This window comes from Pyxicephalus adspersus, chromosome 5, assembly GCF_032062135.1.
Source record: "Pyxicephalus adspersus chromosome 5, UCB_Pads_2.0, whole genome shotgun sequence".
Lineage (NCBI taxonomy): Eukaryota > Metazoa > Chordata > Amphibia > Anura > Pyxicephalidae > Pyxicephalus > Pyxicephalus adspersus.
The window spans coordinates 24,624,179-24,768,357 of NC_092862.1; the positions used below are offsets into that span (position 1 = coordinate 24,624,179).

The 144,179-nt window shown below is 37.7% G+C and overlaps 3 protein-coding genes across 6 annotated transcripts in view; 1 reads left to right on the top strand and 2 right to left on the bottom strand.

The window, feature by feature from the left end:
* The first annotated feature begins 13,408 nt into the window (after positions 1-13,408).
* Positions 13,409-43,078, top strand: CDH17 (cadherin 17). Its single transcript, XM_072410909.1, has 17 exons — positions 13,409-13,648; positions 20,158-20,247; positions 22,871-23,011; positions 24,512-24,650; positions 25,480-25,638; positions 27,750-27,940; positions 29,667-29,798; positions 31,115-31,265; positions 32,606-32,830; positions 34,195-34,271; positions 35,061-35,252; positions 37,221-37,465; positions 37,637-37,767; positions 38,873-39,112; positions 39,625-39,741; positions 40,139-40,255; positions 42,143-43,078. Exons 1-17 carry the CDS (start codon positions 13,601-13,603, stop codon positions 42,238-42,240), a joined length of 2,493 nt encoding a protein of 830 aa, XP_072267010.1. The 5' UTR covers positions 13,409-13,600; the 3' UTR covers positions 42,241-43,078.
* A 59-nt stretch (positions 43,079-43,137) lies between these two features.
* Positions 43,138-106,771, bottom strand: PDP1 (pyruvate dehydrogenase phosphatase catalytic subunit 1). 4 transcript variants are annotated; one of them, XR_011920773.1, is made up of 3 exons: positions 106,459-106,771; positions 59,881-59,979; positions 43,138-43,672 (listed from the first exon to the last, which is right to left on the bottom strand). XR_011920773.1 is itself a non-coding variant. In XM_072410910.1 (2 exons), exon 2 carries the CDS (start codon positions 98,837-98,839, stop codon positions 97,244-97,246), a length of 1,596 nt encoding a protein of 531 aa, XP_072267011.1. In that variant the 5' UTR covers positions 98,840-98,883; positions 106,459-106,615; the 3' UTR covers positions 92,896-97,243. The 4 variants fall into 4 exon arrangements, 2 of the variants coding, with proteins under 2 accessions (XP_072267011.1, XP_072267012.1); XR_011920774.1 differs by lacking the exon at positions 106,459-106,771 and adding an exon at positions 71,402-71,524; XM_072410910.1 differs by lacking the exons at positions 43,138-43,672; positions 59,881-59,979 and adding an exon at positions 92,896-98,883 and having other exon boundaries at positions 106,459-106,615.
* Positions 106,772-123,449: 16,678 nt separating this feature from the next.
* The window catches only part of TMEM67 (transmembrane protein 67), a 32,386-nt gene continuing 11,656 nt past the window's right edge, over positions 123,450-144,179 (bottom strand). The window contains exons 10-29 of the mRNA XM_072413244.1: positions 143,609-143,717; positions 142,790-142,882; positions 140,865-140,930; positions 140,200-140,356; positions 139,492-139,615; positions 139,050-139,155; positions 137,960-138,016; positions 137,782-137,880; positions 137,524-137,622; positions 136,689-136,775; positions 136,081-136,177; positions 135,184-135,317; positions 133,904-134,044; positions 133,737-133,817; positions 132,024-132,140; positions 129,299-129,415; positions 129,113-129,217; positions 128,019-128,121; positions 126,842-126,984; positions 123,450-125,226 (exon numbers count right to left, since the gene is read on the bottom strand). Coding sequence (XP_072269345.1) covers positions 125,146-125,226; positions 126,842-126,984; positions 128,019-128,121; positions 129,113-129,217; positions 129,299-129,415; positions 132,024-132,140; positions 133,737-133,817; positions 133,904-134,044; positions 135,184-135,317; positions 136,081-136,177; positions 136,689-136,775; positions 137,524-137,622; positions 137,782-137,880; positions 137,960-138,016; positions 139,050-139,155; positions 139,492-139,615; positions 140,200-140,356; positions 140,865-140,930; positions 142,790-142,882; positions 143,609-143,717 — 2,116 coding nt within the window. The 3' untranslated portion in view covers positions 123,450-125,145. The remainder of the gene's footprint in view (positions 125,227-126,841; positions 126,985-128,018; positions 128,122-129,112; positions 129,218-129,298; positions 129,416-132,023; positions 132,141-133,736; positions 133,818-133,903; positions 134,045-135,183; positions 135,318-136,080; positions 136,178-136,688; positions 136,776-137,523; positions 137,623-137,781; positions 137,881-137,959; positions 138,017-139,049; positions 139,156-139,491; positions 139,616-140,199; positions 140,357-140,864; positions 140,931-142,789; positions 142,883-143,608; positions 143,718-144,179) is intronic.

Genomic DNA, 144,179 nt, shown 5'->3' on the forward strand with positions numbered 1-144,179 from the left:
TTTGAGATTTAAAGAATTGGTCATGCTTAAAGAAAGAAAAACAACATAAGTATTTTTTGGGTTTTATGTTGTCTCCTATATTTATTGTAGCAATGTTCAGGCTTATTCAATTAAACAGTGTTATGTGTTAATTAGCATTAACATGAAGTATCAAATAAAACTAATAGGATTTCTCCATGTACAGCGCTAACTACAGGAATTCTGATTTGCTTTATTTAGTTCTTTGCTACTTGCATTGTTTATTGGATAAACCATTTTAATCATGGAAGACTTTATCATGGGTTGAATCATCCCACACAGATTATGGCCTGCTGTCTATATTGCAAAATCTAGGTAGCTTTTGCCTGTCCATGATTTACATGTTTATAGTAGACATCTTACATAATAAACCTGTTATCAAATCACTTATTTTATTATGTCGCTAGAGTTTTAGGCACAAAGTATGTAAGAAAAACAGTATGGGAGGTGGGGAGTGGTTAAAGGTTTTCAGTATGCACAGCAAAATTATGATTGCCTTTTTATTGTGAACTTGTTGGCTTTCCTAATATCCACTAAAATTACAAAGAATGTTTCTTAATAAAGTTTTGGACTTCATTAAATGTATCTGTATCGACAAACTGCCATGAATATATTATGTGTTACTGGCTTTGCGCTGTACAGAAAAAAGTAAATATATTTATTATGTCATTTCCTATAAATATTTTGTTAATGTTTTCTCAGATTTTTATATTGTTCTTTATAAATAAAAAAGGTAAAAAGATTATTTTCATTGTGTGCTTTTTTTTCCTTTCATCCTTTGGGTTGTTATCCCATCATTTACAAGTGAAATAAAAGATATGAGCATTGCTTGTGGTAATCAAGCTATGTAGGGCTACATTGGCCACAAAGGATGGACAGAGGTGGCTGATTCTGTGTAGAGAGGATGAGAAATCTTTAAAAGGTATATGAGCTTTATCCAAACATTAGCCACATTGACGCAAAGATTGCAATCATGGTTTAGCAATGTCAATTGTCAATAGACTAATGCTATCACCCTGTAACACATTTTATCATGCTTTCCTAGCCCATCAGTTTCAACAGCCCGGAGGTGATGAACACTCATGTTGTGAAAGTCTAACTTTATTGCATAGTTTAACCGCCATCACAACAACCACACAAAGCAGAGATCATCTTTAAAATATCTTGACTTATATAAAACATAGAGAGCTAGGGAAAACAGACCGGGGCTGTCCATAGTAAGTCATGGTTCAGTTACAGAAGCAGCCTGACTACACTGACTGTGACAACTAAACTGTCTGTAAGATAACACGCCATTTCTTGTGGTAAGTAAATAATTTGTATAAGATAACGTATGTGGAATGTGTTCAGCAGATGGTACCATGTATTACCAGACGCCTACTGAGTTCAATTATCATGATTTTTATTGATAATAAAATCCCCATATTGGGTTTCTGAATATAGTTATCAAGCAGGTGCACCATTCCAGCCTGTGTTTAAACGCCCCTTGTGTCCCAAAGCTTGATTTATCTCTAAGTATAACTCACCTACACGGGATAGACAAAGAATATAGTTTCTTCTTAGTTCTGTGATCTCAATGTTTGTCCACAGGGCTGTGAGAATACCAGTGCAGAAGACAAGAACACGATAAGTGCTGTAGTTTAGTGTTTGGAATTAGTGTAGGCATTAGGTTAGTGTTAGGGGGTTAGGGGTTTATGAATTTTTAAGCTAAGTTGGGATGGGCAATGGGAACAGGCATTTCTGGGCCAATTCTGCATTCCCAACCACATGGCTGCCCCACCATCTGCGTTTTAACATTTTCACCAGGTGACAGCTGTAATACTGAGCCGCTGTCTTTATTCATTCCCTATAAAGTGGGAGGCCACATGCAGCACCTCTAACACAGAGGCGCTTCAGAGGCATGAGGAAGCGCTAACCACAATGCAACCTCAACTAGCTAGCCCTTAGACCTAAAGTTATGGTAAAGGGGGTTAAATATTTAAAAAGGATTTGTAAACCCTAACTTTGAACTTCCCTTATTTGGTCCTTATTGGTGATGTGAATATACATTGTTATATCTGTTTGGTGCAAATTCACTAGCAACTTCAAGTTTGTTATCTTTTAAACAAAACTTTCTGAACCCTCAGCTAATTTAACTCTTGGAGAATCAAAGTAGATTCCAAGTTTGGCCTTAATGTCATCCTTAAAGTTGAAAAGTCTGCCTTCTGTCCAGAAGGTAAACCATTTGCAGGTTTAATTGATTTCTTTTAGGCTTTATCATTGAATGTATTGTTTGCCTTATCATTACTTTCACTAGATATCCAGTTAAATATTAATGTAGTCTCTTACCAATATTATGAAAAGTGAATGAAAACCTTAATAGTACAACACGGATGGGATGGGCTTTTAGGGTTAAAGTTTTGCAATATATATCAGGATATTTGGTGTAATAAATGATGTGTATAGCAGGTGGATCATAACTGAATTTGTCTCTAGGTGCCAATGTATCCCTAAGCTTAAAAATATACAATACATGTCAATGCAATAGAACTGGGGACAGTGCAACCTAATCAAATACCATATAACCCCAATAAAGTTCTCATATCTTATTACAAACATTATGGGCTTTATTTATTAAACAGGGAAGCTGATATTCCCGCAAATAATCCTTTGTGGGAATCGATTACTACCATTGAAACATATGGACCTGGAAGAAGGAATCTCATTCCTTGTTTTATAAATAGAGCCCTATGGGAAAAAAAATCCAAATTTGGTTTTTAAACAAGATGAACAACATCACTGTGACACTGGTTACAACTGATTTAAGAAATGATATTCTGATTTAATATTATATCTTCTCCTAAGCTGATACCCAATATTTTTTCTTTTTCTTTTCAGAAAATATGATATGATTAAAATTTTCACTCCTTGTCAGAGCTATCATTTACATAGATTTACAAGATTAGTAATAATTCTATGCATTTCACTTTAAGTTGACTTCTTCAGTAGTTTTTAGAAATTTCTTTATATTAGAAAACTGGTGTATTGTTTTAATCCAGATTTAATCATGGCTTCACTGTTGTTGCACTAGACTTTTCAAAACAAGGTGGATGAGGTCTGCAGAGGATCACAAACGGACACTTATCCCTAGATTCCCATGTAATTGTCCAACACACTTGGCCACAAGCAAGAGACCACTTGTTTTCCTGCAGACTTATTGGGCCTTACTTATTAAAGCTCTCCAAGGCAGGAAAGTTTACACTTTCATCAGTGAAATTGGGTGATGCAACAAAACTGGTTATTTGCTATTTGCTAGCAAATATTTTGAATCCTGGACCAGATCCATTTCAGGTTGGCTGGATCACCCAGCTTCACTGAAGAAAGTGTATCCTCTCCAGCTTTGGGGAGCTTTAATAAATTAGGCACATTGACCAAGATCCAGCACCATTCTCTATCTCACCCTCTGTGGGGCCAGACATGCAATTCTCAATCAGGCCAGTCCAGGTAAGACAGTTCACCACCACTGTATATATAATCCCTGATATCATTGGACAAACTTGTGGGTGAGAATTAATGAAAGCCACAGTTGCTTAAACAAAATTGCCAACCAAGCAGCACCTGTAAAAGAAGAGACTAAATACTGACCAGTCAGTGAGCTCATCTATGCAGTGCAACCAATCAAAAACTGTTCACATCCAAAACATTTACAAGTGCATTGCCCATCATACTCTGTACTAACATTCATTGACATCGACATGAGCACAGTCTTTGTGTATCAGAACCTATGCAGATTTTGAGTTTCTATAATTAGCATAAATAGTTTAAAAAATGTAGTAAAAATATTTTAAAGTTTAGTAGATTAGTTATGCAAAATATGTTACAGATTACAATCACTGAAACTCATTCTTTTTTTTTTTTCAATTTTCTCTATTTCACTGTTTATCATAAAATATATATTTAGGGTTAATTTTAAAATTAGATTAGCAAATGAAAGTGTCGCATGAAGGAAGGAAGGAACAGCAAGAAAACAATTGGGCACATAAGATCTGGAATAGACAAGTAATTTGCAATCTAGAATCTGTGACTACATTCCAGTGTATGATAAATACTGTATACTACTATATACTATCTACTTCTATATACTACAGTTAGTCCCCGAGTTAACGACATCCCACATAGAGACAACTTCTAGATACGAACTAAGTTACCCTGCTCATTTGTGTGCAGGATGGGGGCTTGATGGGGGGGAGGAGGGTGGTTTGCATGACTTGCAGAAGAAATCTTTTGCTTCCTCTTGTAACTCTTTAATGACCAAGACAAACTCTGCAGTGGTTTCTTTTTGCATATCAAAGCACAGCTTGCTCCAGAAGTTAATGAATGTCTAGGCTCCATAAAGATTTTTTTTTTGCTTTGTTTGTGATTAGCTCACAGTGGGGATTTTATACAGTAACTGACACCACACTGCCTAATAATATGTTGAGACAAACATCTGTCCTAACTGCATTTATTAAAATAATGTACCCTATCTGACTTACATACAATTTCAATTTAAGAACAAACCCTCAGTCCCTATTTCGTATGTAACCTGGGGACTACCTGTATACTACTTTACATTTATCTCGGCTATTTATATGCTTTTAAAAGAAAAACAAAATGTCCGGCAAAGTGCGCAATGTTTCATGAATAAGGCCATTGGATATTTAATTTAACTACTTCATGTGTGCACTAAACATGTTGGATTTGTTGTCTAAAATTGGCATGTATCCTGTAATGCCCATGTTGTTCATAAAAAAGTTCCCTGTATTATAAAATAAGAAAACAACATGAAAAGAACAGAACAAGGTTGGCTTTACTCTGCTGTATACTTGTTGCAAACCGATTTCGCAAAACCATCGGAAGATCAAGGAAATTATAACAAGAGGATTCACAGGGGATTCACAGGGGGATTCACAGGGGATTCACAGGATTCCCTGGGAATCCTTCTGTTTGCAATCCCCGGGGCACTAGAGGTTAATTAACCTCTAGTGCCGGGGATCGCACACTGTTTTCAATGAATGCAGCCACAGCTGCAATCATTGAGAAGATGCCCAGCAAAGGGGAACCTCCTGACATTGTAATATAAGTATCTCTTACAAATGATACATTTGTTACAGATACGAACGTGTCATTTGTAAGAGATACTTATATTACAATGTCAGGAGGCTCTCCTGTGCTGGGCATCTTCTCAATGATTGCAGCTGTGGCTGCATTCATTGAGAAGAGTGCGATCCCCGGGACACTAGAGGTTAATTACCTGATGCAGCCCTGGAAATCCTCCTGTTCGGCAAGAGCTGGACCTCTCGGTGAATCAGAAGGCCGTTTTCAGTAAGCTAGAAAGGCCCGATTTGCCGCAAGATTGAACTTAATATTCTCGCTCGCTCATTCCTAGTTCTCTACATTAGGGCCAGTAATTCAGCAATGCCCTTGCATTGTATTATTAGAGACACCATGTCATATCTGGTACAGCTTTTGGTGCACTGGCTGGAAAAATTGATGAACTGGATGAATAGCAATATTTGTAACTGAATGGACAGATAGACTACCAAACCTTATGAGCCCATGGCAAGCATTCTTACTTGTTTCTCTGCTCTTTTTGCCCCTTCAGTTTAAGATCATTCATATGAGTAATTCTAGTTCTCTTACATTAATTCTTTGATGTGTGCTTACTGTTTTTGTAAAAAATGAATTGCGTGCATGAAAGAGGAAATACTGTCTGTCTGTCTAACCAGATGTTATGACTTGTTTACTGCTTTTTCTAGCATACAGTTAAAGAGCTGATATTTTTATAACTTCTGTGGGACAGTTCATTATGATTGCCAAAGATTCACTATAACCGTCTATGGTGATTGGCTCTCATTCTCACTTGTGTAGAAAATAATAGGGTGTGTGTGTGTATTTTGAGATGTTCAGTATTGCTATGAATTTACAGTATCTTTATCACTATCTTCACAGTAATTACTAGCAGGGGGTTTTACATTGAAATAATAGGTAATTATAGCACTAACATTTGCTTGTAAATAGTAGTTAAAATCATGATCAGAAGGAGCATTAATAAAGTGTGAACCAAACTAAAGGTGTTTAATAGGATCTCACTTATTAACAACAGAGCTGACCTTGTTCCTCACGCTGCTTTGTCATGTACGATAATTACAGAAGATTTTTTGGCCACATCCCCTGAAAACTCTGATAGACACAACAGTTCTGAGAAATCTTTTAGACACAACAGTTATAGAAACATTTCAATATAATGAATAGTTACAATAGTTGCAAAAATGGGATGTGTAGACGTAGATGGACTTTTAGACCTCCTACCTTATAATAATATTTGGATTAAGTGTTGCATGGCCCATTCTATCTGCCTAAAGGAGCTATGGTGTCTAAAACTAAATCCTATCAGATAGTCCCCAGGATAAACTAATAATTAACAAATGATGAACAAAGTCTTCAAAGGGCTGCAAAGAGAACAAAAGTTTCATACTCTTTTTAGGACTTAGGCATCTGGGAAAGTAGAGTGATATAATGGAATTATCAAAAATAAATAATGTATGATGTATAAAAGAACTCTTTCTTGGGTGGATAACCTACATTAGTTTTGAAATCTATGAGATAAACTCCTTGATGTCCTGAAAAATTACCACCTCATGAGATGTTTTTTGGGAGACCTCCCCCAACAGGGTTGGAAAATAAAATAATGTATTGTTTATTAAGGGTTTACGTACAGGAGCTTGCTAAACTGCACGTTCAAGTATTCTTCTCTATTCCAGACCCTATTTTCAATATTGTATTGCACACTTTTCAACCAGGGGACTGGGTGGTGGCAAAGAAGCTCCAAAGGAAAGGACTAAAACTATGATTCATAGTTCAGATCAGGTTTTGCTTACTGCACCAACCTCAGGAAAACTAGAAAGACAAATTCCCTGGATTCAAGCAAATCACATTGCATAACATACTTACATAGTTACATACTCTGTTAGGGTTGAACAAATACATAAGTCCATCAAGTGCAACCACAAGGGAAATAAACATATCTCAGATAAAACCCTATAGACATAGTTGATCCAGAAGAAGGAAAAAAAAATCCCCAGTAAAATTTGCTCCAACATGGGAAAAAAAATTCCTTCCTGATCCCATAAGGCACCTGGATGTTCCTTGGATCCCTGTTGTCTTTACTTTAAAACTTTAATACCCAGTTATATTCTAGAAAAGAATCCAGCTTTTTCTTAAAACAATCTATAGAACTTGCTGAAACTACTTTTGGAGGGAGCCGATTCCACCTTACAGTGAAGAATGCCTTCCTTATCTGGAGATTAAACTTCTTTTCCTCCAGAGGCAAAGAGTGCCCTCTTGTCCTTTGTAATAACCTTAAAGTGTGTAATTGGGAAGCGAGTTCTCCCATAAGAGTGCATAGAAAACAATTCAGTATTGGTTATTGGAGATGGTCATAGGAGCAGACTGTTTATGTTACTACTGGTTATGTCTCCTTGAAAATAAAGGTAATAAATCCACACTGATAATATTGGAACGCAAAGACATCATTTAAAAGTTAAGTGGGGAAGGTAACCTAAAGGCTGAAGTCCTCCATAGCAGCAGTCGCCAACCAGTGGTCCAGAGAAAATTTTGTTTGTCCATGGCTCTGTCCCTCTTATGGACACAACCTGCCCACTCTCCCATCGCAGACTCAGACCTGCTTGCTAAACATCCTGGTGGGACAGTAGCGCACGGCTGTGGACTAATTAAGATGTTTAAGAAGCAGGTCTGAGCCTGCAATGGGAAAGTGGATGGGTTCTGACATCATCACGTCACTCTGGGGGAAGTTTATTCCCCTTTGAGTGACACACGGATCTCCACACGTACGTCCGGATTCCGTGGATTTAGTGGTCTGTGAGGTACGAAAGATTGGTGACCACTGCTTCATAGAGTAGAGCACAAACAATAATTTTCATGTTACTTTAGGGATGGATCTTATGAGTAAAAAATATTTTGAAGATCACATTTATGGATCCACTCTTAAGTTAGGTTTAGACCTGCGGCAGAAACAAGCATCACCTGTTCTGTCACTCTACTGCCTGCACCATTGCACTGGTGCGTAAAGAACCAGCATTTGTAGAATTGACAGTGGGTGGCAATGAGACTTCTACACATTCTTTATTAAACTGCCAGAGATGAGGCTCTACATGTAGTGTCCCACCCAGGGAAATAGTTCAGAGGCATCAGGAAGCAGAAACTGCAATATAATCCCATCGTTATTCCAAACATGACCTTAGTGAAATGTAAAGAAGATTGTAAAGATGTAAAGGAAGATGTAAAAATGTTTTCAAATGACCCTAATTGTGCTGGATATGACTTCTGGTACAATGTCCACATTGTGGGAGAACAAATGCAAAAAGCTAAACAGATGTATAAAGAAAAGACACATCAATCAGCACTCCTGTCCCAGAAATGATAAAATTGTATGGTAATATTATAATAAATATTGCAGTCTGACCAGGCAAGCTGTATGGTATAAGAGATAAAATCAGGTGAATGTAGATGATTAGATTCAGATGTATATAGGCTAGCCCAAAAGAAGTATATGTGCAACATTCTATTATGAAGTTTATTTGAGAAATGTACTCCCATGTTGAGAAATACCGTACTATTTTATTGATATGGCATATTGGTTAACATATCAATCTCTATCAATTACTAGTGTACATTCTTGGAAATGAGAGGTTCCATAAAATTGGAGTAGATTTACCCAAATGAAAAAATGTGGATTATATAAGTGCCGTGAGCGAAGATTTAAAGGATTTGGGCAACCAATGAGAGGCAAATGGTTAAAGTATAGATTTGTATCTAAATATAGATAGACCAGTTACATGGCTGTTATGTAAGGACATAAATGAAGGTTGTTGGAAATTTATACCATTTATTACATAAAAAAGATAAGTGAATAATGTCCTAAGGTTGGATAATTGAATTATAAAGCCACAAGCATGGTTTTCTTGGAAGGAACAAGGTGAAGTCTGTGTAATTGTGGTTAAAATTGGTAATCGCTCTTGGATGCTGAATGTAGCATCTGAATAACTGGCCATCAGCAATGCCTCAAGCAGATACCTAAAAATAATGAAAGCAGAATGAATCAAATGTACCAGTGTTGGCTATTTTATGCTGGTGAAATGCAGTTAACTTGCAAATGCTGCTAGTCTGAGCCTAGGGCTGCAGATTATAAAGTCCTACAGTTTTCTTCATGGACAGCGATCATAACTGACAAGTTTATTTTATATACTTGGAGAGGTACTATGAATTATTTTAGAGTAGATAAATGAGACAATGAGAAATTTCGTACCTATATCACAAATCAAATTTACAAGCTTAAGGGTTAGATGGAATCTTCTTAATGCAAGTTGAACAGAGCAGGTAGTATTGGATTGGGTGCCCTAAATACATTGGGCCTGATTTATTAAAGCCCTCCAAGGCTGGAGAGGATACACTTTCATCATTGAAGCTGGGTGATCTAGCAAACCTGGAATGGATTTGGTCCAGGATTGAAAACATTTGCTAAAAAATAGCAAATGACTTTTATGGAATCCATTCCAGGTTTGCTGGATCACCCAGCTTGACTGATAAAAATGTATCCTCTCCAGCCTTGGAGAGCTTTAATAAATCAGGCTCAATGGATTTGGAAGTAATAAGAAATGGATTAAGAAGGTTAGCATAACTAAAACTCAGCTGGATATAAATAATGTCCCAGAAGTATTACAACATGTCCGTATCAATACAGCAACATCCTGAAATGATGAAACTACATGATTCAATAGTGGCCTAATAAAAAGAGAACAGGAAGTGCACCAACTTGCTTTATCATGTACTCAAATACATCCTAAGTCATCATACAATATTAAATTGACAATTACAGCATTATATGCAGGGCAGATCCCTATAAATTTGAAAAAACAAGACAAAACGATTCTAGAGTTTGCCAAGAATCATGAAAATATTACCATAGTTGCCATAACCTCACATGTACTATTTCATATTTACTTCCTGTAGCAGTTATTGAGTACCATGCATATTCTCTAATTAATCCATAACTGTGTTATAGCCACAAATAAATCAGGATTTTATGATTTATGAATTAAGTCAACCTCTTTTGTTAAAAACTGGTGGTTGAAAAGAAGTAAATGTTTTCTTTGTCAGGGCAACAGGATAGGGATAAAACAATGTTGAGAAAAGAAGGGTGCATGCTTGATGAATACCTATGAATCACTATCCCACCTCTGAAAGTATCAAGATCTGGATTATTTGCTTAATGAGACAGTTTATGTAATTTATATGTTCAATTGTACTATGGAGTATTGTTTTTCTACCCCTGGTTTAGGCATTGATGTGCTAGAAAAAAAAAATAAATGAAACCTGATGCTCCTGTAAGAGTACAAAGGATTCCTTTAGGATTTGATCTGAGTTTAAAAAAATGTTTAATGTATTTTAGCAAGATGGATAAAGTCCTACAAACCCTACGAGCCTCCAAATAAAAATCCACTTGAAGTCTTGATTATGACTAGGATTGGTCGAATATCTCACTATTCGATTCGATTGAATAGGGGGATATTGTTTGGGTGACCGAATGCTGAATTCGAACACCATTGAAGTCAATGGTGGGAGAATTCGAGTTATTTTTGGGGACTATTAAGGGCTGCAAGAGCAATCAGATTGTTCTTGCAGCCCTTTACTAGTTGTATGTGTTCTAAGATAGAGTTTCTCTATCCAAGAACACAGGGAGTCCTGTGTTCTTGGATAGAGAAACTCTATCCAGGAACACATATTACAGGGCTGTAGCAGCGATCCTGATTACTGTTGGCGCACTGTATTAGTAGTATGTGTTCTTGCATAGAGTTTCTCTATCCAAGAACACAGAACACTTGTCGCCATTCAACCTCTAGTGCCCTGGGATCGCCTGCAGTCACAGCTGTGACCGCAAAGTTCCCACGGTCATGTGACTGTGGGAACTGAACTGCAGATAAACTCTGCAGTTCCACTATGATCCCCAGGGCACTACAGGTTAATTAACACTCTGTAATACATGTCACAGCTCCTCTAGGGCTGCTGGAGTGATCAGGGGAGCGGAGCTGTCAGCATAGCAGAGCTCCGCTGACTGCTCTGCTCCCTGATTTGCTGAGGAAAGGGAAATCCTGATGATGCTTGAGCTGTCATCGGGGTTTCCTATTTCTCAGCCAATCACAGAGCACTAGAGACGAATGGGCAAAAAGTCTCCCCATTCATGTCTAGTGCTGAATGGCTGAGAAACGTAAAACCTCAGCCAATCACAGAGCACTAGGGGTGAATGGAGAGTCTTGTCCTCATTTAACTCCTAGTGCCCTGCAATCCCTCACTGTCAGGAGGAGTCCCAGGGCTGTGCTCATTGCAGCCCTGGAAATCATCCTGTCATTGGGATAACCTGTAAAAAACAAAAAAAAGTTTAGTTACACAAACACACACATTTAATAAAATAATTTAACATTAAAGCCTTGTCTTTTTTTTAAAACATATTTTAACCCTTTCAGGGAATGAGTAAAGTATTTTATGTACCCCTATACTCATTCCCTAAAAGAGTTAAAAGTAAAAACTTTTATAAACGCTTATGTAAAATGGCGGCAGTTCGCGGTATAACGTGTCATAGGCGTTTATAAAAGTTTTTTAGCGTTTTAAAGTTAAGCTTTAAAACACTTGTAAAAGTGCATAAAAATGCATATAAACATGGTAGGAACGTTTATATGCATTTTTAAAACTGTTCATGTAGACCCAGCCTAAGAGATATCATGTCATTGTAGGATAACCTGTAAAAAAAAAATTGTTAAATAAACACTCAATAAATTATTTTAACTTATGTTTTTTTTTTTTAACGAATCTCATTTTTTTCGGGTCGGGTCTACCCAAATTCGAACAGCCATTTGCCGGTTGAATATAACGACAACCCGAATTCGAACACCAACACTAATTATGACCTCAAGAAACTGCAGGTGTAGCATGCTCTAGAACAGCCTTTCCTGATGTGGGAAACTCTTGAAATAACTTTCAGGTCTTAGGATCTCACGGTGTAATTGCTATACACACAGTATTAGTATTAATTTTTACCACTGTTTGTAATTTATAATAAGAAAACTAATAATTTTTTTTTTGAAAAAAATGAAAAAAAAAATAAAAATATAATCAGTGAGGTAAAAATTGCTTATTGCTCAAGGAAACCCAAGGAATCCTGGGATCCCAAAGAACCTGGTTTAGAAGGAGATGCAAATTTTTCATGGAAGGAGAGTTTTTTTTGGGCACAGTCCTATATCACACTCCAATCTTACAGCAGTATGGGTCATATTAATGGTTACTCCTTTTTGCTTCTTTTAATCACATATTTTAAAATGAAAACATTAAACTAAACTCGGAAAGGTGAACACAAGTCAATCTCCCACAGCCACCAAGTACAGGACACTTTTCTACCCAAAGAGTAGACTTGAGTTCATATGGTGAGGATCATTCTGGGATTTCTATAAAAATGTGGTGATTAATGAATTCTCCAGTCTTGTAGATCCAAATATCCAAAAATCCTTTAAGGTTGGATATTGGTTCCAAAAATGATCTAGAGGAGGAATATGTGAACGTGCAAGAATTTAGTCCTCATAAAGACATTTGTACACTATTTTATCAGACGTTTCATTTACTTTTCTATGACCTATGCTCCAAATCCCAACAACAAACTGCCTTATGATATATACAAATTAAAATCAATTCTATTTTGTGACATGACATTTCCCCTTTTGTTTGGATTTCCTTGTTTGTTACAAGGTATTCAGACACTTTTCAAAGAAAAACCACAAAAGTCAGTTTTGATGAGAAGATAATTGAGTATGTAACTATGTCATGTCCCAGCAAAATATAAGTATTTGATTTGTTGTCTAAAATTATCATATAACCACATTTGGGTGGAGTTTATAATATAGTTACTTGTCCTTTAAAAAAAAGAAGTAATGAACAAAACAAGGTTAGATTATTTCTGCTGCCTACTTTTACTGTATACTGCTCTCCACATGGATGCCAATAAAGCTCAACTTTCATAGCAAGGAGTCAATGCGTTACAAAAAACTCAATCCAATCAGGGACACATGAGATAGGGTAAGGTAAATACAAATCTGGGGCAGGGAAAAAAGAATTAGTTTAGATAAGTGGGGGCCTGAAAAGACAAGTCACTTTGTGTCAAAGTGCACCCAGTCTACCCACCTAGTCTAAGGTAATATAAATGGTTTACAGACAACTGCTAGGTGCAACCTATGATTCACACTCACCAAATGAATTAATACCTAACTAGGAAACTAGGGCTGGCTCTCAGCTACTATCCACTTCATTCCAATTGATTACCTGTGACATCCTCACCTTCTTTTTCATTTCTATCTCCTCGCCCAGTTCCTTGAATTTTTGAACCTGGTTTCCTGTAAATCTTCAAGACTTGAACTTTCTGTGTCCAAAGGAAAACTACCCTGGATTACTGCTAACTTATGTGTCATTCTTCAAGACTCGGACAAGGACAGTTTCAACAATGAGGTTGAAGTACCTTTTTATTTTCCTATGCTGTATACTGGCCCAGGTAATACATATTCTATGTGTGTGTGTTTGTGTATGTGTGTGTCCTAGTAGCTGATAATGCTAACAAAAGTCTTTAATAATATGTATAGTGTAACTTACTTACCTTTTTGGGAAGGGGTAGTACAAAGGGGCATTGTTATGTGCAAAGGTAAACAATCCTAAGTAGCAAAATAGATTTTAATTGATAATTGTTTTCGCATTACCGTAGTTGTTATTGACAAATTTTGTAACGATTAGACTCAGTTATATTATGTGTGAAAAGGAAGCAAAAACCACATACAGTAACTGAAACCTTAAATGAGTTTAATCCTTGTTCAATTTATCAAAAAATGCAAAAACTGTGGCTGTAATTGGACATTGAAAGTTGTACTGAGAGAACTCTGCATAAGGTCATTGCTGATTTCCTGAGAACCCTAGGGCCTGGATGTTATTCTAGTTCAATGGTTTCCACCCTATAAGAGACACATTAGGTGTACTGACCTCACTGGCTGCATTATTCTGGTCCAATCTTTCCTTTCTTACTAAATCCAGAACAGCACAGCAAGTAGCATTATCAGAATGAGGTTAATGAAGAATGCCCATGTATTTCTCTAAAGGATGGTTCCCTGTAATTAACATAATATTCAAGGAAAATATGGAAATACAGCTGTGGTTTTGTTGGTTTTACAATATAAAGATTTTAAGAGAAAGATGATAAGATGAGGAGTAAGGGAAATACATGCTAGAAAAGTTTTGGTTTATTACATGAGCAAGAAGTATAATAAGTTGGTATAGGGGGTGTTGGGTGTATAGTATGTTTATGACAACATTTATTGACTTTATTAACAAGGGGGAACCCCTTAAAATAGCTTTCAGGTCCTCAGGGAACCCCTTCTATAATTACTCTATACACAGCTCACAGTATATTAGTGTGGTGGTCAATAGAAAGAATGCCTCCTACATTGCTGGCCATTGGGAAGGCTTCCACCCTTTCAGACAGCCAAAAAGATCACTGGTGTCACTGACCTGAGAGGAACAAATTGCTCATTGCTCAAAGACCCCCTAGCATCCTCCTCAAGGTTTATGGTATGGAATGTATGCGTTAGAAAAAGCCACAATCATCCCTCAAGTTGCAAAAAAAGAGGAAGGATTAAAGTCTATTTCTCCCTGTACATACCTAAGATATTCCCATTGTTATAAAAAAAAAATAATTAAAAAAATACAAAAAGAAAGATGTAATTTGCTGAAACAGTTAGACATGATGTATTACTCTTAGTTTATTCTGTAATATGTTAAACCGTACTGTTAATATTCATATTTATGTTTTGACATGTCTACCTGTTGTCCTAAATAAAGTTTACCAAAAAAGTCTATTTCTATTAAATTGTGAAGTAAAGACAGATGAAAGGCAAATAAGTAGACAGGAAGTAAAAGAAATAAAGAGTGGGGAGTGGTTGCAGGTATAGAGGATAAAGTTGAAGGTGACGGATAAGGAAAAATGGAGGGAAGAAAGAGCAGGATGAAGGTTGAATGAGGGTAGATGGACTACAGGGATTGTGGGGCCTGGCTGTGGAAGCTTGACTCTCATCTCAATAGTCATAAGAATTATCAGAGTAGTAAAAGTGGATTCACTCTAGACAATTGATGATGATCCAACCAAGAAGACTGTGTTTTAAAGACAGTCTTTTGTTACAGATGCTTAACTTAGGCGTGCACACTTCACAATAAATTATTTTAATTAAAAATAAAGCAGCAAGAAAGTCTCTCTTACAGCCTATCCCCTTCTCCCTATGCTCCCAATATTTGTCTGACTTTACAGACCCCTAAATGCACAACCCCCAAGCCTAACACTAATTTACCCCAATTCCTCATACTTGTCACCCCCTGGTTTAAAAACAATCTGAAATATATTGATATACATTTTTCTTTTGCCTTTTCAACAATTTTTTTTCAATAAATTGCAAATATTTGGTAAAAATGTATTTGTAATCCAACTTGTACTAAGAGGTATGGGTTTAGGTAGATTAGGTAATGATTTTCCATTACTGGGATTTATACAGCTTAGCCACTGGCAGAGCAGACAACCTGGCCTTTATTGTGGTCTTTCCTAACCCAGCCTTTGACTGGACAGTGAAAAGAAAAGCAGGACACTACTTTGTGACTCTGTTTTTCTGCACTTTCTTCTTCAGCATTTATATTTCCCTGAAGCACATCCAATTGGCTTCTTCTGTTATTTTTCCACCCAGCTCTATGAGTTTAGCTGTACAATAGGTTTTACAGGCTTGTTAAATTCAGATATTTACACTGCTTGCATTAAAACAAAAACACCTAATTCATACAATATTGCGCACACAGATGCATTAATTTGTGTCTTATATATCTGTCCGGAGTTCAGCTTTCAATATTACAAAATCCAACCCCCTGCCCTATGTGTCGTGCAAAGTACAAACATCAGCACCATAGAGAAACTCATCAGTCAATCAGAAATAATCAATTGACTGATCTTACTGCATTTAACTAAAAATCAGTTTGTGGATGTTGGTTTCTGTTGATTTCATTCTCTTTGGCCATCTTGATAGGCTGGGCCAGGATGACTTAACTCCTGCACAAGCACACCGGTGTTCATTCATTCCCAGTGACCACAGGGTAAGCGTGCAATCAGGCAGATAAAATGCTTATTGCAGAAAGGACATCCCCTGTCCCTTTTTGAAATAATACCCTGCCTGATTGCAAATTTTTAAAGTGGGACTTTAGTTTCACTTTTAGGAAGATTACTATTATAGTCCAGGTTTCATTACAAGTGATCCTGTAGTGACAGGGGGATGACTTTCGACAGGAGGGTCACTTTCGATTGAACTTGTATTTTGCCCATGCAGGCCAAAATACTTTTGCTTTGATGTCTGGTGTTGTAGCAGTAATTACTCACATTTTTCTTTATCTTCTTAAGCACTCCATTTAACAGTCAAAACCAAGGTAACAAAGTGCTGTGTAAGCTGTGAGTCACTGAAGTCAGGGTTTATACTGGATCAAGAATGGCCCCCAATGACACCACTGGACTAATCACCAACTGGAGGAGGGGGGATTAGTCATATGCTCTTTCATACCTGAAAGTACTTGGCATTTTCTTCACTCCAACCACTTAAATGGAAAGTTGATGCATGGGGACGCACAACAGTAAAGTATGATTCACTTTGAAGCATTGATTCATTACAGCACCTTGCACCACAAACATTTTTCTCAGTTAAAAATGGTGCAAGGTTTAAAAACCAATCCTGTAGTGAAGCTTTTCCCAAACTAAAATTAGGAAAAGCCTACTAAAATCTGTTTATTGGTGTCAGTGCGAATAATTCCTCCTACATTGGTGGCCAGGGAATGAATGGCCCCTAATGCAACTAAAGTGTCATGCAGTTAGCCCTTTATCATGGCTTTGGTAGGCATTCTGAAATATGAGGTCAGTCAACCACAGTTCAAAGAACCCCTTGCAGTCTCTGGATGAACCCTGGTTGAGAAAGGATACTTTAGTGTGTTAGAAGCCCAATTAGAAGGAATTGCTTGCATTCGGTTAATGCATATCAATCTGCCAAATGTCACACAGTGACTTCAATGTGAGTTAAATTTCTTAATGGACAGAGATCCCCAATAATTAAAATATAATTTGAATTCTTCAGTACATGTTTCCTTCTCGAAGCAACAGAAATCAGTATACTCTTGAAGAAGCCTTGTTTTTTTATCTGTGAAAATTTATGGCGAGCCATAGGTAAACAGAGCAGTTATAAGTTTTACAGCCTGACACTGCAATGCGGGAGGGGAGATGTGTTGCCTTGAAACTAGTCTTAGACTTTGAGCCTTGTAAATCTACAACATGATCAAATGTAGTTAGTGGAGTGGAGCTGAAGGTAGGCTGTCATAAAATAGTCACAAGAAGAGAATGTGTTCCATCAATAAAAAGGGTTCATATCATCAGCAATAAAACAAAATGGCAGTCAAACTGAAGGAAGATAAAAAAGGGCGGCTTGCTCAACAATAGCTTTATGTTATGTTGCTAAGACAACATTTCCTGCCTGACAGAGAGCTGTCTTGTGAAGTTTGAACTGTGGGAGGGAGGCGATGATCCGCTGACAAATCCTGATACTAAACATGGCAGTATACAGGCTGACCGGGTGACTAGAGATAACTAATATACAGGTCATCTAGTCTGCAAAATATTGGGCACTTTGTGCTAGAGATGTGTTTTAAGATTTTGCTACTTATGGCATTTCAAAGTGATGATGCCCCTACTTGTGAAGAATTGATTTGAGACTTTTTGTATGTGTAAGTGGTTAGGGTATGTTTATAGGAGCCATAAACACCAAGTTAAAGTGTGGCATGGCCTGGTTGAAGTGGGTGCCCAGTAAGAATGACATACAGATTTTACCAATGATAGGCAGATATTACTAGCAAGAAATATGGTGGGGAATGGGGAAGATACTTAGCAGCACAGCAGAAGATCTTCTCAGGACACAGCAAGAATAGAGAAGTCACATCCAGGAAAATGGGGTCAGACCTAGAAGGATGAATTCAAATTTGGGATAAAGGGGTCACAGCCAGAAAAAGGGATCAGACTCAGGATGGGGAAATTATTCTTTGGATAGAGGGGGCCTAGAAAGAGGCAATAAAATAGGCAATAATTCTAGCTTTGTGTAAATCCTCCTTCCCCACCACTAATTGGTCACTGCTGTCGGGTACAGGAAAAGGCAATTCAGCTGAGCGGGTACCAGAGCAAACATTTAGTGGCTGGAGACCAGGCAGGCTTAATAGATAGACTCTCCAGGCCATATTGGTCTGACCCCCCAGCCACACTCCTGCCACCCATGGTCATTGTCCTCCAGTGCATGATGTAATATATGGCCTTGCCTTGTGGAGGTGGCCAGTTTTGACTGATCTGGATTTACTAGGAACACAAAATGAGCTTATAAAATAATCGTATGCACATAGTGTGATCTCCTAAGTACACATCTTCCATACCTGCTTTTTAAATGTATTAACTTGATAACTGTTAGCCTTTGTCTGAAAAACAACAGCAAATATCAATGCATGTTTGTTATTTATTGGTTTGTCCATAGCTTGCATAATCATCATAAATAATGATCAGATCAAATACAGTGACATCCCATGTAAATCCTATTGTGAATCTGTCATTTGCCCATTCATTCTAAGTAATAGTTCCCACTGATGCCCCCCTCTCGACCCAGCAAGGTCTGCTTGCCAATCCAAGGCTTTGCTCCTAAGTCTAGGTGTTGGAGCTGCTTGCCTGGCAGTAATGCTGAGCCATTGGTTTCAATCATTTGAATTTCTTACAAAGAACATGTATTTAGATAATAACTGTCGGAATTTTCTGATCTGCATAGACAGTGGTATTGGTTTACTAAAGGGGTGTATGCTGTTCACTTAGCAAAGTTAATTATCAATTATGTCAATAAGGTGAAGTTCTACAGACTTTTTAAAACATTTTCTTGCACATGATTTGGTATTATTTCAATGGCATTTAATAAGTGGATTTTTCCTTACAGAGTGATAATTCACTTTGTGAAGTGAGCAGCCTAAATTAATTTAGTAACTCAACCACCAATGTTTGAGGTCAGTGTAGAAAAGACAGCTGATTTAATAGCCCAACATCTTTAACATCTTTAAATTGACTCTTCAGGGTTGTTAGGCAGATAGATAAAGATAAATTTAAACACAAATAAATGAAGCTATTGAATCTAATACAAGCAGTGTAAGTTCCTAATTTTGCCCTGGTTTTAGCCTTTTGCAGTCCACCAAGGGCTAGAGGCACAGAGCAGACAGAGAGCTTAAACTCAGCAGTTTGCTGCTTCCCCTTTTACTATCTAGCCAAAGCAGGGTAGAGACAAAACCTGTAAGTCAATGTAAAACTGCAGCAAAAAAAGATTAGGTCCTCTCTCCTGTCAGTTCTGCAATGTAAATCTCAGGACCTGATGGCCAAAAATACAAATCTTCTCAGTGATTAAACAGCTCTCCTACTAAATATGTTTGCGTCTGTGCATTTACCCATTTGTCGGGAATTAAGTACCTGTCATTTTTGGGTGTTTGTCTCAAGTACCAGTTTTCTGCATCTGTTAAAGGAATGGCTAAATGACTGGTAAAACCAAAAATACTCGTTTCCTTTTGTAATAAAGGAAACTTGAACCTAAATATGCTGCAGTCATTGGTGATCTTGGTGATCTGTGATCTTGAGTGAAAAGTTTATACTGTTTTAGGAATATCAGTCCTATACTTATGTGAGCCTCTAACTAGCCATTGATTGGCTCCACAATTTCTTCTGGAATGTCATAAAGCTCTGCTTTGAAGACTACAGAGTTGGGGAAAAAAATCGTTCCCATTCTGTTGTCTTCTGTAATTTAAATGAACCCAGCAGAGGTAAGAATGGGGCCACTTTATAACACTGGTGGTAGAAGAGAGTTGCTGGGAACCATCTGAGTTTGAGAACCTGCCACGATCAACCCAAAACTAAACTGTGGTTTTCTTTTTCAGACACTGGTGGAAGCACAAATAGAACAGGGGCCTCTACAAAATAAGATATTTCATGTTAAAGAACAGCAACCTGCAAAACCTATTTATCAGGTAATGTAATATAATGCTCTTTATTCTGTGTCTATCGTACTACAATTTTCAACAACCCAGCCATTATTGCATTGTGTTGTGTACAGTGAGTACAGACACTCACCCCTTGCTCCTGCTCTGTATCCCACCATCGGTGTGGTGCACCATCCTACACTGCTGTTTATTGTCCCATTTTCTGCAGAGATAAATTTCATAATGTTATGTCAACAGAAATATATAGATTATGTAAAAAGAGACCAGGAGGTGCCCAAATACCTTTCAAACACAATTCACTTTTATAATATCCTATACAATAAACAAAAATTTACAATTTTTTACAACAGTAAAAAAAAATCAGACATTGGGCTTGATTTAATAAATCTTTCCAAGATTAAAGAAGATAGACTATCATGGGCAAACCTGCATGATCCAGTAAACCTTTCCCATCCAGGATTACTGGATCACCCAAGTTACCCATGATAGTCTATCTTCTCTAGTCTTGGTGAAGTTTAATAAATGCCTACACAAATTAGAGAGCATTTACCCCATTAGGAAGCAATGTCTGTAGGGCCTCTTTTCTATCTCTCAGTACTAAAATGAGATGGACCACTCGTTTTTTTCTTCCCAGGGCAAAACATGCACATTCACCCACTGCAAGTATTTTTCAACTATAAAAAAAAATCTGGTGGTTTGATCATACATACACAGCCAGATGGCATTTAATGTAAGTGGGTAGCTTTAGCATAACTCCTACCTCGTAAGCAATATGCATTATCACCCTTTGCTGACATATACTAGTGATTGACCCAAGAGCAACCTCTGCACGCCCCCAAGCGTGGGATGACTAATACGATGAAAGGGATCAAACATCTTTTCTCTGTCTCTTTGTCAACTGTGGCCCATATATACATAAAAGTCAAATGTTCAGCCATCTCAATAGTTTATGACTATAAAAGTTACATTATACTAAGTCAGTGCCAAGCTAATTTATTGCCCCAGTAAAGGTTGGGTGTGCCACTCTTCCTGAAAACATGTGAAAACAGGAAAAGTCTTATAAAACAGAAACTATAAAATACCTATATTTGTTCACCTGTTCATACACTTCTTTCCTTGGGTATAACTATGATAAAACTTCTCAAAAGTAAATACATTATTGTTTATATTTTATACAACCACAGCGCAAAATTTTATTTTGTTCTATACATTCTGCATGCCATTTTACTATATTGCTTCCTGTTCTGTGTAATCAGATTGAGAAAAATTGATGGGGCCCATTATTATGTTGGGTGCTGGGAAAGATGTTCCCCATCCAATTCATATAATTTTATTGTAAGGAGTCATATTTCAAAGCTTTAGCAGAATTACATGCAGAATTAATTCAATCAATCTGTGAAAAAGGAGGAACAATATATATTTTAGGATCATACCATCCTAATTAATAAATGATGGCAAATTATTTTGTGATGTCTAGACTTGCCATTTTAAATACCTAACTATGGGGAAAAAGTTTATTTCACTTTTGAATAGAGTAGGTAGGAGTTAAGATTTCTCCCAGGTTTTTATTTTTGTCTATGACACCATTGGGGGAATTTTTCCTATTAATCCTAAAATCCATAAAGGAGAGAGAAGAGGATGGGAGTTAGTCCTCCCTAGGACAGAAAGGAATGAACATGGACGCTGTGTAAATATTCTTTTGTTTCTCTCCCCATTGACAACATTTCCCACCCTGGCAGTTAGTAATGGGAACATTTGTCCAGGTTTGGTTTGTTCTAGCTTTGGTGTACAAATTGCTTGGGCCTTATGTTAAAATACAACAGGTTTTATTTATTAAACAGGGAATCTGCTATTCCCTCAAACACCATCTGGTGGGAATCAGTTACCAATTGAAACATGGACCTGGACGATTCCCAAGTGGGGAATGTTTGAGGGAGTCCAAAGTGTGTATTGCCCTTATTGACTGTTTTCAGAGGTGGTAAACAAAGTAAACCCCATGGAGGGATCCAACTGAAAATTACTACCTGCTGACAGCAAGTGCCGCAAAGTTTCCCTAAAGGCACATTTGACAATAAAGCCTTGGCAGGAGTTTTATTAAAGCTCTTGGCACCAAACAATACTGATCACACCATCTAGTAGTGTCTGTGTTAGGGTCTGGGCCCATCAGCTTTTCTTTACTTAGTGTTTAGTTAGCTAAAAAGTCACTGTTATGAGGAATATTGTAATCTTTTAAGTGTTACATTTTTGTACTTTTTATTATTATTATTATTATTATTATTATTATTAATAATAATAAACAGTATTTATTTAGCGACAACATATTATGCAGCGTGGTACATTAAATATGGGTAGCAAATGACAGGCAGATAAAAACAATGACACAGGAGGAGAGGACCCTGCCCAAAAGAGCCTACAACATACTGGCAAGTAACTTACTAAGCTTACTACACATTTGCAAGTAACATGAAAATAAAAAATCCAATAGCCCTTCCATTTTATATTTGGATTTTTTTATATAGTTTAGTGTATTACAGAAAATTGCACATTGCCAGATTCAGACCTCTGTTAAAGTTCCCAATTAAAAAGGTGCTTTCAGTCCATGTTCACTCAAACCCACAGCTTTCAATTCCTTGTTCTTTTCTTCAAACAGTTTAAGAAAAGCAATGCCGATTCGCACTCATTTGTTCTTGAAGGAGAAAGAAACAATACAATTGAAATCAATTCTAATGATGGAACGCTATACACAACAGGACCACTTGACTGGATAAATAAACGTGAATACAAATTGCAGGTAATACCAGATTTATGTCATTCCTTCCTTTTAACAATATTACAACCTTTAATTTTAAATGTTTTCTAATCACTTTGATATTGACCAGATATTATAAGCATATGGCATATTACCTGCAGTTATAGGAGTAATGTATGTACAGATGTATGTACTATGAATAGAGAAAATGCCAAATATTATTGGGAATGTAATAGGAATGAATACTGTATATATTTTTTATTGGTTACAACAAGTAAAACTTTGTTTCAAATGTATATTAGGTTCATTTAAACTACATTGTTGAAAAAACAATTCTGTTGCAGAAGTAAGAAAAGTGATAACCGTCCTTCCTTTTCCCTTTTCCTTGCTTTTTACTGCTGCAAACAGAAGGAAAGGAAAAAGGAATGAAAAAAAGGAATATGTATGTTAAGGTTTTCGTTTATCAAAATCTTTATTTATCTAATAGAGAATAGTCATATAGGAAGGATGTAGAATAAAGTTTCTGGTAAAGTTCTTCAGTTTGCTTGTTTACAATTAATTATTATTATCTTGTATTTATATAGCACCAACATATAATCTGTAGCACATTACAAAGTCCATAGTCATGTCACTAGCTATCCATCAAAGGGGTTCACAATCTAATGTCTCTACCATAGTCATGTACAGTCTAAGGTCAATTTGGGGGAAACCAATTAATCTAACTGCATGTTTTTGGAAACCGGAGTTCCCAAGGTAAACTAACGCAAACAAGGGGAGAACTTGCAAACTCCATGCAGATAGAGTCCTGGCCAAGATTCAAATCTGGGACCTAGTGCTGCAAAGGCCAAAGTGCTAACCGCTGAGCCACCGTGCCACCCTATTATCATGGATTATTAGAATGAATAGAATGGACATATTGTCAACCAAAAATAGGGTTCTAAAAAAGCAGATAGAAACCAAAGTTATTGTTGCTGCATAAAATCAGTCAGATTCCTTGTATTATTTTTCCAGACAATACAAACTAAAGCAGGCATGCAAGTACCTGAATAAAAGTGACACAATCAATGTAATGGGTGCGTGCTGCTAGAACCAAGTGAAGGAGAGTGCACACAAAACTTAATGGGGCTGATTTACTATAGGTGTATAAAGTTTTCATCCAATTTAGTAAATGAGGTGAACTATGTTGACTTTATTCATCCGCATGATGATGAAAACTGTCAAGTCATTTATCTAAGTGAAACTTTTTCTAAATATTTAGTAATCAAACCTAATGGCTGTAAAAAAAATTTGGTGCAGGAGGATGGAACTTTTCTGTTGCTTTGATGCACTATGTGTACATTCTGGGTATAAATAGACCTTATCCTATTTAAAGGAATAAATTGTGTTTAGACCATAATTGTGTTAATCCAACAAATGTTTTTTGCAATGTTTGTTGCAAACTTACTTGTGTGTTCCTGTCTTAAAAGCACAATGAATAAGTTACTTGGACTCGCTCCTTTTTTCCCTTTTTTTAATCTCTGACGTCATTTACATATTTTCTAGGTTAAAACACTAGATTCTGCAGGAAAACTGCTGGAAGGCCCATTTTCTGTTACTATTTTTGTTGATGACATTAATGATAATAGGCCACAATTTAACCAGTCTGAATATTTTGGGAAGGTGCGAGAACAGTCCAGACCAGGTAAATCTATTAAACCTTTTATTAAAGAACAGATGAAACGTATAAAAAGTAGAGGAAATGAATATCATGAGAGGTAACCATAGTAACTCATAGTAGCTGTCATTAAAACAAATACCATACACCTGCCAATTGTTGATATGCTTATGAAAATATTAGTTGTCATGCTGACCCTGACCAGGAACAAATGTAAGGATCAATAAAATTCACAAAAAGTAATGGTTTATATTAGTGGTCACCAAGCTTTTGAACCTCACAGACCACTAAATCTACGAAACCGCGCATGCGAAGGGAGCCGTGTGTCAGGCTCAGACCTGCTTGCTAAACTTCCTGGGGGGACAGTAGCGCAGGGCTGTGGACACAACAAATGTTGTGCGCTAATGTCCTCCCAGGATGTTTAGCAAGCAGGTCCGAGCCTGCGATAGGGAGAGTGGACGAGTTGTGTCCATACGGGTGACAGAGCTGCGGACCACCAACATTTTTTACCAGACCACCGGTTGGCGACCGCTGGTCTATATTCTTAGTTTCAGACATTTCATCAAGCATGTGAGCTGACTTGAGTTTGTCTAGAAATTCTGCATACTTTACTGTTATGCTGGTCATCTGGTTTCATTGCTTTCTACATCATTGATCTGGATGACATTTGCATTTGCATTTTGAAAGGTGTCATATGCAGACATTATATCAATTTTTATTCCTGGGCTTTAAAACTAAGCTGCGTGTTGAAAAGCAGGTGAGCAATGGCAGCTCTTTCATGTCAGGTTGTCCATATTCAAATAGAATTTCCCTCATTGTAACACCTATGGACTCTTATAACCTTTTTATTTTGCAGGAATACCATTTCTGACTGTTTATGCCACTGATGATGATGACCCATCAACACCAAATGCCCAGCTGGTCTATAAAATTGTACAGCAGATCCCAAACACAGAAAATGTCTTGTTCTTTCAGATTAACAACAACACTGGTAAAATTTCTACAACGATAAATGGTACGTACAAAACAATCAATCCATGCAGATTACCAATAACTCAGCCAAAAACTGGCTTAGATGCTAAGGCTGCAAAAGGAGGCATTTCATTGATAAAAGATGTAGATTGCGACTTTTAGTCTAGCTCATCCTCTTATATATCTCAATGAGAAAGGTAATCTTTTAGTAAGCAAAATGAGCAGAGTAGTCATGTACAGAACTACACTGAAAGTGATTGTTTCAATGCCTAAAATAAAGGGTTCTCTGATTTTGTAATATTTTATTATCTAAACATTCACCCTTTCACTAAATCTCCAACATAAATTATAGAGATGGACTGTAGGCAAAAAAACTAAATTCACAGGTCAGATACATTGGGTCTGATTTATTAAAGCTCTTCAAGACTGTAGAGGATACACTTTCATCATTAAAGCTGGGGGATCCCGCAAACCTGGAATGGATCTGGTCCAGGACTCCAAAAAATTTGATAGCAATTAGCAAATTACCAGTACTTTGAAAAAATCCATTCCAGGTTTGCTGGATCAAACCAGCTTCACTGATGAAAGTGTATCCTCTACAGCCTTTGATACATCAGGTCCATTGATGTTTTACCTACCAAGCGATTTATATTTCTGCTCATCAAGACCTGAAATTAACACAGTCCTATGTGGTCAGGGTAGGAGAGCTAATTTTATGTGCTGCTGTTGGAAATGGTGGTCCCTAGGGCTCACTATACATACAATCTGATTTTACTGTCTCAATAAAATTAGGTTTGGATGGATCAAAACTATGGAATATAAAGACCAACCTAAACAATCCAATAAAAAAAAATAATGGAATACACTTTGATTTGTTTAAAACTTGCAAGGGTGCATATGGGTAGAACATTATACAAAACAATACAAAGGTGTCCCAAACTGTCTTTTATGTTAGGAGTTTATTCATATGGGTATAGAGCAGTGCATTTTATTAGCATGTGGTTTGAATAGCCTATAGTACATCATTGTTAATTCAAATATTTGAAGTCAATTTTTTTTGTTTTTGTTTTGGTTATCTACAAAGTTCTACAGAAGAAGAAAACTTCCCTCTTCAACTGTTGTCCCCATTGGGAGATATTCGATAATTACATTTTAGATTTCCCCTCAATTTCTGGTCCTCGGGAGAATGCATTTAGTGAATATCCCCAGAGAGGACACTGACAACAATAAAGGCTTGGCAGGGGTTCTCTTCAATATATTTTTATTGACTTTCACAATAAGATTTGCAACATCAAGGTCTGGGCAAGAGGCCAAGGTCTAACTTTAGGAAAGCTAGCTGGAGCAATTTCATTACAGGTACAGTAATGCAAAGCGGTCATGCAAACAGGATGATGCACATATTAGCTAACTTTAATGATTGCACAAAAAAAATTAGGGCAAAAGGTAAAGTAGGAGGTTTTGGCAGGTGGAAAATGGGATGTGGATTCTTTAAGAAAGACATTGCTAAGGCTGTGTTGCAATTAAAGAATTCACAAGATAGGTTCTATCCTCTTGCCATTGATGGGTATAATATGACCCTATTACAAGGCACCAATGGAAAGCCTAATATGTTTACTGGTAGGCAATACAGTGACAATCATTCATTCAATCCTGAGTACCAGCTGTTTATACTCCTCCAAGTATTCCTGGGATACATTTAATAAATTGAATATTAACAAAAATAGAGAAGATTAAGGTCAGCAAGGGATAATAACTGTATTTTTTTCATTTACTTGAATCTTGGTATTTTTGAGTGACAGTAGGATTATTATTTAAATCTAACCTAAATAGAAGGTTTAATACACATTGAACACATCATAAAGTTTCATAGCTTCTGTGCAAATTTGGTACTGTAATTTTCATCACAAATGGTTCATTTGAAACTTACATGGGACCTTTAAAGGGGGATTTTGTAGGAAGAAAAGTCATAAAAGAAACACGGAGACTGCCCTCTCGTTCTAAAGGAACTTCTATTATAAACCATTTACCTTTTATTTTCCATTTCAGAGATACTTCCTGATGATGCTTTCAGTGTCTACACATAGTGAAAATATTATTTTTTGTAGACTGACATATTTCAGACAAAGGTGTAATTCTCTTTCATCTAACTTGCAGGAACAGTTCATCTAAAGGCAGATGAAAAGATTGAATATGAACTTCTTTTGAGTGTTTCTGACTTGGGTGAGAAAGCCTTTAGCTCCAATGCAAAAGTTTTCATTACAGTGACAGAGAACCTATGGAAAGCTCCTGAACCCGTCAATCTTGTGGAAAACTCAACGTTGCCACATCCTCATTATATAACTCAGGTAAAATTCTGGATAGCTAGAATAGCCAACTGGTGGATATTTACCTGTGTTGATAGGAATCTTATTATTTTGGCCAATACCAGGAGGATAGGAAACAATAATGTTTTCTGCCCAGTAAAAGCACTGAAGAGGCTTTACATAAACTGTAAGCAACATATGTACCCATACTGTCAATAAACAATGTTATTTTTTAAAAATACAGAACGAAGTGTGTGTGAAACCTTTGATTCTTCACTCTCCTTGACTCCTCTTATTGAGAACATCCCCGGGTCCTACCACATCCACCTGTCCATTAGTCCATTCCTGTTCCCAGAGACCACCAAACTCCTAGTAAATGCCCAGATGATCTCTTAACTGGAATACTGCAATATCACGTTCTCTGGCATTCCACCAACCAGACTCTCTCCTCTACAATCTATCATGAATGCAGCAGCTAGACTTCTCTGTCCTTCCCTCAACTCATCTTTCTCCACCTCTTGTTGCAAATCTTTAAACTGGCTTCTTTTCCACCTAAGAATACATTTTTTTCACTCCACCGCTCTTGTGCTAGCTACATTTTTGACTTGATACTCAAATATACCCCTAGCCATGCTCTCAGCTCTTCCAATGACCTTCTATGGACTTCCCCACCTCTTCCTTTGGTAGTGCTGTCCCCACGCTCTAGAACTTTCTTCCTTGTCCTATTAGGCTTGTTTCTACATTCCATACTTTTTCAGTCCCCATTTGATGTACATCACTGCAAAATAGTGTTGCTTTCTAAATGTTGAACATTATTTAGAATTAACAATAATAATAATGATTGTAAGGCATAGACATGTCTCTGAGCCTGAAAATGTTAGTTACTTTACGCTTGTGCTAAGGTTTTGGCTTCGGTGCTATGAGTCCCTAATCCAAATGAAGGATATCTGAGTAGGATTAAAAAGGATTTCTTACCAAAAGAGAAATTGTACAAAATTAGAATGATTACACTGTGAGTTTTTTCTAAACTAAATGATGATGGCAGGTGAACAAATCAATTTACATGTGGATTCCAGCTTTAAATTGTAGGGATCCGAAGAAATATTATAACTGTTTGACATTGACAAAAACGTTCTTGAGCTCTAAGGTAAACTTGCAGATATCTCATTGAGGATTCTGTTTTACATTCAGCTATGTCTATTGTATTAGAGGAATAATAAAATTTTATGGGTAACTAGGACTTAGGCTCTTTGTTTTAAAACCTTACTCACTACATTTCTGTTTAGATAAAGGCAGCACCGTGTGTCATTCCTGCAAATGCAAAAGCCACAATGAAAGTCTGGACAGGACAGTATGTGAGGTGTACTTTTCAACAAGTCATGGAACAAATGTGGCGACATCCAGGGTTAGAGCAGTATTCTGGTATTTAAACTTTGAGTTTGTAAAATAATCCACGTAATGGAAAATGTACCAGACACTGCAAGTTTCGAAAGCCAAGAAGAAAAAATGCTGGTTCTATTTACACTTTCTGAGAATCATTAGCTCTTTCATTTGAAGGCACAACATATTCAATATTTTGGTGCTTTCCTGAATTGTTCACATTTTTGTCAGATAGGTATTAGACACAGAAAGAATAATGATGTCATATGTTGGCCTATAAAAAGCTAATATATTCAGGGAAGGGCTGGCATAAGGACAAAAGAAAGGGTGCCATCAGTTATATTCCAGATCGCAGCAGAATACCTTTGACCTGTTTTTCATCCCATAGGTGCGCTGGAATGATGACAGTGTCATATATGAATTACATCAGAGGGAGAGATATCCAAGGTTCCCTTTTGTCATTGATCAGCATGGAAATATTAACGTAACAGAGCCTCTGGACAGAGAAGAGCGACATGAGGTACTGTAAATGAAGAATGCTTGTGTATAGAAATAAAAAGGATGAAAATAATTGTTAGTAGAAAGCTTATGATCCCACTACCGTATATGTCTACATTCTCTATTTTTCCATGAGGGTGGTGTGACCTCATAGTTAAGAGACAGAGCCTTTCCCCATATCATCTCCCCCAAATACGAGGGGCTCATTGAAATCTGGTAGGTCAGCATTTGTCACCAGATTATGTGCATGACAATAGATTTACTACTGAGGACAACAGAAGTTAAAAAATAAAATAAAAGTAACAATGTGTTGTGTTTTAATTTCCTTATAATTAGGACTTTTCTGAAGAGAGTGTCTGTGCTCCTATATACCTTTATTTAATGGGTAAGGGGTACTGTGTAGCCCTATATCATTCTTTAATCTGGGTTCACCCAGATTTTAGTAAGCATACACACAGATCTCCAATGACTATTCAGATAGTAGGTTGGGGCCCTGTCTCTAAACACATGCTCTCCAGGTATATATAATAACTGAAAAGATTAATATAAATACTTGTGAAATATTTGCTGACCCCTTTAAAATCATGTGTCCAACAATTGGTATTGTAAACCATATACAACTTCAGTCTAACAACAACTTTCAGTCTAATAAAACAACCAACATACTCTAAAACGTGCAAATTTATTTGTTTTATCTACAAAGTCTACAAAGCGTGTAATTAAATGAAGATACGTAAGTCACACAAAAGCAACTTTCCTCTATCCTAGCATTTCCCATCCAAGGTTCTGAGGAACCCTAGACTTTCTCCAGATGTTGATAGGGGTCCCTTGAGCTGTAGCTCCTATCTGATGATGCCTGCAAAGTCCTGGACTCTATGCTACTTGACAGAGCCAACAGCATGTCACCAGAGATCTGTTTGGGTGGTGGGTGGCCACCAATGTAGGGAAACATTCCTTCAACATCCCACCCTCCCCTAATTAATTGTTTCTAGCAGGGATTACTTGAGATCTGAAATTGATTTAAAGGGTTCATCTAAAGGAAAGGGGTCAAGAAAATGTGTTCTATACAATATTTAGAAATATATAGCAAACAGTTCACTTTACAGAATGCAGGTAACAACATATTTAGTGTATGTACTGTAAATACAGAACTTTTCTTTTTAGACTTTATAGAATATAAATACAAACGTTATAAGCAATATATATACATATATATATATATATATATATATATACACACACACATATATAATTCCAAGGTCTCCTTTACACAATGGGTTTTTTCACCAGCCTAAGTATTTAACTTAACAGTGTCTTTACATTTCCTTTTTTTTTTAGTACATCTTTTTTGCTGTGGCAAAAAACAATCTTGGAAATCCAGTGGCCAGGGCCCTGCAAATTGTTGTAAATGTTGCCGATATTAATGACAACCCACCGATGTGTCCACTAACTCTGAGTGTATTTGAAGTCCAGGAAAATGAAGATGTTGGTATGTTCTGCAAAGTTTAGATGATTTTGTTGTTCCTTTGGAATATTTTGATACCAAGGACCCTTCAGAATAAGTGTCTATTTTCTGATATAAAAAATATAAGCCGTTGGTGGGCTAGAACCTAACATTAATTTTTTGTTTTTATCCTATTTCACTGAAAATGGACAGTGTAAGTATTGGGTCCCTACCAGTTACTGATTACGACATGCTATAGGTTAACAAAAACATACAAACAGACAACTTAATGACTCGCTTCCAAATTTCTGGAATTAAAGCCTAATTTACATGTTTTCTTTTATTTTAGGGCGGAAAGCAGGAAGGGTTTAGATTTCTGCCAGGTTTGGTTTTGGTCCATGATTCCATTGGGATGATTTTTCCTGCCTGTGAAACCTGTACAGAAATCTTGGTGGAGGGTCTACACTTGGCTACTTTACTAAAAGGTTTTAAGTAGTTCAAGAAACAATACAGGCTGAATAAAAATACAGACTATGGGAAAAGAGGGGGTGAATATGTAAAGATTCAAATAAACTGTGCTATGATGTATGTGGTAGAGTCATAAATGTCACATAAAGGAAATGGTTGAAGGTGAAAAGATTTCCTCTAGATCAAACCAAGATCTGTGCATGTTCACAGATATATACATGCACACAGTGGGGGTGATTTACTAAAGAAAACTAAGATGTTCATAGTGAGTTATCGCATTGCAAGGAATAATTCATGGAGTTTAGTAAATGAGGTAGGAGTTCACTTGGCAAAAAAAACATCCAACCAAGGAAATATAAAAAAATATTATTTACTTGTGTTTATAAAACGCCGACATATTACACAGAACTTTACAAAGTTCCTAATCATATCACTAGCTGTCTCTCAAAGGGGCTCACAATCTAATGTCCCTACCATAGTATTATGTCTTTAATACAGCCCAAGGCCAATTTTTTCGGGGGAAATCAATAATACTGACTTCATCTTTTTGGAATGTGGGAGGAAACCCACACAAATTAACAAGGAAAACTCCATGCAGATGGTGCCCTGGCTACAATTCTAACCTGGGATCTAGCACTGCAAAGGCCAAAGGGCTAACCTGTAAGCCTAAAAAAAAGTTTTCTTCTTTGTACACAACTGGATGGTTAAGTCAGCAGACCTTCATCTCATTTATCAACATATGCAAAAATATAACTTACTTTATGTGAACAGCCTAAATTCTTTTTGTAAATCAACCCTAGTATAAATGAAGGAGTGGTAGCAGAGGTATCGGGTGAGGGGCACAGATCCAGGGCACGCAGATGATTCTTGAATAGTGAACGCAGATGATTCTTGAATACGTAACTTTTGTTTTACAGGGAGCACTATTGGCATGTTTGTAGCCACAGACAATGATGAACCAGGTTCCAGAAACTCACTTATACACTACAAGCTTTTGGAACAGTGGCCAAAATTACCAAAAGAAAACATGTTTGTAATAAACGAATATGATGGTAATATCCAACTAATAAGTGGTGGGCTAAATATTCAAGACAACAACGAGTACAGGTTGAAAGTGAATGTTTCCGATGAAGGAAAGCCTGGTAAGTTTACCATTTTATGGAAACTTTTTTTCAGTGTTGTACCATAATAGAACAACACAAATGTAACACATTAACATAAATGTGTATGTGTATGTATTGCTATGTGAAATCCGCTTTTTTACCTTTATAATAAATGCTGTAGCAGTCTTCTGCTATCCTCTTGGTTGAGATATGGAAAATTCACAGCATATTCTCACATTTTGTGACATTGCTACAGTCTCTAAAAGCCCTAGGTGCAATTACAGAGCTTACTGCTCAGCTTGCTTTACCAAGCTGCTGTCAGTCAAGAACTGCTGGGTAATTCAGGGGGCATCTAGGTTGGGAATGTGGAACCCCTCAGACATGCTGTACATATAAACAGCTGGGCAAAATTCCCAAAAAAAGTGCTTAATAATGATGATGATGCATTGGTAGCTTGAGGATGTCACAGTGGGCCTGATTTATTAAAGCTCTCTAAGCCTGGAGAAGATACACTTTCATCAATGAAGCTGGGTAATCCCACAAACCTGGAATGGATTTCTTCAAAGTCATTTTCCATTTGGTAGCAAAAGTTTGGAATCCTGGACCAGATCCATTCCAGGTTTGCAGGTCCACCCAGCTTCACTGATGAAAGCAGTGTATCCTCTACAGCTTTGGAGATCTTTGGAGAACAAATCAGACCCTGTATCTCAGAAGAAGGCTCACAGAGGCAGAAGAAGCTTTCAGGATCAGATAGGTAACTACTAAAGCTTTAGTAATAGGAAAAATAAATAATAATTGCAAAAAAAAATTTGCACTTTTATATTTAGCAGGTAAAAACAACCATTTTAAAAATGTACCTTTTGTGTATTACATACGCTTTAAAGCTCAACTCCAGGATAAGCCTGTGTATTCTTACTTAAATCTTAGTGTATTTCTTCCAAGTCTGTGTGGTAATCCAGTATGAAATTTCCTTTTATACTGGAGCTTCCTGTAAAACTAACCGGTCACTGCTATTATTTCCTTGTGCAGATTGACTGGTTTTGTATCCAACCCCTGTAGGTTTCTGCACGCAAAGGCATCTACATCCACATAAAAGATGGATTTTTGTACTTTGTCACTCTTGAGGGATACATTTATATTACAATTTTTCTACTCAGTTTTTAATGATGACCCCCGATCTGACCCCAGTGAAAACTTGTACCATAGTTAGAAAAAAAACAAGAAATAATACTTTTAAATAAAACACATGCAAACACAAAATAGTACAAATGAATATAATCTTTTCACCTACCGTATGTTGATCTTTCCGCTTTTAATAACAGGTTGTTTATTTGATATATTATATTCTCCTTCTATCAAGTTATCATACATTTAAACCTAATTTCTTTATTGCTTCTTTTCAGTTCTCAGTAACGTTTGTTGGATATTGATTAATGTAATTGACATTAATGACCACATTCCATTTTTTGAAAAGTCTGATGTAAGTACATTTTCTTAGCTCTGAGTGTTTCTGTTCATACTGTACATACACATTTCCATGAAATGGAACTTTAATTGTATCTAAACCTTTATTTTTGGTTTTGGATAAAGTGGGAATGGGTTTATAACCCCTCTGCCTTTGACAAGAATCTGATGTATACAGTATTTATGGATCTGTCAGGACAGATTCATGAACAATGTTCGAGAATATTTGCTGAAGTCAAGGGGGGAGAGCACAGCGGAGTACTGTTCGCTTGTCCTCCCGTCTTCCCTCTCCATAGAACTGAACAGATGGTATGTGTACAGCGTTCCTTAATTTAACTGTCACTGGAAATGATCATGAAAGATAGTTCCAGCAATGAAAATATTATGTTTATTTGCAGCCTTAGTCCTTCCTGCAGAGATTCAAATTCTCAGTTTGTTTTAGGGATCATTGTCTGTTTCCTATTTGTTCTGGACACAGTGAAAGTAAAGACATTTGAAACGGAGAGGGTAAAGCTTCCATCATAAAGCTTCTCCAAATTTTCCCAATAGGACCTGATGAGCAAAACAGAAGTTTCAACTCTTCTCTAAGTTATTTAGGACAAAAATGCTTTTGAATATAATTGTAAGCAACCTTTTAATATGCAAATAATACTATTAGCAGCAATGTGTTTATTAGTTTTAAAAGGTGAAATAAACTAGGCATGCTTTAAGATTATGAAATTCTTTATAAAAGTAAAAGAAACCAAAAAACGTGTTTTCTGCATGTGAATGTGCCCTTGTCAGGTGTATTTCTTTGTACTTATAGTATGGAAACATAACCCTGAGAGAGGACATACCTTTAAATACTCTAGTAAAGGAAATTCAGGCCAGGGATGATGACCAACCACAAACTGGAAGCTCTGCTATCGAATACCAGATCATCGAAGGGGACCCAAATCATATGTTTATCATTGAGACCAATCCTGTAACAAATCGAGGATACATCAAAATAGCTAAGGTAAAATAATATGCATATGCTGATGAAGAATAACAGGACCATGTTTGTTCCAGCCAATGAAAGCAGTAAAGCAAGTCACATAAGCATAAAAAAACATTTTTTATGTCTCTGTCTACATTTTTTTATATGGTGAATTATTATTAATTATTATTATTATTGTTGGGGGTGAGATGTGAAAACAACCTTACACTGTGTTCTCAGGAAACTCACCTCTGGTTGATATAATATATATGATATGACCTTAGGTAAAACTTAAACCTTAACTGCAGAATGCCAGAAAGCTTAAGGGCAAGTGTAAGTTAGGGTGAAACAATTACAATACATGTTTGCTTTAAAGCAGAACTCAAGGCAATCATCTGAATACCTTTATATGTTAGGGAACTGCATGCTAAAATATTTAAATTTCTGTCCTACAATAATACTATTAATAGTAAACAGTATTTATATAGCCAACATATTAGAACTGTACATTTAAGTTCAGGGATTTACACAGCCCTGACCCACAGCACAGTGAAACAAATGATATCACGTCCACTGTTAAAATTAAAGTAGGACTGTGGAGTCTCTGATTCATTGATCAACTCACGGTTACGTGAAGTATTACTATTGTTACTATTAACATTAGTTGTATTATCTTTGATATTACTAAAGAAATGCAAAATATTTGTTTGCTTTTTCTCACTCATTATGGGTTTTTTTTATTCGAATCCAAGATCAAACAAGAAATGATAGTCATCAAAGTCAAACTATTTAATGCCATTAAATATGACAGTTAATGAAAATACACAGTTAAGGTCATACTTACCTAAAAGGGCATTTGAGAAATAAACAAATAAAACAATCGGATGAGAATCGGTATTGGCGGAGCGGGGTGACTGTTGTAATGGTGGAGACAACACTGAAGCGTGCGGCTCGGCAATGGTTTCCTCATACAACTTAAGACTACACTGACATCACGCTGCGCCTCCCTTGTTTTTCCATCTCTAGTACAGTTTGTGAATTTAGTGCAATATGAAGGGGAAAATTGTCATTCAGAATATAAGAATTTATTTGATTATTTTTGTTTTATTATTAATAAACAAAAATTGCAAATAAAGTCAAATTTTTTCTGTGGACCACCAGTTGGCGACCTCTGCTTTATAACATACTCACCTGTCAGAATTCTGGGTGGCCACAATCCCCCTGTTTCTACCATTGATATCTTCACTCAGACTTATTTTAGTTTTGAAGTTTTTGCCTATCTACACTGATTGTAGTCAGAATTACCTAACTCCTATGGATGAGAGATGCCAAGACTGTACACTGAGCTGCGTAAACATGGCTCAATGTACAAAAACAGTGTTGAAATTCATTTTATAGAATGCAGGTTTTATTTTGCCTTCCCCAAGCTGCTGATTGGACAGCAAAGGAGCAGCAGCAATTATGTTAACCCTTATTTCAGTATGTTCCATGGAGTATTTTTTTAAATTTTTATTGGCAACCAAGAAAGCCTAAACAGAAACACAAATAACAAAAAATGAGCAAATTGTACAAGATCGAAACAACAAAAAATAAATAATAATCATGTCCAACAATGCAATATGAGACTTTGTATAAGGGAAACCTACCTAGAGACAAAAAAACACAATACAAATGGATATTCCAAATATAATATGGCGAAAACATTAAGAAGATCAAGGTTGTACAGGGAACCGAAGGAAAGTGGCCATCTTCATATTTCTTAAACTGTTGTTACCTGTTTGGATAATTGTTCAATATTGGTTGGTTATGGAAGAAAAAACTGTATAGTTGTATGTGCATGTTCCTTGGACAGAAGTAGGATTGAAAAATATGATGTTTTTAGTCCCACACAGGTCAGGTTGGCTGACCAAATCTGCCTATTTATAGCCAAGTTTACAGCAACTAAGTTAAATGAATGTTGCTCATTTTGTGTAAGTTACAATCCTTTTGTTTGTTTCTTTTCAACAGCCACTTGATTATGAATCATTTAAAGTGCATGACCTGGTAATAAGAGCTGAAAACCCTGAACCTCTAGTCACAGGCGTACAATACAATGAAAGTTCCATCGCACGTCTGAGCATAATCATCCTGGATGTGGATGAGAAGCCAGTTTTTCCAAATCCAATATACCAAGCAGAAGTTTTTGAGGATGTCATCATTGGGACAAAGATTATTACTATAGTAGCCACAGACCCTGAAGGAGATGAAATAGTGTAAGTTTCTCACAGATCAAACTGACTTGTAAATAATTATTGTGCCGATCTGTTTAGGAAATATCTGTTTACAGGGACAAATAGAACTTGGATAGTTTTTCTGATCAGTAAGGAAGGTAACACAGACCTTAACTATGTAAATTGTTTTTTGTTTTTTTTTTTCATTTCCAGATATTCCCTGGAAGAAAACCCAAGACAGTGGCTTAGAATACAGGAAAATAAAGGAGAAATCAGCACAGTTATGGAGCTAGATCGTGAAAAGGAAAACAGCTACCAAGTTCAAGTGGTCGCCAAGGAAAAAAGTAAGATGAATATCTAAGGGGGACCTGTCAAAACAGAAGTAGGAAATTGCCAGTGCTAAATTTTTACTTTTAGGTTGCAAGTTCTGAGTGTGATCAAAATTTAGTAAGTTACTGACCTCCAGGGTGGGCATACCATATGTGCAAACTGTACAGCTGCATGGGGGCCCATGTATACTGAATGTGGTACAGGCAAGTGCTGAGATCCCCTCCTGCTTTATTATATACTTCTGAATACTTCCGAACTCCAGGGAAGAAATTCTTCCTTAGGCACTAACCATGCTTGTGATACCTGACAATGATAACCTCTTTCACTTTCTCCCTAAATATATTATTGGGGCATAAGAGGGCTCAGGGAGTTACAGAGATATTTTTATCTATCTATCTATTAGGAAGGAGGTGCCATGGGTTTGTGACAAATCTAGTTTATGAAGTTTGCAAACCACAAACTTTTGGCCAAAAACATGGAAACCTATAATGGAGTCACGAGAACCGATCTTCTCAAAGAATTAATAACTTAATCCCTTTTTATACAAATATAGGCTCACAGCAGCCATACTGTCAGATTGTGTGGGAACTCTTGGGGGGATCTCACAAATCTATATGAGGGATACTGGTTTTTTATTTCAGTTTTAAAGGTTTTATTTTAAAAGTTTAATGTTATTTTTTTACATGCCAAAATCTTTTACTAAAGCTCTCCAAGGCTGGAGAGAATACACTTTAATCAGTGAAGCTGGGTGATCCAGAAAACCTGGAATGGATTTGGATTGGATTTCTTAAAAACATTTGCTATTTGCTAGAAAATGTTTTGAATCCTGGACCAGATCCAGTCCAGGTTTGCTGGCTCACCCAGCTTCACTGATCAAAGTGTATTCTCTCCAGCCTTGGAGAGCTTTCATAGATCAGGGTCATTGTTGGAGCTGTTGGAAGCTCTCCCCTCCCCAACATGACAGTGTGTGGACCAGGCCAATTGCTGTTTAAGCTCTGCATATTGGGAAATATTGCACATTTTATTTTTTCAAATAACACAAGGTAATGTGATATTGCTACACAAATGATTAAAGTACTGAGTTACTGGTGGAACTTGATTCTTATGTTTTGTAAACAGATAACCCAAAGATGAGCTCCTCTGTAAACTTCATCCTTTACCTAAAAGACGTCAATGACAATCCTCCGCGCTTGGCTAAGGACTACTTGGGTGATTTTACTGTCTGCTATCCATTTTCCGAACCAAAGTCCTTTGAGTTTCAGGGAACTGACGATGACTATTCTCCGGGTGGCTTGTCACTTAGATTTCGACTTGGAGATGCGAACCTGACAAACCATTGGGAAGTTCAATATGTTAACCGTAAGTGTCACTGATGTTAAGCCACATAAAGAACTCTGGGCGGGATCTCAATCATAGCTATTATACATCACATGACATTAAGTTAGATTTAATTAGAATAACTGGAAGTCAAATTTAACCAAAGAAATGGTTTAAAAAATAAACAACATAGAGCTAGAATGGTTTACCTTTACAAAAGTAAAAAAAAAAATTGTCTGACATTGGGGTTTAAAATTGTATTTAATTATCAACTGTTACAATAACAATGAATTAATTTTCAAGTATATATACAAATATGTAACCAATTATTATTATTAAACAGTATTTATAAATCATTACCATATTAAGCAGCGCTGTACCATAAATAGGGGTTTCAAATGGCAGACAGATACAAACAATGACAGAGGAAGAGGAGAGGACCCTGCCCAAAAAAGCTTACAATCTAAGAGAATGCTTGTTGGATTATTTCTGCTTCTTGTTTAATGGCATAGAAGAGCTGGTATCTAAATTGATTTTCTTGTATAAACCCACAGGTACCGCTGCACGCCTGAGCATGAGGCATACAAATTTCCCCAAAAAAAATTCCTATGTGCCTGTAATAATCCAGGATAATGGGAAACCTGCACTGGAAGCAACTGTCGAGATTCCAGGTATAATGAGCAAACAAATAATATAAAACTGTTATTTTTAAGAAAATGTGTAAAAATTTTTATATATCTTATTTTTATATATCTAAATTACCTATGTTTAAATTTAAAAAATATTATTTTACAATACTGCCCAAAGAAAGCCTAGTAAATCCTCAGAAGAATTTTACATATTACTTTATTATAGTGCAAAGATTTGAACGTGTTTGTAACAAACGGCACAGGTGCAACTTAAGCTGGATAAATAAAAAACAATATGGTTGTATAGGGTATATAAGTCAGGTATATAGGAGGAGGCATTAGAGTAAGTGTCTGGGGACTGGGTCTCTTTAAGTAAAATAATAAAAAAATAATAAAATAATAAAAACTTTCAATGGTAAACAAATATTTTATTTTTCAGTTCTGGTATGCACTTGTACTTCTAAGAATCAGTGTCAAACAGAACCAGCAGGAACACAGGGGTTACCTTCCATTGGAATGGCCCTTGGTATCTTATTTGGAGTCTTGGCTGTTATAGGTAAGTTTTAAATTCAAAACGTTTAATTCAAGTCTATGAAAATACAAAATGTGTTTAAGTCAAATGCAGATTAGAAAGAGGTCCTCTGTATGTTAAATACACCTGTTATTGAATTCTGAATGATTTCAGAGCCATCTCATACTGATGTCAGCCCCAGAAGCCCACAGTTTGTTGATACAGGACTTTCTTTGTTACTGTACTTTGATAAAATCTTCACTCGTAGCAGAAGCCTATTATCCACTCCTCTGCTCCTACTGTCAATTTACCCAGATCAACCATTTTATACCTTTTATAGTGGAAAACTCCCAATCAGTCTTTCCATTATGACTTTTTTAGGGAAGCAAAATAATAGCCCCTGCAGGTCTCATGCATACCAGTTCAGCTGCTACAGCTCGGCTGCAGTACACTACCTCCAGTATAGATTTTTTTCAATGCCATTTAAATGTTTATCTTTTACACACAGATGCCATAAAAAAACAGCACACTAAGAGGCCTTGGGGCACAAAATTGCAGACTAGTTGTAAATTAGTGACAGAATTTAGATTTTGTGGATTTCAACACGTTTAGTGTCATAGGGCCTGATTTGTTAAAGCTCTCCAAGGCTGGAGAGGATACACTTTTATCAGTGAAGCTGGGTGATCCAGCAAACCTGGAATGGATCTGGTCAAGGATTCAAAACATTTGCTAGCAAATGACTTTGAAGCAAATACACTAAAGGTTGGCTGGATCACCCGGATTCACTGATGAAAGTGTATCCTCTCCAAGCCTTGGAATGATTTATTAAGTCATGCCTAATGGGTCCAGTTTTTTAAAGCTCTGAAAAATTGGGAAAGATAGACTATTTTAGAAGAGCCACGGTGATCCAGCAAACCTGGAATGAATTTCTTACAATCATTTGCTATTATTTGGCAAATGTTTTCAATCCTGGACCTGATTAATTTTAGGTTCACCCATGATAGTCTATTCTCTCCAGTCTTGGAGAGTTTACTAAAACAGGCCCCATTGTCTAGGAATATGTATGCTGATTAGGAACATTGACTCACAATCTGTAAATTGTTCCAGTTCTGAAATTCAGAAATTATTAAAGCAATTGAATTAGTATGACAGTTTTCTAAATATAAGCTATATTCAGATACAGATGTAACCTGCAATTGTTGATGTTCTTTTGAAAATGGTAGTTTCATGCCTGTCATGCTGATCCAGTGGCTTGGGCACCTTGTGATTCCCTGCCCCAGAATACAGATATGCAGGTCTGATTTAAAGTGGTAAATTACAAATTTAGAGTTAGATGCTGATAATCTTTTTTTCCAGGTCTGGGCAATTGTTTCATTTGTGTGTGAATTGCACACCATGCAGTCTACACATCTGGCTCACTTCTGGCATATGTAACGTGTTGGGAATAGAGCCAGGTGCCAGGGATGATTATATAAGTCACCTCCTTAGTGGCTACCTAGAGACTAAAGAGGAATGACATGGGGCCTGGAAGAAGAAGCAAAGTGGATGGCAGTAGCTAGGGACAGAGCAGCAATAGAGAGCCTGGCCTGCCAGTTCTCAGTAATTGGACAATTGTAGGTAAGGGTGCCACAATGCGCCATATACATGGTCAGTGCATACTTCCAGCTTATAGCAACTAACAACACCCATCAGACATTATGTTCTACTTTACCTTACTGCAAACATGTTGTGGGTAAGTGGCTTTCAAAGTGCTGAAGCAAGAGGATCACCACGGGAAACCTAGTAATGTCCTGATTTTAGAGGTCAGCCATGACTTTGCATTCCTCCCTTGTCACAATTCCTATATTGATTCAGTTTTCTAATTTACTTACTTTGAATTAAATTCAGTTACATTGGTAGGTATCCTCTAATTGTATATTGCCTTTTCCATAGGTATAATCCTTGCAGCTGTTTTTATCTCACTGAAAAAGAAGAATAAATCTGGGCAGCAAGACAGTACTACTGCAGAGCGTGAGAGAATGAATGCCTAATACCTGGACTACTCCGCATACTCTCCCTACATTCAGCAATCCGGGATACTACAAATATATTCCAAGGCATTACATTTAAGGACTTATTATACCATAATAACTTGTTCAAGTCAAGAAAACCTAACTTTTATTTAGATAATACTAAGGATATTTTTATTACTATCACGGTCTTCTTGGATTATTTAATGAGGTGATGTAAAGCCATTGACTTCATGGTCATTATAAAGATTCCCCTTTTGAACAGTCAAGTGTTTTATAGCCATGACACCATGATAAAGATTCCCATTCTAGAATAGTCAATTAATGTAAAGCCACAAACACCCAGTTAGTTATAAAGATTATATTATTTACATATTTCAAACCCACTGTTTGCATCAGGGCCAAGAACTCTTGCATAAAGTACCTAGGCAGGGTGCATGACATTTTCAGTAATGTGTCAGCCTTTCCCGCATGCCATGATCTGCCTGCATTGTAAAGTAAAGCACAGACAGCCAGTGATGACATTGTATGGTTTCTTAAAGATAAGGTAAAATGAAAATAGAAAGGTTTTATTAAAAATATGCAATTATGTTCTGCCTGTGAATTTTACACTATAGGGAAATACCTGTATTATTAGTTCATCAACCACTTGTCTTAGTGATAAACTGGTAGAAAATAATTTTGCAGCATAGGCAAACTACTAAAATTTACTTTTTTATCTTTTTGTATAATTATTTTGTCTGTGACTGCTAAAAAACTACATTCAACATTTGCAGAAAGTTAATAGGAGCCGTTTGTATTGTCTGTGTGCACTGCTGACCAAAAAACATTTTTCAAATAAAACATTTGTGTTACTTTATTGCACGTGATGTTATTTAGTTGTGCCAAATTTTTTAATACAAAACAAGAATAAAAACAATTATTTGAAAGCAAATCCTTTCTGTGCTTTCCAAAAGAATGCAGGTGAGGGCTACAGGCAAAGTTCACAAAGGAGCCCCAATCTCAAGTAGCTATTGTTTTGTTAATCAGTTTGTAGAGCTGAATATTTCTAGCTGCCAACAACTAAATATAGCCAAAGCAATAGGTATTATGCTGCTGTGTAACGTAACTTTAAAGTAACAGCCATTAAGTTCCTCTGACTGAACCTAGGACTTTAATAGAGAGATAGAGAGACACAAAATGGGATAAAATCCAAAAGAGATTGGGTTAAGGGAGTGCCAAAATTTATACCAGAACTCACAAAACTCATTCAAGAGGGGCTTCCCCACACTGCATGGGTTAAATGTAGTTTAGGACTAGGGTACCCCAAATAGAACTTTACTTACTCACTTAGTAGCTGACAATCCCGTTATTTGGGGCTGTGGATTCTCTGTATCCTCACCATTGGTCCTGATGTAACACTGAATCCCAAAGAGATAAGGCTTTGGGGACCGATCCCTTGAAAGTAGAAACCCTGCAAGTTAAAAAAGTAAAAGTCGTTTTTAGGGTATTATAGATCGAAAAAAGCATTTAAACCCTAGCAGTGCAGGGGGAACCATATTTTGAGGGTAGTGTTATAGTCCAGGAAAAACAGACATTATGGCCCTGATATTAAACCTCTCCAAGACTGGAAAAGAAAGACTATCATAGGAGAACCTGGATTTTCCGCTTTGCGCCATCGCAGTATAAAACATGATTTATTCAGTCCAGCAATGTGATTTGCAGCAGTCAGGAGAACTAAGATACCAGCAGCCCCTGCTTCCCTTTAGTTGTGCAATCTGATGTTTTTATATGGCATCCCCAGCATCCATTGTTAGGCTGTGCACAGGGGATTGTAGAGGCTGATCAGCTCCTGACTCAGTCCTGCACTGCTATTGGCTGCTGGGACTTTATGGCCTCTCTGCTCCCAGTCACCAGTGCCTGTTGTAGCGTATAGCTGGGCTAATCTGTGCTGGAGTGTGTTTTCATCTGATTTACTGTTGCTGACCTTGCCTTGTGCAGTAATTTCTGGGGGCAACCAAGTGCTGGAAAATGCAACCAGTCTCCTGAGGCTGAGCAGGGGCTTGCTATAGGTGAAGACTGCCATGTGAGATTGGGGGACTGGTGTCTGATGAGGACTGGTGCTGACCAAGGCCTTACACTTAGTTGGCAAAACCTCTTGCACCAGATTCATTCTTGGTCTGCGAGATCTCCCAGGTTCACCAATGATGTCTATTTTCTCCAGTCTTGAAAAACGTTAATTAATCAGGCTCCATGTGTCTTCCAGTAGTGGATTCTAATATTCATAACAGTCACTCAAAGTGAATTATAAAACAGGGAATCAGCCAATTCCTTGTGGGAATCATTTACTAATATTTAAACACATGGACCTGGAAGATTCCTATAATGGAATGTTTAAAAGAATGTCTGATTCTCTGTTTTAAAAATAGAGCTCAAAGTGTTTACTGAGAATAGAGCATATTGATCTGGAAAGAATAGATCCGCATGATTTCTAAATTCAGCTCTGTACACATATATGAGACATAAAGTTAGAATATAGAAAACTATTGGCAATGGGAATTCTGTAGTTATTACTTTAATATTACCTTTTATTGATAGAGCATGAACATATTACACAGTGCTGTTCAATAAGTAGGGGGCTGCAGATGACAAACTGCATACATGAAAGTAAACCAATAACACAGAGGGACAAGATTTCACTCTAAGAGGTGGGGTAGTATACAATACAATGTGACATGGAATGGTGGCTACACAGTGATGGGTTAGGACTCAATAGACAGATGAAGATGGGTAAGCACGTTTAATAATGCTGGGTTTAAAGGGCTTATCTAAATATATTGAAGGTATGTCTGTCTACATATATAAAAAGCTAACACCTGTATAAATATGCACTTAAAATAAATCTGAACATTCCATTTGTGTGCCACTATCAACTGTTATCTGGAACATACACAGCTACTGCCTAGAAAAGGTCCTTTTCCCATACAATGGTAAGAAGAGATAGATGTCTCTCAGAAAACACAACTGGTGATACGCACGTCTTCCTCATCCCCTAGTATTGGTATCTCTGTGTTGTGGAAAATGTTCCCACCAGTCTCACAGTTCATTTATTACAAATGAAACTTTAACTTTTCAAACACCTCAGATAGTTTTCTTTTGCTGAACAAATTATTGCTGTGAGGACGCTTGCCAAGATGCAGGCTGCCAAACTGCTGGAGTGATGAGGCCTATGGAAAATATGAAGCATGCAGCTCTGAACTTTCTCACTACTTTGTGTTGTTCAGCCCTGTTTGTTTAATGAAATTAAAGGGGCTTTCCATTTTCAAGAAGAACTCCAGATTATATCATGTGGTTTCCAGTAAGTGCGTGTTTGTTTAGCTATAACAAGATGTATAATGAATGACACAAAACTGACCTGTTTTATGTTGTCATTGACCTATTTCCTAGTTGGCTTGGTGCTAATGTTATGTTACAATTTGGGTTCAAGTCAAATCCGGTCAGAATATCTTCATTTGGTTCAGTTGTACTCTAACTGAATACTGATATTTGATGAAAATTCTTTTTCTGAGATAGGAAGTTTTAGGGTGCCGAAAACTTCTGGTTTCTACAGCCGGGGGACTGCGATCAGCCTTACCTTCCTTGGAACATTTATAAACATTTATCGAGCTTTCTGTTGGTTTTATCAACCAAATCTTTAGGTGTAAAAACCTATTTATTCCAGAATATGTATATTTCTGAAACTTATTGAAAGAATAGATCAAAATAAATCTAGTGGGATAGTAACAATGGTCTAACTTCACACTTCATTCAGTTCTATCACTATGTACCACTTCTCAGTCCTTCCTTCTGTTGATTTCAACAACTCTGTTATTGGAATGTGAAAGTCTGTCTATGCCCATCTATGTATATATATATATATGTAACCTTTTGAAAGAACAGTTTAAAATAAATCTAGTGAGCTACTAACACCAGCGTAACTTTGCAGGTCATCCAGTCTAAAAATAAACTTAGTGAGCTACTAACACCAGCCAACCCATTATTTCAGTTCTCTGTAATTTAATGCATCCAATATCACCATAGCATCACACAGAGTGGTTAGAAGCTTTTCTTGAACATAATTGTATGGCTGAAGTCAGCACAACTCATTGACGCATAACCTCATTCACTAGACTGTAGCTCCGTTCACATCAGCATATTTATAACTGTTAATAACCTTTTTATTTATCCCAATGACTTGGCATCACCTCCAATTTTGCCCCCTCCTTCATCTCTCATATTCAGGACATTTACAGGTTCTGCCACTTTCTCCTGTGCAACATCTCCAAAATCCACCCCTACCTGTCCCCAGAGACCACCAAACTCCTTGTATACGCTCCTATCATCTCTCGTCTGGACTACTGTAACATCCTCCTCTCTGGTATTCCACTAACCCGACTCTCTCCTCTACAATCTATTATGAATGCTGCAGCCAGACATATCCATCCCATCTTATATTTATCCATCCCACCCTCTTCTGCTGCATCTCCTTGTAGTTCTCTTCATTGGCTTCCATTTCACCTTAGAATCAAATTCAAGCTCCTGTGATTTGCCTTCAAATCCCTCCACATCTCTTGTCCCACTTACCTTTCTGACTTGATAGAAAAATACCCCCCAAGCCGCTCTTTTCACTCCTCCAATGACCTACTAATGACTTCCTCATTCATAACCTCATCACATGCACAGCTCCAAGACTTTTCTAGAGCTGTCCCGACTCTCTGGAATGGTCTTCCTCGTCCTATTCAGCTTGCTCCCACTTCCTGCATATTTTAAAAGAGCCTTTAAAACCCACCCTACTGTCTCCTTCTGTCTCTTAAAACCCTCACTACTTACCTACAATTCCATATCTCCCCTCCTATTGTATGCTTCTTCCTCACCTCCTAGATTGTAAGCTCTTCTGGGCAGGTTCCTCTCCTCCTCCCGCGTCACTGTATCTGTCTGTCATTTACAACCCCCATTTAATGTACAGCGCTGCATAAAATGTTGGCGTTATATAAAAACTGCCTATTCACTTACATATTGCATTATAAAACTAACATTCTCTTCCAAACTGAACATGTTTTACTTTTTTAGTAGGAGACACTAAACATAAAGAGGGCTTTTAGGCATACAAATACATAAATACATAAAATTACATGTAGAGCAGAATTTTGGCCTGATAACAGGCTCTCTACATTTATTACCATAGAATAGTGTTAACCGGTGATACATTGTTCTCACATTCGCATCACACTATAAGTAAATGATCACAGTTGCTTAGGAAAGTTAAACAGCAGAACTAGAAAAGCGTAGAGGCATTAATTACAGCAGCCTAACAGTGCCTCTAGTTCTGCTGTTTAACTGCTTCAGCTCCAGCTCTCCCCTGACTTGTCTTTACATGACTTCTGGAATCTGAACTTCATACGATTATCTCAGATATTAGACCAATACTAACTCCATGAAGCCCAAGAATCTCCATTATTACACTTGTTCCAATTGACCAGACATCTACTACATTGGATGCCGTATCTTCCCCTGAAGAAGCCTATTAAATGCGAAACGCGTTGGGTATTTTTCTACATGACTGCGATCTTTTACTTATATTCTGGGACTGTCTGTTGCGAATGTGAGAAGATATCTCACTGGTAACACTAATCTATAGTAAAAAAAGTGTATAGTGCCTATTATCATGCCAAAATTCTGCTCTACATGTACTAATTGTTACTACTAGTGTTGGTCGAATATCTCACTATTCGATTCGACAGCAATTCGATCGAATAGTGAGAAACTCTCCGGGTGATCAAATGCTGAATTCGAACACCATTGAAGTCAAAGGTGCGAGAATTCCATTTTTTTAAGGGTCTTTTAAGGGCTTAAAAAGCAATCAGACTCTCTTGCAGCCCTTTTACTAGTTGTTTGTGCTGTTGGATAGAGTTTCTCCATCCAACAACACATAGTACAGATCTACAGGAGCAATCGCTGTTGCCGCCTGTGCTACTACTATGTATTCTTGGATAGAGTTTCTCTATCCAACAACACAGGGCACTACAGGGGATGAATGGGGACAAGTGGGGCTGCCTTTAATAAAAAAGCAAAGGATCTTTTACTTTTCTGGAGATTCCCTACACATTTATGAAAAGGCAGTATTGTGTCATATTCCAGAAAGTTTTCTAGCCCAGGTTAAAGAATGAAATGTAAGTGATGGACAATGGATTACAGCAGAATTTACAGTGGTCACATTGTGTTATCCCTGAGGATCTTTCTACAAACTTGCTTCTCTCTCAGAGATGGAAAAAGGCTGAACAGATCTGGAAATAATCCAGCCCTTTGGATAACCTTGGGATGTTTAAACTGGACTCTGGAAATATTTTCCATTTCCTTTAAGAAATATTTCAATTGCATGATGTTCCTGTTTTTCTTTCTTTTCATAAAAATAATGATATTATCACTAAAGATTATTGTATACAGTTTAGAAATACTGAGCATTATGTTTACACATTGAAAAGGTTATATGACTGCTGCTGCAGCTGTTCATAGTAAGCAGGTATAACAGGGTCATTTGTGGACCAACTTAGCACATAGGCTATCTCAAAGGAACCAAAGGGGCTAGCATTCTAATGCAACAATGCAGGGATCTTCCACAATGTGGGGGCTGAAAACTGGACAATTGCCCAGGGCTCCCATCTTCTCAGTGCCCTAGGTGACTGAAATGAATGGGGTGCAAAGAGACAGAATACTGTACATTCTGGGCCCCCCATTTATGTTTGCCTTGGGCCCCATTTTGTCTAAAACCATCCACCACCATTTAGCTTATGGCTAAACCCTGACCTCCCAGGCATTCTGAATGCTAAGAAAAAGGCTAGGTAGGCTAAACATTAGGGGACACACCCATTACACCCACAGAGGGTACACTTGAGACAAGCATCTTGCTCTGCATTACAGTAGGTACAGTTCTACACAGATAATGAGAAGCATTATCTACAAGGCTAAAAAATTTACAAAGCAATCCAGCCAGTAGCCTAGGGTTCAGTGGAAGTCTACAGGGGCCCAGATACATCTTTCCTAAATAAAAGATATGTATGTTGCCAAAATTGTGCACCTGCCTGTCAATGGAATGGAGGGGTAAGAGGGTTGGGGGCAGGCATCATTTGGCCTTAATCTGTCTACTGACTAACTGCATGTGGCAGCACTGGTGGTTGGCCCTATACGATCACTTGGGGTAGTCAAGCAGTCAGTCCTTCTAAATTCAAACTGAACATGCAAATGCTGTTATTATACATATATACAGTGAGGGAAAGAAGTATTTGATCCCCTGCTGATTTTGTACGTTTGACCAGTCTGTAATTGTAATGGAAGGTTTATTGTAGGTGTGAAAGACAGAATAACAACATAAGAAACCCTCAAAAATCCAGTGCTCAAATGTCAGAGCTTGATGTGCATTGTAATGAGTGAAATAAGTATTTGATCCCGTCGCAAAAGATGACTTAGTACTTTGTGGCAAACTCCTTGTTGGCAACCACAGAGGTCAGACATTTCTTGTAGTTGGCCGCCAGGTTTGCACATATCCCAGGAGGGATTTTGTCCCACTCCTCTTTGCAGATCCTCTCCACGTCAGTTAGGTTTCAGGCTGATGTTTGGCAACTCAAACCTTCAGTTCCCTCGCAGATTTTCTATGGGATTAAGGTCTGGGGACTGGCTAGGCCACTCCAGGACCTTCATGTGCTTCTTTTTGAGTCACTTCTTTGTTGCCTTGGCTGTGTGTTTTGGGTCATTGTCATGCTGGAATACCCATCCATGACCCATTTTCAATGCCCTGGCTGAGGGAAGGAGGTGCTCACCCAAGACTTGACAGTACATGGCCCCGTCCATTGTCCCTTTGATGCAGTGACGATGTCCTGTCCCTTTAGCAGAAAAACACTCGCAAAGCATAATGTGTCCACCTCCATGTTTGACGGTGGGGATGGTGTTCTTGGAGTCATAGGCAGCATTACTCCTACTACAAACACAAAGATTTGATGCTAAAGAGTTTAATTTTGGTCTCATCTGACCACAACACTTTCACCCAGTTCACTGGATCATTCGGATGTTCATTGGCAAACTGCAGACGGGCCTATACATGTGCCATCTTGAGCAGGGGGACCTTGTGGGCTCTGCAAGATTTCACACCTTCATGGCGCAGTGTGTTACCAATTGTTTTCTTGGTGACTATGGTCCCAGCTGCTCTGAGATCATTGACAAGTTCTCCCCCGTGTAGTTCTGGGCTGCTTCATCACCGTTCTCATGATCATTGCAACTCCACGAGGGGAGAGATCTTGCATGGAGCCCCAGACCAAGGAAGGTTAACAGTTATTTTGTGTTTCTTCCATTTGCGAATTATTGCGCCAACTGTTGTCACCTTCTCACCAAGCTGCTTGGCAATGGTCTTGTAGCCCAGTCCAGCCTTGTGTTTAGGTCTACAATCTTGTCCCTGACATCCTTAGACAGCTCTTTGGTCTTGGCCATGGTGGCTAGTTTGGAATCTGATTGATTGCTTCTGTGGACTGGTGTATTTTATACAGGTACTGTAACAAGCTTGGATTAGGGGCACTGCCTTACAGAGGGTGCTCCTAATCTCAGCTCGTTACCTGTATACAGTGATAACACCTGGGAGCCTGAAATCTTGCTGGTTGATAGAGGATCAAATACTTATTTCACTCATTACAATGCACATCAAGCTCTGAGCTTTGAGCACTGGGTTTTTGAGGTTTTTTTTGTTGGTATTCTGTCTCTCACACCTACAATAAACCTACCATTACAATTATAGAGTGGTAATTTCTTTGTCAGAGGGCAAACGTACAAAATCAGCAGGGGATCAAATACTTCTTTCCTTCGATGTATAGTAACCTTTTACACCCAATCAGATTCACCCTTTCAGATTTCTTGAAGAATAAGAAGTGAATGGGACAAGCCAATTGGCTGCAATAATGAAAACACATGAGATCAATTATTTTATCATCATTATCACTGATTACTGGATATTCCCTGGCATGAATTCCTGGGACAATAATGACAGAACATCATACAATGAGACACTGGTGAATCTTTTTCAATGTTCTCTAAACTTTTTTTTACAAGAACATAATGTTTTAACATCTCTTCCTCACAGCTGGGTATGGTATATCCCAATATCCACTTAAGGCAATATGAAAAGATCCCCTGTGTTTCATACTGTGACTGGGGAGGTAATAGAACTGCTCAAAGTCGTACACTCCATGTGGTTTTTATTATTCTCCCATTGTGTATGTCTTTAACCGCCAGAATGTTACTGAGCAGTGTTGTAAATGGAACTGTACATGTTGTTTTTATTATTGTTCTCTTGAGCTGGAATGCATGAGAAAAAGTTATCCTCGATATAAAGTGTAACATGACTAGAAATGTATTGCTGATATATTATAGTGGCTGGAAACCATACGGATTTGTGATTTGCAATTGGAAGCTCAAGGGGTGAATTGTGGTCCATTTACTGTATATTAAACATGTGCTATTCAAACCTGAGAGCAGTCTAAACTTAATGTCTGAATTATTAGGAGATCATAGCTTGTTTAATTTAAATTGAACCCATTGTGATAGCAATTCATACCTTTTTTAGAATGAACAAACTTTAGTTGGTCAGGAGGATGTAACTCTTGTTTTGCATACTTGTTATGGGTCCATCGCTCCCCAAGCAATAAAACAAGAAGTCTGATAACTCTATGCTCAGTAACTGGTTAGAATATGGCGAGCTTTATGCATTAGAGTAGGAACACGACAGTGAAATTTACCCTGGTAATGACCATGATATTGATGGATATACAATCTTTGTCTTTTGTACTGGTGTTTTTTACTGACTTTGTGTTGGTTTTTGGCCCAGGAACATTTTACTGTTGTTCTGGATGTAGCATTTACTTGATCCTTATACAAACACTGCCTTACAGCAATGTAAACTCTTTGCATAGGCTCAAGGATATGCATTATGGAAAGTGTAGGACAGGTTACCTCTAAATGTCTTGTTTTTCATAGGACTGCCATAATGGGAAGAGGACAAGGAAGAAAAAAGTATATTCTATATGGTGTCTGCTTTATTAGCTCATGTTTTTCTTTGCATTAATTTCCTAATACAGGTTAACTTTACCAAACTATAAACTATAACTGCCAAATGTGTTAATCCTGTAGCTTCAAATTTAACTTGGCTTTTTACACATTCTAGAATAAACAAAGTAAATCTAATTTTATTATAAGCCATTGTTTAATGACTGGTAAATTAGTGCCACCATTATGCCTAAAAAAGATTTTGCCCACATAGAAAGTGCAAACATTTTTATAAGCTTGGAAATAATAATCAATGTTAGCTACAACTAGTTTTAACTGTAAAACAGTTTCATAAAAATGTTTTTATATTTTAAATTAATGTGAACATAATAAAATTACAAATGGGTTGTATATTTTCTAGGCATCTGGCAGATGAAATGCTAAATAGCTCATGGCACGCATTCAGTGGTTTAGAGGAAAACACTTCTCAGAACCCAAGGATAATTTATTGATGATACACTTCATGCTGGGTTCTTGGTTTTCCACTGCAGTTCATCTTTGTCATTAAAATACTTGAAGTGCAAACTGAATTTGGAAAGTTTCTATTACCAATTAGCCAGAAGAATGAAGTAATGGTACATACAGTAAATCATTATAGTAGAAACCCAATTTCTAGAAATTTGCAGAAATATGAATTTCAAGTTTTCATTCAATTCAATCTCAATACATTTTAAATATTGAAGCATATAAAAACTAGGGGACATCTTCCGGGGACTAGCAATCATTCCATGATGATAGATAGATAGATAGATAGATAGATAGATAGATAGATAGATAGATAGATAGATAAATAGATAGACAGACTTGCTTAGGATAGACAAAGACTTGCTTAGGACCTTCCTGTTGTTCATCAGAGTACTTTTATTCAAGCTAATAGTTTACTAAAATGAAAAGTCTAACTACACTGGCCTGGCCCCCTTCCCTAAAAAATCAACTATATGTAGATGCAAAGGTTACCGGTAATACCTGTAGACCTTATTTACATATGTTGCTCTCATTGCTGGGTGTAAAATCACCACCATGTAAAGTTGAATCCCTCGGGATGCAGACCTGGTGAAATTTTATAAGAAGAGCTTTATTCCAAGAGCATCTTCTTATGAGATTTTACCTTCTCTGCAGCCCATGGGACTCTACTTGGAAGGAAATGTCACCATGTCCCATGTACTGCAAGCAAATGAAAGACAGTTAGGAAAAGCTTGATTATAAATTTATCCTTTGGCCCACAACGTCCTTTTTTTGGCCCCCAATGGAATCTTAAATATGAATTGCAGTTTGCCTGTCGCTGCATTGATATAGCGCCGCTACTACAATTCCCGGCATCACTTGCATCTATAGACCAGAGGCCTCTTTGCCTATGCGTGGCCCCGCATCATATTTTATAGAAGCAGGGAATTGTAGTAGTGGTGCTATTTTAGTGAAGAGGGAGTTCCAGGCACTGGAACATAACATTAAGCCCCGCATTAGACTGTTTTCTTGACGCAGGGAATTATAGCAACTGTTCTATTTCAGTTTCAAATTTGGCCCGCGACTTTGTCTAAGTTTTCGATTTTGGCCCACTGTGTATTTGAATTTGACATCCCTGCTTTACAGGTACCATTTCATTTATATATAATAGGTGATTTGGAGACAGGTAGATGGCTTAGCCCATAGAAGTTCCACTTAAATGAAGTTGAAGAGCACTGCCTTGGAACAATAAGTAAGGCCATATTATAGTGTTTTTGTGAATGCCCCGTCACTATTCTTAAAACCATGTTAGTTCTGTACTTTAGCCATTATTAAATAAATATACGCAGTTTATCAAACCATTCAAAAAACCATAAATGCTCCATCTCCTTAAACCATTCAAATAGCAAAATACTTTTTAAATAGATTTATGGAATTTTCGATACATAACTAAGCATTTGTAATTCTGTCCATCAAGTCCAGATAATAAGGACTTTTTCACACCTGCAACTGCAAACTGTGCAGTAAGTGGCTCCCTAGTACAAAGCAAACTGCTGCTATGCACCCAGGAATAGCACACTCCACTTCTGGTTAACATTTCTGCAAGCATTGCCCTTGTGGTTCTTCTCAAGTAAAACATGTTCAGTTTGGAAAAGAATGTTAGTTTTATAATGCAATATGTAAGCGAATAGGCAGTTTTTATTTAATGCCTACATTTTATGCAGTGCTGTAAATTAATTAGGGGTTGCAAATGACAGACAGATATAGACAGTGACACAGGAGGAGGGGAGGACCCTGTCCCGAAGAGCTTACAATCTAGGAGGTGGGAAAAATAGCATATGATAGGAGTGGGGATATGGAACCCAGAAGTAACATGTCACTTCCAGAAAATGCATCACAACCCAACCATGTGCAAATGCGTGCACAAAGTGGTGGAGATTGGAGCAGGCTTGAAAAAAGCTATACAATGCTGAAGCTGACTGCAAGTTTGAAATAAGCCTTACACAACCCTGCAAAACAACACAGTCTTCCTGGCAAACCTACTACCTTTATCACACTACAACTAGGTAATGGGGTAAAACTTGCTACTGATTGATAGAGTAGCAACAGACTGATGGGATCACCTCTCTCCTCTCAACATGTTCCTTATTGCCTGCAGCACACCTAAATGTCTCCTAGTTTCATCTCTCTCCCAACATAGTTGTACTGTACAGGGTATTGTAGGAGATTGATACCATGCCAAATTCAAGTGTCTTGCATTAGTTGTTGACTTCATAGTTAAACAGTTGCATTATTTAAGGTTTATTGGTTGTGCATCAAATACAACTTTTAGTGGTAAAGTTGTTCTAATGTGTGAGCAATTCCCTTATTTCTCCTGTATCTTTATATCTTTCCTACATCCAAGACCACAACCAAAGTCTAGAGCATATCCCAGATATGATCCGGTCTGATCCGTAATCTATATACTGGTAAACAATGTGTATATATATATATATATATATATATATCTCAAGGACTGTAGCCACCTTTAACACATTTTTATTACAGAAATGTAACATGCTGTTCACTTGTTCTAATTGGAGCATTTCCCTCTCTGTAATAGTTTATTTCAATGTGTAATCATTCCCATGTTTATATAGTGCTGATTTGGCAAGTGAGATCAGAGAATTTCTTGGATCAACAGAATCAAGCGGACTTAGAGACAGATAATCAGTCTGGTGCTTGTCTAAAAAATTAATGAACTTTACAGTTTTATACAGAATATCAAGTAAGAGAAGAAATAAGGAGCATCACCAAGTATCATTTGGTTTGCTCATTTTTTCTATTCCATTGAAATATGCTCAGTGCCTCTGCAACCCATTTTGTAGACCAGGTTCACAATTTAAATCCATGTCTTTTCTTTAACCTCTATGAACCACCAAATTACACTGGATTTCCATTCAATACTAAAAAATGGTATCTGCTCTTCTCCTTATACAAGAAAAGGTTTCTATATGGTTGGAGTAAGGGCTAGCAATCCTGCCTTACCTGGCACCTCTCAAAAATATGAAGTTAGGTTAATTGGCTTCCCCTCTAGAATTGGCCATATACAGTGTTAATGGCATAGGACAATGGTAGGATTTCTTAAAAATACTTTAAAAGGATGGAGTAAAACATATGTGAAGGAAATAACCAGTGGACAATAATAAAATATACCATTCTGATAACAACTAGAATATATCAGATGAAAAGTAAGCTGAAGAGAAACCATTAGGGTTCACTACAGCGTTATATAAAATAGTAGGAGTAAAAACATCAGCACACCAGTAACACATGGTGTACACAAAGGTTCTATAACAAGTCTTATTGTACCTAAACTAAAGGTGTTGGGTGTTTAGCATTGCTTAATGGTTGGTCAAAGTAGCAGAAACTGCAGTTTAGGGCTTTAGGGTAATGGGTGCTTACGGCACATGCTACTACAACACGTGATAAAGCACATAATGCGCATTACCATATTTTGAATGACACCCCAATGCCTTAAGTTAACAAAGGCCACAGTGCACAGGAAACATGTGCTTTTTTTTGCCAGGTGATGTGTGTTGGCAGCCCAATTATTTTTAATAAAATGCCAATGCAATGTATGTTATGATATACATGTGTTTGTACACTACAAAAAAATAAAAACAAAAAAGTAAATGTGCTCCATAATGCTTTTAAAATGATTCAATTACAAAGAATATTTTGTCAAACCCTGCTCACATGAGGCCTGCTTTTGTATTTAAAAAGTTAAGATATAGAAACTCCTATTTTCTTAGTGCAGAGGCACTCTAATCCCCCACTAATAGCTAGGAGCAGATTAAGAGATGTACCTACCTGCACATAATGCCACGAAGATTGCTAATGCATTTAAACTTTAATTTAAATGCAACTATTTGTATGTTTTGAGTTTGAACACTCTTGCAAATGTTCAGTTTTTTATTCTTTACCTGATTGGTTGATCCTTTTGGTTGTCTGTTATAAACAAGAATATTCATTAGCACTGTGTATGGAAATATGACCTTTTCTTATTTCCCCTGTGGGGCAACACATTTCTAGTGTATAGAGCTCCCCAAGGCTGGAGAGGATACACTTTCATCAGTAATGCTGGGTAATCCAGCAATTTATTTTAATAAATTGGGGCCATAGTCCTTAGCCTTGTGTAAGCTCTGAACTGTACAATTTTGTTATCACATGGCATGGGGCTTTCTTTCACAGCCAAAAGGAGTTTTGTAGAAACCAGTAAAAGAATTTGGGGGGTGGGGGTATATCTAAATTTCAACCCAAGACAAATCTTTTCTTAAGGTCTGTAAAGAGTAGGACAGGGGGGGAAGCTCCATCAAACTTTTATTTTGGTATGTGAGCATTGGGAACATATCCTTAGGTTACATACACATCATTATTATTATTGTCTAGTATTTATATAGCACCAACATATTCATATAGTCATGTCACTAGCTGTCCCTCAATGTCATGTAGTATTTGCCCAAGATGAACAATCATGCTCAGTTTAGGCAAAAATCTGCCAGGTATCATATTCCTTCCCATTTCTATTGAACAGAACAGAGCTGTATGTAGACCACTCATTCATTTAACTGAAATGGTTGGGAATCCTCCAAGTCCATGTGTAATAATGGCAGTGATTCATTCTGCATCATAGAATGTTTCAGTGAACGTCAGATTTATTACAATATAAGTTGGAGCACAAAGTGTCCCTGGGCACAACACTTTATACCTGTGCTTTTACTGGCCCTTGTATTCAAAAATGTGACCATTTTTTAATTCTGATTACTAGTTGGGAGTAATGGGGGTGACCTCACCTAGAGCAGCACCTTTATTTAAATTGTGTATTAACCTGTTTAGCTAGAGTTCTGCTTGTATGTCCAATTGCAGCATTACATCAATTTTATCGTTTATCTTGGCTTTGAATATCTTTTTCTCTCATTGATAAAGACTGTACATTACATTGCTGTGTGTTGGCATAGATGCGTTACACTCATACCTCTCATTCCAAATGTTTACTCAGACTTTTAGAGGATGAAGTGGTGAGGGTCTCAATTCTGTTACCAAGTGCTGAATACTGAGTGCTCCACTAACTTTTGGGGGCTATTGCACTTGCACAGTAATATTCTGACATCCCACATAACTGTAATAACAGGAACATCCAGATAAGACTACAATATCTATCTCAGTATATATCTATTTATGTGACTTCTATTGGGTTTTAATAAAATATTACATGTACATAGTTCCCAGTGTTTATTTAAACACAGATGGAACAGTTTTAGCACAGTCACATTTTATCTCACATGATAACTGCGTCAATTTGGAAAATTTAGGGTTATTAATAATAGCAACTTTATGCCTTGTGACAACAGTTACAGTTCCCTACGGCATACATGGAAAATGTCATGGTGACCCTGAGGTCTGGACATGTGTTTGCTTGCAACATTAAACACAGAAAGAAAACACAAACATCGGGTGGAAAATATGACGGAAGAAGTTGTGGCCTTAATAAAATTCCCCAGTCTGTATTACGTCTTAATAAAGCCAATATAGCGAGTGGATATGGACTCTGCAATCAATGAGCCAAAATGGATTGAGGAGAGATCCGCCTCAGCTGCTCTAGACTCACATTTTCCATTGAGGGGTCACTGACAATTAAGTCGTATGACCCAAAGCCAGAGATATGCATGTTTCTTGGCAGGAAAAGCTAACGGAAGGGAAGATTTTTTCATAGGAAAAAAAAAACAAATGTCAGTTCAAAGTGTACAGCAAATCTGGACTTTTGTTTATTTTCAGCTATATGTCTATTTTTAAAGTGGAATGTTAATTTTTTTAAAGCATGGTGCTATAGCAGTGGCTATGGAAAAAAGGTCACAGTGATCACAATGGTGACTATAGCAGATGGAGAAGAGGGTCTACATCCCTGGTCTTATGGACATGCCTTCAAACATGATATACTCCATAATATATTTCAGAAATGTCCATCTTTCCTAAATGACCTTTGTCATTGACAGTTGTTCTCTCCTGTGTATTTTTTCTGTGAATAAAATGCAAATCCAGCCAATTTACTTTTGTTTTCAATACCATGGGGAAGTGCCTGAGCTTTTGTCAGGTCTTCATTGCAGTCTGTGTCACTAATAGGAAGAATTCCCCTTCACTTTCAGAACCGGGGGTGTTGGTTAATCTTCCTAGCAGGGACATAGACAATACCAATCATGCAGTTTTAGTAGAGCAAGGGAAGGGTTAGAACGTCTGACTTCTGGTCCTGTTGGCATAGCCAGTTTTAGAGGGGTAATACCTGGGATTAGGTTCCTAAAGGTACCTAACTGGGAACAGGTTCCTAAAGGACAGAATAGCTGGGGGTTCAGTAAGTTGGAATTCTGTGCATTTGGAGCCCCCACTTCATATTTGCCCTATTTTGTCCAGAAGTGTTCCTGCCTGGTTGCTATGTCTCTTTATTTCCCATGACTTGCATGGGTGTCAGAGGGTGACAAAAATTATTTCTGGTGGGGTCAGTTTGCAGTGTGGCCTTATATAGTTAGAGAGGTTTAAAAAAAAGACAAGCAATCCATTCAGTTGAACAACTAGGGAAAGAAAAAAACATACTGCATATACCAAAAATAACAATAAATGCACTGTTGATCCAGAGGAAGGCAAAAAAACTCATACAACGCCTAGTTCAGTTTGCTTCAATGGGAAACATTTTTTTCCTGACTCCCTAAGACAATTGGATGTTCCCTGGATTGACAGTCTACGGTCACATTTATAACAAACTTTTATACACAGTTATATTCTGGTCTTCTAGAAATGCATCCAGCTTTTATCTGCCACACTATGAAGAAAACCTTCCTTTGCAATGACCTTAAAGTGAATAATTTTGAAGGGAATTATCTATAAGGACCATCTATATATTTATATAGGGTGATATAGGGTAAATGCCTCTTCTAAATAGATTCAGTTCAGCTAATCTCTGTTTATATCTGAGCCCCTCCATTCCTTTTATTAGTTTAGTTGCCCTTCTCTGCACTTTCTTCAGTTCCACATCATTTTTGTGAACTGGTGGCCTTACATGTATTTTACACATAAATTACTTACATGTATTTACATTGGTCTGCAACAAAAACCTCCAGTGGTATGAGCATGATTGTTCTGAATCCCAAGGCAGCTTAGCAGGCGAAAACACTCGCACAGAACCTGGAGCCAATAAGAAGGCAAAAAATTATTATTCTCAAATTGAGTCCATATGCAATACATGGCATGAATGACTATAGTTTAGATTTAACTAAAATTAATTTGTTCCGTCCATTTGCCTATAGGTTATAATGTCACTTTAAAAGAATAGATAACCCACATATAATTCAGAAAGACGGTACATGAATACATAGATTTACAAAGCACAATTGGAGTTTTATGCATTAGTCTGGTAACTTTCCATCAACTATATAATATTTAATGCTTTACACCTAGACTATTCTCACTCTCTGTACTAGGCAGTGGCTCCATACTGTCTAAACATATAGTAGAGATGGGGATAATAATGGAAATGACATTTAACATGGTTGTCACATGACTCAGATACACGTCTGGGTTTCTATAAGTGGTGAATGTTATGTTCTAACATGTAACAGACTTTTACCACACCACATAAGTACCTCTGTATTACATTGTTTAGACTCCACTATTCCACATATATACAATGCAATACAATAAGGAAAAAAACAAAGGTAAAAGAAAGGCTTGGGAAAAATAGACAAAACTTCTATGATAGACATGACAAAACATAACTTATGTACAGTAATTTAAAATTGCTTTGTTCTTAGTGTTAGATATCCTGAAGAAGTGGTAAACATCTGGCTGATATTATTGCCCTCTTTGTCCTGAATAGGAGATTAAAGGCTTTTTCACACCTTCATAAATGTGAAATGCACATGTATATTCCTGAAACCAATTTTGGTGCATTTTTAAGAAAATCCTCAAGACTGCTTGACCTGCTCATTTGCCTGAGTTTGGTTGTAAAATAATGCTTCTCTCGTCCACAAATGATCAGCCTTGGCTGGCAATGACTTTGTCATTATCATCTTCATTGTCTGTCTCCATTCTATGTTCACCTGGCCCAGAAGGCCTCATCAACATGGGCATTAGTGTTGGTCGAATAGCTCACTATTCGATTCGGCAGCTATTCGCTCGAATATAGCAAAAAAATTCGGGTGGTCGAATGTCAAAGTCGAACACCATTAAAGTCAATGGGAGGAAAAATTCGTTTTTTTTTCAGTCGTATTGCCTGCGGGTACAGCTAATTGAAGGCACCTGCTTTCAATTAGCTGTGACCGCAAAGTTTCCATGGTCCAAGAATCCCACAATGACATTATGATTCATAATGTCATTGCCGGATAACCTGTAAAAAATAAAAAAAGAACAAATTTAAAATAAAAAACACATACAAATAAATTAATTTAAGAAAAAAAAAATTTTTTTTTTCTTCCCGAATTTTTGCTGTCGAATTCCGTGTTTTTTGGTATGGGTCTACCCGAATTCGAATAGCCATATTCGGGTCGAATATAGGGACAACCCGTATTCGAACATCAACACTAATGGGCATCTACTAGGTACATAATAGTGTTCCATTAAAACATAATGCAACAAATGATGCGCTTTGCATGCATTTTCTTCCTGCAGGCTCATGGGAAATAAGCACCATAACATGGCAATATTTTGCACTTTCATGCTTTGCCATTGCCAATTACCAATACAGACCAAACATGCAGCAAGCAAAATTTTACATAAACGCAACACACTGCTCTATAAAATAACACACTGATGGAAAGAACTTAATAGATTATAATAAACACGAATGCTCATGCACAATGTGATTGTGCATTGTACATACAAAAAGCAAATATAAACAAGGCCTAATCTTCCCTACCATCTACCTTGATGACTGGAACAGAAAATGATGGTAAAACCAAATATATTAGCAGCCAAGAGAGGAGGAAATGGAAATCCTCCAATGCAAACAAACCAGTGACAACTGTCTAAGAGTACAATTTTCTCACTAATTGTTGTGTATCTAGGAGCCGAGATAATCTTTCAAAAGTCTGCCCCCAAAACTGCTATAGACAGATTTCTCCTAGGTTTCTGTGAGATTCTGCATGCTACTCGGTCCTTGTTTTAACATGATAATTTTTTTCTGCTCCAGCTACATATTTATATATCACATTTTAATTATTGCTCTGTGGTATTGCAGATAAATTTGTTTATACATTTGGTTGAAATAGACTGCTGTTTTGTTATCCAAGGATGGGAGAGAACAATTAAATGAAGGGCCTGTATAAACCATAGTAGAGATGATGTATGAATGGTATTTTTACCACTCTACCTTACTGGATGTGATACAGGGGGCTTCTGGAGCACAAATTTATAGTTACCTAAAATTTCCATTAGTGTATTCTTAGTGCCAAGCTGGTAAACAGGGCATCCATCAGCAACAGTGATATAATAAAGTCGTTCTTGTTATATACAGATTGCTAATAACTGTTTTTTTACGTAGATTTTATTTTACGTAGATTTTGTAGATCATAAATAGCCATTATAGGTTAATAAATAATATATACTACTGCAATAATAATCCCTATATCTATTTTGGTCAAGATAATTTTAATACACTTTGATAATTGACTCACTTTATATCACATTGCAACACGGTGTTTGAGAGACACTATTGACAGACACAAGTATTAGGAAACACATGCAATAAATAATTTCAATTTATATCTGTGAATGTTAATTAGTATGTCCTGATGTAATATCAACCATATTAATTGTATTATATTTCATGCATTACTCTAGTTCAGAATTTTCAAAATCCCCTGAAGAAGCCCTTTCTGGGCAAAACGCGTCGAGTACAGAAAATAAATGTCTGTCATTGTATATGCGTTATAATATTTTGTGCACTTAATCACCTATATTTAGATTAGTAGGTGTTAGAGCTAGGAAGCACAGAAGAATTGTGTCTAGATTAAACAAATATTATTGAATAAATCACATATATAATAGACTATTGTGCTATAGAAGGCCTGTCTTTTCATCTTTCTCTACTCATATATACTGACAACCTATGTGCTTTAAGGCCAACCTTATGGGGAGCCATATTCTGGGACTGGTATCACAACTGTGTTTTCAGGACAACCCCTATTGGTCACAATTTATGTTGTTAAACAGATTTCTCAATCTGGTTGTCCACAGTGGGCATATTTATTGCCTACCTTGAAGCACTGAAGTTTGACACTTGTATGATGCATTCCTTAACTGCTATGTTTGATGTACCCCTTGCCTGTTGTTTAAACATAATAACTATTGGAACCTACCAACACTAACTTCAGAAGCTCTTACATTTTATCAACAACCATAGGCATTTAGATTGAGTAAGTTGGTCTTCAAACACTGATTTTGCCCCTAAAGAAGCAGGTTCTGTGCAAAATGCGTTGGGATTTATCCTAACTATCACAAATTTTAAATTGTGTGTTTAATTTGGATTTATTTTTGTATTTGTATTTTTAAGATACTTTAAAAAGGTTTATTAATAAATTTTGTGGGGTTTTTGTGAGGCCTTCTTCTTCTAGACTGTACCATTCTAGGGAAACTATTTTTAGAGTTCTGTTTTGTTCTATTGTGGTGTTCCTAGGAGGTGGCATTTTGATATACTATTGGGAGAAGGGAACGCTGTTCTTTGTATGTTTTTAGTAATAGTTCATTTTTGTACTTTATCAGTATTCAGATACTGGTACTTAAACACTGATACAGTTTGCTGTGTTCAACATGCAGCCCACCAGGACTCACTGTGTGACCCACTGTGCTCCAGATCGCACTTCATGTCTTACTACTTTTCTGTGGGTAGTAACTCTTACTGACTTTAAAAATGTGCTTTTATTTTCATAAATCGCACTAAACCTCTGTTCCCTGGCAATATTAGTGACAATATTCTGTCTCGGGAATTAAATCCGAATTCAAACAAGGTAAAAATTAGGGAAATGGAAGAATGTCATCAGATGTGACGTCTGGACAAAAAAAATGCTCAAACAGAGAAGGCCTGTAGCAAGCGCATATATTAGTTTTTATAGTGGATGAGTGTAATTATGTTTGTATTACAAGCTGTATTTATCGCCTAGAAACGGGCATACATTTATGTCACTGTTTAATTTTGGAGCCTATTCCATCTGTGAATCTCTATGCATTGACTAGCTTCCCAAAACTGCAATGCTAAAAAACCACTTGAGCAGTGCTGGATGGAATTAATCTGTAGCTCAGCAGTGTATATTAATATAATTGTACAAAAGACAGAGCACGGCTGTTCTTTGTCTGAAGTCAAGAGGATATTCCAGTATTACATAGGGGATACCCCTACTGTAAGCCTTTGGCCTTTATACCCAATATGTTTATGTGCATTGTAGTCCTTGCTTAGCAGCGCTTTTTTGTCTTTGTGTTGTATTCTTATAGTTGTATACTTTAAGTATAAATTACCATTCAAATGATGAAATATATGAATAACATGCTCATAGTTAAAGAAGAAAAGGCTTGCTGGACTTCCAAATTGAAACTGGAAAAAGAGCTTTCCTAAGGGCCCATTCATATCCCATTGCAGTACATTATGTTAAGCATGAGCATTAATGCAGACTTTAGACAGACCATTGGCCCTATCCCAAAACTTCCTAAAATCATGCAGCACTGTTTTCAAATGCAGTTCAGAAGTATGTAATTTTACTATGTTACCGCTCATTTTTACTGAAGGTTGCAATGCCTTGGCTTTGGGGTGCCATTCAAAAAAACTGCAACCAACATGATACATTTGTTACCACAATTCATCCCAGTAGAGAAATCAGTCTGGGTCTGTTCAGTTAAAGCAGGCATAAACTAAAAGTAGAAAAGTCGCCAGGTGGTAGCCCTGACAAAAGGGACATGCAAAAATATAAGGAAGAAAACCCCCAGCTTCTGGATGCTTTGTGCTGCTGGTGGCTACTCATGTACAAGACACAGCTGCATGCAGAGCCAGCTAGCATGGAGAATGTTAAGTCCTGCACACACAGTACATTAGCCAAAAAAAGATAACAGAGATTGTGGCTTCCAGGAAAAAAAAATCATGGCTACAATCAGGTCTGTGCCATATTCAGCAAGTTCAGTTCTGCTTTAAAGCAAAACTTGGCAGTTATCTAGGGCAACGTAAGACTAAGATGTTAATTCATTTGCAGTGTTTTACTTTGGTTTAGAAGCGTTTTTTTGTTTTTTTGCTGCTAATGCATCCTATTGTGCTAAATAACAAGGACAACATACCAAAACAAGCTGTTGCTGCAAAATTTACCATTAATCCAGAGATCTCCCACACAGTACTCCCATGTTGTTACTTGTGATTGTGTGGGTTTCCTCGGACAAGTCCATAGTCATATCACTAACTGTCTCACAATTCAATGTCCCTACCATAGTTATATGTCATTACCACAGTCTAAAGACAATTGTGAGGGGAAGCCAATTAACATAACAGACCATTTTTGGGATGTGGGAGGAAAGCATAGTGTTCGGAGGAAACCCACGCCAACACAAGCAACAACATGCAAACTCCAGGCAAATAGTGTCCTGGCCAAGATTTAGGAACTAGCACTGCAAAGGCCGCAAAAAGTGCTAACCACTATGCTAGCAACTATGTTCAGGGGAATGCCTAATGTTTTAGGGTGGGAAAGAATTTGAAACTGTCAAGGTACTATTGAGGTCAGTGTATTATTAATTGGGGAGATTTTTCTATACTTCTTGTAGCAATTTCTACTTTTTTTGTGGCAAGTATCGAGAAGAACCCCAAATGGGACACAGTAATACAAATATGACAGAGGTTGCTCTACACTTCACTTACAACCCCCAGTACTTTAGCATATATTCTATCAGTGTCAACCGATAACATGTTTTTTTTTCCTTTTGTCATCCAGAATGAGGAAATTGTTCTATGCTGATTCATTGCCCGACTATAATCCCTTCTGTGATGTTAAATTGATGGACGATGTATAGCTGTGCTGCTCTCACAATTATGATAGCAGTGACTGTTGAAGAAAACCAAATTCATCAGGATTTTAACCAGTCAAACAATGCTATGGTTTTTATCCAGAGAAGTTTGTCAAAACATTTTAGAAGAGCTGGTAATTTCAAGATTTACAGTCAAATTATTATAATTGAAGTCGCAGCCAAGAGCATTTTGGTTGCTAGGCTAGAGTTCCAAAACAGACGCCAACAAAGGACTCCGATGTGTAAATCTGCAAGGAAAAGCCCAAGGATCACAAGTTAGACTGCACATGACACACACTGTGGCTTTTAATTTACAACAAAAATAAACTTAAAGGACCTGCAGAGAATGGTAACCATGAATTTCTAGTTCAGAGTTGTACTACAAAGTAAAGTTTCAGCAGCCTAGCCAACAGGTAACCATCTCCAAGCAAAATACACAAATTATTGATTAATAAATTTTTATGTATATAAACCCTGCTTTACAGAAAAGACAAATCTTTGACTTTATTTTATTCCACTGCATTTAGACAATACAGTAAAGCAGAATACTTTGTTGGCTGATGCAAACTACACGACCTAAAGATTGCAGGCAAACTCATGCAAGCCCCCATTCCCTAAAATTTCCAGTGCTTGTCAACCCAAACACGTAATGTGCCTGGAGAAGGCGAGAGCATGGATGGCTTCATCAACTTTCTGCCCCTATACTGCCAACCATGGAATGGCCAACATTTTTTTCTTCCACTAATCACCACTGTATTCCATCTGCTCTTCAGGTGCCAAATATTTCATAGTGTTTAGCTTTTATAAAAGCTGTTGAGATGTCCATGTAAGGTGAAGAGCCTCTCTCAGTTCTAATAAGCATATGGTGGTTGATTGTCCCTGGTACTATACAGGTTGCTGTTAATAAACCATTTTCTAATTTTTTGTAGACTCTAAATAGGACCCTCAAAAATCAATAAACTGTTTGCATATTCTACTCAAATTGATTTAAAATTTTGCATCAACCGGACCCGGACAAAAAAATGTTTGCTTTAACTGGACCTGACCTGATAATTTCTTCAAATTTTTATGTAAAAAAAAAAAAAAAAAAGTTTTTTTAATAAATCTGTGGGAACAAAAGTATTTTTTTGTGGCGTGATGGTCATATAATATCCACAAAATCTTTTAAAATTCTATCCAGACCCTTATCCAAACATAAACAAGCAACTTGGGTAGCCAGTAAAAAGGAAGTTAAGTAAGTCTGCAACCCCTTTTTCTGTACTATATCCGGCCATATGCATTTCAACACTGGGGAGAAAGGGTCAAATTATCCTTGTTCTATGTTGAAGGACAAGAACTTTCCTACCACAGGTATCCCAATAGAGTTTAAAAGTTTTAGGCATGTACATACTCTTTTAAAAGTACTTCTAAATAAACTGTAGAGATCCATGTGAACTGGGGAACAACAAATAGGGGCTGCAAATGACAAACAGATACAGACAGTGAAGAAGAGCTTGCAATCCAGGAGGTGGGAAAAAAAAAAAAAAAAAAAAATCGCACAATATGAGGAGGATATGGAATGGTAGGTAAGTAGTGAGGGTTTGGAGATGGAAGAAACGGGAAGGAAAGTTTGAAAAGATGGGTTTTGAGTGCTATTTTAAATGTGCAAAAAGTGGAAACAACCTGGATGAGGACAAGGAAGACCATTCCAGGGAGTCTGGCAGCTCTAGAAAAGTCTTGGGACCACGCATGTGATCCGTGGCATATAATATTTAAAAGTAATTTTGAATGGTACTTTTTTATACTGTATTTTGTGGTTACTGGTCCTAGAGGGATTTTACAAAGAACAATACAGTACATTTGGTGAAACAATGTGCAATGCCAAACATTATTATGCCCACGTTTATTTTCAACTTACTTTACCTCTTGCTATACCCGTCATCCACAATCCATGTGTTGCTCTGTTTTCCTATCCCCCTGATTTATGCCTATAGTTTGTGTGTCTCCTCGAGAGATGAGCTGTGCTGTGTATTGTTATTTTGGCCCCAGCACTGTATTCTGTCCGATCCTCAGATGCCATGCCAAGCGTTACACATAGTGTTTTGCTTTTCTAAAGCTGGTAAGATGTCTGTGTAAGGTGAAGAGCCTCTCTCAGCTCTAATGAGCACTAGAGCAGATGATAGTTGGCTGTCACTTGTACTACACAAGCAGCAGTAGAGTTACATAGAGATAGAATCAGTTTAGTTAAATGACAGCATATACAGACAGATGGAGCCAACTTTAACCCAACACCATATTTTCCTATTTATATAATTCATACTGGTTTAATTCAATCAGTTGCATTTTATAGGAGACATATCTGGTAAAAAATACACACTGCCCTGCCAAAAAAAGTAGTCCCATTAATATTTTGGTGGATCACCTTTAGCTTTTACTACAGCATGCAATTATCATGGTATCACATTGATAAAGTTGTGCAATGGCACAACATTCATTTCCGTCCAATGCTGCATTTGTCATGATTATTATCGACAATGGTAGAGCCAGACTGTATAAAGTCTTCTCCAGCACATCCCAAGATTCTCAAAAGGTCTGAACTCTGGTGGCCAAACAATGTGTGGAAATGATGTCTCATGCTCTCTGAACCACTCTTTTACAATTTTAGCAAGGTAAATCCTGGCATTGTCATTTTGGAATATGCTGGTGCTATAAGCCAAGAAAAAATCCATTCATGGAAAAACCTGGTAATTCAGAATAATCAAGTAGTCTGCTGACCTAATTTTTTAGGCACATAACATTGCTGTGCCTAGACCTGACTAGAGAAGCAACCCCAAAACTGCCCCATAGTCTTTGGGGACCTTTTCTTTGACAAGGCAGTAAATATACCCACCAACAATATTAGGAAAACACTTTGGTCAAGAGAAGGTAAAATACAGAACAGCAGCAGTTATACAATAAAGTCACCCCTTCCCTCCCCAGTTCAGTCCCACCCTAACATCCAGATTCCAAACTGCCTGTAAACGCCTTCTCTAACCCTAAATCAACCACTTAACTTGCTTTTGGAACACCAGATCAGCTTCCCTCACTTAACCACTTCAAACCTCAAACCAGCACAGTTCCTCAAAGATCAGCAAAGTCTGCACTAGCCTTCCCCTATAGGTTCGAGTCATTGGACATTTTATCACATGGCCAGAAATGGGGATACGTTTTCCCTAATCTCCATTGAGGGCACCTTGTATGAGGTTTGCGACATTGGCATTTGGTTAAAAGTTATACAGTCCCATGTAATTTGGAACAGTTGGGTATGAATGAAGGCAATGGTGGGCGCCAATTCCTGTTCACCATCTGAACTCTTATACAGCATAAGAGCTGAGACACGGGGATTGCTGCAGATTGAAAAAAAAAATGAGCCTGGACTTCTACTTATATAGTGTCATCTAGAACACCAAAGTATGTTGCTTAGAAAATTCTCTTACACAAAGAGGGCAAAAGAAAAGGTCGCCATTTAAGCATGTCTAACATATACAAACGGATTTTCCTCTTTGATCTCATTCCAGGCATTTCTACTGACAGAACTATTAACAGTCTATTTATCTCAAGCAAAGCATCTTATGCATTTTTGTCTTCTTAAACCACATAAAAGTAATAATGTCATATTATATAGAGGAAGTCTTTTACAATCTGTGAGGGATCTCAAAGTAAACAACCCTACTTGACTTGGCTATCTAGAGATTTTCCCTAACATATTTAGAACATTCCATTATTCCAAAAAACCCAGAATATTCACTACAGCATCCTTGCAGTGGAAAATTAAAGTTATGGTTTTGGAAATCGTCCATACAATTAATTTTAACAGGATCATGTTAATGTAAATTTTAATGAAGTGCCTCAAGCAAAAATCTGCCTTGGTCAGTTCTTAGCCATTATTGGAGTTTTTCCAGATGGCTTTGAGAAATTATCTGGAGAAAGGTTAGAAAGCAAGTCATAATATTTAATGTGTCTGAATTAAGTGTAGCAATGGGGAGCAAAGTTCCCCTCTCCCTGTCACTGCTCTGACTCCAGACATAGGGGAATGGCCGGATAGCAGAACAAAGTTAATTCTGGACTTCCTTGTTAAGGCATTGCCAAGGCCTGGGTTAGAAGTGGTCATAGAAATAGAAGGATGTTCTGGTTGAAAATAAATAAATAAATAAAAGAACAGACTAAAAGGATAATGGAGAGATTGAAAAAGTGGCACTAGACACTAAACACATCCATCAAATGAAAGAAAAAAACCCACACAAGCTCACAGTTGGTCCAGGAAAAGTGAAAAAAAAAGATTTAATAAAATGTGAACCATTATGTCCCAAAAGAAAAGAAAATCTTCCTGTTCTTTGATGATGCCCTGGATTATTATTCTACCATGCTTTTAATTGAATTAATTGTAGCTATTCATATTATTTATTATTATTCATATTATTATTAATAAAGAGTAATTCTATAGCAGCAACATATTACACAGCGCTGTACATTAAATAGGTGTTGCAAATGACAGATACAGACAATCACACAGGAGGAGGAGAGGAGCCTGCCCTAAAGAGCTTACAATCTAAGAGGTTGGGGAAGTCTCACACAATAGAAGGGGAGATATGGAGTAATGGGAAGTAGTGAGGGTTTTAAAAGACAGGAAAAGACAGGTAGGCAAGTTTGAAAAAAATGGATATGGAGTGCTTTTCTAAATAAGCAGAAAGTAGGAGTAAGCCGAATAGGACATGGAAGACCATTCCAGAGAGTCGGGGCAGCTCTAGAAAAAAAGTCCTGCAGTCGTGCATTGGAGGAGGTTATGAGTGAGGAAGTCATTAGTAGGTCATTGGAGGAGTGAAGAGAGCAGCTAGGGGAGTATTTTTCTACCACCTCAGAAAGGTATGTTGGACAGGAACTGTGGAGGAATTTAAAGGCAAAGCACAGGAGCTTGAATTTGATTATCAGGTGAAATGGAAGCCAATGGAGAGAACTGCAAGATGGTACTGTAAACCAAAGGAGGCTGGGAGACCACAGAGTGAGGAGGTATACAGAGAAAAGAGAACCGGTCCAAGGACTGACCCTTGGGGAACACCAACAGGGAGGAGAAGAGGAATTACCATTGAAAAAAACTTGAATGGAGCGGTCAAACATATTGGAAGCAAACCAAGAGAGCAGTGTCACTGATACCAATGGAGTGCATGATTTGTAGTAGAAGGGGGTGATCAACAGTGTCAAACGCAGAGGAAAGAGAAGGAGCAGGGAAAATTGATTTGAGACTTTGCTCTGTGGAGGTTGTTGGTCACTTTAGGAAGGGCTGTTTTGGTGGAATGGGCAGCTCGAAAGCCAGATTGGAGAGGGTCAAGGAGAGAGTTAGTGCTCAGGTAATCAGTGAGTGTTTTATAGACAAAGCGCTACAAGAAGCAGAGAGGGAAAGGTTGGGTTAGTGTGGGGGCCAGGGTGGAGGAGTGGGCACGGAGTAGATCAGAGGGAATTGGGTCAAGCGGACAGGTAGTAGATGATGAGATAAGAGAGGAATATTCATCCACAGAGGGAGGTCAGTGATGATTTACAGGTGGATATTTTGGAAACTTACAAAATAATCCAGATTGTTTTACATGCAATCTTCAAACACGTAACCCCAGGCACCCATTGGAACTAATTGCAGTCTGTGTCTTCTCTTGCCCGTATTTCTCCACTTTTCTTGTTACAGAATCACGTTTTCAGCTCCCACACACCACAACTTCTGGTAAAAAAAACTTCATAGTATTAACGTCAGTTTAGGCTCCACAGGACCCACCAAACAACATCTCAATACCAACAATGTACACCAATGTTAGCAAGGACAAAAAAAAAGGGAAATGCTGTTACCTCATATTAATGAATATTAGGACATGCTTACAACTTGAGACTCAAAACCCTACCTCTAACGGAGTATTCACTGCACTTCTCAAAATCACAACTGGCAAAAGTAAACCATGCCAATGTTGGAGAATGATGTTTACAGATCTAAAACATCTGCTTTCAACATCACTCAACCAATAAAAATAGCATTAATAGCCATTTTTATAGAATTTCAGTTATAAAAAAACTGCTAGGTTAAGAAAGGGAAAATGTATTTTCCTAAAATTTGCCAAAAGCAAAGCAATATATAAAATCATAAAAAGATTCCAAAACACAAAAAAAGCAGTGCCTAAAAATGTTACGTAAAAATAATGACTATTAAGGGAACCAGAGGTAAAAAGTGGTGCTGGATTTAATGAGAAAATCAGCCTGCATCTACATGGGAATAGTCCTCAAGTAGGACTGAAATAACGGACTACTATAGCAGGCACACATGCTCTTAGAAAAAACCACAGAGGATTGTGGTCAGCAAAAATGTTTTGTCCAGGCAGAACTGCTCTGAAAGTCTGGCTTTTCATTTTAGACCCTAAAAACGCATGTTGATGAATTTGTAGGATGTCATGTTTTCAGTGATTTATGTGTTTTATTCCCTGGAACCACTTGATGATGTTAATGCAGCTTTTCATGGATAGATTATGTAAACTGCCGGTGTTGATTTGGCTTAAAAAAAAAAAAAATTGCCTGATCTTTGGCCTTTAACACCTTCTAAATCACTGACCCAAAATGGAGGATGCAGCTCACGTGTTCGGATAATAGTCACACAGGATCGTTTCAGATGTGTGCTTTGCATCAGCTTTACATTTAGGCAATGGAGTTAAGCAATAGCATCTTACATATTATATAACTCAGGGGTCAGCAAACTTTTGGCTACTAGGACAATTCAGGAGGTCAAGAAGGCACACTAGGCCGGACTCTCTCTCTCAAGTCCTGTGCTGATGGCTCTGCCCCCACCAGGAATGCCCCTGCATTCTGAGGAGAGGAAATGTCCCCTTACCCCGACTGCGGAAATGTTAACACCGGCCGCGGTAAATAGGCAAGGGAGGCATAACAAGGAGGCTCAAGAGCCACGGGTTGCCGACCCCTGCTGACTGGATCCACCAGGGGGGCGTTAGGCCAGAACGGCTTACTGGCTAGGCCATATCTGGCCTAAAAGCCGGAGTTTGCCTACCCCTGATCTAACTGAAAGGTTCAATTTAAAAGTTATGCAATAGAAAAACCTAACAAGGCTTTTTATTCCCTGCTATTAAGCTAAAATGCAGTTTGTTATTTCGTCAAACTGAACTCTAGCAAAGTGTGATTGAGAAAAATCTTACCTTCTGTTCAATTCTTCATTTGTGAATCACAAAGTTGTAGTCTAATATATTAGGTGGGGGTAATTCCCACCTAATATATTAGACTACAGGAGGCAGATGATGCCAACTCAGCCTAGGCAAAGTCAGACTGAATCTGTAGCTATACATTTTAACATGACAATGCTGTGTAAAAGCAGATTTAAAAAGCAGTAAAGAGATCAGGTTTAAGTTTTATAAAAATGAAATAAAAACATTGTTATAAACTGGAGAAAGCAAGAGCCCAACTGGCCCAGGTAACATTTCCAGTTACTTTCTTAATTCAGACCAAGGGGGTCAGTAAATCCAATAAACATTTGGGTAAACATTGTTTAAATCTTGTTGGTTATTAAGATATCAAACCATCCTTTTGACAAGGTGATGGTGAATGGAGTCTCATGTAACCTATTCCATTTTTACTGTCTACTACAACATGGCTTAAAGGCAATTTCAGATCTGCAGCAGGATCAAGCCATCCCATACAGCTATCGGCCGCTGGCACCTTGCTGGCCGCTCAGTTACCTACTGTACATTGCAGATTAGACAGCAGGTGGCAGTTAGTAATACCTTATCACATACTGCTGTCCTATTAATTCTCTATGGGGCTGCTGTAGGTGAAAGCTACATGTAGAGTCCCCTCTGAGGCATAAGGATATGATAATCTGCATCATGACCACACTGCCAGCCTCTGCAACAGCACCTTCAGTATGTTCCCAGTTCGATTCCTGTAGTATGACCATGGCTCCTCTCTGACAATTTTGTGGGGCACTACATATAATGGTTTCACATCTCCTGGGAATGTCAAGAGCAAGAAGTAAAACTAGAAAAGCAAAGATATAAAAGACAAAGTTTTGTGCAAATCATAAATTATTATATAAGTCTCTCTGACCAATTGGAAGGCTTGTGACAATTGCATGCAACTTCATCTCTTCAGCAACATACAGAAAATCAATAGCACTTTCAAAGATGAGGTTGCAATAAACAAAAAGATTAGTAAAGAGGTTAAGAAAATATCTAAAACTTAAAACTATAACCTCTCATTTGTAATCTCTTATTTAGCTTTAAAGTTAGACATAGAAAAATAAGAATCTTTAAATCGTTGCCTTTCAAGGTTTACAATTACTATTGTGCATTTCACATTGATGGAAATTTAGACATTTTCCTGCAATCTAAAAAAAGTCCCCTGCTGTGTTTGTTTGGGACAGATCTCTTCATAAACGAGATTAACAATGTTTTCACTGGGACTATTCGGTTTCAGTATCCATGGAAAGCTAAATAAAACACAGTGTATTAACAGATATTTTAAGTTAGTGGCATTAAAATACCATTTGTATTTTTGTTATGCCAATGTTTTTTTATATTATATTTGTTCAAAATGGTCTTCTCTTATGGACTGGTACTTTATGTAAAATTTCTACTACAGTTTTCCAAAAACATCACTGATACAATGCAGGGTTCGTACACATAGATACTTTGCATTGGCAGAACGTAATTCTCAACTCCCATAAACGGTTTAAAAAACAAATGTCAGGTTGCAGACAGAGTAAATCTCCTAGGGATGCAACTCCATATGGTATACATGAGAATGCTAGCAGCGTTGCAGGTGAAAACAAGTATGATTCATTTTGGCCTTATTTGACATAAGCAAATGGGGCCAATCAGTATTGCATTCCAAATTGTAGTCAGTAGAACCCTGCATACATTATCTAATTAAAAGTGTTGAACAGGCTTGAAATACCATAAAAGCAATAAATGTTTTAGCCCCCCTGAGTACAGATATATTTCAAATTCCAAAATATGACTACAGAGAGAGGTGGGACATGGAAAAGCCTTCTTGCCACTGCTCTTTCAGACTACACTGCAGTAAATTCTACAATTCACCAAGGATGCCCTTTTAAAGTGGAACTTTGCAAAATACCAGCGGGGGCAGGCGGTTATTGAGAAAAGGACAGGTGATGTCCCCTATACAACAATCTGTCTTACTTGGCTGATTGTGCTGGGGAACTGTCACAAAAGCTGAACTACCCATGTGAATTAGCAGGGGGTTCTAGGGAAACTCGGCAATCCTGGACTCCCTTGCGTCTGTCAGGAATGAATACGTCAGGAGGAAGAAAAGAAGGAAAATGGTGGCACCCTGAGATTGAGATTGGGAATAGGTAGTAGTAATAGGAAAGTCATGCGGGTTTAGTTCTGATAATTGATTTAGCTCAACTAAACCTAAAATTGAACAAATGAAATGCTTAAAGGAATCATGTGTAAAATATATTTCTTTTGAAAATAAACTTTGCAAATTCAAAACTCTGTTGTGTACCTACACAGCCAGGTTCTCTCATACTTCACCTTAGCTCCCATATGCACATAGTTTTCAATGCAGGGATGCTGAGAAAAGTAGTTAGGAACCTATTGTTCTTACTACTTTATGTGTCAAATCGGAACCGCCAACCCCCTTATTTAGGACATAAGAAAAATTAGTTGTAATGCAGTGTAAAAGCACATTTGGCTCATAAAACAGATACTCTGTCCACCATTTCGCTCCTTTAAAATGTTTGTAATAACCTAACTGTTAACGGTGCTTGCATGGCATCCAAAAGAACAAGCGCTTAGAGCGTTTAGAGAGATTGTCAATAGTAAACATCTAAAATGGGCAGATCAACAAGCAGGTACTTATTGTTCGTGTTACATGAGGTCCTATTAGCAAAATTGTCAGAAAATAAGCATTGTAAAATGAACTGCAAGAAAGGCTGAAACTGAGGACAGGCGACATCACTCTTTGAATGCCCGACCAAAAGCAGGGTCAAATGGTTCAAAATGTATATTAAGTTACATTGTCAATTCTGCAAAAAAGTTTGCCAACTGCACTGCTAATATAGAGATCTCCTGTACTAGCAGTTTACTACCCTGGGGCACCTACACTCGAACACTAGGTGCTGGGAGCAGTAACAGACAATAATTACTTTTTTTCTTTTTTTTTTTTTAAGCACTTGTCTTTTGTTTTTTAAAAAGGTTGTAAAAACCACATGTAAACATTTTAAAACACCCGCACAGGCATTTTTAAGCATGTGCAAGCAATACTATTTCAAGTCTATGAAGAAGACAGGAAAGGCAAACTGCACCCAAAATACATGCGGCAATGCTTTTACTTCCTACCACTGGTCACATTCTTCTGTTTAAGATTGATTTCACCAAAATGACTAAAGCTACTGTGATGAATAAAGACTTTTTTTGGTCCTCTTAATCCTTATTTAGAATATGTAAAAGCTATAGGGTGCATACATTGTACACGTCAAAGTGAATGTAAACAGCCAAACTGCATTCATTAAATTAAAAAACATCCAATCGCCAGTTGGTATTTGAAAGTCTTTTCTCCATAAACTGTTATAATATTTAAAGCTTAACTCTCAGAAGATGTGTTTTCCTTGCATATTCTTCACGTTATAATATTGCTTTACCTCTCTGATATTTTTATTTTATTATAGCCTTGAATTCTATATTTGTAGGTGCAGACTTGTCAGACTAAATGATGGGTTTGAAAACCATTCTGCTCACTGCTGATAACACACTGCACATACTCATAAAACTAGTTTCAGCTATAATATATGTTATATTGTACACTCTACTGGTTGTTCACCGACAGTGGGCTGACAAGAAGAGAATACAAGTAAATAAGCACACACTCACCTACTCAAAGAGGTAAAACTGCACTACTACAAAAAGTTTAGAGTAGAGATGTGGATTATTTTTAAATGTCTATTAACAACTAGTAATCTGGGAAGCTGGCTGAGTGTTACCAAGCATTAATAAACACTTATGAATGCAGTTATGTACGTTTTTGAAAAATACAACTATTATAAATACCTGCATTTGACTTTATTTCAAAATTTTTTTTAACTGCCCATTGAACTGCCTGCTTGGAGGCCAATTTTAAGTACAGAGCTATTTTCTCAAGACAGCTCTGTATGAATCTTATGATCTTTAGCTGTTTTGGGCTATTATTCTATTCATATAGAAAAGAAGGTATTAGCAGAATAATTACCTTCAAGAGCTGAAGTTCGTAGCTTTCACCACAAGAACTGTATGAGCAACAGAACTGCAACCCCACAGAAACGACTATAAATAGTTTCTTATTATATTTCGCTGTTGAAGCAAAGAAAAACATGCATAGAGAAATTGTTTAGGTTTTCCAAAGTGTTCTTAAGCTCTTTAAAGCAATGATACATATTTAAAAATTACATTTGGTGCCATACAGTGCTTCAGTTCAGTCACCTGTCTACCATGTAGAGAATGATATGGGAATAATCATTGTTAAAGTTGAACTTTCATTAAAAAAAAATAATTATCCCTCTGCAATTCGATACAAGTAGGTCCCCCTACTGTCCCAGATTGGTTCTTTCCCATGCAGAGGAATCAGCAGGCATCGTGATCCTCTTGAGTCTTCCTCTGGGTTCTTCTTACATCCCCCGATCTTGCATCTTACATCCCCCGATCTTGCACTGTACAAATGGGAGACCGGATGATGTTTCCTTCTGAAAATGCAAAAAAAAAAAATGGGCCCAATCTCACTGGAAAGCCCCTTCTGCACATGTACAAGATTGAGCATGCACAGAAGGAGCAGCCTGAAGCCTCCTGGGATAAGTGATGTAAGTATCCCAGGAGGCTCTGGGTTTCCCATTCTTCACGGTGGTAAAGAAGGAAGATTAGAGGTCCTCCCCTTCAAATTACAAAAAAAAAAATTATGAGATAAAAGTTAGCCACCCCTTGGGTCATTCAAGTTTTTAATTTTAAGTCCATAAAAATAATGCAGACTACTACTTTACGAAAAATGGCTGCCAAAGTCAGAAAGGATTCCTAAACTTGTAGCTAATATTCTTGTAGACCCCCGGTCTACAAGCTTTACAAAGAGCCCTCCGAAACAGGAAACAGCATTAAAAGCCCAGGTAGAGTGATGCCCTTTCTGGTCTCCAAAGGAAAAAAAATAAAAATTATTGGAATGGTGGTTTACAAGAAAATAGGTCAGAAAGTGTTAGTGATCTCAATGGCTTTTTTTATAGAAATGGATTACTTTTAGGTTGCTGTTTTATTGTATTTCTTTTCTTAAATTTGAGTCTGGTGCACATTGTGCATATTCTGTCACATAAGCACTGCATGATACTAGCATGTGCAAGCACACCCATATTTTTTTTTTACCATGGCATGCAAAATAAATAAGCTTTACTTTTCCATTTCACCTTAGACCCCACATTTTGTTGAGACAGATCTCCAACAGGCTGGGAACCCTGCTGTCCTGGAAGATTTCTAGAAATACCAGGCGTAATGGTTCTCTGATAACTGGATTTCTCTCCAATCATTTTCTAGGACAGAACATCTGAGAGGAAAAACAAGTATTGATCAAACCTTAGGGTAGAACCACCATATATAAAACTTCCTGTTGGAGGTCAGATTTTGTTGCAAACCTCCACCCAATAATGTCTAACATTTGCTCCCACATTCCCTGCCCAGGATGTTACAAGAAAGCTGGTTGATTATGCTTTTATAGAGAGGACATTCCCTCTTTATAGACTATAGAAATGGTCTGTCTAATTTGTTTGGCTTTTTTATTATACTATTATACTATTTAAGGCCTACATTTCATTTCAGGGGCAGCTAAACAGCAAAAGACAATGACTAGAATATCAGGCATGAATGTAAGATATCTATGATCATCCAAGGTATGGAAATTATCATCCTCAGGGTTACAAAGATTGTTAAAAAAATGTTGGTAATATAATCTTTTAGGTTCTATAGAATAGGGAAGCCACTGTAAGGATAATGGGGATCTGGCTTTATAATTACTCTGAAAGAATTACCAGGTATGGTTCTCTAATAAATAAGGCCTGCAAGTGCCCACATTTTTGGACTGTACTGATGGTCAGCAAGAAGGTTGTTTTAAACAATAGATTTGTAACTGAACATCCTTGAATCAATGTGAAGGTTGATTGTTTAGTTTGTTTTTTCTTTAACATAAGCCTTTCAAGTCCCTTGCCATTAAGCAAAAGACACCAGTTTGCGATTACACGCCAGCTGGTGAATCAGAAGGTCTGGTCAAGTGAGATATCCAAGGAGGCAGTAAAACATTCTCTGGGGATTTGAAATCCATGTTCTCTTGGGCCATCAGGGGTTATAATAATGAGGTTGCATGTGAATATATTCCACTTCTGTAGTACTCTGGGGATTTGGCATAGTGGAGGAAATGTATAGCCCAAAGACATAGCTTTTATTCCTAACGAACCCCTCTCCCAGGTTAGAGAGAAGTTGTTCTCCACCATCCTTTCCAATTGTAAAAAGATCCAATTGAAGCGTACCCAGTTTTTCAACAGCTGTTGGTTCAACTCTTATTATTGGTGTTGAATCAGTTCTCAACTGAATCAATCCAATAACCCAAGAAAGCAGTGCTGGGGAATCCTTAAGAAATTTTCTTCAATGATCAGCCACCCTTGGCTGCTTAGAGTTAATGGATCCATCTGCAAGTTATCCAAAAGCTTTTCCCTTTAATGTGCATATAAAACAAAAGGAAAGAAATAAAGAAGAGACCAAAAGGCTGGATGCTGAATTCTTTTCTCCATATGCATCTGATACTTCTGATGCACTAGACACATTTGGCTGTTAAAACTAATTAAATAGGTTTCCTTCAAATTGAATACACCATAACATGGCTTTAGGTGTAACATCTCCATGCCAAGATGCCTCTACTAACCGGATTTTTGACAGATTTAAATGCTGAATCTGCAATATCTCACCTCTACCCAAGGGAAGGAAGGATAGGAAAAAATGTAGGGTTTTAGGGAAAAAGAGGAAAAACCTTTGGCCAAAAGCACAAAAGCTAAAGTGAACCATGGATATTATACAAAAGAGCTAGCACCCAGGTCATGCACAGGCACCTGATTTATTGGGTGTTATATGTTGCTGAAGGCTATGGAGAATGTATAGCACTAGAATCCATAGGGAAGATGTCCGATTGCTAGTCATGCATGACTGTGAAAATGACTGTGCTTATTTGTTGCAAAGGCATGGGGTGCATGGGGGTGGAAGGTTGCCTATATCATCTTCAACTCTTTAGGTCAGGAACCTTTTTATTTTGGTGGGTAGAAGATTTCTTCACTTCAAATGATTACCCTTATTTTACCCTAGTCTTTTTCTACTATGTCCACATTTATGACAAAGAAACAAAATCTAATTAATTGAAGGGATAGGCAATAAGATAGGCAAAGTAAGGCTGGGGAAGGGAAGTGCTGGATGATGAACATTAACAAGCCAGACTAAAAGGTGGAATGACTTTTTTTTAATGCATACTAGGAGAAGCTCACTGTGTACTGAAATTATAGCAACCAATTGCAGTATGGGAAAGGAGCCTAACAACTGTGCAAATCTGAAGACTGAGTTTAACTCAAACCATGGTAGTACAGATCAGTACCGATTTGTATGCATTAAATTCATGCCAAAATGGTCCAAGCAACAGTGAAGTATGATTTGCATGGATAAGTTTATCCTTAAACAATGCTGATTCTCTCTTGCCTCTCTTTTCTCTTCTATAAGGTAAAGTGTTACTAGAAACAGAATATGTGCTACCTCAGTCGGCTCTTCCCCTTCTATTCCCCTGCTAAAACCACCATCAATTCCAACTAACATCCAATGCTCTGCTAGCATCACTCTAAAGCTATCTCTTCCTAAATTTCCTTGCACCGGAGAAGCCACTAGTAGGGCTAATTCCCATTATACCAGAAAAAGAAGCATCCCCAAACTAGCACAGGCGTAAGGGGATGAACTTGTACTCTGGGAAAGCCTTTTTGGAATGGATGATAAGGACTGAGTGGTACCCTGGCTCCAAGTTAAGTGTCAAATGTATTATCACTCTGCTGTAACTGCAAAGACAAACATGGTACCGAACCAACAATGACAGGCACTTGGCAAGGTTCAGTGAACTGTTAATTACCTTTGTAGAAGATTTCCCCATTTGTTATTCAGTACCTTTGGCCTTCATAGTTGAATAGCTATAGATAAGAGGGGTTACAGTGCCACCAAGTGGTAAAACACAATGATATTACAGACCTTAGCAACTTTATTTTACTAACTTGCATAATGTTGCTTCAAGTTGACTGCAGGCAAAATTAAATTCAGAAACAATAGTAACAAAAAAGGTCATATAAATAGTTGTTTACCTGTTTATTTCCTTCTTGCCTGTTCTTAAATTCAGATAAGCTAATCTTTTCTCATAAGTGAGCTCCTCCATACCTCATCAGTTTAGTTGCCCTTCCCAAAAAGTTTGCCAACCCCTGATTTTAAAACTAAAGCTTGAGTTACATTTAGGAGAATATTTCCTCTCCTCTAAAATGAAGGCCTGTATCACCAGTGGTTCTTCTATACCTATACTTTATACTATATCTGATCAACCTGTGCCTCCCCTATATATAGTCTTTTGGCTGCACGATCCTCTAAACAAAAACTTATCCAACATTGGTTCCACTATACCTCACCAAACGTTGCATTTTCTATTAAATGAAGTGTGACATCCCCACCCTCAGTGGTATCCTAATCCCTGAAAACCAACCCACCAGTGAGTTTCCCTATATCTAATGCAAAATCTGAGCTACTTGTATTTCCCCCGTACCCTATACAAAGTTTGATTTGGTCCTACTATTCCCCAAACAAGTCTGACCTACCAGTATTTACACTATTCTTTAAACAGTTAGACCCATCAAGGGATTCACTATCCCTTATACCAAATCTCAATTACCAGTGGTTATTTTATCAAATGAGAATGTACAGAGGTTCCTACTGGATATTTAGAAAGTAGCTCCAGGTGAATAGCTCATTTCATAGTAAAGTTTGACAAGGCTGAGTATCTATTGCAATAAAAGGAAGTAGTTCTTTTATTGATCCAGTTCATGCTGCTTGTGGGTCTGCAACACCAGTATTGGATAAAACAAGTTTAATGCTATAATAGCAGCTATGAGCTTGCAAATATATATATATTATATACATACACACACAAAAGGAGTTTTCTGATCCGAATGCCTGTCTCAGGTCAGTGACAAAATATTAAAGCCAGTTTACTGTTTGAGAATAGTAATGGCAACCCTTGTTTTCATATTTGTATGTTAAATTGCATACAATTTAATTGTACTAAACAAATAATTATAACACTGCTTTTAACGTAAACACTATAATTAAGACAATTTTTTCAAGTAGAGATAAAAAAGTGAATTATGGGCACTGTAAATCTACCTTCATATTTCAACGCTTCTACGAACATTCAACGAACATTATACCACATCGGGCTGCTTCCACCTATACCACAAAAAGTGTATCTAGTAGCTAATACAGACAGAACAAAAAAAACTTGTACTACAGGAAAGCCTGTTTGATGATGATGAAAACGGATATGTCCCCAGATTCACAAACAAGTGTCTTATGCCATTAATATTACTCCATATTAGAGGACATTATTACCAGAAGCATGGGATCCCTAACATGGTAGGGACCTGCTAACAAAAAGGGTGAAGAGCGATTTGTTATTGTTGAATTTATTGTTAAATCTGTATCGCTTTGCCTAGTGATTTACAGCAAAGCAACACAGGGGGGTCAAATTAAGTTCTTTATCTAGCCTAGAAAATGATGGACGTTTGGTGCACCCTGGGTGAATATGGGGCCTGTAGCCCCTAGACTATGGGCTTGTTTTCGAGCTACAGAGAAATTGCCAGGCTAGATCACTATTCAGTATGTTTAACAGACTAAAAAGGAAATACCACTGCAGCTAAAAGCGAAGAGTGGTTGCATTGTTTCATGAGGCACATATTTCTCCTTGAAGAACATCTAAATAAAAGACCTACTTCTATAAGAGAGAGAGAGTTGCTAAAGAGAACCTGAAACAACTAAACGGTCTACAACTTTTACACAAAAGCTAAAACGCACAAAAGATTGTAAGCTCCTCGGGGCAGGGTCCTCTCCTCCTCCTGTGTCATTGCCTGTAATTGTCTGTCATTTGCAACCCCTATTTTATGTACAGAGCTGCATAATATGGTGGCACTATATAAATCCTGTTTATTAATAACCTAATGGTTTCCATCCTGAAAGGACCACATTCTGTTCTGACTTCATTATTTTATAATCCAAGCCATAGGTCAAAGGTTTGGTGGAGGATCAAGTTATTGTCTGCTAGTTTTTTGCCAGGAACGCAAACTAGATTAGCGGATAATAAAAAAATAGGTAAAATAAAATTTAGAGGTATGAAAAACAATTTGACTTGCCTGGTTGGATTTCATATGATGCACAACACCAGATGGCAGCCTTTACCAACCATATTATCAAAATCATACCTAAATTGTGTTTTGTGGACAATATATTTAACAGACATTTATATTCTCTCTATATTTTATTTGCCAGGGAACAGACATGTAAATACTGTATATATGGTGGCTTATTTTACTTCTCTGGAACTTAGATTTCTCCAAAACAAAAAGGTTTCTGCACGTCTGCTACCTGTATTTAATTGCTTTATTAAAACATTTTAACTCCTGATAGTCAGTTTTCAAAAATGTTACCCATACAACCAGACAATTTATTATGCATTGATCTGAATTAAGCAAAACTGGATTGAAATGAGCTGTGGCACTTTAAGGTCAAATACTGGAAACATTTTTAAAAAACATGATATGTACATTATTTTATATATAGAAGTACAGTATGCCTATAGTAACCCAACTGTTACCATTGGAGCCTCAGGAGCACAAAACACTCTGTAGTCTGGCACCTATTCTTATAGTAATGTGTCCCTTCTCTGTTGCTTACAATGAAAAACTTGTCCTGTAGAATATTACCCCTATAAAATACCTGAAATAAGTTAGGCTGCTTTCTCCACTGGCTCTGGAAAGCGATGCATGAACACAAAAAGCAAAAATTAGTTATTTTACAGAGAAAATGTCTAAAAGAAAATTGTGCCTATGTAGTAACCTAAAATCTACCTTCTATCTGTAATTCCTCCTGAAAAATAACCATACACTCCTGTGCCTACTACCTTATAGCTGTATATCTGCAGTATGGGATCAAAGGCACAGCTTCTCTGATTTCTAGTCACAAATTTAGAGATATTTGGTGCTGCTCACTGTTCTCTTTGCTGAGGAAGCAAAGCCCAGACCCTGCCAAGATGATCATCTTTATAAATGGTCACAGTGAAGAACAAAGAATGGTAATTCAATAAGGGGAAACTGCAGCCGATATTGGCGACTCGTCATTGGATTTTTTGGCAGAGCTTAATTCCTCTTTAGAATTTGTAACCCTATTAATGTAAATCAATTTCCCAATTCCTGCAGTTTTGTACAAAAAAGGCTGAGCAAAAATCTGGATTTCTTTTCCCCCCTCCTTTTCTTTCCCCCTTTTAAAGTAGAAAAATTAATAAAAATAAAAAAAAAATAAATACTTCCAATTTTAAGGTCTTCATAGCAATATGTGAGAGGTATACCAGAATGTCTATGCAAACTAATTTGACAAAATCCGAGTTCCACTTGGCCCAACTATTATTTGGCCTGCTGTACTGCTAAACTCCATAGAAGCTGAATGGTTTGGATTTGCTTGTTACATTGTAGAAGCTGAACACAGATTGCATATGGTGACACTTTTTCATTGTACTGCAGATTTAAGTCTTGGCTAGACACATTCAGCTCAGCTATGTAGCATATCATTAAGACCACATTCCAGAAGTACTGTTTGTACTAAAAAAAGTAAAAAAATAAATCTGGTAATAAGTTGGTAATAGATCATCACATCCACAAAGGCGAGTGGCAGACCCCCATTTTATAGGACTTTTAGGAAGGCAAGGTAAACTTTGGTTGAATTACATGGTGTATGCCACAGCCAGACCCTATAAAGGCAAGCTCTAGTTGCCATTTCACTATCATTTGTACGGTTAGACAGAACTGTGCTGTTGCTATTCAAAAACACTTGGTGTTAACACTGCAGTTTTCACAGTAGTCAGAAGATTGGAACTGGGAGCTTAGAAAAATTTGCAGGCAGACAGATTCGCTCTGGATTTTTACTGATCTCTACTAGTCAAGTCACTGATGCAGATTGTTTCCACTGCTCTGTGTATTGGCACCTGTGTTTGGACACCGCATGGTCTGATACCAATGGCAAGCTTTCAGGTGTGACTGTTGCAACTTAGTTTGCATCTACTTTGTTTCACAGTTTATACATTTATGAACGAGTGACTGAACTGTGGATTTGGGTGACACAAAGTCATTTGGTAACTGTTGATAAGTTCCTAAAAAAAAAAAATCCACATTTAGATATGCATAGTTACTTTAATTTGCAGTGTGTACATTTGTTACCAAGGATTTGATGTTAAGGAGTTATCAGGTAATAATAATGCCTATTTTCCTCCCTCTTCCTCCAGATGTCACGCTTGGGGAGACATGGCCACTCAGGGGTGCTACGACTTGCACAAAAATGATGTGAGCCCTGAGAAAGGCCAAGGCACAAAGTCTAAGCAGTAACCAGGTCTTTTCCAGTGCCTCTAGTGAGGATGTTGCACTGCCAGTTTGCAGTCCTATGGGCACACAAGGGCAAGCAGGAAGATACATGGTACCAAATCACTAAACAGAAGAAATGTCAAGGAAGGCCGGGGCCAAGGCAGTAAGCATGCAAGAGAGGTCAGGTCACAAGCAAGGGGTCAAACACCTGGGATTCTGGAAACAGACACCAGTAACACAGAGCCACTACAGACATAGGGAACACAGGAGACACAGGTGACACAGGAATAGCAACAGACACAGAGGAACACTGGAACAGCACAAGGGAATAGGCTGGGAAACAACAGACTGGGCAACAAGGGGTTAACACAGGATCTGGACAGAGGAAACACTGAATTAAACAACAGGTGTACAGGAACTGCTCAGCAGAACTAGGGAGTTTAGCACTAGTGGAGACATGTTGCACAAACACTGAGTGCTGTGTCTGAGCTAGCTAAATAGCCGTGGATAATAAGGAGGCTATTTCCTGATTGGACGGCAGAATGAGCAAATTTGATAAAACGTGGAAGAGAAGGCACGCTCAGGATCAAAACTGACCGCATGCGCAGGAGAGAGGTGCCTGCACTTTACTGAAGAAGAGGTGAGTGTGACAGATGGTTTGCTTGAGAAATAAGTAAGATGTTACTAGGGGCAGGACTACTGCCCAAGCACGTTCCTCCTGAAGGCATGATCTCGACTCGACTACAGATTTACATGATAGGGGTCTTAAACTTGTTGGTCTGCATCCTGCTATCCGAGGTGCCATATCCCTGGAGCAGACTCTATTGGAGCTCGTCATCAAACAGCTAAAGCCCTGCCTAAGGAGCAATAGAGAATTCCACCAACAGAAAGGTAAACAGTTAACATTGACTGCAGGTTTACACAATTTGATCTTTTAGGCAAGCTCAGTGTTACAAGCCTGGGCCCAATTAGCAGGTTCTGTCTGCACTAATCCAGCCTCATCTATTGTCCGCTCTCACCACCTGACCTACGAGAAGTTACACCCTGGGGCCTTAGAGACAATATCTGCACTACTGGCAGCTCTTAAACACTAACGCGTTTAAGTTAAGGTGGAGATGACACACACCCAGGTAAACAGTGGGTCCATGAATAATAGACAAGCTTTTCTAAGTCTCAATTCAACGCTCCGAAGCGTCTTAAAAAGAGTCCACTATCTCTCATCAAGCAGTGCTCTACCAGCAGCTGAGAAGTTTAGTTGCTATTTCAACTGGGACATCAGTTTTGCTACTCACGTAACTTATATCTGTCTTTCAAAAGGACACTAATTCACATTGTGGGTGCACCATGAACCTCATTGAGCCCCCTATTGCAATGATCAAGTGTAAAACAAATAGGATGTTTTTCATTTACTGCCTTCCCTACCAAAAGTCACAAATAACATACAGCTGTAAGAGCGTGGGAAAGGATCATTTGGCAAGACCAGACCAGCCTCACTCACAACATTAAAATGGATCTAAACCACAAATTTTTACTTTACAGAAAAGGGTAGACAACCCTTTTATATGATCAAGGCAGAATGGGTGCGCAGAACCTCCCTGGATACATACGTCACGCATCCCAGGAGACTCCTGGCTCCTTCTGCACATGCTCAAGATCGGGCATGCGAAAAAGGAGCCTTTTCTTTAATGGGGGGGAAAAATCCCCGCATGCACAGTGAGATCAGCACGCTCTTTTCCTCCATCTGCGTCACCTTATCTCGCACAGTGTGGGATCAGGTGACGTACGAAGAAGGTCAAAGAAGTTGGTGGCGCCCCGCGCCAGGATGACAGTTTATTGGGACGATGCGGAATCCAATTGCAGAAAAGGTCCGGCGCGCGATTGAGGGTTCAGTGGGAAGTGTGTTTTTTTAATTTTAGTTTAGTTCGGCTTTAACACATCCTAACCCGGACATTTTTGACCTATCTGCAATAGGGTGGATCTATAGTAGGTGGTTGTTAAAAAAAAAATTGTCTTTCTGAAATCTCACAGAGCCAGCCCCCACAAAAACCAGAATCCTAACTAGATATGTACCCAACACAGTTTAACAGCATGATTAACAGTAGGATTACATACTGTACACCCAAGCCTTAAAGAATCACTCACAGCAGCAGAGTGACCAGTGATGTGCGTTTGTTGCTAAACTTAGCTCTGGTTGAGCTGGCTGCTTACCAACAGAAACAAAACGTGGGGAGGGAGGCTCAGTTACAGTGGGTGCAAGAATGAAAAGCCAAATCTATCTGATCCTGGCACCTTTCTGCCAAATTTTAAAACAGGTTTGGATAAACTTGCAGGTAATAAAGGAAACCCCTTTATTTTATAAAGTCCGTGCATTCCAGAAAATTTAACCTATGAAACGTATAATAAAAACCGTATTAGAAACCCTTAAATACAAACATAAAATCTTAACAGAATCTTGATTCATACAATTTTGCACGCTCATTCATTTTCTCAAGTCACAAGAGACTGAGAAACACAAATTAGTCATGAGCTAAAAAAGTTTGACATTTCATGCACAAGCATTGCAGTACACTGGCATAACCGATCAAATAAATAATTGAACAGCTGCTTCAGATAATTGCGCTTTAGTGAAAGTCAATGTAATTATAGGAGAGCAAAATAAGTAATCAGGCCAGCTTGGCTTACCTAGCAACCTGCAGGAACCCGTTTAGCGTTATTAATATAAACCTTTTGTACATTGACGATAAGAGCCTAAGGGCTCTTACAAGAAAGTGCTTTCTTTAGCCGAAAGCAATGGACACAGTTATGAATTGGATTTAGGTATTTCCTAGTAAACAGTACAGTTAATGCTATGGCATAAAACATTTTAGAAAATTTTACATTTCCAAGCTCGTGAGGAGAGTTGTGGGAAAGTCCTTCAATTGAATGCATGAATATGTACAAAGCCAAGTCAATAAGTTTCATCAAGTTGACCATTTTGATTTAAATAAACTGGTCTGCACACAGCCCTGACCTCAACCTATGGCATGAATTGGACAGTTGATTATGAAATGGATCTCACCCAAAGTTAGCACTTGGCCTTGACCTCCCATATGATCTCGCTGCTTAAAAAGTAGAACACGCCAAAATCTTTTAGAAATAGTCATACACAGACAAAAAGGGGGCCTAACGTCATTTTAATGCATGTACTTTTGGAATAGAAATGTTAACAAGCTCATAAAAGCTATGATAGTCAGCTGTCAGCAATATGGATCACATAGCGTACATGATAGTGTCAAAGGAAAGGGGGGAAAAAAAAAAAAAAAAAACACGATGTGTTCTAGTGAGTTCGAAAGTCCCTCTACCTAATATAGGAAATGAAGACATGATTCTCCAGGAAAAAAGTTTGAGTATGTGCTAAAGAGATGCCATCATTCAGTAAAGACACTTAAAGGCTGTTTAAAGCTGGGTCTACACGGATGTTTTTAAAAAGGCATGTAAACATTCCTACTGTCTTTATATGCATTTTTATTAGCGCTAATATAACGCTTGCCTTTAAAACGCTTAAAAATGTCTATGGGACGTTTTTAACACGTTTATGTTTCAAATGTTTAAAGACGTGGGAAAACGCCCCATTGGAAGCGTTTTCCAGCGTTAACCCGTTTTAATTTTTGAAACGTAGCAATGCTATAGATAATGCTCATAAATGTGCCTCAAGGAAACATCCTGCTGTAGATTAGCCCATTGGAATGCATAAGAATTTCAAACATGGGCTTTTGAAGCCTCAGGTTAAACACTGGGGAAACGTCTGTGTAGACTAAAACAATTGTACCTCAATTTACTTAACATTTCAGATCCCTCTAAGCAGAAATAGGATGACCCATGACTTACCAAATGCATTTATTATCAGGTCTCTGAAACGGAGAAAGAAGAGACAAGAGATCAATATTGGCCAACTACAATCTTTAATGATGAAAAACATTTAAAGAAAATGCTTATTGCTGCCATTGCTAAACTTTCTCTTGATGTGTTTGTAAGAAAAAATATAATGTAAGTGTATCACCAAATACCAGTCCCTGGAGAAGGGGGCTAAAATAGTTTACCACTTTTTGGGCTTGTTTTTCCCCACCTGCTGATCCTGGTAAAAACCCATTTCTATCCTGTGGTGACAATACTCACTCAATGCAGTGTATCTATAATAAAAAAAAAAGTTGGCTTGGGATGTTGCTCTTCTTATTTGAACTGCAAACACCTCCCATTATCTATTGCAAAGCACACCATACCCACTCCCAATGCCACCACAACCAAGGGCTGGAAAACGGCAATTAATTCTATTTGTTCACTTTGGTTTATATGTACTTTCTCACAAAAAGGGGGGAAAACACACACACACACTTTTCTAGCTTCCTTCCTCTAAACCAGCAGCAGTTATAAAACTGTTGGCTCCTACCGACACAAAATGCTGCCTCTGGCAAGCCGTATTTGTTTTCATTTTGGAAAGGAACCGGCTACAGCTAAGCAGCTTCAGAAACAATGGGGTTTAATGCACAACAGTTGGGTGGGACAGGGAAAAGTTATAGCGGCAAATAAGCCTGGTACACTCCGCTCAACAAGTTGGCTTTGAGTGAATGGGGTAAAATGATGCTGGAAAAACTAAACGTTGCTATATCTGACCATTGTTCTGCAAAAAGTGACTGCCTTATGCAGGATATTGAAAAAGAAAAAAAGGTAGAGAATACACGAAACAATGATAAACTGCTTCAAGCTCCATGTTCAGGGACACATTTACCTACCTGCTTTACCTTCCACTCACACCATCCTGTATGAAAGGGACAGACATTCAATGGCAAAAATGGCAGCAATAAGACTCCCATTTCCCCTTTCATTGGTTTTCGGTGTCAACAATAAAATACCTACCCTTCAATTTCTTTTTAAAGAACAAATAAATCTTCCTAGCATTGAATACTTACCTTCACACTCTCTCGAGCCACTTTCTCCCCATCAGTCAGGCTGGGCCTACACTACCTTGCTGGCTACCAAAAGATAAGCAGTTCATGCCTCCCTGCATTGGATGCTGCCCAGCAGGTGCTGCCAAAGGCCTCATAGCATTACCAAGACAGTGATCGTTTAGTGTTTTTCGTTTAACATAAAAGGCAGGATTGTGCTTCACAACAAAGTCAACGTTTTTAATTAGATATTATCTGTTGGATGTGCACTAAGGTAAAAGGATTAATCACTGGAAAATAGTAAGCATAGACTGCATATGTAATGAGGATATAAACAGAAACTGCCTTGTGTATGTGCACAGTACCATAACCAATTCTGTCAGTGCAGAAAAAATTTCCACTAGGATCCAGAATCACATTTTCATTGGCCTCGCTAGCAAATTAGCAATAGAGACACTTTTAGCAATCCTGATGTTGGTGACAAGTTATCCACTTCAAACATTTGTCACACAGGCAGGTCTTGAGCATGAATTTACCTGTAGATAGCTTCTCACTTTAATTGCTTTTGATGTAAGATTACATTGTGACACTGTGCAATGGTAAAAGATTAAGTGCTCTCTGCTGCAGCAATATGCATGAAAAGTAATGTACCTCACAGATTATGATTGCTCTTTGGGTGAAAAACAGTCACCTGTGTAGCTTTAGAGTCAATGTACAAGTCACAAGCCAATAGAAGACTAACTTTGGGTACCCTACTACCCCATATCAGTAACCCTCCGGCCCTTTCCGGGGGACCTCCCAAGCTGTATTTTCTGCTTTTTGTAATTTGCAATAAAAGCTCCATTTTTGTCATGTCTATATGCATTGTATATGGGTGCTTCTTTTCTCCAGATAATCCTCATGGATACAAAAGAGCAGCACTGACAATGTCCATGATACTCTGTACCAGTTTACTGTACATAAAGGGTTGTAGCAACACTGCATCACTGGGCAGGACTAATTTGGAAGGCTAATAAAGAGAACTCCAAACAGAAGGAAAACATTGCACCCAAGACACTTTTAGAAGAGGGGACTATTTATTTCCTAAATTTAGACTAAGGTTCCTTAGTCTGCATATCTAAATATTACCAGGAGTTTTACATCATGGCAAATAAAATAGGTAGTGGGCAGAACACTCTCAAATTCCTGGATTCCTTGTACTATACAGGACCAGAGCCAGTTCTATATTTTTTTTTTTTTTTATTTATTTATAGGTGGATAACCCAGGCAAACAATATGTTTTTTATCTCCTCCAACTACCAATTATGTGAGTAGAGAACTACAAACAGGTCTTTGGAAGGTAAAAATCTGAAAGTTGGTAGGTCTTTCAAAATTCAAAACATGAACACAGAAAAACTTCAGTCCACTGACCAAAATGACAGACGAAAAACTGTGTTTTTTAGCATATATCTTTATTAATACAAGCAGTTATATACTAAATACCACAATAAATTTGTCTTATAGCATATTTTCTTACATTTAGTACATACAATAAATGGAACTTAAATAATGTAACAGCTCAGATATGACTTTGTATACAAAACAAGTAAGTGCTATTAGAACACCCAGAAAAAAACCCAGATTCTATTACAGAATCTTCATGGACTTTAGAAGTTACAGCTCTATATTCAACTATGACGTTCCAAAGAGTCCACTACACCATGGGTATCACTAGTCCCATCCTTACAAAGTAAAATGTCTGTATAATTTATACATGCTACAAAAACATCTTAGAACCCTAGAATGTACAGGATCAAAAACGTTTAGTGTGTACAAGATGAATAAAAGTCTGTCAAACAATGGAAGAGGTTTTGCTAAAAACTGAATCTACTGCACTAATGTCCCACTATGCCTTGCCTTTTGGGCCAGGAAGTGCCTAGAGTTTATTTCTCCTGCTGTAGACTGGTAAAAGGGCAAAATAGTGATGGGAATTTATGAGAACACAGCTCGTTTGTGACATCATAGAGGAAAAAGTAACCTCATTGATCTGCCAAGTGCTATTGGACAAAATGCCCATTGCCCCTTTTACTCCTCTTTACAGTAACACTGAGATGCTCCCACACCTATAAACAACTTCATGACCCTCAACTTACCAATGTTTACATAATTACAACATACCAATGTCCACCTTTTAGATTGGACAAATAATTTCGTCAGGACACAACCGCTCTCTCTGGAGTCCAATGGTATAAATATTTAATGGCAAAGACCTACCCAAGGATGCCAATGGTTATTGCAAGACATCAATCAAGATTTCATCCAATCATCAAATCCAAAATCAAAATTTTGTTTATGGTGATATTCAGATGATGTCTTGCTATACTTGTTGCCGTCCTTCTGTAGGTATTTATTTATAACATTTCAGATATATTGGGACCTCACAGGGCACCAACTGAAACAGAGGTTTACATTTTTATTGTAACAATGAAGAAACCAGCAGGGTACATCTTAAGCTGCCCTGTAAAAATACCCATAAACATGCTAAAAAATAATGTACAATTTACGATGTTACACATTGCCATCTGCAAACATGGAATTTGATTGCGCAGTGCGATTGTCTAACATGTCATTTCTCTGTAAATCCATAAAAACAGAAGCGCAGAATTGGCTGGGTAGTGACATCATTGAAGCCACATGTTTTGATGCAAAGCTGTACAAAAAAGATGTGTGAGGTCTATTACAAATTAACTTTTACTTTAAAACTAGAAGACTGGCAAGTTCATTTAATAAACCAGTACAAACTAGTGAACACCCAAAATATCCATTTTATTAGTTTGACTGTGGGAAACGAATAATGGATTTCTTTATTTGTTGTTGTCGACAGTAATGTCATCTTAACTCTTTGCACTTGAAGAATATACCTATATGTGTTAAATGATGAATAGGATTGTAACAATGCAATATAGTTTGCAAGAAAAATACATTTACATGGAGCATTACATTAAATGAAAGTTATTGCATTTTTTTCCTGGCCAGTAGATCAGCTTTAAAACTAGGAGTACTAAACATCAAAAACATTTCAACCCAAGCTTAGAAGAAAAGAAAAAACAGTATTACCATTGCAAACCAAAAATATAGAAGACAAAAGCACATATAGTTGTGTAGGACGGGGCTTTGCAAATCATCAGGATTACATAGGGGTGTTCCCCCTCCTATTTTTTAAAAAATGATCTCCCACAATAATTCATTTACCCTGCTCGGTAATGTGGCTCCTTAATGTAACTTTTCAGTCTCATGTTTTTGTCTCTAAAAAGAAAAAAAAAAGTCCACTTAAAAGGAATGAGATATTGAACACCTCAACAAGCATATAAAAGGAACTGCTAGTATATGGAAGACATTTTCTAGTCCAGGTGATAGGTATGATTTACCCACTGCAAAAATAACATTCTTCTATCATCAATTATCTAAAGGGTTATGAGATAAAAATCTATATATAAGGTAGAAGATAGAGATTTACTTACTTAAGCTATTGGATTTGGTCATCCCTATTGATGGACAAATTCCCACAGAATATGAGAAGTAAACAATCAAGGTGGCCATGGTTTATTGGTGAATAATCTATTGTATGTTTATCATCAGCAGATGGTATCAAAAGTAGTAAGAAAAGCCTCCATCTTTTACTTTAAAACCATAAGGATGCATGTACAATATAGGAAACCTGCCAGCATATCTACAGACAACCTGCTAATGATGACTAGGATTTTAGCGTTGCAAGCCTAAGGGCTGTTCAGATGTCTTTCATCAATATTAGGTCACGGGCCTGAAAAAAGTGAAAAGGTCAACTCAGACCACCGCGTTTCACAAAGATATGTTAAAGCACATTTTAAAATGCATGGCAATGCTTAAACCACACTGCACAGAAGAGGACAAGACATGGTAACAACACAACACACATATTGTGTGGTATTCTCAAAATACAGTCTTGTGCGTTTCTTTGCCCGTTGTGGCATTAGCCGCACAGGAGGTTTTAAAGCTTAGATTTAATTACCCTTTTCCTTTCATCCACTCATAAAGGACATTGCTAAATGGTCTTTTCCCATTTTCATTCAATATTGTAGACCCAGTGATATCTATGCACTTTAGGCTACTTATGTTTGGTGGAAGGGGGATTGTTTTCAGAAACACCAGGAAACTCGGCCTCAGTACTCCTGATGCAGAGTGGAACAACTGTCAGTGAAAAAGCTGACTTTTATGCACATTGTATTTCAATGCTGATTGCTTTAGGTAAAGCCCAAATTGTAATGATGAACCCTTATGATTGAAATACTTTTAATAATAATGGCTCTGATTTGTAGCAGCTTCTGATGCATATCGTGAGAAGCTTACAATGTACTGTGAAATAAAGTTTATTGAAGGCCAATTTCACTACAACTGTGCAAGGCTAAAGGCAATTAGGCTGTATTGCAAGGCAGCCAATGCATCTCAAACTGTACAAGTTTCAATAGGCCGCTAAGTTAAAGAAAACAAACCCTCATTATCTGCATGCTTCCTCCACATCAGTGATATACCACGTACTGAATTAAGGATGATGCCAGTGCTAAGTTACTATGAAAATTCAGATTGAAAACGTGTCAGGTTCCTTTAAAATTTTCAGGGTCCAATCACACTTGTGTGTTACTAGTGAATATTAATGTGCGTTTTTTTATCACATGGCAAAGTATTTGCTCAATGCATGGGGCTTGATGAATGGTGAGCAGCTATGACGCTATCTGTGTTTTCACATGGTGAATTTTCAGGCCGTTTATAGGATATGTCCTGTCTAAATGCAACACAAGATGATGCACATGCATAAAGCCCTTTTTTGTTCTTTTCTTTAAGGAAACCAATGCTACACAAGAGCTATTTTGGAAGGTTTTTTTGTTTCTTGTTTGTTTTTTAATAAAAGATTTAAAAATCCATTTGCAATTTTTCATAACTTGTTAAGCAATAGCAAACTTGGTTTAGCATAGCACACTTAAGAAAAGAATACCTACAAGATATGAGTTCTAGCTTTTTGTACAGCATTTTAAATAAATTGTATGGTTATTATGGAGGCAATTATTAGTCTAACACAAGTTACACAACTATACAGTGCAAAAAAAACTGTGGTGTATGCACATCTCTCTGTATATGGGACGCTTCCAACTTACTGGTTTTCTTTCCTATTGTTGTCGGTTTAATTTAACATTACATCTTGTAATTACTATCAGAGTATACTACTTTTTATTTCTTTGACTTGGCTTCTTTCTCCTACCAGATGATGGAAAGAAACACTAACCAAGTTGCTCACATGAAAAAATTCTTTAATATAGCTGTGGAAGGTTGTTTGACCTGCAGCAGAATAAATGAGCCATCATATGTATATTCATGTGAAACTAATCAGGTCAGATTTGCCTCATCTGTAGGCAAATCAATTTATTCATCTCAAATAATCATGAGCCAAAGACCTAAGAAAATGGTATGCATTCATTATGCAGACATACATCTGACAAAATATTAAGACCTGCAAAGCCATGCAGTGTAAAAATCAGATTGGAAAGTAAGAACAGTGCATCTTGTCATTAAATTTACAGAATTCCTCATTATCTCATAGCAATCATGTTTCTGAGGCAGCATGTGAGAAATATGGCTATGACTTATGCATTTCCTCTGTAAATCTTCAACACTACATAGAAAATAAGGAAGATGTTCGGAACACAGCTTCGCTTACCTAGTACAATAAAATGTTCTTACTCCTAGTAAGAATAAATAGTCAATGGAAAGCTACTTCTGTCTACATAGTGTTTCGGGAAACAAATTGTAAAAATCTTGAACCAGTTATGATTAAAGACTTAAGGAGCCAAGAGATTATATTCACAATGCATTTTGACTGCTTCATAAGTCTTCCAAGTCTTCTCCACTGCCTTCCATGCATTGCTACAGATAAATAAGCCTACAGAAGATGATAATTTCATGCATTGCTATGTAAATAAAATAATGTCAAGCCACCCTCCAGTCACTGCAAGTATTCTATAAACCTGTATAACAATATTGGAAAGTGTAGGGTATGCACATACACCACAATTATGAGTGCTGATAAAATGCAATGGTTAACACCAGGAACTACAGACCTTAGACACTTTCTCAATGAAAAAGCGATTTGCATAATAGAGCACCATGGGTTTGTGATATCATAGGGCATTCTAAGAAACTAGAACTATCTGCATGTTTACATTGCATGATTCTTTACAGGTTTACTGTAAGAATAGCTAGATGAAGTCAGTCTGTGGCTTCCAAAATGGTAAAAGACACACTACAAGATAACAGTACAAAAAAATATATATGTACATACCCTACAAGTATCAAACGTTCCACATGAATGTCCCCTTTTTTTTTTGTAGAGCCAATACACCTAAAATGGTGAGTTAATCCCCAACTGGGAACAGAAAAATTAACAATTTACATGAACCTGGCTGGGTATTTGGAGTGAACAGACTTTGGTAATGTCACCATCTGTAAATTGTCCATAGTATATCTTGTTTGGGTTGGTGTCTGTACATTGGCAAACAATCTTGACGAAAAATTAAAGTCAGTGAGCATATTCCCTGCACATCAACGTTAACTTCTAACACAGTAAGGTGCATAGAATGCAGGCAATCCTGGAGCACAAAATGACAAACATTGTACAAAAAAGTAGAAGTACAAAGGGGTGAGAGGAGACATCTTTTTATGGGTTGTCCATGAACAGTACTTGTATGTTTAAACTAAACTAAAGAAGCTTAGGTTAGGTTTATGGGTCCTGATGTGATCCAATTACATGAGAATTAAACTGCACCACTATGATTGTGATATCATCTCTGTACATTCGTGCCAGTTCTTCTGGAAGACTAAGCATTTTTGACAGTCGCTCATGGTCAACAGCTCCAAACTCATTATTGCCCACTGCATGTCGTATAAGATGTGTAGCTGCATTTTGATCTTCAAAAACAGAAGATATTCTGGCCCTCCTATCCATAAGGAGACCCTGCATCTGTCCCAGGGTGACTTTGTAGCCTCCTACAGCTATGGGTTGCTGATGGTGAACACCGGTTAGGTACTCTCCCACAATTCTTACAACGTCCTGTCTGTGCATGGTCTCCCAAAGACCATCTGTGGCTAGAATAAGGAACTTGTCTTTAGGTCGTAACCTGTGATATATGACTTCTGGTTCCGCACTTAAGTATGGTGGAGTGTGGTAGTTGGGAGGGATGAATTTTGTATATTCATTGTCATTTAGTTGGTCAGGTCCTGACTCGACAACACGTTTCTGGAGGTCGATGCTCCATTTAAATTTGACATCTCCAAAAGCTCTAAAAGGCATGAGCAATCCTAGAAGTCTGTCTTGTTTTACTACAGACTTTTCTTCTTTTGGATGCTCTGCCTTAAGACGTTTCACCTCCGATTCGTTTTGAGCATTATGGTCATGAGACATAGTTACGGCAGACCAAGAGCCATCTTCCTCCTGGACACCAAGCAATGCTCGGCTGTCTCCTGTGTTTGCCACATGCAAGTTTACGCCATCTACATGAGCCACACATGCAGTAGCTCCTGAAAAGGCCACTCTTAACACCCAGTAGTTCAAAAAGGAGTTTGGATCACCTACTTGAGCTTCTAACGATAAGTCATTGTCAAGTCTCTTGAATGAATTGATCAGTGCTTCTTTGACATCAGTGCTTTCACCTGCGTTAAGATCAATCAGCTCCTGCCAATAGGTCCGTAAACTATTGAAGTAGAGCTTGGAAGCCTCTTTGCTAAAGTAATCATTTGGATGCTTGTGCCACTGCAAAATTGGCAATAGAGCCCGACCACTTTCCACAGCATGTTCAATCTCAAGCAGCGTTTCCTGAGGTAGCAATGAAACAGCGATGTAGTAGAACAGTCTCTCACTTACTGCCTGAGCACATGCACAACCAGCATGACCATCAAACACGCCAAGTAGCATGCCTCTGGTCTGTAAACATGTTGCCGCACTTCTACGGTCTTCAATTGGGGCATTTGCGGGTAACTGATTACTGTCAAAGCCAAGGATGGAACTGATATTCTTACCGTCGAACTCTGGCACTTTAAAACTATATTCATTGGCTTTTAAAATGCTATTGACCTGAGGAGGAGTCAAGTAAAATCTTTGTGGTGTAGTTACATATCTCCTCAATTGGGAACAATGGAAATTTGGCTGGCAAAACTTTGAAGCAAGCTTGCCATCTGCCAAGCATCGGCTGGGTTTCAGAGACTGATAAGCAGCCCGACAGCACAGGGGCTTGTGATGGCAGTAACACATAGAAGTGCATATCCTGCCAATCTCACAGTTTCTTATGAGAGGAAAGAGGAGCTGCGAAGGAACAGACATTGCCTCAAGTAATAACGATGGAGAACAACTTCTGCCTGGAAAACCTGCAAGGTAGAAAGAAAACCAGATAAGCTTTGAACAGCACAATATTACCAGATAGAAAAATAAGCAAGAAAGGTATTAATGTTTCAATTTTGTGAAAGTGTATGGTGTTAGGTTCAAATCCCAGCAGCACAGTCAATAGATTTCGTAGCACAAGCCAAACAATGCCACACAGCATATTTGTTCCACTTATAAATGGCAACAAAACTTTAGATGCGGAAAGGAGACCTACATAAACTATGCTTGAAAAGACCTCTGAATAATCCTCCCACTAAACTAGGCAGTTGGGCTACATGGCATAAATGTTATCCTCCCAAGACACTTTTGTGCCAGGCACTCCATCTGGCGGGTATTAGTGAGCCACTCTGATAAGTAGCATATGTGCATCTCCTTCCTATAACTGTCTCCAGGGTCCTGCATTAGACATCCACTTTCCCAGACAGTCCCTGCCCCAAATGGGAATATTCAGGAGAGCCAAAACATGGAAAAGACAGTTCAGAGACTTGCAATCAGTAATGAAATGTGTTGGTCAATCGGGAGGCTAGATTAAGAAGATAAACCAATTACTTGGCCAAATAGCAACACTTATACTGAAGAATCTGAAAGGAGTATGGCATTTTTTAAATATAACTAAAACAAACATGTGGCCCACAAAGTTATCAACCAGTAAACTGCCCTGGGAGTCACAGCTGGCACACAAGTCTGTAGGCAGGCACTTTCCAAGTGCCTACTGCTTTTCCCAACACATTAGGAGGTGCCTTGGCCACCACAAAGATAAAGAAGTGTTGTACTACCTGTACATTTTTTAATTATCTATGCAAGTATGAAAAAGCAGTTTTACCCCAAGCTTATATATTACAGTAGAAACAGGTGAAGTCACAAGACCACTGCATGATAAAGTATAGCAACACTGGCTGGGGTATGGGCCCACCATTATTACACCACTCTACTTCGAAATATGGCACAATATGTATTTCAGTGAAATTCCATAGATAAAGTGAGTCAAGTTAATCTATTCTTTCTTTCAACAGAAGATGGCAACCAAATAGTCAAAAATCTACAAATTTCCATTGGAGAAAGCTTGCAGAAATAAACACAAAAATAGGGATCAGCAGCATGAAGGTAAATCATGTTTCACTTTAATGGCACAGTCAAATATTTATCTGGAACCGAAAGAGCCCGATTTAATAAAGCTCTCCAAAGGCTGGAGAGGATACACTTTCATCAGTGAAGTTGTGTGATCCATCAAAACCTGGAATGGATTTCTTAAAAAAGTAATTTGTCATTTGTAAGCAAATGTTTTCAGTCCTGTACTTGATCCATTTCAGGTTTGCTGGATCACCCAGCTTTACCAATGAAAGTGTATCCTCTCCAGCCTTGGGGAGCTTAATAAATCAGGTCCAATGCATGCACACAGACCTAAATGCTAATTGACTGATGGTCTATAAGCTACTATTCTGCTCCTAACACCTGCCCTGCCTATGGGATTAGTCTAGCAACAGCCTAACACTAAAATAGAAGTATTTATCAAAAACATCATTTATGCAATATAGGAAATACAATAGCAAAGGAAAGCTGCAAACTGAATAGCAAAAACATGAACAACAAAAGATATATATATGCAAGAATTAGGAGTGACATCTGAATAACTTGGAATACTTCCAAATGACACGAGACTACTCTAGTGACATGACATCTGCAGGAACTCAGTACATGCTAGCCTAAGGATATTGCAACCATTAAAAAAATATCTAGGTTAGTGACAGTTTTTATTAAAAAAAAAAAAAAAAAAAAAAAAAAAAAAAAAGAACCCAGTAGTATACAATAAGCTGGACATTAGCATCAGAACAGTAACAAGCACAGGAAAAAGCAAAGCCAGGCCATATATCAACTAGAAACAAATGGAAACAGCACAAGAAGAAACTATGCATTCCTGGCATCTTGTTGCAATGCCTAGAAGAGAAGTCTGGAAAATAGGAGACAAGCATGCCAACTGTCACACGCAAGACCTACAGAGCCCAACTCGAACGGTGGAACTGAATGCTCTGTTAAATTGCATGTATTTTTAGACAATGTAACTGAAGCTTGCAAGGGAGGTTCAGAGGTCTGGAGGTTGCAAATATTACATTTTGTGCAGCCAGCCAACCTAAACTGTTGACAACTAGAATAGCTTAACATTTTGTTGGTATCACATTTAAGTTAATTAGGTTTCCAAAGTAAGTTATGAACTTAAAATGTTAGATGTGTAATGTTATTTGTCAATAAAAGTTGATATGTTAGACTTTCTTTATGCAAGATTACAACTAAAAGGTATTCTGTCACACTAAAACACATGAAGATAAGTTCAGTGCTCTCCCCAGCCACCTATAGCTGGGTGCACCACCCAGCATTTTTCAGTCACAATGGGTCACAATACAGGGGGTACCACCCGCTTACAATTTCTTCCAACCTGGCTTAAAAAAAATGCCTGGGTTGAACACTGTACGTGGCATGGCTAGACTTTGATGCAATGCACACTTAAAGATTACAATAGCTCCTCCAGTCATACGGCTTAAAACTCCCCTATTTTATAAATATGGATTTGCTTTTGGTGCTATAAACAGACCTTCAAAACAATAATACAAATGGTGATGAGATTGCAGTAATACGTATGATGGGGCAGATCCAAAATATCCAAGCTGCTAGGTCATGGATGACTGGAATAACTGGGCACACACTACCATGATGACATAAGACCATAAATACACTGCCTGAGGTATATCTGGTCATCAAGATTCAACTACACAGTAAGAAAAAGGCTCTATTTAAAGACTGCATACCATTTCTATTGTCATCAATGGCAAAAACGTTTGATTAGGCAGAACTATAAACGCATTAAAAAAAAAAAAAAAAGTTGTTTCCTTAACACTTCTCTGCAATTAAATTGCGGTTATAAAATGTTTTTTTGTGAACAATAACTACAAGACATGAGAAGTTCAGTGCACACTCCCAGTACATTCCCAGGGTCAGTAAGTGGCAGAGCATGCAAGTGAAAGTTGCATTATCAATGGCTGCCTGATGGCCAAATAGAGTAACAATGGAGGGAACAATGAAGGGAAGCACAGACCTGAATAATTCTTCTCCAGACACACATTAAATGTGTCCTCTGCGTGCTTTCCCCGCACAAAATAAATACCTGCCTCATTTTTACCAGCACACCACAAACCAATATATGTATTCTTTACATCTATTGTATTGTACTATGGGGGATATGTTTAACCTCTATATGGGTGTCTGGTTATCCATCCGATATGCATACACAGGGCTTTGGTCTACTCTTTTGTAGGAGCTGGAAGAGCTCTAGCACAAAGGCCATATCTGATAGCGAATTTGTACAGCAAGTGATACATTTTAAATGTGTAAAAGAAAAAGTTGCACAAAAAAAAATAAAAGCAAAATTCCATGAACAAGATTCAATCTCTGCAGGTTACTATTGAAAGATGTTAAAGCATGCTGGGTAGTGAATAGTAAATCTGCTGCACCTCTAGAACCACCAAGTGTTTAGGCAATTTTAGGCCATTATTAGGATATTGGCAGGTCACTGTGATATTTACAATTATTGCATTTATATCAAGCGATTGATAAAAAGTTCTGCCCAATGAGTGTTTTGAAGATTTGAAGCCTATTTATATCTATGCCTTGCAGTGCATTACGACAGTCCATTAAAAACCAAAATATTAGCCAAGCACCACAACATTCCTAATGGGCACAATAACTCTTTTTTTCTACTGCAGGACAACACAATGCCGTACTATGTGTTGCTGCCCTAATAGAAGCTACTTGTACTATGTGTTGCAAAGCACTATATCAAATGTGCTTTGGCTTAGTGCCCTTCACATTAGGATCATGTAAACTAAGTATATATGGCATCACAGATGTATTTATATCCATGTTTACCATGTATTGCATTCAGGACTGATGCAGAGCCAGCATAAAGAACGGCAGAAGAATCTGTATACAGCGCAGTCTAAACACCCTGCAAACCACCCATCTTTATTCTGCACATGGAGAATGTTTTAGGTTGCTCAGGATTGGCAGCTCAGGTGCTGGATAAGCTTTTTTGGCTTTTGCGACACAATGGCACGCTCTGCCAGCTTGGAATTCTGTGATGCCAGGAAGGCAATGTGTTCCAATGTGATACTGAAGACAACATTCACAATAATATGAAGCAGAACAAATGCTTTGGACTGCGTTCACGTGCACTTTTCTAGTTGGCCGGCCATCAGAAATGAACTGTTTGTTAGTTTGACAGTGACAGGTTACACCTAACCCATGATCAGCTGTAATGCTAACCACACACACCATACTCTGTTTACTGGTGATCCAGACATTTTTTTTGCCTAGGCACAGATACTTTGTGATCTGCAAACCGCAGCAGTATGGTTTCTCTGCCAAAAAAAAAAAAAAAAAATTCAGAAATTTTCTGGACCCAACCCTAGCGCTCCATGGTTACCCGCTACTAACAATACAAGCATTTTGTGCACGTAATGCTAAAAAAAGTTATATTTATACTACCATAATTTGTTAAGAATTAGTAAACTACTTCTGCATGTATCAGGAGTGTCCTGCATGCCAGTTCTAGGTTAGTGATCTGCCCTGTCACAAGGGAAAATGCTAATTTTGTCTAAGTAGTAACAGAGAAGGTGAAATGTATTTCTTACTCTAGTAGACTTCCAAACTTCCCGACCAGTTACATTGCTCAGATATCATCATTTACAATGCAGGTCTCGTGGCCGGTTCACATTCCAGAAGTGCAAGTCGCTAGGCGAGTGAGAAACAATGCAAGTAGTTCACCTTTTTCACCATCAAAACACATGGCCCATACAAAACACGTTTAACCCCCCTAGTGTTCTAATTCTGTCAGTTTTTTTGATGCAAAAAGTGATCCTATTTTTTTTGCATAGAAATTGTTGTTTGTATTGTGGGCCTGTAATTCTTAGGATTAACTCCCGGGTATGATAATTATATTATAATCATAAAATATATTATAATAATTATAATAAAATAATGAAATAATAGACCACAACAATGTATATTATCAAAAAAACTAATTTATCAAAAAATGTCAAACGGTCAGGGATAATAGTGGGCAAAATGTAAGTCAGGGCACTGAGCAATGATGTTTGGTGCACTAAAATATGTACTTTAATATATGTTGTGTGGTGTTTTTTACTGCAATAACCATTTAAAAGCAGATTACATTGTAATCAGCTTTTAAATTTCCCGAATACATCACAAGTTGCATCATCGGGAAGATGACATCATCAGCAGGGAGATGCAAAGCACAATGCAGACCTTCTGCATTGTGCATCGCATCTTCCAGGTGATGCGAGCAGCAATAGTAAATTCTGGGGTAGGTGCCAGCGGTGATTTCCCGCTGGCACCACCCCCCGAATTTACTATTGCTGCTCGCATCAGCAGATAGATGTGATGAACAATGCAGAGGTCCTGCATTGTGCTTCGCATCTCACTGCTGATGCGAGCAGCGACGTGGCCAGGACCCCGGGTTGTATTTAAAAGCAGATTACTCGGTAATCTGCTTTTAAATTTCCCGCCCGGCCACGGGTCCCAATTCAGAAATGTCCCAGCATCACAGCGGGACCATCAGATAAGGGGGGCTTCTAAAGTTACCCCGAGTGTGACTCGGGATTACCGCTTTTTGCAAGTAAATACCACCCAGAGTCACACCCGGGATTACCATTAGGGGGGTTAATACGGACCCATCACCAAAATGTTCACAATGTAGATAACCCTTTCATATAATCATATAAGGCAAAGGTTAGCACAGCCTCCAGAAATATCTATGCCACAGATACTTGAAGGCATCGGATTGCTCCTTCTGCGCATGCCAAACTTACCCGGGCTCATGCATGTCCAGTGGCTCTGTGAAAGGAAAGGTGTGTATGGTATCCCCCCCCCCCCCCCCATTTTAAATAAAGTGCAGTTTTAAGCTTTGCGGTGTGAAGGGATGCCACTACAAGGATATCTATTTTGTGTCTTCAGCCTTGAATTGACCATAAGAGTCACAAAAAGCACAATTTACACAAAATATATCAAATACACACTTACCCTTTTATGCATTCCAGCGACATCTTGTATTCTTCAGCAGCCTTCTCACCTTCTCTATACTCCTGCACTGCCATCTTCAGTACTGGTAGAGCTCCTTCCTCTTGTTCTATGGCAACCCAACATCAAGCAAGACAGCAGCAGCGCTTACTTCCCCTGACAACTATCAGCCAATGGGAGCACTTCCACTGTAACTTTCAAAACTTGCGTATACCATTAACCCTGGAAGTGCACAGCCAGGAATAAAAACATTGGAGAAGGAAAACTCCCCGTTGTATATTTCCTTCCATGGAATGAAGGATGGAGAATGAAGCAAACTATCCCAGTATTCACAGCTCCGGATGTCTCCTAACAAAAACTCAGATGTTTTTATAAAAAATGTAAGCCTATCTTTTCTGCCACATTTTAATATTAAACAGGATTTATATAGTGCCAATATATTACGCAGCGCTGTGTAAGTAGGATTCTTGCATGCAAGGAAAGAATGTTTAGTCGTCACAAAGCTGACAATCTACCTAGTTTGTTCAATCATTACATCTCAGAGTATAAATAAATGCCTTCATGTAATTCCACCAGCCAGGTTGGATATTCTTCATGTATCTGCAAATTCCAGGCCTGCTGCATGGACATAAAGGATGGACGATAGGACCATGTGGAAACCTTTCATATGTAGAGGCCATCATTCTTAGGGAAATATGATTGTATACAGATCTGCATCCCCAGGGAACCTGCTAGTAAGTATACAAGATCCATAGAGCAGGGTCAGACCTGCAGCGGGATCAAATGATCCTATGCAGCTCCCAGCAGCTGGCAGATAGTCACTGGTACCACAGAACTGGCTCTTAAAGAACCAGCATCTGCAGATTTCATAGTGGGAGCACGGAGTTGTACTGAACTAATCATGGCAGCCCCTATTCATTCTTTATGGAGATGCCTTGGTAGAAGCTACTTGTAGCCACTTGTGCTAATATACACACAATTTTACAGTACATAAATGTTACACAATGGGGTTCCTACAAAAACCCTACACACAGAAAAGGGGGGGGGGTCCTGCAAATATCCTACACACAGAAATAAGGGTCCCCTGCAAATATCCTACACACAGAAAGGGGAGGGGGTCCTGCAATTCATCCTACACACAGAATGGGGAGGGGGTCCTGCAATTCATCCTACACACAGAATGGGGAGGGGGTCCTGCAATTCACATACAGAGCTGCACCAGCCCCCTCTTTCCCTGCGATGTGTTTTGGGGGTGCCCGGTGTTGCAATGTAGGAGGGAGGAGGATACATACCGATCCGCCTGGGCCCGGGGCACACACACATTCTCCTGTCACAACAAGCTGCGAACATCCACAAGCGGCAGCCGCCCGGCGGACAGGACAGAGCTTTGGAGGAGAAACAGGGAGACAGTCCGACATGGAAGACACACAAGAGATAGCAGCAGAGACGCACAGACAGTCACTCGGGTGTACCTGCGGCCCCCCTTCAGCCTTAGCGGCACAGCCCACCATCCATGGCGATAGCGCAGCACCCCGGACACCGCACACAGCGCGCTGCGGCCGAGCAGCCCAAATCTCCGTGACGTCACAACCAGCGATTGTCCTTCACAGGCTTCTATGTTCTGAAATGGAACGCAGACTGTTCGCCACACCCTCCTTTCAGCCAATGGCAGAGCCCACTTGTCAGCCAAGCACGCCCCGCTGTTTTGTGATTGGCTGATGGGGTACTTATGTTTCCGCCCTTCCTCTGGCGGCTCTTTGAAGTGAGGTGACAGAGTGCGGGTTGTAGGCGGGAGATAGACAGGCTGAGGGCGCAGAGTGACAGGCTGAGGGCGCAGAGTGACAGCCCAGAGATGGGGAATTGGGGCTACAATGTGTTCAGGCTGGGTGACTAAAGCACAATATTAGGGGACTGGGGACAACAGGCGGGTACTGCTGGGAAACGTGGTCATGGTAACAGTTGACCCTTTCTCTGGGTGCAAGGCCTAGTACACATCACCCTTCCCAGCACTTCTCTTTTGCTGCATCTCTTTGTAGTTCTCTTCATTGTCTTCCCTTTCACCTTATAATCATTGAAACTCAATTCAAACTTCTGTGCTTTGCCTTCAAATCCCTATACAGTTCTTGTCCCACTTACCATTCTGACCTGGTAACAAAAAAATACTCCCCCAGCTGCTCTCTTTGCTCTTTCTAATGATTTCCTCACTCAAAACCTTCTCAAAAAGAATTTTCTAGAGTTGCCCCAATTCTCTGGAATGGTCTTCATCCTATTCGGCTTGCTCCTACCTTCTGCTCATTTAAAAGAGCACTCAAACCCATCTTAAAACTTGCCCACATCTCTTCTGTCTCCTAAACTCTTCTTACTTCCCGTTGTGAAATTGGGTATAACATTAATTCCTGATCTCCCAATAAATGTAAAGGTCTTTTGTCTTTGAAAATAGACCAGGGTCATAAATTTCCCCTTATCAGATATTTCTTGATCTGACAACCAGCATCCTTCCAGACCCTCGTGTTTACAGCACCCATTGTAAAAGTTGGAGTTTTGTGTCCCCAGGTGTCAGAAAGCTCAGATAAGGCAGTAGAGTGGCCCCTGCTTGAACTCTGAGATGTATTCTGAACCCCATTTATTAATAATCTTTGTATTTCCAATAAACCATTCTGTATAAAATAGTAGCTGGCTGATTTGTAATTGGATCGTTATGGTGAGCATTTGAGACCAAAAACTCCTAGGCCTTAGGAAAGCCTGAAAACCATATGTAGCCTGTTCTGGTGAACCATAAGTCCCAGACATGCCTAGTTTGGTCTCTGTGAACTCCTTATTTTGTGGTGATTTGGCATTTCATAAAACCTTTACTTATGAAATTAATAATAATGGCTAGAACAAGGGCATTTTTGAAGTGTCCACAGAGCATCATAACCCATGTGGAGACAGCCCCCACCGCGCTGTCATTGGATTGTCCTATTAGACCTATCTCTGTGGTTGGCATGAAAAAGCCATGTAAGCCTATCAGAGACAGCTCTCACTGACATTATCTTGTTGCTAAGAACAACAGCACTGACACATTGAGCGCTGCAGGGAGCCCAGTGACTCTAGCTAATAACTTGGACTTTACACAGCAGCCTGGACCAGAAATGCCAAATAAAAACTGCAGCTTCAATCTACAGCCGCTGGCCAGCTAAGAATGTTCTGGTACCTTCTCTTCCCGGTCAGCTGGCTTCACATTTATAGAAGTAGCTTTAGGTACTTCCTTCTTGGCTGCAATACATCAGAAATGAATATCAACCCTGCACCCAGCTAGGATGATTTCTCTTCATTTCCTGTCCTAAATATGCAACAAGAATAGAGATAAAATCTCTCCAAAATGAAAAGTATTTATAATTGCCCTCAGGGGCAATTGTTGCCATTGCAGGATTTTCCTACCTATTAGTCTGATGACGCCTCACAGTGTTGGATTTCCTTTTCATTTTATTAATGACAACAGTCACCAAAACAAAGGCGATAAATCTCCCCAATGGAGACAGTCAGCAACACATGCTTGATAAATAAACATATACTTTAAAGCAGAACTAAAATTTCACTGAAAAAGTTGGATCAGGCCAGTCATAATTGCAGAAAGGGACAAGCGATGTTTCCACTGTAACCTGCATGGAATTGTCCAGGCCTACCTTCACTTGCCAGACCAGAATGAACTCACTTTCACCTGTAGACAAGTTACATCATCCCATCCGGGCCAATCAGAATGCAAGGAGGAAGAGAAGAAGAAGCTGCGATAGAGAACAATAACTGTGTACTGTAGTCTTCTTCATGGGTAAATAAGGCATCCCCCTGAAAATAAGCCCTAGAGCATATTTTGGCCTTCAAAAAAAAATAAGTGTCTTATCATCAGGGAAACAGGGTATAGATCAGATTTTATCAGCCCCTGAAGAACCTTTAAAATATAAAATATTTTTCAGGTCTTGAGAAAGTCCTGCTAAGACCAATTTATTGGACGTCAACAAGAAGAAAACCTAATTTGATGGCCGATGGAAAAAAAGCTCTCCTACAGTGGTGGCCAGAATAACACCTTCACAGACACCGATATACATCATTGGAGTCATGCTATTGGCTCTACCATGTGGCAATGGCTCCATAACTATGCAGATATCAAATGTGAGGTCAACCAGTCACAGTTTGAGAAACGGCTAGCAACCTCTTGAGGAACCCTGGTGGAGAATGGCTTCTGTAGATACTCCAAACAGAGCCCCTTCTGAACAGGACAAACAGAAATCTTATGTAATAAAAAAACAAATGACTCTACTACCTCCTCACATTAATAGCCATTATCTGAATGACCAATCATGGTCACATGGGGGAAGGTCTTTATGGGTATAAAAATTCTGGGCTAATGAGTCAGAACCTAAAGCGGATGTGAACTCACCTTCCATTGCTCCCTCATCAACACCAACATATTCACCCGATCCCAGTTTTAAAATCTTTGGTCATCTTGGGATGACATATATTCCATGCATGCACATAGTTCATTCCAGCATTGAGGTATGTGGAGAACGTAGTTCAAGCTGCACATGCATGGAAGACTCTAAATGGGCGCTCTCAGCTTTGGTTGGCAGGATACCCAGGAATACCAGCTACCCCTCCATGTGCCAGGAATGAAGCAAGGTGTGTTGGGGTACACCAACCTGGAGTGGTCCATCATGATGACCTAAAATTCTATGAATGAAAAGAAGAAGGGGTTGAAATGGGGACAATGGGTATCATGGGTGTAGTTGCACTATAAATCATTCCAGATCACCTGACCTCCCCCATCTGTAATCCAAATGACCTGGGCTGGATGGTGGGCAGGTTCAGTCTGCCCTGCCACAAACTGCCAATGTCAGGAGAATCACTGTCCATCAAGTACACTTATCTATGTCTTCAGGTGGGGCTGCTGGTAATGTAGACATCTGGGAACTATCAGAGTGTTTAATGGACCATGGCTTCTGTCATTGTAATTCACACATGGCAGACTGGTCTCATTCACAAGACCATTCCTACCTCTCATCTGACCCATTTGAATCAGCAGATCCATGGTGATCCAGAGCATGCGCCCAAAGGTGACATTGCCGCTGAGGGTATGTATATGACCCTGCAGATCATTGCCACTGCCAACCGAGAAAGGGAACCACTGGCTGGTCAATAGGTATTTTTATATTTGTGCGGGTGAACAAGATTATTATTATTATTATTATTATTATTATTATTATTATTAAGATTGTGGTTTTGTGCTCCCCTCCCTCTTCGTTCTAAAGCAAATCTGTTATGTCAGCCTTCCTGTTACTGACCATCACTGCTGGCATAGTTGGCACCATGCCATTAAGTGATTCACTGACTTCTAGATGTTATAAAAGATTTACAGTGATGATGTTACTCAGAGGGCTTATCAGAGTCTTACTGCAGTTCAGTGAAAATCCCTAATTAGCTGTGGTAATAATAATGTGTGTTTAAATAATACATCAAAAAGAATATTAAAAATATCATGTTATATTCAGCATTTTGGAGGAGCCAGGGGATCTATATGACATCTGCCAGTCCTACCAATACAAGTGAGAATCATCAAACATGATGATTACCGTGAAATAAACATTACCATATATTTTCACATTTTAAAGTTATGATTATAATGTTTACTGGAGAATACTTATGTATACATATTACTTGTTTTATATATATTTATCTTCGAGTGGTCATGTGTAATCTGCGCCCTAATGGCAGGCACAAAGTACGCTGGGCCTGATTTAATAAATAATGGGAGAACCTGGGTGAATGGATTTCATGAAATCATTTACTCTTAGTTGGTATATGTGTTCAATCTTGGACTGGACTGGATGCATTTCAGGTTTTCTAGATCACCCAGGCTCCCTCATGATAGTCTATTCTCTCCAGTCTTTAATAAATCCTAAATTATAAAATTATAATAAATCAGGCCCATTGTTTTCTAATACAAGCCTAGTACAAGGTCTGTACAACCTGCATTTGTCGTTGTTTTCTGTCCTGGCTGTGAGTGTATGTATGTATGTGTATATATATATATATATATATATATATATATTATCCTCCCTAATGCAGTTCGATTGGGTCCAATGTCGTCCTGGTTTCATACTTAAGCCCGGCGCGGAGGAAGCGATAGGCGCCGCCATCTTCTTCACTTCTCTTACAGGTTTATCTTCGTACATCACCTGATCTTGCACTGGCCAGGCATGCGTTTTCATGCGTTTAGATCTGCTTTAAGATCAATTTGAGCTATTGATCTCTGTAAACACTAGCTATAGGTAAGGTTGAAAAAACAAAAAAGAGCCTACAGCTGCACCTGTTTTCTAAAAAAAAGAAGTAGAATAATACAAATACAAAAATACATAATTGTTCTACTATTGTATTTTTCAGTCTTGAAAATTTAAAACAAAATAAAAAAATGTATACAAAACCACAGTAAACTGTAAATCTCTTTTACTAGTTTAAGCATTATTTATTTGTTTCCAGAGCACAAAGTAATACTTCTGGTCTTGTAGTCATTGCCTTGAGACTTTTGTACAGACTGTAAATAGAAAGGTCATGAAGATAAGCTATTTAAAACTTGATCATGCTGGTGGGTAACTAGTTGTGATTGGACCACGCTGAAGGAGAATGCAAGGACTTACAAATGTCCTGTTAGTTACCCTTTAGGTTCCTTTTGCGATTATATTATCTGCTCAGTTCACTTCATTATTCTGCTTCGGACTCATTTGTGATTCTGGTTGTGCATTCCCCTGGCAGGTTGTTCAGTACAGGAATTCTGTGTATCTGATTAGCAGAAATAATGTGTTCTTTGTGTCCTAGGAGTGTTCCTGTCTAGTGTGTATAGATTAGCCTGCAGGTCCAGATCATTTTACAGCTTTGACTGATATGTGGTGCCTGTACAGGTTAACCAGTGCAAGCTACAATAAGCCAGTGTCTGTATCACATAGCGGGTTTAACCCTTCTTTACTCTATCCAAAATGAAAAAAAGAATATACTTTAAGAAACTAAACTCTGAAAGCTGTGAAGAAGCCAGATAGAGAGCAAAGGATTACCCATAGTGTTGCCTGTGGTCTTACTGCAGCTGATCATTTCTCCAATATTAATTTACCATGGCTAATCCCATACTGGGGTTTTATATTTAGGCCGCCATCCTGGTGGAGGCAGGGCTTTGTTTCTGCATGTTAAGGCCTCCAAAATCAAGATCCCTATTTAATGTACAGCGCTGCGTAATATGTTGGCGCTATATAAATCCTGTTTATTAATAATAATAATAATAATAAAAGTCTGTGCTCCTTGGTTAGGTCCACTTAAAAGCAAGTAGTCATTGAAATATGTGGTCATTTCCCTTTAAAAATTGTGACAACTATACTCATATAATCTGTAGGACTGTATCATGTAATGATAGCGTACTTTTCCTATGCAGCAAGCAAATGCAACATATAGCCTAACTTGCATAATTGCCATTCACTACGCTGCTAAAGGTTAAGTCTTGTTGTGCCTTTTACAATGTCCTATGCAAATAAAAGATCTGGTATAAACTGAACTGTGAAATAAAAATGTACTTTTCCATTACTTTACAGTTTTGTTAATAAATTCTTGTAAACTGACTCAAAGCAATGTAAACACCACTTTGTGTAAAGCTTTTATTAGTTTTATGAAATATGTCACTTATTACTATTTTATATTTAAGTGTTTTGCCTGCTTTTGTGTTCTGTTGATCTTAGGTGTGAAATATTTTGATACATTGATCTTAGGTGTGAAAATATCTTTTTAATGTGGTGGCATTTTTAGCAAGTCCAGAAAATACACATGGATCTTTCCAGAAATGCAATGTCTTTGCCACCTCCAGAATGACCAACATCCCACTGAAAAATTCTCGGTCAGGCAGGTGGTTATTGCATAAAGTGATAGGCGATGTCTCCTCTTCAATAGCTGGTCTTACCTGCCTGATTGGCGCCCAGCTGCACATGCGCAACTCAGCATTGGTTGCCAGGGAAACCCAGCAATCTCTGCTTCCCTTGCACCTGCAGGGAATAATTGAACTCCCATGTGCCTGCACAGCAGTTACCTCACCCCTGCATGGCCAATCAAGATGGCAGAAGATCGCATCCAGGGAGAAAAGAAGAAAGATGTCAGTGCCCTGTGATAGAACAGGCATAGGTGAGTATTATGGGGTTCTTCTGCTTTAACTACTAATCCCACATCCTCATCAACCCACAGTCAGACACTTTCAGGTTCTGTTTGACCCATCAATATGTCACCCAGATACACTTTAGGGTAGGAAAAACTGAGGATAGCTAAAGTGAATGAGATTTTGAAATTTCCAAACAAAAATGTAGAAGAAGATATGATAAAAAAAAAATAGGTGGGTGCTAAGCCCATATAGGGTAACTATAGGGTATGATCAATTATTGCAAAAATGCTCTTAAAGTGTAACTAAAGTACCTTGGCATCAGACAGTTTCTTACTGCAGAAAGGGACAGGCAATGTCCCTTCTGCGAAAGGAATTCCTATCTGCCTGATTGTTGCTGTGGATGCCTGACAATCCTAGTTTCTCTTGCAGGTGCCAGGACTGGATGAACTCCAGCGTGCCTGCAGGGAAGTTTTGTAATCTGGATTGGCTTCAGCAATCAAGATGGCTGAAGACCGGGATACAGAACAAAAGAGGGGAGAAGATGGTAACACCTGCGATAGAACAGGGACAGGTGGGTATCCTCAGGGTTCAGTTCCTCTTTAACACAAACAAAAAAGGTACATACCATTGTACTACAAAAATAAGATTTCACCCAAATACTTTAGAGAAAACAAAAACAGAATGTTGCAAATGGTATTCGGTGACTATATTTCTCTATTGCACCTATATAGGCTTTCAAAATTTTTATGTATCTATTGATGTTCCATTGACATACAATATTTTATGTGCTTTTGTGTTGTCCTTTTGCATACAGCAAAGGCTTGAAAAGAATATGGAATACAGCAGTAAGTATTGTTTACAGAAATCTATAAAATCTATGGTGCCATTTTTAGAATGAATTCACACCGCTGCGTGATGTTTCACACATATTTCTCATGTTGTGTTCAGTGCTCATACATTTTTAATATGTGAATAGGATGCACTACTTACATTATTCCTCGCTCTTCAGTCAGGTATCGCTCTACCCATTGTTCAATACTGCCTGCATGTGTGCAATACGTTAAATTGGAAAAGAACATACATTATAATACCTCCATAGAGAAAAAACAGGCAAACTTCTTGCTAGGACACTCCATCCTTGTATTGCTACCACCCCCATCCCATGCAATAAATCAACCTCAGGTTGCAAACTACATAATGCTTTGAATTTTGCATCCACTTTTCAATGTTATTATAAAAATTTGTGGAATTTGAAAGGTAAATTTTCTAAGATGCATCCAGAGTTGTTCCGCACTAAGGTACAGGAATATATTTAAGGAGACCACCTTACCGATGATTTCCCAAAAGTCCTGGAAAAAATTGGATAATCCTTTTATAGAGTTGGAATTGGCGACCTGTATATCTTCCTTTGCTGTGGGGAAAAGCCCAGGCCCAGATGGGTTGACACCCAGATTTTATAAAATGTTTAGGAGACCTTATCAACACCTATGCTATTGACCTTACCGCTATTTCTAAGTATACACCATTCATTCCTTAGGGGCTCATTTAACAATACTCCCCAGGCCTTACTTCTCCATTTATATCCATTCTTGTGATAATGTAAGAATTTGACTGTTTTAGTGGGGTGAGTAATTTCAAGGTCATTTATGACAAAACTAAAGCCGTAAGCATTTCTATGTCCCACAGAATAATCTCCAACATAAAAACGAATTTCCCATTCCGGTGGCAGGATAAGATCTCTTAAATATTTGGGTATTCGCATACCGAGTGATTAAAACTCTATGGCGGACATTAATTATAGGCCTTTACTCCACAGTATCGAAGGTACTTTGAAGACATATTCTGGGTTGTACCTATCATAGACAGGTCGAAATAATGTGGTAAAAATGGATATTTTACAAAAAAATCCTATATTAGTTCTATACAGTAGCGACTCTGAATTATTTTTTCCCCTTTCGCAGCATTTGATTCGCTCTTTTATATGATTTGGAAAGCCATTGCAGAACAGTTGACTAAATATTACCAGGCAAAAATCCGGAGGTTGACTCTAGACTCCAGACAGCACTACCAGACTATATTATAAAGCAGTAGGTAGGTAGTCCAAATTGTGGGTGACGCTGAATGAATTTTTATCTTTGCACCCTTTGGTCTCTCTTTTATGGGTACAACCCGAGACAAGGTCGTTACCTCCACAGAGTCCACCATCAGTGATATATACTCTGCCGATTTGAGATGCATTGGTGCAACATAAGTTTTTATCATCTAAACCTGGCATTTTAATTCCACTTTTTGGTAATCTAGATTTCCCTGCAACTATCAAGATGCACCTACAATTGTAGGAAATGCTGAATTACCTCCATTATCTGATCTAGACATCCCTAAGGATCTCCAGGGTACTGCGTGGTTAGCCTATCGCCAAATAAAACGCTATGTAACGTCCCTGAACCCTATATCTAATGTTAAAAAACAACCAACAGCTTTTGAAAAGCTTCTGTTTCAAGGGACTAAGGCTGTACATGGGGTATCCACCATGTATGCAATTTTACTGAGTGAACACAGCAAGGGAAATCTGTTTTTTATAAGATGCTCAGAAAGAGACCTAGGCCTCTCTTTTAAGGAAGAAAGCCTGGAAAAATCCTATAATTTATTACATAAATTATCCAGATCTAATAAAGACCAGAAGAGATGTTACAAAATATTTAGTAGGTGGTATAGATGCCCCATGGATATCCATCAATTCTATTCTACATACCCAGCAAAATGCTGGAGATGTGATCACCCCCAGAGCTCTATGCTTCATATATGGAGTTCCTGCCCAGCAATAGAAAGCTTATGGGATACAATATTTAAAATCTACAACCATATTATGGGAACGGATATTCAACCAATCAAGGTGGCCATGGAAAAGATGGCGGAGCCCTGTGGGGGAACTGGGACAGGTGAGCAACTCAGGAGTTTAATTCCATTTTCGATAGTTCCCTTATAATCCCAGTTCCTCTTTTTTTGCTGTTCACCCTATATCTTCTTATCCCCCATTAAATCTTCCAAAAGCAAAAGTAAACCCAAAACAATAAAATCGTGACTTACCGTCAATCACGCAGATCAGTCTATCCGTGGGGAGGTTTCTTCCATCAGGTCCAACGTCGTCCCAGTATCTGTCTTCGCCCCAGCGCAGACGGAGTGCCAGGCGCCGACATCTTCTCCCCTCTTTTCCATATTATGCAGTGCAGTACAAAGTCCTAAGTTGTGTCACTAACTGTCCCTCAAAGGGGCTCACAATCTAATGTCCCTACCATGGTCATATGTCATATTTATACAGTCCAAGGCCAATTTTAAAGGGAAGCCAATTAACCTCACCGCATGTTTTTGGGATGTGGGAGGAAACCCACACAAACACGGAGAGAACCTGCAAACTCCAGGGAGATAGTGTCCTGGTCGAGATTCAAACCTGAGACCTAGCACTTCAAAGGCCAGAGTGCTACCTCTCAGCCACCATGCAAGCTATTAAATTTAAATGCTACATGGAGTTTGTAGGTTCTCCCAGTGTGTGCATGGATTTCTTCCCGGTACTCTGGTTTCCTCCCACATCCAAAAAACATGCAGTTAAGTTATTTCCCCCCCACAAAAAAAAATGACCCTAGACTGTATTAAAGACATATGACTGAGGTAGGGACATCAGATTGTGATTGTGACACGGACCCCTTTGAGGGACAGCTAGTGACATGAGTAGGGACTTTGTTCAGTGCTGCATAATATGTTTGCACTATATAAATACTGTGTAATAATAATAATAATAATAAATATACGCCACATATTCATCGCACAAGTTCAACTTCAATAAACAGTTTCCCCAGTTTGTTTTAACCCTTCCAAAAGAATTGTGATGTAGTCACATGTAAGGAAATACTCCTCCCCTGCTTTTATAACCTCCATCATCTAAAATTTCTTCCCTTTCCTTTTTTATGTTTGAGAACAGGAAATAGTCAAATGGAGCGAGATCTGGTGGGCAGAGTGGATGGTGTATGTCTGCAAATTCCAAAACATCATCTTATATACATTGTTTATTGTCTTTATTGTACTAGATACATTATTATTATTATTATTATTAGTATTTATATAGCGCCAACATATTATGACAGACAGATACTGACAGTGACACAGGAGGAGGAGAGGACCTCGCCCAGAAGAGCTTACAATCTAAGCGGTCCCCAGCCAATTTATATAACATTATGGCATTTCTAAAAACGTGGAAAACAGATTTATTGTGTCTCTGTAACTGATTTAAACCCAAGAAGGGACTTAACTGTTGATGGCACTAAAAGGCTACACAAGAAATACTGCTTATATTGCCCACAGAAACCAATATTAAAGTGTAGATAAATACAAGAACAAGTGGATCTTTTAAATGGACCTAAACTGAGAGATTCTGAAAGCTGCCATTGCAGAACTTGTTCTACAGAAGGCAGCCATTGAGGTTCAGTTAAATGACTGCCTGGACGGACATGATGTTTGGCAAGCGAAACAATTCCTGGCCTTTTCTCTTCCAATGATGAGACTAACAGCACTGTAACTTTGCAGCCAGTTAAGTGAGAGGAAATTAATACTTGAAAGTTAGCAACCTGTAATATGATATATATAATGCTAAATGTATTTAAAGCAACTAGATCTTCTGCTTTGGAGGAATAGGTCCTTTAGCTCATTAGGATCTATAGACAAATCTGCCATCAGTGTGTCTCCCTCTGTGTCACACTAAAGTTCAATCACGTGGGCAGCCATTACAGAGATGGAAGACATTTTAAAGGTAATGCAATCTGTGGCTTTGAGTTAATTAAAACTAGAACCAAGTATTCCTGGAATTTCTGTATGTTAGCTTAACATTCTCAAATGATTTAACAACACTGGAGAACTGTATAATTCATAAATGGCTTTAATCCAAATAATGGGGGCTTCAAATGTTGCTATTGGTGGAAGCTTTAAAACAGTTTCTTTTGATTAACTTTTTGAACCCTCAGAAGGAATGCTAAAGAAGTTTTGGACCTGTAGCAGTCAGAAACCTTTGTATATATATATATATTGCACACCATTTGATTTATTCCAACATTGGACCTGATTTATTAATGCTCTCCAAGGCTGGAGAGGATACACTTTCAGCAGTAAAGCTGGGTGAGCCATCAAACCTGGAATGTATTTCTTAAAAGTCATTTGCTATTTGATGCTTTCGATCCTGGATCAATTCGAGTTTTGCTGGATCACCCAACTTCACTGCTGAAAGTATATCCTCTCCAGCCTGTTAAATCAGACCCAATGATCCTATCTAGCCATATCCGCATATGCTGTAATTGCATGTATTGTAATAACATACCCCCGCCAAAAAATAGGGGCCTTGCAAAATGTACACACATTGGATTAATTTATAAAAGCATAGGAATACGGGTAACAGCTGATTCACATATTATCTAATTAAATCAAATGTGAAAAATGTGTACATGTTGAGTAGAGGTTGGGTGAAAATATTTATAAATATTATTATTCATAGCAAGGAAATCAGGGTACTATATGTAGTACATTCCTAAAGCAGAACTAAAGTTCTACTTTTAGGAATTCATACCACTGCATCTAAAAAAAATAAATATTGTCTGCTACTTGGTATAATCCATGTGTCCTATACTAAATTAAGTGCGCTGAATCCAAATCTGAAGCCTGATTCTGCCTAGGATGTTACGCGTATAGACGCAATTAGCTACATTCTCCCCTTCCGCAGTTACTATGTAATCTCTATACATAACTAACTTTTGCCTCATAGTTCCATGACATTACAAAAACATAGTTTTATGTTGCAACAACATATGCAGTTACACATAATTCACCTGAGTCCTTGTTCTACACACATGTACACTTCAGAAGTGTTTCAGGCACTTGCTTTTGTGTTTGTGGCTCTCCGCTGTCTCCCGTTTCAGAAACCAGCAGTAGTCGCCTATCATGTTGGGGTTGCACCAGCCTTGATATTTTGTTTCCATAACAGAAACCTCTCCCCTTGTTCATCACTCACATCACCCAAATTTTGTGGGAAGAAGTCCAGATGGGAATGTAAGAAATGAATTTTAAGTGACATTCGGCAGCTAAAGTGATGCTATGCTGTTAGCATGTTGTTCACGAGTTCAGAATGCTGGTTTTCATCTCGCTGGTTGCCCAGAAAGTTTAGTGCAACTAACACAAATAAATCCCAAACAGCAAGTTCAAATGGGTTGAGTTTGTCTCTGAATGTGGCATCACGCATCAAATTGTGGATTTGGGGACCAACAAACGATGATGATGCATTGCAATGACAACATTTTTCATTAATCCAAGTTTAATATGTGTGGCGGAAGGTAAACTTTCTGTGGATCAATGAGTGTTTTATGCTTCACGTTGTACTGGCCAACAGTGTGTTCAGGACCGTGTGGCCGTTCTTTCACTTTGTGATGGTTGCTGTCATCACAACTGTTCCACAGGCACAGAAGGCACATATATTTTGTATATCCCAATTTTAGGCCAAGAAGACATTCCCAGTCGCTGCTGCCACCAGGGGACATGATCCAGCTGAGGCGGCAGCATGGATAGTGGTAGCTGCAACTGTTATATTGTTCCCATGTGAAAATACATTACCCAATTACTGACCATTTGAACAGCAATAGCACGCCTATAACCTAAAATCTGCAAATTCTGAGTTCAGATTTGAAATCAGCACACTCAATATCATGTAAATCACGTGTTATTCCCAGTAGCAAAATCGTTGTTATGCAGTTGTCCCAGAACCTAGTACTTAATTTCTTAAAATTGACATTATTCTTCATCCCCGGAAACAATGATTGATTTATGGCAGGTTCCTGGTATTCACAACATGCATTAGTTAAGTGGAAATTAACAATATTTCCGACACTATATAAAAGGGGTACAATGTCAATGTCATTTATGAGCATGCTTTAGCTAATAGGAAGAGCTCATAAAATGTCTCTGTGTAGAAGTGAAAAGACTGGAAAGAGTAACTTTCTCATCCCAAGTGTACAGAATATATCCAAAGGTTTTTGCCTGAAAAACTTTAGAATATATATATGGGACTTTAGGATTTGTTTTAATTAGTGTAGTAATTGTAGGACAGGAGCACAGGTTTAATGGCAAGAGGATGAATCTAGCATTATTATATGTCTTATGTAACTTTGTATTTTGTATACTATAACAATGAATACTAAATATATATATAAATATATATATATATATATATTTATTTATTTTTTTAAACTCCAATTATGATTTAACCCCACAATGTGCTATATAGATTTCTGGTTGATTTGTGATCTCAGAACTTTCAGAGCATTTCATTAGCAAAAAGGGAAAATGAATGGAAACAAGCGCCACCTGGTGTTGGGATAAGGAATGACGCTAATGACTTTTAGCTGATAGCAGAAACAAAACTAATTAGCAAGAACAGGGGATACCAACAGTTTTACAAACTTTTCCTCTGAATGATTTATTCATTCTTTAAAAACATTTCATCTTAAATTAAATTTGAATGGGCTGCAAAGATCCTTTCCAACGACAAAAATTGCAAGTGTGTACGCAGCTTTAGAGATGCATACAGAGAGACCAACCTACCCAACAAGTAGTGCCATTTATCATCCACATGTGTTGTATTGCAGCAGTATACCCCACTCTGTATCCTGGAATGCTCCGGCTGGAACACCTTCTTGCTCTTTAGATTCTTACCTGCCCTGAAAGTGCTAACTTGTTTGGTGCCCAGCACAGGTTGACTGAGGTACACTTCTAATAGTGTACCTGTATAAAAGAACTTTCTGACTTTAGAACAGTTCCTGTGTTTGCTGAATAGAAACTTCAGCTCACTGAATGTTTTCCCTGATTACCTGGAACTTCTGCTCTCTTTAATGTAAATTCAAACTGTATAACATTTTGTTTGCTCAAAAGCCTGTTTTTTCATAAACAATTGTCTTTTTGAAAAAAAAAAAACTTTATACTCATGGATCCATTCTCCCATTTCATGGCTACTTATCTTTGGCAGCAACATTCTGTTCACATGCACTCCAGTGATGATTTCATGGCATGTCTCAGGGCTGGTTTTACTGATTGTGAAAACAATGGACCATGCATAATGTGTATTAAAACTCGTAAGAACCTAGAATTTATGTTAAAACTTAATACATGTTGTCTGCATCGGAAACCAGTATGACAAAGTGACAACTCAGAAGCAAACAAATGATATATGTAGTTTATCATGAAAATAAAAACGTTCGGTTTGTGTTTACTCAAAATAGGGATATAAAGGCTCCCTAAAAATGGTTCTGCTGATAAAACCAAACAGGCGAAACGCGTCAAGAAAGGAGACTTTCTGAACTGATAAAATTGTCTGTAAAAAAGGATATTTGTTGAGGTATTGAAAGCAAAATAACTCTTCCTTGTACATATTTGTTGCTTTATTGTGATTATGTTTTTTTATTATGATGAACAAATTGTAAATTGTTTTTTTGGATAGTTAAGAGTTAAAGTGATTAATAGGAAGGTCCCGAGAAAATCCCCAGTTGTAGCTTTGTGCATCTTTTGTAGTTAAAAGAAATGGGGATGTGGTACATAAAATTATAAAACTCCACAAAAAACTATGTTATACCTACGCATTTTTCATGTATTTATTTCTTAGGGATTGCTCTGTATAGATACATGGTCTCACCTCCCATGGGACTGACCAAATAGCATTGTGTATGTTGTATAGAAAATATGTGAATGAATATTTAATTCACCCTAAAACATATGCCTTAAATGTGCCTGAATTTGCCAATAAGAAACCCCAGTGTCTCCTCTGTTCTGTTGTTGTTGGAACACTGATTTATTCACTCTGCAAACCCCCACAAAACAATGTCAAACTTAGCTGTTCATTTTTTTGGTAAAGAAAACAATTGTAAATGAAATGGCAAGCTGGTCTGTTTGTAATCAGAATATTTCATAATCCTGTTTAGGCAGAACACATGGACCATAACACATCAGAGATTTTTTTGTCCGCTGTGGGTAACAGAAGACTGTAATTGAAAATAATTTACTGGCAATCAACCCCCAGCCTCTACTGCAAAGATTCTCAACCAGGGTTCCACCAGAGGTTGCTTGTTTTTTTTTTTAACTATGCTGACCTGACTGATCTGCCATTTAATGAGGCCTGCAAAGTTCTGGGGCTAATGCAACTTAGTACAGCAGGATGTTTTAAGTAAGCAGGCGGCATTCTACCCACTGGCCAACAATGTAAGAGGCTTTATATCAACAAGTATAAGTCGATCGATTTACCTTGAAAAACAGGAAAATTTGACTGACTCGAGTAGAAGCCGAGGGTGGGAAATGCTGCAGCTACTGGCAAGTTTCAATATTCAAAGTAAAGACCAATAAAATTACAATAATTGAGGCATCAGTGGGGTATGTTTTTGAATATTTATTTCAATAATACTAGCAGGGCTCACTGTGCTTAGCGGAAAAATTTCAAACGATTGTTTCCATATGGAGCCTATGGGGTAGGTTTATGGGTAGATTCAATTGCTTTGTATAGAAATACATGGGTAGGGATGCTAACACTTGCCAAACGCCTTTATTTAAGTCAACAGAATTGTGCTGCAAAACCATTACTAAGTGCAGCTTGTTATAAGTATATGGTGTTATAATGTGTCAATATGGTGTGTGTACTGCAGCATTATAGAAAATGCAACACCTACTCACTGTTAGCATTAACACTGCTCTGATACACAGCCATATGTGAGCCCTGAAACCACTGTGTGATCTACGAATTGTTTTCCCATACATTGCAATTTAGTACACATAATACATTGCTTTTTACTGCAATGCACTTCTCTCTATAACAAATTCATTGAACAACCCGGATTCAGTACAGACTCCGTACAGAGCCTGCACTTAGTGTTGTGATGTGGGTGTGGCTTGTGCGGGTTCCACACAAACCGCGCCTCATCCACTGATATTAAGGATTCCCTCTGCAGGCAGAGGGACACCAGTCTCGGCGGCGGCGTCCGCATCTCAATCGAGGGAGGGACCCACACAGCTGTCTGGAGTATAATTCAAGGGTGACTTTCTCACCACATTTTGGGTGCTGAAAAAGTCGGTCTATACTCGGGTATATACGGTAAATCGATTTTAGCAGTTATTATGAAGAGTTCCCTGACATATTTTCAAGGGTTTCTCAGGGGCACAAAGGTTGAGAAAAGCAATTTTACTATACTGTGTTTGTAAACTGGTCTACATAAGGAAAAGCCAACACCATTTCAGTGTTTGTCCTTGTTTATTAAAAAAATCATTTACAAAAAATAAGTTAAAAAAAACACAAAAACATTTTTATTTAAAATATTTAAATACCAAAAACAAGTCAAAAATATGTTGCACTTGCTAACTGCCATTTTTGTGGGGGAACAAAAGATGATCTGAATCAGATCATAAGAAATGAAGTGTTTCCAGCACTTTATCCCTCCTAAATCCACTCACACATATTAAAGACTGTAAAGGTCAAAGTCAAGTGCCAAGAGCCTGCTGTCCAATCTAAAAGTAGTGTAAATCTGTCTGGAAAACTTAATATAAAAAAGTGACAGGTGCTCACCCAGAGTTATAGATACACATACAACGCGCTTTACTTTAATTTAATCAACATGAAATGTGTCTGGGAACACGGACATAATGGGAGGTGTGAAAGTTTGTGAAACCTCTCAGTTATATTTCCATTATACAATGTCCATTGTGCTATACAGTCTAAGATGTTGGAATAAATATACAATATATGTAGATGGAAGAAAGTGTTGAAGGTGCATATCTATCATATCATAACACTTTCATAGCTCCAGATCCATGTTCTTGCACAGTCAGCATCTACCTTGACACATTTCATGGTGAGTGTATTAGGGGTCACTCCTAATTCATGTAGTTATAAACAATGGGGTATGTTCTTGATAATCAATACAGCTGAAGAAGCTTTAGGAATGATGAGTATCCACATATCTTTAATATTATAGAACAGCTCAGCTGATTGTGACTAACCCATACTAGCTACACCATAAACTGCAAATTTGAGAACCTTCCCAAAAGCATATTTTCTCTTTTTTTCTACTGAGCACCATGATTTGCACCTTTAAAGTCCAAAGACATCTAAACTTTCTTCTGGTCAACATGGCAGTTGGTGGATTTATTTATATAGTTGACAAGAATGTTTCTCTAAAAAGGAGGCTATAAACCTTTACAAAAGGCTATCAAAAACTGCTGGGTCTTCATTGAATGGAAGTTGGAATAATAGTTGGAATAAAGCATATGGTTATCTTTAGTAACCGCATATAAAATCAGAAAATCCAGACACATAGGCAGCTAAAATTATATGCAAATCTTGAACTTGAATTATCCCTACTTAAAAACCTTCTGTTTAATGAGACAGGTAGCCTCGCTGATCAAAAAAAAAGGCCTAAAGGAATGAATGAGCAGGGCCAAAACAAGAAACTCCGGAAAAAACAAAAACATTTCTATGTTAGTGGAAGAGCTGTTTAGATTTATAAAAGTAAGTTTTTGTAACAGTTTTGTGTATAACTCCTGTACCTCCTGTGCTACGGCAATGAAGCAAGTACCCAACAAAGCATACCTTGTTTGGTAGGCAAATGGCCAAAGTGAAAGTATCCAACTGGGCCTCTCTAAGAGTTATGATGTATTTGCATCTACCTTCACCACCATTGATATACAGAAGAAGAGATTATGGATTATTAAAGCAAAGGGGATCCTAGAAATGTTTTTTTTCCCTATTGAATGAGGGGTTGTAGTACCGCAATTAAATAACAGTTGCATGTAAACAATATTGTACAGAATTTAGCCTAAAAAAACCCCCACAAATGATAAAAAGATATAAAAATATATCTCCTACAGTACAAAAATGAACATTTACAAAAAGGTGAAAAAACATGTTAACAAAAAGTAAACAATTACAATCTCATATTAGAAATCTTTCATCAATTAGAGTCTTGGACGCCAGGTTCTTCTGTCCTGCAATTCCACGGATGTGACGGAAACACTAACAAAAAAGAAATTCTCATTGTCAGTAATCGTTCCAAATAACTGAGCTCTCTAAATGTAAAAATATCATATTTAGCTCAGAGGTTAGCACTCTGGCCTTTGCAGTGCTAGGTCCCAGGTTTAAATCTCAGCCAGGACACTATCTACATGGAGTTTGCAGGTTTTCCTTGTATCTGTGTGGGTTTTCTCCAGGTACCATGGTTTCCCTCCACAATCCAAAAACAGTTATGTTAATTGCCACCACCCCCACCCCCGCCCCAATGTTGGCATTAGACTGTATTAAAGACATATTCTTATGGTAGTGACATTAGATTGTGGGCTCCTCTGAGGGACAGTTAGTGACCTAACAATGGACTTTGTAAGGCGCTGCGTAATATGTTGGCGCCATATAAATACTGGATAATAATAATATAAAGTAGGTCTATTTGCATTTAAGTTTACTAGCATGAAAATGAGCACCTATAAACCAGACATCAGAATAATTTTTCCCTGTGCTGGGCTGGGAGTCTGAAGGAATTGTGCTGTATTTATACTCACATTTACAATTCCATCATCAAGTTTGTGGCAACCTGACCAACACATCTACCTAAATAACCAAAAGTTGCTGGATGCCCCTCCAAGTGATTAAGTTGAGGTATTTCCAGTGAGTGGCTGCTATGCTACAGCATACAATGACATTCTAGAAAATCACAACCTTCTGGCAACAGTTTGGAGAAGGGAATGTACTTTTCCGGCAAATCTATGACCCCCTGCCCTAAGCCGGCTCCATAAAGACATGGCTTAACGAATTATGGTGGAACAACTCAAGTGACCAGCTCAGAGCCTTGATATTAACCTTACTGAAACTGAGGAGGTCAGCCGTGAGCCATGTCTTCTTGTGCAACATCTCGTCACTGAATGACCACCAACTACTCCCACACAGACTACACAGGCCAGGGGAAAGCCTTCCTAGAAGAGTAGAGGCTGTTATATTCCCAAACAGGTCCCATATTAATGCCCATGATGTTGACATATGAATTCAAGTTTTTAGAACAAACTTCCATATAATAAAAAATATTCAAATTTTATTTTACTTTAAATAAAAATAATAAAAACATCAGTAAAATAAAATTAGAATATTTTATATTAATATCGAAGTTTGTTCTAAAAGCTTGAATGCCTAAAAAGTCCATCCTTGGCATTCTAGCCAGGTCCAGGCCCTTTCTCGATCGGGTTTTGTGCAGCCCAGGTATTCTTCAGCCTGGTGCAGAGGAAGCACCAGGCATTGCCATCTTCTTTGGTCTTCTTCCTCCTTCTTCGTTTGTCGCCTGATCTCGCACTGCACAAGCATAAGCATAGGCATTTTTTTTTCCATTAAAGAAAAGACTACTTCTGCGCATGCCCGATCTCTGCACTCCCATTTTGTCCTAATTGCTGAAAGGGGAGGTGATGCACCCTTTTTTGTACTTATTTTTATTTTATATAAAAGGGTTTTCTAACCTTTTATGTAAAGTAAAGATTTTTAGTTTAGGTCCGGAGTCTTACTAGGAGTACAATGTGCAGTCTGACAATAGTACATGTAGATGTACATCATCTATTTTTGTGAAAATGCAAACAGAAAAAAAAAAACTTACCTCTTGCTGCAGGTAAGTGATGACTGCAGCCAGAACAAAGTTTTGTGACATGATGTCCACAATACAGAAAAACAAAGTATCAAAGATGAGCAGTGTTGATTCATGACCATAAAAGAGAACATCACTGAAGGAATGATTTTCATCTGTGGAGATAAGAGAAAAAATATTTTAAACAATACAGAAATGGGGGAATTAATTTGCATTGAAAAAGGCTCAAAAACTTCCTCTGACAGCAACAACAAAGGGAAAGAAAAATGTGAGAATAACTTTGCTAACTTGGTTCTTTTTTATATTCCTATTTTTTACTAAAGTCAAAAAAGAATATTCTTCGTTCTAGCTCCAAAAAATAAATCTGTTAATTTGTTTGGAACACAAGACACATGGCTTCAAAGGAGATAAGTAGACTGGTTGCAGCCGCTGAAAGCGTTTTCATCAAAGCAGAAACACTAGCTTACCAGGACCAGTAAAATAAATATAGGACACAGAACTGCCCATATCTGAAAGGGAAAGAATTGCATGGAGCTACTGACAGCAGTGTTCCATTATGGCAGACTGAACAGGGATGTGCTAAATTAGAACTAATCCCACTAATTCTAAGGTTTCCAATGTTGTTATTTGCAGTGTCCTCGTTTACATTCTTCCTACAAACATATGCACAGTGTATGTCAGGGAATAGCTCTTGTGACTGTCTCAGTGGTTTGTGCACCTATGTCAGCTCTGAACAGAATTTTCAAGCCATCTCAATACAGGCCATGATCAGCACATCAATGCAGTTAAAATGGATGCTTTATTTCTTTTTAGTAAAATTGCAGCATAGCCACTTCACAACAAAATAGACAAAAAATATATATGTTGTCAGTCTCAGAGTCCTTGTGGCTGAAACATGTATCTTGCATCCATATGGATTGCAAAGCAACTGAGTTGTGTAGTAAATTAACAAAATAAAGGATGGTTTTTTTTTTGCAGGGATGTTTAGATCATTACTAATATATGGCTGCATTTGTGACAGTTCACAAATCCCATTGAAAGGTTCCCAGACAGTGTGTGTCAAAGTGAACTTGGGGGTGAAAAAGATTGGGGCTTCAATCTTTCTAATATTTTGGAAACTCAGACAAATTTGTGTTTTTTAACTGTAAGAAATTTTGAATGAGAGTTGTGTAACTGAAAAATACAATACCATTATAAAAAATACTCCTGTCCATTGGCTCCATAAACTCCATGCTTAACACTCGCTCCAGCAGCAACTTGTCTTTCACAAAGTAATCCATGTCATTAAAGGCCTTTAGAGAAAAAAACAGAAAAAGCTTCTTCAGGTTTCATCATAACATACACATTATAGTAACAACAAGTAACTACTGATACCATTTAGTTATTGGGCCAAATCCTGACTGATCAATTTTCCTACAAGAAATCCATTGGTCAGAAGCCCTATGTTCACTAGCTACAATAAATATTAAATCAGATTGCTTTAATGGTTTGGAAATAGTTGTGAAGCACAAATTCTGCCTGTGTGTACTAGCCCTTACTCCAGTCCAACTTTGTGCCACTGATGAGAGGTAACATGGTTGACATAGAGGCTAGAACTCTCACCTATGCAGCATTAGGTCATTGGTTCGAATCTCAGCCAGAACATTATCTGCAAGGATTTTGTTCTCCCTGTGTTTGCGTGGGTTTCCTGCCACATTCCAAAAATATGCAGGTTTATTCCTCCTAATGCTCTGAGCCACCGACTTTGTAGCTAGTGTCAAGTATCCCCAGTTAGGAGAGCCCAGAGGTTATGACCTGGATAGGTTTAGATCTTTTAGAGATCTCTGGAGTTACTACATATTACTGTGTCTGGGACTTTGCAGTGCACAGGTAACTAAGAAAATGTTACCTCTGATCCAATGAAATCATCTGGCAGGCTTATTCATAATAACATTAATAATAATTATCAAAAAATGTATTTTTTCCAGTCTGATCAAAAACCTTAGGCGTTTAAAGAGACAGCCAATAGATTTTGGGTGAGATATAAGGGAGACACATTTTCTAGTTCAGTTTTGTTATAACTCATATATATTTAATTCACTTATATTCTGCAGTAGAACATGGATCCTTTATGTGTGTACACAGCATGTATTAAACATTGAAAATGATAAAATAAAGCACATGAACTACATTGTCACGAATAATTGGAACATATACTGTACTTCTATAGTTCTGTATTCAAAAGATGTACCGTCAGGAAAGGGGAAAGGGATTTAAAGATTATCATCCAGACAGGATACGTACATGGTCAATGAAAGCACTGAGGAATTTATTCATGGTGTGGTAAGCCTTTGTGCTCTGCTCACATGCGGTTGGTGAGTTTTGTAAAAACCGAGAAGGTCCACGATTCTAAAAATAAAATAGTATTTTTTTAGGTTCCTTATAGACTGCAGTAATAAATCTGCACTTGATATTATCTAGGAATATTACCCTTGTTAGGTTGTCATGTATTCGGTCAAACTGGGTTCGGACTCTGCCAGGGATAGAGATCTGAAAGGTCTGAACATCTGAGTTTGGTTGTAGCCCTCTTTGACTGCACATGTTCTCCTAGAGACAGGGAAGACGCAATGAAATTACCGTTAATACTAATATACAGAAAACATATAAAATACAAAAACTGTTTGATGATTACAGCAAGCTGGGTACAAGAAGAAACCACAACTTACAATGTCTAACCCTTAATCTACATCCTTGTCAATACAGGAAGCTAAATATTTTTAATTATTTTTAGAAAAGAAAATAGGAAAATAGAAATAGAATAGAAAATAGGAGTTGAAGCTCAACTCCCCACAAAAGTCCATTATAAAATGTATTTAAATGCATATTCAAACAGATGCTTCAAATCAAAAGATAATGTGTCAGCTATACATCTTGATCAGTTCCAACATAACAATAATATGCATATAAGCACAATGTCAACAGAACAGACATCAATAAAAACGCAAACCATGGCACAAAAATTCTAGTTAAAAATAAGTCAAAAATATATGATCAAATAGCTGAAGACGAGGATAAGCTGGAGCAATACAAATTGACATGGTCGACTTGGGATTGGTTCAAAGAATCGCCCCAGTCCAGACCACTTTGGCAATAAATGTGGTGGACTACATGGGAGTTGGAACCCCTGTTCTGTTTGAGGGCTTCTTTAATAATACGAAAGTCTGTTCGGGTGAGAGGCCAGTCGGTTACTTATTTAATGTTTGTTATTGGATGTTCACTCCCTGTGATACTCCTTCTACCTACTTTGCGCCATTTTGTTTTCTACACAGGTGACTCCATTTTATTTTCAGAACTGTTATTTTAATATTGCACTGAAGTTATAAAATGACACTTTTTGTACCATGGATCTTTGTATTTGCAGGCCATGTGGCCTTGTGTCTTTGTATGTGCCATTTTATGTATGAGCCTTGTTTTGTAATTATTACAACAATAAAAACGGATTGCAACAAAAAAAAATATATGATCAAAAAGCATAAAAAGTATACAAATTATAGGATCGAGACATTAAATTTATGGACAAATAGATATTAATTTAAACTAAATTTGGATATACATTAATGTGGAAAAAACTAAAATCATAATGCATTGTCTTGATTTTTTAAACCATCTATTGAATAAAATTTACCCTAGACTTAAAAAACTTCAAGGTGTGGAACTCAATTTCCATATTTTTTTTTGTATAGCCATGAAAGGTAACTGTGATGAACCTTGTAACTAAAAATGCATATCCTAAATCTTAATTTCATTTTGAAAAAATATTTATTTTCAAAAACTGCTGAAGCAAGGGTGGCTTTAGGATAGAAGAGCTTACTGTTTCCTTCTATCAAGAAACAATTTTTTTATGTAATGCAGGAGCTGCTTACAGTAAGAGGCAGATTTACTCCTAAACCTGAAGTACTCACTGGGGTACTACTAGTTGAGATCCAGTGCCTGTTCTGTTCTCAATAGGAAATCACAACACACATTTAAGCATCTAATATTGATCTGTTTTGTGCTCAGAGCTATACTTTTAGGTTTTTAGTACAACCTGATGTTTTTTTTATAGTGCACCTGTTTTCATTTTGATAGTAACTTACTTATGTTTTTTAAAGAATATTTGTAGCCAAAATTAGGAGTACATTGGGGGGGGGGGGCAGAGGAAGACTCTCACTATACATCCCCCTACAAGAGGACTAGACATTGGTAAACCAAAAAAAAATGTTGGAGTCTAGAATAACTCCTCCTACTACCAACATGCCTTGGTTTTGTAGAAAAACAATACTAAGAGCATGATGATAAACACAGAGGAGTGGGAGTAAAATTCCTGTTTTTTTTCTCATCTATTCAGGGGCACAGGAAGTCTTAATTTTGGGACATTCAAAAGCAGTCCAACTGAAAGGTAGGAAACACATGAAACAATTGCTAACAAGCCAATTATTAACTGAAAACTGTTTGCAGCTCAAAGAGCTCCCTGAAATACCTGAAAATGAAGCTGACATTGGATGGGGCTGTAACACCTCCACCAGGTAGACTGGTAACCTAAAGAATGTGTGAACATAGGATTAGGCAGCAGCCTTACAAATCTGAGAGACAGAATCTTGATGCTGAAAAGCAAGAAGCACTTACTTATCTATGACAATGTGCCTTAACATGAAGGAGGGGAGCCTGATCCATGAGACCATAAGTCTCAATGATATTCTCTAGTGGAGGCCAGAGCACTCTTACAGAACCCACCCAGGATAATAAAAGTATCAGTCTTCCTCAGGCTGAGAAAAAGATTCTCACAATTCCAGATAATAGAGAGATGTCTCCTTTTGATAAATCTGAGCCAGACAGAAGGATAGAAGAAATATGTCCTAGTTAAAGTGGAAGTTAAAGACTACATAAGGTAAAAAAATGTCCTCTGCCTTAACACCTTCTTGGACCAAAAAAGGTTCCTTACAGAAGAGGTCCCCCAGTAGAAACCACGAAAACAATTTTGTGACTAAGACTGTCGAGAGGAAAGTATTTAATAGGTTAAGACAACTGTTTGCGAAACTGTAATAAGTGTGAAAGTTGACCATTTAAAATTAGGTTGGTATTGGACATATATCAATGTAGAACACTGTGGCACTGCCCCTTACAATCGTATTTTTTCCTTTTTACAAAAAAACTGAGGATTTTCACAGCCACTTACTGCTTCCCTCTTTAAATTCATGTTCATCTCCTCCATATTGGTGTCTGAATGCCCATGGATCGAGCGGCCGTGAATATAGTATCCATAGCACTTGTGTGACAAAATAAATACTGAAATCTGCCAGTGGAAATAAACAATAAATGTATTAACGTAATCATTTTGAAGTGTACAAGTCTATTCATTAGACACTGACATTTTGGTGTTGTGTCTCCACCCTTCTCCTAACACCATAAAACAATTAAAAGTGTTTTTGTAGATTACCAAGTGGGTGGAGGATGAAGACAAGACACTTTTGTCTGTGTCCATAGGATGCACAATAATGCTATCAGCAGCCAGAACAACAGTGGAAGATATACTATACATATATGTAATATATGGGCGAATCTTGATAACACATTTTAAGCAAACTCAAAAATACTCAGAGTTTGGCTTTTCGGTTGTGATTTGAAGACATTTATCACCTCTGTCTCACAATCAATACTAAACACGATAAATAAGACTTTAATTTTGCAGGCTGCTTCATAAATTTCTCTCTCTGCTGCTCAGAAGTAGCACTGTGCTAACATAGGACTTACAGGTGTTATTTAAAACCATTTAAATTATTTTCTTTAACTTGAAAGAAAAAATATATTTATATATTGGTGATCTAGTCATCATCTAATATATGTCTAATGTAAGTTTTCCTTCTTTATCCAACTACTCCAAAATGTTTTAACCTAACATGTTAAAATTTAATATTACCCAAAACATAATGAATACCTAGTAATTAATATCCCACTCGAATAAGGATTAATATCCTTCCCTTTCATATTTCTACATACCATACCATACCATACCATACCAGAATAGAATGTGATAAATATCAGTTACTATTTCGTACATACCTATCAATACACAACCACCACCAGACACCTTACAATTAAGATAGTAATTACTATACCTATTTCCACAATCCTCTACGGTACAATACATGCTATTGTTCAATAAATTGTGTTTTTGATTGATAGTTATTGTTCCTACATCCAATTTCACTACCGTATTATTGAACAAGTTATACTTTGTAATGAATAATGAATTATGTATCTACTTATGTCTTTCTATATATTTGTATGTCATTACTGCTAACCATGTCTTGCTATCCATCTGTATGTCACAATAGCAAATCACAATTTCACATTTAGAATAACTGCAACTTAAATATACACCTATAGAGGCCAAAAAAGGCGAGTCGGGTCACAGCATGTCTAACAGTACTAAGACATTACTAGATGTTTTTGTCCAGGTGTTTAGTCCATACCCCATGAAGTGGTAATGGGGCGCAGACTTATTATCTGTATGATTGTATATTATATACTTTGCTCTACTTTAAATTTAAGCGCTACACTTAACCTTTAATCCCTTACTCTTTCCTTCATTTATTTTTTCCTGTATTAATACTCAAGGGGTGGCTAACCTTAAGTTTAGCAAAGAAAGACTAGGAGATCAATCACACCTAATATATTTATATTCATATGACATAAATGGGCATGTTCAGTGCAGGTGGACACCAAAAGCCTGTCTAGATCCAAGGGAAAAACAACAGTAGTCTGCAGAAAAGATCTAAAAAGGCCTGTGGGTATTCTTTTTAGGTCTGTTGGTACTCACAGGTATAATAATCATTGTCTAATTTAGTTAAAAGTGGCCAAATCAGGCAACATTACAATACATACTTACATTACTCATCGAACACAAATCAACAAACTGTCGGATCTTGTCTTCCACAAATCTTTCATAAATTCCAGAAAAAAAGAGAATCTAAAAACAGACAGCAAAAGATAGGTATTTAAAGGTCAATGTTGTAATACTTTTTGGCAGAAAGCCTTTCCCATTCACACTATTACCTGTAAACAACCAAAGCCAAGCCACAATGCAGATGCCACGCCATAGCGCAGAATGCAGCTCCATGGTGCTTTATAATCCTGGGGATCTCTGGAGAGACTGGAAGATGAATCGCGTAATGCCAGGTTTTCAAAACCAGCAATCTGAACAAAACATACCCATTAGTAATGCATCAATATAAAGTTCCTATAATTAAACAGTACAATAATACAGCAGCCGGTAAGTCTAACATATTATTCCTTCTGTTTAAAAGATTCAAATACATACAATCTATTAGCATGAAAAAAACATAAAACTTGAATTTGAAGCGTTTTTGTTTAGCTTAATGAAATAAATAAAAATTCCCTGCTTTCCTCAACTGCGAGTGTAAATATACTATGATGGACTTGGAAATACTCTAAATGAAAGGGGTACAGCCAAATTCTGCTATTAGCATATACATTACCTAATATGTAGGTAATACGTTATTTTAAAAATACATAATTCACCCATTTGAGATGTAGTTACAACCTGCATTATTAAACTGTGAATATTACATGCACAAATTTAATTTCAGTGCTAGTAGTGGTGGAAGTGTGTATTGGTGGTGACCTATGTTCCATATTACAGGTTTCTGGTATAACCACTCATGCAGCTTTTGCTAACATAGCTTGTGACAATGGATATTTACGGAACTAACACATCTTTAGAGTTTAAGTTGTATAAAAGTAATACCAGAGCCTGAATAAAACAAAATAGAGACCTAGACAGAATATTGACTAGGCCACCCTCCATTTGCATATGTTCTTTATATTTTCTCCAGAAACAATAATGATTATGTCTGGCAATACAAATTCAGCATCTGTGTAGACCCTAACAGAACTCCTGCATCAGGAGAAGTATAAATCCAATGGCAAATAAGACATTTCACACGTTGTTTGTAATGTTGTTTGGAGTATAAAACCTAATGAATTTCAAAGACATGTAACTTCCACCAACCAATAAATTGTAATGCTTTAACCAAAATCTTATTTGAAAGCAATTATTACATCAATTGATGAGTTATTAACAACCATGTACACCCAAAACTATTTTTCAGCTAAGGTGAATGCCGGCAGGCTTAAAAGACTGATTAGCAGGTTCTCTCTCTATGGTACTTAAGTAGTGGGATTCTTCTGCTGGGATAATTTATCATTGCTTAATATATTCACACCTTCTGTGTACCAATTTAATTTAGCCAAAGTTTGGTTGGTTGACTGGTTTTGCCTGAAATTTGTTATTTTATTTTTTAAAGCATACATACCTTTAAAAAGAAGAGAACAATAAAAACTTGAAAGAGAGGGTTAATCTTGCGTACTGTCTGAATTTCATTCCACTCATTTGCAATGAAGTAAGACCTCCAAATACTGACAGGTGCAGGCGCACTCTTTTCACCACCTAAACAAATAAAATAAAATGAACCCATACTACAACAGAAATTATTTAAAATGTAATATATATAAAAAGTTATAACCTAATAGTCCTTAGATGTGGTGACAGCTATTTTTTCTTCTATTTTCACCATGTAATCCTACTAGTAACACTGGAATCACCACTGTAAGTGCAACACCTGTGGGCCACTAACCGAGTATTGCTGGCCCAGGGTGATAATACTTGCTCGTTGTATTGTATGTTGTCACTCTAGGACCTAGACATCCCCCCCTTTTGTCCATAACATGTTTTTGGTTTACAGAGATGTACCCGGCAAGGCCGAAAAGACTGTCACTGCAGTTTTGGAAAGATTATCAGGTATTTTTTTGCACTAATCAAACAAATTTAACAAAACATGTTTAATAGTATATTTACCACAAAGATGGAGCAAAGAAGAAGAAACATTAATTTTTAAGATGGATATACTTTAAAGCTAACCAAACATAGTAAAATGGCACGTAAGTAAGTAAAGATCAGGCACGTCCAGGTGCCAGTGCAAAATTTTGTGTCTCCTGCAAATTATGAGAGGCTAGCTTCCATGACTGATTCATCATTGTGATGGGCAGCCTTGACTATAGGCTTTGTAAAAGTGCTGCGTAATATGTCGGCACTATATTAAATACTGTGTAGTAATAATAATAATAAAATGTCCCAATCAGGCTCTGCCATAATATATCTGGATCACAGCAATGCAACTAAATGAAACTTTACACAAAAATTAAAATCTTACCTTCAGATTTTATGATTCTGTTTTTGGGTCTTTCCCAGTCAATGAAAAAGATATCAATGGTCAGCTGAGAGATAAGAGTGTGCAAGAAATGAAGTGCCTAAAATAGACAAAGACTTTTTAAAAAATTGAGAATCACAACAAATAAATGTGTTTACAACGAAAGACCCCCGAAATATACAAGGTACCTAGTCTGTCACAAAATGTTCCCTCCCGCTTTCTAAATAAAATCTGTTTTAGCTACATATCTAACTTTAAATCCAGTGACTTTCAGTGGCTGCTGGAAAGGCTGGAATTCTTTTTGAAAACTGAAGCTGGCAATACCCTGTTGACCATTCTGTGCCTCCAATACCAAAATAGCTGAAATCTTGTAATGGGATGGGAAGGGCAGAGGCAGTAGGGCTGGTAAAGAAAAGGCCAAATGATGCTGGGCTCTGTGAGAAGCTGATGGTTAGCAGTAAGATCAGTGTAGGCAATTTCAGTACAGGAGAAAAGCCTATATAACTGTGCAAGACTAAAGGCAAGGCTGGAGTTAAGCTTTATAACAAAATAAACCATGAATTACTAATAACTAATGTAGACTGGTATGTCAAAGCACTGTATAAAGTTACCTTCAAAACAAACGCACATGATACATAAGTTATAAAGTTTTTTTCATCACTGGATAAAGGCAGGAGCACAGAGACATATTGCTGACCCTAAAAAACAGAATAAAGGAAATTAAAACAAACTCATGTAAACAACACTAAACACTCAATAGACCAGCATTGAAATGGCATTCATTGAAGTTTTGTAAACATCTGAGAGAACTGTTAACCCTTTACACTACAATCTCAATCTCCCATAAAATCTCATTTAAAGAATTAGTGAAAGCTTCTGCAAATAGAAGTCTTGACACAATTAACCACTGGTCACTGAACCAGTTTGGTAAATGATGTGGCTAAAAATTAGAACGGTCATTAGGAAACCCATTGTCTGAAGAGCAGCAATAAGATGGCATATTTCCCCGACAATACAAGCATGTGCACCTTTACTGTCACATGCCACTTAGTTTTCATAATAATGTTGGAGTAAAAAAAATAAATAAACTGAACATGAGATGTGCACAGCTCAGCTTGCTCAAAAGCCTGTGAGGATGTTACTCAGGGAGTCAAGCAGCCTTAAAGCGAGTCATCAAGAATCGTAATCATAACTATTGGCCCAGGTGAACCATTCATAGTAAACAGGCAGATCAGAGAAAGATAAATCACATCAGTAGAAGGTTTTTCTTTTATGCTCCCATCACCCAATGCCTTTTCTCTACAGATTTGTAAAAGAGTTTGACATGGAGAAGTACTTTGATTAACTGATGCTATAACAAATATGACGCTGGTAAAATTGTCACAAGTGAAAACTGTGTTCTGCAACTAAATACCAAAAGAAATCTAATAAAAAATGCTTACTTACTTTGAACAAAAGAAGCCAGTAAACACCAGTGCCCACTGTCACAATGAAAAAAACATTGGCCAGAACTCCAGCATAAATAACCAAAAACTGAATCACAGTCTAAAAATAAAGGAAAGTGGTGTTTAAATGACAGCTACAATCATTACTATTAAGTATAATTACACATAATTTTCCTGGCACTACGTAATTAAAGAAATTTTGGGTTATAATAACAAAACACAATATTATTCTTTATAGTTTAGGAAGCATGCATCTTACCTGCAAGTCAATGACCTGGCTACCTATTCTTCTTTTCCAAGCAGCCGTTTTAAGAAGAGACCACAGCATGGCCAGTCCACCGAGAACACCTAAAGCAACCTGCAATACAATGACAGGGATCATAAATATGCTAGACACAAGGCATTAAACACACCTACGTTTATCTAGGATAACTTACATCTGTCTGGGTGACAGAATCAGCCTGGCTCATTTCATACTGAACAGAGAATGAAACCTAAAAATAGAAAATAATAAATAAACAACAATTTTGAAAAGAAACATGAAAACATAAATTTGCATAGGACAAAAATAAAAAAAACTTTAAGGCAATGTACACATGTGCAATATTTGTCATTGGAAAAGATCCTTAACACTCTTTTCCAACGACAAAGGACTGCATGATGCATGAACGAATGTACAGCACCGTGCAGCTCAATAGAGAGGGGAGGGGGAGAATGACGGAGCAGCACCCCATTGCACTCTGTCCTCCTTCACTTCCATTACGATCGTTCGTTGTCCATGGATCTACCAGGACGGTCGTTCTGACGATGGATGAGGGCCACTGTACACACGGAAGATACTCATCCGATATCAGCCCTGAGCCGATTATCAGACAAGAACTATTGCACGTGTGTACCTAGCCTAATTGTGTCTACTAGCAGATAGCAAAGCATAAACGTAATGTATTATGCACACAAGCCATGACTGAACTTGTTAAGCCCATACAAAGACTTTGCGCTAGCTGAATTGGCAATAACTGTTGATTCGAAAAAAAAAAACTTCTGTGTATTTCTAAATATTTTCTGTGGAATTTTTTTAGCCTACATTGCAGTGGCAAGATAAAAAGGTAATTTAATCAAGGCAAAAAACTTTTTGGACACCTGACCATCACACTTAGGTGTTTCCAGTGAAGGGAATAGTAAAAGCAGTACAGAAACACATTTCATACAGTAAAAACCTCCAACTTTGTGGCAACAGTTTGTGAAAAACCCTTTTCTGCCCTTGTAAAGACATAGCTTGACCAATGTGGTGTTAAGGAATCTGAAGTGGACCGCACAGAGCCTTCAGCTCCAAACCATTGAATACAACTTACAACAACTATACAAAAGTATATTTTGGAAAGCTGTTGCAGAAGGGATATCGTCTGTCCCTTCTGCAGTGAAAGACCTGGTAGTCATAATTTTTTATTTAGTTTCTCTTTGGGACCATACTAAATCATTTTAACTGTATTCATTTTTTTTTTTGTATCATTTAACATAGAATAATACCTTCACAGTTTGGCTTTGTGGATTTTGTACTTGTACATCTGTGTATTCTACAGTAATCAGTGGGGGATAAATTGTTCCTCTGTGGGTGCCTGGGACCAAGCTGATGCTGTAAGGGATGGAAATAAAGAAATGAGGAATGCTTATAATGCTTACTTGCTATACAAAACCATAAAATGTAATGACAGGTAGATATGATTGTTTAAATCTTGCAAATCTCTGCAATCCTGGAGGTGGCAATAATCACTTTAATGGCTGGCGTTCTAACACTAACATTCTGGACAGTATTTTCAGAAGCCATATCCACTTAACTTTTCTCCCGAGCCTTCTTTGGGCCTTACAATCTGCTCCTGTTCTCCAATAATTGGGCGTACACAAATGGATGGGTAGTCTTTAATATTAGTCCTACAGATAATTATCTGTAAAAGTATTAATCTTCTTTTACCTGAAGGTGATTTTAGAAGCAATTCGAATAACATGGGGTAAACTGCTTAAAGTATTTTCTCGTCCACTTAGGGTGTCAACCAAAAATATTCGACGAGTTAGCAGCCAGTTGTTCACATTGTTCCCTTTGATAAAAAGAAAAAGAAAGACAAAATTTGAAGCAAATTAGGTTTAAACGGATCTTTTATAGGTATACTGGATCCTTTCATTTTATGCACCATGAAAATCTGCAGACTGTCTCCCCTCACATTTTTTCAGTGGAGTTTGCTTTTGTTAAAAATGATTGCTCTACCTCTCGGTTTTATTCTCAAGCCTAAAATGTAAACATTATTTTTTTAACAACACATAAAATAGACATGATAATAAAAGAGGACCATTTGACCCCTAAAACTTGCAGGCTTTTTATGACATAGGAGTCTGAATAAAATTGAATCTGGACTTTTTACTTTTTTGCTTTCAGCTCTTCTATTCTTGCACACCCTACAGTACCTACTGGAGCAAAAATTCAGCCTTCAGCAAGCATACCTGTAAGAGCTGCCTAGAGAGAATCATTCTCTCTTCACAATATAAAACTTGGCTGATAATGTTTGCCACGCTAAGAGATTCAGTGTCCCACACCTTCCTAAATCTGATTTGTGGCTGTGAAGACAATTGAAGAGTGCAGGTATTTATGAACAGTTACATTTTTGCAGAACCCAATGCGACTTACCAAAATTGACAAACTGTTCATTGTATTGAAGGTTAAGGTTTAAGACAGGCACAGGCCATATGTTCTGCTGATTGTCACTTCCACGGTAGGAGAGATACACATCATAAAACACGGGTTCTGGAAAGTCATGGAGGATCTGGGATACAGTTAGCTCACACTATGAAAGACAAACAATAGTAACTAGTTATTAGCAATAAAAAGCAAAACTTGAAACAGCACATTAAACCATCTCGTACTTGTACTTATTTTAATTCAATCCCTTTTATTTTCACCTCTTGTAACACACAAGAACTTTTTCACAAAGCTGCCAAGTGGATAATATGCGTGATATAACAAAATGTTACATGGGATTGTCTAAAATAGATATAGTGTCATTTTCCTTTTGTGCCTATAAAAAATTAAATTGTACTGCATATAAACTTAAAAAAATATATTAAATGTGTTTGCTTTTTTAATGAGAATTTTGTCTTGTTTAGTTTTCACCTGTTAGTTGATCCTGCCGCTAAAGGTCATCCTGCCTTTGGGTGACAATGCCCCCTTATCATGTGTAAGAATAGTACTTCCACCCTAGGAAATTCATCTGAAACTAAAAGCCAGTGGTGTTTAACCACTAAAACTCTTATAAAAGCACATTTATCTGAAATATTATGCCACCTGGTTCTTACATTTTGTTTGTAAGCTGTTCCAAATCCATATGCAGCATCCAAGCGCTTGGCAGTGTCAGGACAAAGCTGTAAAGAAAGCAAACCAGCCAATAAATATAATTTTTTTGCACTACTAAATTAATAGTTTTTCCTATCCATAACATCAAGAGGTGCATTATGCAACACAGACAAAATGTAACTATCAGGTACAAATTTACAAAGGAAAACTAGTATCTGTTACCCACACCAGCCAAGTGATGGAGGTAAATGCCAAGCAAAAAATATTACTTGTTTAGTATAGTGTTATAAAAGGTCAGAAAGATGTGCACAGTACATTCCTGCTATGGGCCTACTGATTCAATAGTAATGCTAAGATAAAGAAGTAATCTATTTAAAAACAATTAGATTTTCTATGAAATCTCTAAAGAAGAAGACATAACAAAGTGAAAAAAACCTTTATAATAATATTCTAGTTTGTACAAAAATAAAAAAGTAATACATCCCATATATCATGGCATTGGAAGGGTCAAAATAGACTCACAGTTCACACCAATATATGAGATATAAGAAACTTCCCTGAGTGGCATCATAATGCCAGAACCCGCGTCTAAGCCTGCAATGGGAGAGTGGATGGGTTGTGTCTAGAGACATATCCCCCGCCCACTGCCCTGAGCCTGTGATCCGTACCTGAGACATGGTCCGCAGCTCTGGCCGGTGCACCCGCCTCTCAAGTGGGGTCCTTCTCTTGCCCCGCTGGGGGGTGCACCGGCCAGAGCCGCGGACCACCACAGGTCTCCGTGCTCTCGCGGCCCACCTGTCAGATGGCCACTAGTGGGCCGCAGACCAAGGGCTGGGGACCCCTGGTTTGTGGTAACTCTAAATTGAAGGGTTGTTAAGGCATTTAAATTGTCACTTATCGATAACTTAAGGTGCCATAATTTTTTGTTTTTTTATTTATATTTATTTTGTTTTTTTAGCAGGCACACACAGTTTTGAGGCTTGACATATCTGATGTTTACTCAGCACAACCAATATTTTATATTTTACCAAAAACTGGCTATTTAATGAGTTTGTGTTCACTAACATTAATTTGAGTGTATTAGTATTAAGTTAATCAGATTGTGCACAATTATAATATGTTGCGTAATTATTTTAATTTTAATTGTTTGTTTTAAAAGAAAAAAAAAATAATGAAACTCAAAAATTAAAATATTGATGAAGATTGAAAAAATACAATTAAAAGAAAAAAGCAGAAACATTTTTAAGTGCTGATTAGGCTTACCCAAGTATTACCAAATAGGTTTAAAAGAAACATATTTTATGCAACATATGTACCGTATTTTTCGGCGTATAAGACGCACTTTTCTTCCCCAAAACTGGGGGGGAAAAGTGGGTGCGTCTTATACAGCGAACACAGTTTTTAAAAATAATTAAAATATCATACTCACCCGATACCGCGATCCCGCGATGCTGCGTGCTTCTTCTCTCCTCTCCTCCTGGCATAAATTGGCACAGGGTGATCAGAAGGGGATAAATTGGCACAGGGTGATCAGAAGGGGATAAATTGGCACAGAGTGATCAGAAGAGGATAAATTGGCACAGAGTGATCAGAAGAGGATAAATTGGCACAGTGATCAGAAGGGGATAAATTGGCACATGAGTGATCAGAAGGGGAATAATCTTTCAGAATCTTTTTTTTCTAGATTTTCCTCCTTTAAAAGTGGGTGCGTCTTATACGCCGGAGCGTCTTATACGCCGAAAAATACGGTAGTTGCTTTGACTGATGTCATGTGCATACCATATTTTGTCAGTCAGGAAATGTTGCTAGCATGAAGAGGAGCTGAGTGCACAGTGTAGAGCCAGGGCACTTTTTTAATATTCTTTTAGATTACATGCTGAATTTCCTAGTACATCTTCAGGTTAGGGTGATAAAGTTTTTCAATTACCTGCAGTAAACCTCCATGAAGGGACTTCCATGCAATGAACTTCCCTCTCACATCATACAGAGCTGCCATAAATACCAGTTTTGTGTTCTGTGCCTGCAATATAATTTGATACCATGTAATTTCATTCACAAGATGCCACATTTTAATTTTTCTATTTACCAGTGTTGTTCAGCCACCCTTGCACTGCATGCAACTCTACACAGGGCACTGAAATACTGAATAAGTGCGTCAGCTGTATGGAGAAATATGTTTAAAGCATGAACTGAAATGAATGAACGAACCCTGGTTAGGTAAAACAAACCTATGTATTAACCATACCACATTAACATGGCATACAATGTGAAAATGGTTTTAGGTAATATGATGCTTTAAAATAGGTATAAAACCCTAGAGATGACAGAGTAGCAGTGGGACACAGCCATTCAACACACAAGGAAGGGGTGGATGCTGAAGGTTCTAGCGGGATCTCTAGCTGTGCCGGGGAGAAAACTTTATCATGCACATATTTGACAAAAGCTGTGTATCAATTTTTTCAGTATCATCATGGGGTCTCTAAATGAAGAAATCAATAATCAGCACAGGCACAGTGGTCTAGTCTGCACTTTAGTCTGCGCTCTAGTCGGGCTCCTACATGGAGTAGGGTTCCTACATTTTATTGAAGAGTAAATTATTATGATGCTATGACATATATATATGTGTCTTTTAAATTAATGAAATTGCTATAAAAGTAAGGAAATATATCACTATAGAAAAAATCTCAGTGTTAAATAATGGATAAATGTTATTTCTATTTCTAATAAAAAATAAATTTTGACTTACCTGTTCACCCCACTTAAAGCTGAAATTTTCTGGAAAAGGAGAAGCTGTAAGGACTCGCACTGCTAATCCTGGCTGCTCATCATAATACAACCATGGAAAATTGGTCCTCCTGTATGACAAACCCTTCATTAGGCAGCTGTTGTACATTAAGGCATACCGCAACCAAAAAATTATTTTACTGCGACTTACCAGTCCTTAGATGTAGTGGCTGCATTCCTTTTTTCATTTACAGAACATTTTTAGCAAGTACAGACAAGACCCACTGATCTTGCCAATAACACAATGTTCTTGTCACTTTCTGTGAAGTGGACAAAAAGCACAAAAAATCCTATTTTTGTAAACTAATCCCTTTATACCTTATGTAAAAAGGAAACTTTAAGGGAAACGTGTTATTACCAAGATCACCTAAGGAAAATAAAGCAAAAAAAAAAAAAACTAAAGCAGCCACTACTAATCTAAGGACTTCTAAGCTGCAACACACTATATTTTTGTTTTTTGGCTTTGATACTTTTTGTTGGACACTGACACTGAAGAAGCCTTGCCCATATTAGAAATGTCTGTACTGCAAATT

Bases quoted from the DNA above. Each gene is read 5' to 3' on its own strand.
- CDH17 (XM_072410909.1), top strand. From the start codon at position 13,601: ATGAGGTTGAAGTACCTTTTTATTTTCCTATGCTGTATACTGGCCCAG. The intron at 24,651-25,479 runs GTAAATCTATTA...TTTATTTTGCAG, and splicing joins GCGAGAACAGTCCAGACCAG to GAATACCATTTCTGACTGTT. The intron at 37,466-37,636 runs GTAAGTTTCTCA...TTTCATTTCCAG, and splicing joins CCTGAAGGAGATGAAATAGT to ATATTCCCTGGAAGAAAACC.
- PDP1 (XM_072410911.1), bottom strand. From the start codon at position 106,336: ATGTTCGCAGCTTGTTGTGACAGGAGAATGTGTGTGTGCCCCGGGCCC. The intron at 98,884-106,278 runs GTATGTATCCTC...TCTACCTTGCAG, and splicing joins CCCCGGGCCCAGGCGGATCG to GTTTTCCAGGCAGAAGTTGT.